At 38.1% G+C, this 144,179-nt stretch overlaps 4 protein-coding genes across 9 annotated transcripts; all 4 read right to left on the minus strand.

Annotated features, from left to right (window-relative positions):
• Nucleotides 1-4,279: 4,279 nt before the first annotated feature.
• On the minus strand, nucleotides 4,280-8,515 carry LOC128700209 (uncharacterized). Of its 2 annotated transcripts, XM_053793265.2 has the most exons (2): nucleotides 7,968-8,515; nucleotides 4,280-7,619 (listed from the first exon to the last, which is right to left on the minus strand). In XM_053793265.2, exon 2 carries the CDS (start codon nucleotides 7,612-7,614, stop codon nucleotides 4,336-4,338), a length of 3,279 nt encoding a protein of 1,092 aa, XP_053649240.2. In that variant the 5' UTR covers nucleotides 7,615-7,619; nucleotides 7,968-8,515; the 3' UTR covers nucleotides 4,280-4,335. The 2 variants fall into 2 exon arrangements, with proteins under 2 accessions (XP_053649240.2, XP_069956862.1); XM_070100761.1 differs by lacking the exon at nucleotides 7,968-8,515 and having other exon boundaries at nucleotides 4,280-7,647.
• A 4,591-nt stretch (nucleotides 8,516-13,106) lies between these two features.
• On the minus strand, nucleotides 13,107-36,551 carry LOC128700243 (beta-1,4-galactosyltransferase 4). The gene is made up of 9 exons (XM_053793305.2): nucleotides 36,415-36,551; nucleotides 32,529-32,597; nucleotides 29,055-29,133; nucleotides 21,522-21,674; nucleotides 19,466-19,680; nucleotides 19,035-19,405; nucleotides 18,569-18,666; nucleotides 17,575-17,775; nucleotides 13,107-13,654 (listed from the first exon to the last, which is right to left on the minus strand). The coding sequence occupies exons 2-9, from the start codon at nucleotides 32,554-32,556 to the stop codon at nucleotides 13,312-13,314; spliced, it is 1,488 nt and encodes a 495-aa protein (XP_053649280.1). The 5' UTR covers nucleotides 32,557-32,597; nucleotides 36,415-36,551; the 3' UTR covers nucleotides 13,107-13,311.
• A 4,522-nt stretch (nucleotides 36,552-41,073) lies between these two features.
• Nucleotides 41,074-69,630, minus strand: Nsun2 (tRNA (cytosine(34)-C(5))-methyltransferase Nsun2). 5 transcript variants are annotated; one of them, XM_070100764.1, is made up of 17 exons: nucleotides 69,496-69,630; nucleotides 68,795-68,956; nucleotides 63,408-63,532; nucleotides 63,242-63,266; nucleotides 61,611-61,783; nucleotides 60,228-60,308; nucleotides 59,294-59,529; nucleotides 58,402-58,579; nucleotides 56,546-56,780; nucleotides 55,396-55,525; nucleotides 55,088-55,265; nucleotides 50,395-50,549; nucleotides 46,527-46,680; nucleotides 45,319-45,540; nucleotides 44,976-45,053; nucleotides 43,955-44,105; nucleotides 41,074-42,140 (listed from the first exon to the last, which is right to left on the minus strand). In XM_070100764.1, exons 5-17 carry the CDS (start codon nucleotides 61,668-61,670, stop codon nucleotides 41,854-41,856), a joined length of 2,145 nt encoding a protein of 714 aa, XP_069956865.1. In that variant the 5' UTR covers nucleotides 61,671-61,783; nucleotides 63,242-63,266; nucleotides 63,408-63,532; nucleotides 68,795-68,956; nucleotides 69,496-69,630; the 3' UTR covers nucleotides 41,074-41,853. The 5 variants fall into 5 exon arrangements, with proteins under 5 accessions (XP_069956865.1, XP_069956863.1, XP_069956864.1 ...); XM_070100762.1 differs by having other exon boundaries at nucleotides 68,773-68,956; XM_070100763.1 differs by having other exon boundaries at nucleotides 68,763-68,956.
• Nucleotides 69,631-110,722: 41,092 nt separating this feature from the next.
• LOC128700212 (uncharacterized) lies at nucleotides 110,723-142,790 on the minus strand. Its single transcript, XM_053793267.2, has 4 exons — nucleotides 142,287-142,790; nucleotides 121,429-121,755; nucleotides 114,727-114,789; nucleotides 110,723-111,335 (listed from the first exon to the last, which is right to left on the minus strand). Exons 1-4 carry the CDS (start codon nucleotides 142,677-142,679, stop codon nucleotides 110,949-110,951), a joined length of 1,170 nt encoding a protein of 389 aa, XP_053649242.1. The 5' UTR covers nucleotides 142,680-142,790; the 3' UTR covers nucleotides 110,723-110,948.
• Nucleotides 142,791-144,179: the final 1,389 nt, after the last annotated feature.

Consider the following 144,179-nt stretch of genomic DNA (forward strand, 5'->3'; position numbering starts at 1 on the left):
AGGTATGTACAATATGTACAGATGGAACAATAATAAGTGTACACCATGGTTACATGGCAAAGCAGAAGGCAGAGAGAGTGCACCGTACTCAACCAGCAGGTAGGTAAGTCTACCAATGCTTACCGCAAGTGAACCACGTTGCTTCAGTTTTGGCAGGCTTGCCTGTGATTGGTCAATGAACCAAGGTACTGATTTAATGACAGGTACCCTATTAATCATTAAACCCTTAGCACCCAGTTCGCTGGTTGGAAGGCAGCCCATATGGGAGTGTGACATATGCCAAATAAATTGTAACATACTCTTTGCATGCCATACGTACCATGTACATACAGTAAGTATTATTAACAATGACTTCTAAAGCAAGGGATCATGTCAAGAAGCAGCATGTGGCCTTAACTATTAAGAAGAAACTTGAATTAATAAGGAAACTGGAGGCTGGCATTTCTGTGGCCCAAGTATATGAGGGGTATGGTGTAGCAACACAGCATCTTGACATTCACAGAAGCAGGGGTCAATTCTCAGATCATGGTCCTGCCTCTTAATTTGCTACTCTTTAGATTCACTCCTGTATAGCCTCTAGAGCCCTACTGTACCTGCTCTTAAAACTATGTATGGAGCTTGCCTCCACCATTTCCTCACCAAGATCATTCCATTTCCCAAACACTCTTGAGATTGCAGAAGCATTTCTATGAACATTTTTTTTCTATAATCATGATTCTTCTGCATTAGCTCTGGACCTCCTTAACATCCCTGTTGCTCTTTTGTGCCTTTAACTTCCAATGGTGTACCAGAGTTCCCATTTCTTGCCTCTCAAACAGCCTATCCCTGTCTGCTTTTATCAATTCCCCCCGAGTATTTTGCATGTCGTTAATATGTCCCCCCTGGTTTTTCTGTCCTCTAATGTCAATCAGACCAACTCAGGTAGCCACTCCTAGCTCATGCCCCTTAGCTCAGGAACAAGCCTTGTTGCATACTTCTGCACTTTCTCCAGTTTAACATGCTTTTTCAGGTGCAGGTTCCATACTGGTGCTGGTACTGCAAGAGGGGCCTAACATATGTTGTATAAAGGGCCCGTAATGACTTTGTTGAGATTCCTGAAGGCTATTACCTGGAGAGAGTTTTTATTTTCCTTATTAGTTTCATATCATTAGCAAAAGGGATATAGCTCAATCAATCCCATTAACCATGCAACCAACCTTGATAATTCTCATGAGGTATAATAATATATCTTTATTTCTGCAAGTACATGTACAAGGTATACAGGCCTAGCTGACATCAATAACATACTATATAGAAAATACCTTTTTATGCAAAGCATTTCGGGTAAATTAGGTCAATTTTGTCCCAGGATGCGACCCACACCAGTCGACTAACACCCAGCTACCTATTTTACTAATAGGTGAACATGGACAACAGGTGTAAGAAAACACGCCCAATGTTTCGACCCTTTCCGGAAATCGAACCTGGACACTCACCGTGCCAAGCTAGAGCTTTGCCTACCAGGCCCGCTCCACTTTGTTTATTTTGCAAAGGTTACGATGTGTGAATACATTATATAACGTGTAAACTTTAAACCCCATCAACCAACCAGCCTTATTAACCCTCACGTAGTAGATAGACTTTAGACCCCATTAACCAACCCACCACTCTTAATAACCTTATAATAATTATACTTTAAACCTCAGAAACAGACTCACCAGCCTTAATGATAATGATCTTGTTGGGTTTGTAAGGGTCGCTGACAGCAGCCTTAATGATCCCTTATTGTTGCTGGTGGTCTTTCAGAGCTATGACAGATGTACTGTATGAACCCTGGTTCCTGAAGCTCAAATTCAAATGTTTATTTCTCTTTATAGATTACAATGTGTGGTTTATATATTATAAGATAATTATAAAATAAGTACTTATTACAAAGAATTCCACTAGTATGTCTAGGCATTTCGGGCAGACTAATACTATTTCTTACTCTATATTGACACAGATTATGGATCATATTGGTATTAAAGTGAAGTAGCTAGATTTACAAAAGTGAGGTAGGTTCAACACATTTAAAAAATTAACAATTAGTTTATCAATTAATGGGAATGGTTTCATCTTGGCATGATACAGTTTCTATTAAAGCTCCTATAATGGAGTGTCTTTGACAAGTCTGGTGTTTATAAAGGTTTACTTAGCTCTTAGATACTTCCCAACCTGCCTGTGGTATCGAAGGATTCACTTAGCGCCTAGATACTGCCACAACTGGGAAGGAAAAGCTCCTAATGCTATACGTTGAGCCCAGTTCTGAATAAGTCGGTGTAGAATGGAGGTCATCATAGAACCATATACCATATTTAAACTTGCTACTTATTAGAGTGAGCCACACCCTACTTCACTCCTGAAACCCTGTCCAAAATGTCCAGGCGTTTTGCGCAAGACTTTCAAGTAGTCAACATGCTTTATGTTAAATTAGGATCATCTAGCATTATTCTGTAAGTTATACTATCCTCTCCAGCGGCGGCTGATCGACCTTTATTTAATGCCTTATCTAATTCATAGTCGGTGAAGAGGCAATCATTCGTAACAATATTTTGACTCGTAAATTATTATAATTAAAACTAAGCGCTGAACCACCAGGGTCATACAGCGTTACTGGACTCTTAAAATTAATCGATTTCGACCTTCCATCAGAAGCACTCGCTATATGAGATGGAAGATTTTCATGTCTGGATATTTTTGACCAGTTATTTACAAGGTTATATCCTTGTTCAAGAGGAAAGGAATGAAAAATATTACCATTCTTTTTTCCTGGTTGTTTTCAAGGGACAGTGTTCATTATAGAGGCAGTGAACTTTTGGAGAGAAAACTTTGATACATGAACGAATATTTTGATTATTATGGAAACTTCCCGACCTTATACAGCAATCACAATGAGTCTTTGTCAGACTCTACTACGTATATTTACATCATAATTTTTTTTGTTATTTCATATAGCAATTTACACAATGCAATACTGAGAGATACTATCTAAAACCTTACGCTAATCTATAAGCATTTCTGGCAAAGTTTAAATGGAGACGTTGACATGAAATGCATTGTGTGGACAGATAATGCCATACACGGGTATGTTATCTTGGTGTCTCCAAACATACAACAATTAGGAGACACCTCCAAACAAGTACTACAGGAAATGACAAGTCACTTCATTGTTAAAGATAAGCTATCTGAAATTTTGGCTTTGTATCAGCTAAATGAATATACTGATATGATGAGATTATAACCCAATAATGAATATTTTTATAGTATTAAGATACCTTAAGTTTCTTGATATTATATCTCCATATTGTATCGTGTTGATTAGCTGTTAAGTAATTGTAACGATGAAGTGACTAATATCTGTCAAGGTAACTATGACCAGAGGGATCTGAAAGATCCATTATGACATCCATTTTTTTGTGTTATTCCTTCACAGGATGAGCACAGAATCCACATTAGATTAATTCAGTGGCTCAGGCGGCACCAACAGTCAGACCGAGTGAATTTTAACCCCCATTACCTTTTTCCCTTCTAAATTTCGGCAGAGCTGGATGCTCATAATCCCCTTAAGACAGGACACACAGCTTTGCTCCTGTAGGTATATCTGGAGAGGATTTCGGAGGTCCACGCCCCTGCGGCCCTGTCTGTGAGCAGGCTAGGTGCAAAGAGGTAATCACGTACACACGTATGTATAATTTTACCAAAAGATAGGATCTACTAGATTTGAAAAAACCTGCTGTGTAGGCGAAATGTTGTCTGAATAAAATTTACACTTACTGCTTACGTCTCTATCTGCTACAGAAAATTACACGTTCATTAACCTGTTGAAAAGTATGTAAATGTAAAAAAAATCGATAAAGGTATTACAGACACCTGCAAGGACATCTGAAGACTAATCGGACTATTCAGAGGGTTAATAACCCAAGAAAGCCATTGTGATTGATTTTCGTTGTCAAGGAAAATCCTAAGGTATACGTTTCATTCAGGAACTCTACATAGGATTTTACAGTCAGTAGTATAAATTTGTTCAACAGTTATCAGACACACAAATGCTGTTGGCATACATAAATAGTATATTATGCAGATTTTATAAAATATGGAATAATTTAAATAACACGTTCATTAGTATTACAATGTTGCATTTGTAATTTAATAAATATAATTTACCAAGATTGTACCAACATATGTGAGATTCAGCTACGTGTACCTGAAGGCACATCGTATTACCGACACCGCGACGGGGACGCATCTCACCTGGTGTCGTCTGGGCCCTAAAGAGGGCCATTTATTCCTTCCAGTTATATACCGTTTAAGATTAATTCATTCAGATGTGAATGAAACCTCAGGTTTGACTATGTGTTTTGTCACCCAGCCCTCCAATTCAGCCAATGAATTGAGAAAATTCTCGGGTCCACATTGTTCCTGTACGAACTTCCGTAGTGAAGCGAGTGCATGCATGGCCACGCTGGGCAGGATGGGTCCGACCACACTGCCCATCTCAGTGTCATCCCCTCCCAGTGCCTGCTCAGCCTCTGTGGTTCCAGCCTCATTCTGCTCCATCGTCGTCTGCACCTGACTGTCCACGTTGAGATAGGACTCAAAAGTTACATCTCCAGGGATGTCAATGCCGGATCTCCTGGCGCGTTCCAGTAATGCATGCTCATCCTCGCAGCCTAGCTTAGCAGAGTCAATATCTAGTTGCTCGAGTCCAGCTTGTTTAAAACTGTCCACGATGAGTTCCGTTTTAACTTGCTTCCACGCCTCCTCCAAAAACTCCATTGCTTCTAACACTGTAACTTCGTAGTCCTGCCCTTTTTCACTGTGTTCGATTAGTCTTTCCAACACAAAGCGGCGGTAAATGGTTTTTAAGTTCTGAATAATTCCTTGCTCAACTGGTTGTAGTTGAGAAGTTGTTTCTTTGGGAAGGAATATTAGCCGAACACATCTAAGGTTATCGATGTTTGGATGTGCTGGGCATGCATTGACTAAAATTACAATATTTCTGTTTAAATTTTGGTATTGCTCATCCAGTTGCAGTACCCAATTTTCAAAAATAGACGATGTCATCATTGCTGAATCATTTGCTTCATAAGGTAACGGTAAAGTTTCCACGTTGTGAAAGATTTTTGGGTCCTTCATCTGCCCAATTACCAACAATGGAAGTTTGTCACTGCCATCCATATTAACAGCAACCATAAATGTAAGTCGTTCTTTAACCCATGTCCACTTGTGGCCGTCTTCTCCTTTCATAGCAAGGGATCTGTCGGGTAGGAGATTATAAAAGAGAGCTGCCTCGCTGGCACTGAAAATATCTCGAGATTTGTAGTCTCTCAAGAGCGAAGGAATTGTACTGTAAAACCAGGTACTTGTTGGGTCTTCGGCAGGAGCAGGGGTCGTAGGTTCCTCCTCCTCTGCTTCTAGTGTTGATGGGAACCATTTATTCAATTGTTCTTGTGTTTCTACTGTTGAGGTAGTATTCAGGTTAGGAAGGGAAGTGTTAAACCATGTATCTGTGGTACTATCTGTTGGTTCTGTGGCAGATGTTCCTGTTGTTGGCATTGAAGGTGGAAACCAAGAATTTGGTGAAGATTCAGAATCAGAATCAGCTTCAAGCGGAACAGATGGCAGAGGACTAGGCTGTCTATCAGCTGGCTCATTAAAGGTACCACCTCCCGAATCCTGGTTGTTTTTAGGATTGAAGGAGAGTCCATGCCTTGCTTTAAACCGATCCAGCCAGCCAACACTACAAGAAAACTCCGGGTGTCCAAGTTCTTGAGCCAGGGTGACGCCCATGCCTTGGAGGACGGGGCCTGTAATTGGTATATTAGCCGCCCTAGCGTATCTAAACCATGTAAGAAGGGCTTCTTCTACGTCAGGGTATGCTGCTGTGCGCATTCGTCTACGTCCAGCTGCATATCTTTGAGATTTGAATTGTGTCAGTATTCTATCTTTGTTTTTCATTATAGTTGAAAGCGTAGAAGGTCTTAAGCCCCATTCTCTAGCGATATCAGCTTTCTTTTTCGCACCCCTTGCTTCCACCTGCTCTATCAATTTGGCTTTGTTTGCAATGGTCAGTTCTTGTCGGTCACGTTTAGCTCTAAGACCACCAGCTCCGGTAATACCTATTCCAAATGGTAAACCCAAATTCTTCATTAATTCAAAGGGAAATGCAAGACCAGAAGTTTTTGCTGTGTCAGTAGATGGTGAGGCATTGTCTTCTTGAACCGTGTCAGACTGCTGATCTTCACTTCTCCCACCCTCGTTTGACCGTGAATCATCTTTTTCCACAGGTGGAGCGCCACCTTTCTTCATTTTGGATAACTGAGCGAGGTATTTTGACATTTCAAAGGGTGGCGGGTCACCTTTAGATTCCTCAGTCTGGATATCATTACTCTCGTCTGTTTCCATTTCATTAAACTTTCCATTGGATTGTGTTTCTTTGCCGGATGTTCGACTTATACTTTTTGACTTTTCTGAAACCTGGACACCTTCATTTTCCTTGTCAATGGAATGACTGGATACCTTTCCTCTTTTTGATCTGTCTGAGTATGGGCCTGGCTTTCTTATTTTTTCTGATTTGGATGTATTAGCTTTGGCCATTTCAAGTTGCTTGGCGTACATCTTGGCGATCTCCGAGGGTTTGGCAGCATTTTTCATCATTTTTAATTGTTGCGCATAAAGCTTTAAGATCTCGGACGGCTGTGCAGCAGTTTTGGCTTTTTCTAATTCCTCTGCTTCTCGTTTTGATTTTTCCGCTTCTGCCTCCCGCTTTGCTTTATCTGCCTGTTCTGCTTCCTGCCTTGCCTTTTCCACTTTCTGAGCTTGTACCTTAGCTTGTATTGCACTCTGAGCAGCTCGTTTAGCTATCTCCAGCTGCTGGGCATAGCCTTTAGCAAAATCAAAGGGATGACTAACTCCCTTCTGTGCACTGCCTTTAGTCTTGACTGTGGACTGCGGGGCGGTCTTGGGCATCTCCATTGGTACCTCCAGTCCCTGTTGTACATCGGGCATGTGGTGCTGTACATCTGATTTGGCAGGACCAGTGGACTCAGTCTCATGGCACTGCTGAAAAGTTTTACCATAGTCAAAGGGGTGAGCCACATCCATGCCACCTTGGGTCATGTCAAGAGATGGCGCTACACCTCTGGCCATGTCGTAGTGATAAGAGTGACTACCTCTCGGCATATCGTAGCTCTGAGGTCCTCTTGGCATATCGTATACTGTATTTCCCCTTGGCATTTCAAACGGTTGGCCAACGCCTCTGGACATATCATACTGTTGTGCGACTCCTCTGGGCATATCATACGACTGATGGATTCCTCTTGGCATTTCAAATGACTGTGGCACAGTTCGTGGCATGTCAAATGGGGGAGCTACGGCCCTAGTCATTTCAAAGGTGTGTCCGACGCCCCTGGGCATTTCGTAAGGCTGGTGTGCACCCTTGTTCATGTCAAACGACTGATACGCCCCACGAACCATCTCCGACGATTGCGTAACATACCTGGTCATGTCAAAGGATGGATGGTCACTGCGCGGGATGTCAAACTGTTGCGCCACGCCCCTTGCCATTTCACAAGGCTGAGCATCACCCTTCGCCATTTCTCCTGAATTCGACATCATGTACAATTATTTTTATTTAATTACGAAAAATATAATTGGCATATATTTTTTTTCATCGGCTAGAAAATATTTGTAACATAATTAAGAGCACTGGCATTATATTTTACTAGATGGTAATATACACAATAAGGTTGACTTGCCCAGTTATACAGGGGAACAGTTTGTACTAACGAGGTTGCAGTGAGTTAAGAAGGGGTGGGGGGGGGGCGACACAAGCCTATTGCATCCTCATCATCTCCATTCAACACTGACAGCTCTCTTGTCAACACTAACTGTCCTCTGCAGAGCCTGCAGCCACAAAACACGAATGTATAAAGGCTCAGTGAATTTACCGGTGCTGAGTGAGTGGAGTCAAGAGCAGCTTAGCAGGACGTCAGTACTATCCCTCACCAGCCTTAACACTGCTTTGTACACAGTAAACGCGACCCTTGCTCTAGCCAATGTTGCCACCATTAAGGACAGAACCATCATCTACTTTACATTATACTTAAGGATATTTTACACTATTCCTAAGTCAGTATCTATATGTGTATGTGTTTAAGTGGTATTTATATAAACATAACTAACGCTAATTATAACACGGAGTGAAAGGCTTTGTATAATCACGCAACTAATGTATATAAAATCAACTCTATGCAGAATAAGCTCTGGCAACAGTGTGGGCGAGAAGCCTGGCTGAAGGTTGCCAGTTGTCGCTACATCAATGATGGCAGACTTGACTACTCTACCTGGGATCGATTTTATAGGCTTTAAACTTCGCGTTTGAACCACTCAGATATAGCCAGTAGGTTTCTCTCTAGGTTAACTAGAATTACCGTATTTAAGCCTCTAACTTCGCCAGTGATGAAACTGAAGCTGTACATGGAATAGATCTGGTTATAGGCAAAGGCATTTTTTTAAATTGGATACATCAACAGTGTGCTGCCACCCTATTTTATGGTAATTACACAATGGGGATAATGGGGCAGTGTTCGGGGGATCAAGAGCATTAACCAGGCACACGAAGGGGACTCGATCGCTTACGTTATTAGGAATACTTGATGCTGATGAGGGACTCTTGATTCAAGGAATTACACCTGTTCTTCCTTTTCTTGAATCAAACCTGACTTTCTCATTCCCCAGGCGTTGTTTGAACTCTTAAAGAGTTTACCGCTTCTCCAATATAAAAATGTTCCCAACTCTTATGCATTACTTAAAATTGTAATGCTTACCGAAAGTAAGATTTACATTGAATTAATATGGACATGAAAAGCTCTGCAAGAAATAGTGATAATATGGTCCAACCTCGCTTATATGAACACGGGAGAGGAATAAACCGTGTACGAACAAACCAAGCTGACATAATTTAATAGTACTGGATTTCATTTGCACATATTGATCGCATGAAATATATTCTACGTACCATTATTATTATTATTTACTATCATTATGGTAAGTAGTTTTGGATACAGAGGAAAATATATTGCTATATTTTTCATTTTGTAGTCATATAAGGTTGTGTACAAAACCTTTGGAACACAAACATGTTGAGTAGCAACTAAATATCAGTGACTGAATATTATATTTTTTAATACATTCGTGAGGGGAGCTCCTTGATCCGTTGGGGTCATACAGTGCCTGGGAAATGGGAGGCAATCATGTTTGATCCAAGGAAGGTAGAAGGGGTACTCCAATTCCTTAGATCAAGAGCCCTTTGCCAGTATCTGTAACCAAATGAATTATAAACATATTTTATGTAAATGGTTTAGTAAGCTGATGAATGAGAATTTGTGCAACATTTGGGTATCTTTATTCTTCAGGCCACATCATCTTGGGATCTTGATGGAGGGAATTCTTGAAAGCTTTCCTAACCTATGGGCATGACCTACTTCTACTAGTGAGTTTTTCAACTGGTGACTCCACACACCACTACTTCACCTCATCTGTCTGCAGTATATACCTGGTGGGTGTTCCGGGAGTCAACATTCCTGCAGCCCGGTCCATGACCAGGCCATTCTTCAAGTATATGCTGTACTTTTATCAAAATTGATGGACTGAGCACATCAACTCCAGGCTGAGGGACTAACTGATTACCCCAAACTCCTCATTTTCCACCGTTCTTCTCTGTATTGGACTGAAGAAGCCATTGACTTGCAAAACGTTTCCAGAGCACTAATACCCAAATGTTGTACAAATGTCTCATGTATCAATTATAAACCTATTTTAACTTCTATATATGTTTAAAAGAAATAATAATATAATCAAATTTAAGTGGTAAACCAGAAAGGGTTATACATCTCTGCAGAAAAAATAGAAGGATAATACTCTGTACATTATATTCATATACAATATATCCATTTACATATGAAGATATTCAGGAAAACCAGTTAGCCTCACTTAGAGTTCTGGAGGTAGGAAATATAGTGCCTACACCCTGAAAGAGGGGTGAGGATGCTGCAGCAGTTTGAGGGCCATGTGAACCATGATATCATCATGCTTCTGGCAAGACAATGATCGAATGAATGATAGTGAATGTGTAAGACAGCTACTATAAACAAAAAATGGAAATACTAAATCCTTAGGGGTTATACACCTGGGGAATGGGCAGTAATCAGGTTCACTCTGATGAAGGAAAGTATAGCTCGACTTCTTCAAATTATATGACCTTCATTGGCATCATGGTAGCCCTTGCCGCTTGAAGGTTAATTCACTGGAAACAACATAATCATTATACAGGTGTGAGGAGACTTATTGCTAGTACTATATTCAGGGGAAGGCATTAAGCCCAGAGAGGTCATGCAGTGCCTTGGAAATGAAGGTAATCAGGTTTAATCTAGAGATGGGGATATCATCATGGGAAGGTAATAAACCTGTAAGGGTCATACATTATTTTTATTGGAGAATTTATTACCAAGGGAAAGCACTAAACCTGTAGGGAGTCATATAGAAGAACCTCGGTTTTCGTATGCCCAAGTTTTCGGATTCGGTTTTTGACGACTTTTTTCATCAAAATTTTGTCCCAGTTTTCGTACATCCGCTCGGTTTTCATAGAGTTTTTGTATGATTTGGTTTTCGTCAGACTTTTTAGAATGAATTATCACGAAAACTGAGGTCCCACTGTACTGACTAGGGAATGGAAGGCACTCAGGCTCACTTCAAGGAAGGGGAGGATAAGCCCAGTTCCCCCCTTACAGGCATAAAAGCACCTCCTTTAACCCTTTGACTGTTTTCGACGTATAAATACGTCTTACGAGCCAATGTTTCTGACGTATATATACTCAATAATTCTAGCGACTTCAAATCAAGTGGGAGAAAGCTGGTAGGCCCACATGTGAGAGAATGGGTCTGTGTGGTCAGTGTGCACCACATAAAAAAAATCCTGCAGCACACATTGCATAATGAGAAAAAAAAATCTCTGATCGTTTTTTTGGAATAAAACGCCGACTTTGAGGTGTATTTTCGTATAGTATTTATCGTTGTATTCGCGTTTTCATGGTCTTAGGTGATAAAATGGAAAACATATTACAGAAATAGAGATGATTTTAATTACTTTTACGATGAAAACGACCTTGAAACTGAGCTCAAAGTAGCAGAAATGTTCGATTTTTAGGAATGTTCAAGAGTAAATAAATCACACCACACGTCCAATACAAGTCAACTGGGGAGTCTAATATTCTTTCACTAGTGCACTGATATTATTTATACCATTTTTACAATAATGCAGTCGTCTGCATAACAGTAAATTTTGTATTTTTTTGTATGAATAAAAAATCAAAATAGAAAGCAATAATAATATAAGAGGGGCCTAGAGATGTGACTAATGAACAGAGCATATGTTATTTTAGTGCCACGAACGTCTACCTTGTTTATTCTGGACCCTATTTTGAAATTGGCATCTTTTTTATTTTGCGTGAAATTGGCCAAATTGCCAATTTCTGACCACCATATTGGGTAGTCCAAATTAGTAAATGGGAGGTTTCTTGTACTCAGCTGATAGATAAAATGGAGTTCTAAAGAAATAGCTATGAGTTTGGTCAACTGGCACAATGGAATTGGCTGAAAATTGGGCTCAAAGTCGGCAAAATCGCCGATACACACATGTCGCCGAGACCGCTAACTTCACGGGAGCATAATTCCACGAGTTTTCAACCAAATTTCGAACTTTTGGTGTCATTACCATCGGGAAAAGATTCTCTATCATTTCATAAGAAAAAATAATTTTTTTTTTTTTCAAAAATTGAGCGACATAGAATGACAGTTTCAGAGAGGGGCCTGAAACAGTCAAAGGGTTAAGGCATTCTGTTAAACCCATAGGAACTGTATGGAACCTGGGAATTTAGAGGCAATAAATTTTTATCCATGAAGAGGGAAATTCCATCCCTTGGCTCTCAAGAGCCCTTCACCAGTATCATGGCACCTTCTTTCCTTGAAGGGCACATTGTTCAACCCTCTTTCCATTTTTTGTCTACATTAGTAAGAGATGCTGTGCACTAGAACACCAGGTGTCACTTGTATCTGTGGAGGCCAAGTTTTACACTGAGAGGGAGGTGGACAATACTGAGAATGAAGTGGCATAAGCCTTTGACATTTGGCTCAAGAGAAGTGAAACACTGTTGTAATGAAGGCTTACACTATTTTGTGTCCATCCCTCATTGCCTTGCAGCATCTTCCACCAAAAGAAGTTTGTAGCAAAATTAGAAAACCTGCAATAGGAGTTCATAACAACTAACACATCTTTATTATTAACCATAATGGTAATGCAACATTCATAAGAAATGATAGATGTCTGTTGGTCATTCAATGCTGCAAACACATCTTAAAGGGAAAACTCAACAAGTATTTTCTTCAAGTGCCAGACCAACTAAACTGATAGATATGTGAGCCACCTGGCTGCCGCAGGAACCTAGTTTACCAGGCATGAATCAGACAAACCAAGCCCAGGGATGGACTGAAGGAGCAGAAAAACTTGAAACTCATCAAAGGTACCCTACCCTGGTGGGAAATGGCTATTAAAAAAAAAAAAAAAAAAAAAAAAAAAAAAAAAAAAAAAAAAAAAAAAAAAGTTGCAATACAGTAGAATTTCCATATCCACTGATTCAGCATCCATGGTTTCAGCTATCTACTGTTTACTGTAGCTCAAAAATACCTCTAAATTTTGCATAATAATGGCCCCAAAGTGCAAAAGTAGAGATGCTGGCAGTTCTTCAAAACCTAAAAGAAGCTGTGAAGTGCTTCCCATCAGTGAAAAAGTGATAATTCTCCACTTATAACAGGTATGTATAGGATTTATATATAGGGTTTGCTACTATCAGTGGTTTCGGTATCAGAGGTGGGTCCTTGGAACGTGTTCCCTGTGGATATGGGGGTCCTACTGTACTGTAATGTGAAAATATATGATTTTACAATCAACTAATTATTAGCCAAAAGTGACACAATGTTAATCAGCAGAGTTAAAAAAGTGGGTGAAGTTTCATTAAAAACATTACAGAGGATAAATTTATATAATCATTTTATTAAATTCTGTTAAACTTGCCATTAGTACACTGATGTTAAAAGCAATTACAATTTGCTGATTTTAGAAACTATAGTACTGTATATCTATGGCTAAAATTTTTATACACAGTACATTCACCAATACAAAAAAGGTCAAATCAATTAATTTCATAATCATCAATTACAGTCACAATAATATAAAAATTAACAAGAAACTAGGAACCATGTATAAAGTGATCTTTCTTTTTTATCCAAAACATGATATGATAGGCTTGACAAACCATCTTCACTATCATCTTTGTTATCTTGAAGCTTCTCAAGACGACCTTCAGTTCTCCAAACACTGGAGTGAGACAGCATAACATAAGATGCTACTCTTGGATCAAAGCGAATAACAGATAGCCCTACTTGTTCAATTCTATTATACATGTCATCATCTTCAGCTCCCCAGCCATAAAATTTATTGCTAAAACCATTGACTTTTTTAAAATGAACTTGCTGCATGGCAACTGCTCCTCCAAACAGCCTGCGGTATGGAAGATGATATCTGTAAAATTCAAAGACAAGTAAAAGAAATAAACCATTTGAGTACAAATAATTAATTATACTAAAACAAGGATTCTTTAGGCTAAGACAAATAATTTTTACACTAGTCTTATGGCAGTCTGTGTTCATCAAATGCTTGGTTTACAGATGACATTGGTGGGCACAAAGTAGTGTTCTATTCTTAGGCAGTATGAATGCTGTGGAAACTTCCTTTCATGTATTTGCCCTTGTGTATCTAGACATAATTGTGGTCCTCCATGTACTAAAGTCGATTAATAGAAATCATGGAATGGATGGGGTCTGAGCTCATGGTGAGTCTTAAAACTCAGTCCAGTGTGTTAACCACTCGGCCAGTTGGCTCTAATAAGATTCATCCAACTAAGTATATTTCTATACAATATAGGAAAGTTAGCAAGGGCCCCACTGTTTTACAGATGAATCCCACACCAGTGTGGCAGCAGCAAACTCTAGCTAAAGTCCCCTCAAAGCCGCCATCACGATTTATGAAATTGTAATAACACAATTGAAAACAAATCACGTTCCATGATTTGTTTCAAATCATGTTACTACAATTTCCTGAGTCTTAAATTAATAGAAAATTGTCTTTTTGGATAAAATACCAGGTTTTGGACCTTAAAAAAAGCTGAGATAGTAGTATCTGAAGAGAGCCCCTGGATATTGTTGTATACTGGTGTAGAAGAAGTGGAAGGCATCAGAGGAGGGCCAGGATGATGGGTCAAATGGAATTATTTATTTTATTTTTTTTATTATCACACCGGCCGATTCCCACCAAGGCAGGGTGGCCCGAAAAAGAAAAACTTTCACCATCATTCACTCCATCACTGTCTTGCCAGAAGGGTGCTTTACACTACAGTTTTTAAACTGCAACATTAACACCCCTCCTTCAGAGTGCAGGCACTGTACTTCCCATCTCCAGGACTCAAGTCCGGCCTGCCGGTTTCCCTGAATCCCTTCATAAATGTTACTTTGCTCACACTCCAACAGCACGTCAAGTATTAAAAACCATTTGTCTCCATTCACTCCTATCAAACACGCTCACGCATGCCTGCTGGAAGTCCAAGCCCCTCGCACACAAAACCTCCTTTACCCCCTCCCTCCAACCCTTCCTAGGCCGACCCCTACCCCGCCTTCCTTCCACTACAGACTGATACACTCTTGAAGTCATTCTGTTTCGCTCCATTCTCTCTACATGTCCGAACCACCTCAACAACCCTTCCTCAGCCCTCTGGACAACAGTTTTGGTAATCCCGCACCTCCTCCTAACTTCCAAACTACGAATTCTCTGCATTATATTCACACCACACATTGCCCTCAGACATGACATCTCCACTGCCTCCAGCCTTCTCCTCGCTGCAACATTCATCACCCACGCTTCACACCCATATAAGAGCGTTGGTAAAACTATACTCTCATACATTCCCCTCTTTGCCTCCAAGGACAAAGTTCTTTGTCTCCACAGACTCCTAAGTGCACCACTCACTCTTTTTCCCTCATCAATTCTATGATTCACCTCATCTTTCATAGACCCATCTGCTGACACGTCCACTCCCAAATATCTGAATACGTTCACCTCCTCCATACTCTCTCCCTCCAATCTGATATTCAATCTTTCATCACCTAATCTTTTTGTTATCCTCATAACCTTACTCTTTCCTGTATTCACCTTTAATTTTCTTCTTTTGCACACCCTACCAAATTCATCCACCAATCTCTGCAACTTCTCTTCAGAATCTCCCAAGAGCACAGTGTCATCAGCAAAGAGCAGCTGTGACAACTCCCACTTTGTGTGTGATTCTTTATCTTTTAACTCCACGCCTCTTGCCAAGACCCTCGCATTTACTTCTCTTACAACCCCATCTATAAATATATTAAACAACCACGGTGACATCACACATCCTTGTCTAAGGCCTACTTTTACTGGGAAAAAATTTCCCTCTTTCCTACATACTCTAACTTGAGCCTCACTATCCTCGTAAAAACTCTTCACTGCTTTCAGTAACCTACCTCCTACACCATACATAAATGAAAGGCAGTTTTCTTGTCCAAGTGCTAGACAATATTGCATACTTTCCCTTTCTCATAAATAGCAGTCCTTACACTCCAATTTAGACAGGTTCTTGATGATAATACTATGGATAACCTCACACAACTAAGGATGCAAATCTCACACAACTAAAGCTGCAAATGGAATTTAGTGGTCAAATGACAGTACTGTACTTAGTTGAACTGCCATACTACCAACAGCTCTGACACTGTCATGGTGACTGTAGCTCAGTAACTGTCAACTATTCTCTCACCAAGGAAACATGACCCTGATTGCACTGGTTACACAAGGGGTATCTAATGAAAGCATTCAATGTGAAGATGAAATTTAATACGTCAAGTGTCGAATAATGTAAAAGACTGGCACTGTATAGTTCCTGTGGGTTTAGAGCTTCCTCATAAATGTAACAACACTAATAAAGGGAAATGTACCAGAGTATAGTGGAACCAGCACTTATATATGGGTGTAAGGAATAGAGGTTAAACATCACAGTAAAAATGTGGCTGGAGACGTAAAGTTTGAAAGCAATATTTGGAGTGAATATTATGCATAGAATTTGTTGCATACAACTTAGATGATGGTGTGAGGTACCTATGATATAATTCAGAGCACTGAGGATGGGTTGTTGAGATGATTTGGGCATTCAGAGAGGATGGAGCAAGACAAGATGACCAAGAGGGTTATTAATTTGGGGTGGAAAGAAGAAGTGGTAGGGGTCATCCCAGAAAGGGGATAAAGGTCTTGAGTGTGGGCATTTTAGATCAGAGTGAATGGCTTGACAATCTGTTGAAGTGTGAGCAGGATAACATTCACAAGGATTCAGAAAGAGGCAACACTAAGGAGAGGAGGAGAATGAAAACATCAGCCCCCCAGAGGCACTGCCCAATACAAATAGGAATAAAAAATTATAACACTACTTCAAAATAAGTCTCCTAGCTGCTCCTTCCCCTTTCAACCAGACAGCCACCCCTAAACCCCCAGTATGTATAGAAATTTTGATGCCACCTCTGGATTCAAGGAAACTGGTTAGCTGAACTCAGTAATGGAGATAGGGAGTATAGTGCCTACACTCTGTGAAAGGGACGGGGATGTTGCAGTTCCAAGGGTCGTTTAAATTGTGATAACTGTGCACTTCTGCCAAGACATATTGACAAGTGTTGGTGAATGTATTTTCTTTTTTGGTGGGAATGTATTTCCTTTTTTTGGGGGGGTTATCCTAATGCAGTGGGAGATGGCCGGTAGGCTAATGAAAAAATACAGAAAAGGGTATAAGTGGAAGCAGACCTTATATAAAATGTAGATTGAACAACTATAAAAAACATAGAAAGAAAAAAGTGCACTGACTGATAATAAACAATAGATTAAGACAAGAGACTACTGTACATAAATGCAGTTGCAAACAAATGTTCTTACATTCAGGCAAATTTTAAGATTTCTTTCAAATACTGTATATCCAAAGAGTGAAAAAAAAAAAAAAAAAAAAAAAAGGCACGTAGGAGTTAAGATAACGAAAAGTCATATAATATAAAGATTTTCTTGAATTCAGCAAAAATAAGAGACCACAATTTTGTATTACAAAGCAAAAAAAAGATATAAATTATATCTTCATATTAAGTGGTAAATAACAGGAATGGGTCTCCAAACCAAAAGAAAGGTATACTGTAACTACTGAAATTTTCAAAATTGTGTACCATATAATAAATGAATCAACAATAATGGGACATGAATATAGATCTACCCCTCTACAAATAGCTAATAACTTAAGATAACACATTCTTGAGAAACTATTTCATATTCTTTTGGAGGTTGGGTGGGCAATTAAAATTATTCATACAACAAAAATACTTGGAACTCACCTTAGAGTATCAACAGCTGAGTACATGTGTCTTGGGTGATGAGTGCAGGCATATATGTTATAGTCATTTTGTGGCAAGAGATCAACATCATGAAATATAAAACAGTCTGCCTTAGATAGTTTCAGTGTCTCTACAAAGCCGATGTTGAACAACTTAGCACGGTTAAAGGCAACACCTTCTGCCTGCTCCACAACTACAATTCTGAGAACACAAATATGTTTTTTAAACAAGTTTATTGCAATTAAAGTGTGTGGAAGGATTTCACAAAATTTTTCCCTTACAAATAAATATGGCTTCAAATGCCATTTATCTAAGCATTTCTGTATAAAATACTGTAAATATATGCAACATTTCAGTATTATTATTACTATATTCATAATGAAGCACTATGCCTTGGAAACGGGAGATATTCAGATTCAATCCAAGAAGTGATTTGCTTCAAGACCTTGGATCAAGAACCAGTAAGTTCAGGGAGCAGCTCTATATTAAACTGGATCCTTAGTGGACAACTCTCCAGTACGGTACATTCAATGTAATAATTCAGCAATACACTAGCTAAAACTAATCAGGAATTACTCATCCTAAGCTTGAAAATATTTATATTTCATTTTTCTCACAATCTGTCTACATAATTAAAACAGTAGTATTTATACATGTACTGGTGGTATAATTAATATATTAATTGGGAAATGCTAAACCTGCAAGGGTAATGTAGTGACAGGAAAATGGGAGGCAATTAAGCTTGTTCCAAGGAAGGGGAGGGCCTGGAGGGTAGCTCCAATTCCTTGGAGCAAGAGCTTTCATCAGCCTTAAGGCACCTCTCTGGAAGGGACTTGTAGTTTCAACATTATCACAAACATTAAAAGCAAATGAGAAAAACTGTGGCGAACAATTCAGGGATGAAACATGGTTTGTTTGATCTATCATTAAGTTGGAACTTTATACTTTTAGTGATTTTAAAGTGAAGGTTTTTTACATGGGTTTAGAAAGTTACCTGTATTTCAACTGTTGTCTTACGAGGAATGGGTGCATATAAGTTAAGAACTGCTGTAGATGCTGACTTCTGTTACGATATGGAATTATTAACGCCACCTAGAAAATAAATTGGATATTCTTACTTTATAGAATTTTCCTATTTTTACTATTATAGTTATACAATATTAACTTTGAGATGTGAACTACAATTTTCATACTTGTGAGAGTGCAATAAGATTAAACTCACAATACCATAAACTGATATAATTCACAAATAATCCACACTTAGGAAAGGAGCCTTATGATGAAGTTCTGGTCCTTCCTGAACCCCCGTGACTTGACAATGGTCAAGGGTGAACCAAAGTGTTGTCATGAGGCTCCTCTCCTAAGTGCAAGTTATTTTTGAATTGTGCATTATATTCATGGAAAGTGATAAACCTGTAAGGGCCTTATAATGCACATATTGAAAAAATACATACACTTACATGGTACCTTGAGTTGCAGTCACTTGGTTCCCATACACCACCAGCCTGTATGTCATTATTCATTAAAATTTCTTCATCTACAAGTGAATCTACATTGTTGTCGAGCAGCCTTAATGTGTTTTGGAGATAGGGAGATACTACAGGACACATACGAAATTTATTTTCTGTCGGCCCTATGAGGCCCACTAATTCCTGTGTAATGTCATTATGGGCAATATAAGGAAATAACACATCAGTATACTTTCCAAAAAATATAGGCAGTAACCAAAGTATAAAATTAGCAAAAACAGATATGATCCAAACCTTTGTTATATTAATATTTACAGCTTTTAAAGGAACATCCCTCTTATTCACCTTCATCTTGCATATCACTTATTATTTCCCAATAGATTACTGTTCCATATATTGAACTATGCAAAATGACTTTTATTAGGTGAGCTTAGTTTTGTCAAGTGCTTGTAATTCTCCAATTGCCTCATAACATAATCTGATTTGCCCTTTAATTTTTGCAGATTTTTTTGAGGATTCAGACAATTTTTCATTCAAAATTCCAAGTTTCTTATCTATAAATGTCAGTGCTTCCTTTAATGTGAATTCAATGTGAAAGCCTAAGCCAACATTCACATATATGCGTGACACATCTGGCCTGTTAAAAGAAAATATTAACATTAGACTATGTATTCCAAACTAGCATACTTATTTTCAATATTATTACAGTGGACCCCCGGTTAACGAACTTTTTTCATTCCAGTAGTATGTTCAGGTGCCAGTACTGACCGAATTTTTTCCCATAAGGAATATTGTGAAGTAGATTAGTCCATTTCAGACCCCCAAACATACACGTACAAAAGCACTTACATAAATACACTTACATAATTGGACGCATTTGGAGGTGATCGTTAAGCGGGGGTCCACTGTATATTTAAAAATAATTGTCAAATTCATAAGTCAATACAGCCTTATTCTCAAGTGACCCAACATTTTTCTGATAATTATATTATCCAGTCACTGTATTAGTATGTGTGTAGAGAATATAATAGAAGTAGAAATATAAAGAGGAAGAGGGAAAGACAGAGGAGAGACAAGCATATCTGCATGTATGGTGGGGCCCATATTTCTTTGCTAGAGACTGTCAGGAACTGAAGATTTTTAATAATGTTGGTCTGATGGCAGTGAGGCAGTCAAGTCTGCTCAGACAAGCTTACTCCACACCCCTTCCTATATACACTCAGATACCTGCTACACTTATTACAACCCTTCCTTCCATATTAGTCACTCCTGACATGTGCCTACCCACACCACAACTCTCCCTTCCATATGCCCAGGTACCCACACCTCACATGCGTCACTCACACCTCACTCTCCGCCTATTTATAATGTCTTTCTACCTCTGTATGTTAGAAGTGATCAAGGTCCCAGGACCAACACGTTTTCTAATAAATATGTCATAGTGTTTGCTTACATGTCTTTCTAAACCATCATGCAATTACCCTCATGATAATCTTCCCACCCCACATGCTCAATACCCTCACCATAAGTGGGAAAGGAGGCGAGAAGGAATGGGAGAGGGGAAGGTAGTCCTGGTGCCATCTGTGTCTGCATTTGTTTCACTGCACCTCCCTCCCCCCACACCACACACTTAACTACAATGGTGGGGCGATGGAGAGTATGTGTGTTGTTGTATCAGATATGATAGAGAAAGTGGGAGTGAATGGCAGAGTTAGGGGGAGAGAGTAGTTAGGAAATAGGAGAGGGCATATAGGAAATGGGAGAGAGAGAGGTTTAGAAGTGGGAGAATGTTTAGAAAATGGGAGAGAAAAAGGTTAGGAAATAGGAGAGAAAGAGGTCAGGTAATGGGAGAGAGAAATTAGGAAATGGAAGAGAAGGGGATGTTAGGAAATGGAGGAGGCAGTGGTTAGGAAATGGAAGAGGTGGTAGTTAGGAAATGGAAGGGGAGGGGGGGTAGGAAATGGAGGAGGCAGTAGTTAGGAAATGGAAGAGGTGGCGGTTAGGAAATGAAAGTGGTGGTGGTTAGGAAAAGGGCAAGAGGGAGGTTAAGAATTGCGCAAGATGGAGGCTAGGAAATGGGTGAGAGGGAAGCTAGTAAATAGGTGAGGGGAAAGGTTAGGAAATGGTCTGAGAGGGAGGTCAGGAAATGGGTTCCAAGGTCTAAACACTGAGCTATAAATGATTTTCAGGAACATATCTCATTCTTTAATTAAGGATCTACTGTTTTCAAAACCTATAAGTAACTGATGAAATGACTAACTCAAAACATTTTCTGGCAAATAAAATAGTGAAGTTGCAAATATTGTACATCAGTAACAAGTGTCAATAAAAAACATGCAGTAGAAATTTTGCAGGATTATCCTAATTTTGTAGGGGAGAATGCCTATGTTATAGTATAGCTATGACAGTTTGATATTCGTTGGTCAGTCATTTGATGTGAGTGAGTTTCCTACTACAGGCAACAGAAAAATTACTTACACATGGGCCTGAATATAAAAGTTGGAGCCGAGATCAACTTGTGTACGTAACCCTTCCTCATGCGGGTCTTCACTAATGCAAATTATGATCTGTTTAAGCTGGGAGAGTGCAGCTATGTTTTCGTACAACTTTTCACGATCCTCCAACAGAATTCTACAAAATGAAGGAAATGTGAAAAGTTAGGTGGCAAAAATATAAAGTAAAAACTTAACAGAATATTAATAAAAAATGAACTAAAATCTGCAAAGTACTTACACTTAAACTAGTAAACACCTACATTACATACCACTAGGACATAGCCAAATAAACCTTAAAATAAGTGACACAAATAGAAACTGCATACGAGGCTAAACTTTTCAGCCTGTGCATAGATAAAAGAAGGCATATTGTCAAAAATTTTATATTACATACCTTGCTCCATACTGCTTACCCTATCAATCAATATCCTATGTACAATATCTGTACCTGGTGATCAACAGCAGCAAATTCTCTTTAAATCAGTCATCACACAGCAAAAAATCAATGAAAGTCTAGCTTAGACGCTAGACATTCCCTTATTATGTCTAAACTTACCTACAACACATCTTAATGACCCTGAACTGTACTACTAATAAAAATTTTCATAATTTTCCTTCACAACTGTAGGACAACCATGGGCATCACACATGAAATAATTACCTCTGGCATTCTAAGTGTACTTAACTATTTGTGATTGCAGGGGTTGAGTCATAGCTCCTGGCCCTGCCTCTTCCTGATTGCTACTAGGTCCTCTCTCTCCCTGCTCCATGAGCTTTATCAAACCTCATCTTAAAACTATGTATAGTTCCTGCCTAGACTATTCCACTTCCTGACAACTCTATGACTGAAGAAATACTTCCTAACATCCCTTTGATTCATAGGAGTCTTCAACTTCCAATTGTGACCCCTTGTTTCTGTGTCTGAACTTATGTACAAATTCTATGAACATAAAAAGGGGGACTAAGGACACCGGTAGCAGAGAATTCATCCAAAGCTGGACCTTATGAAGTGACTTAGGCAAAAAGTTGTATTAAAAAAGGATCAGTGTCTTTAGTCCTACTTATCAGCTTTACACATTGTCTTCTAACATAAAAAGACCCCAAAATATGGAATAAGCCTACCAAAAGAAACAAAAGTCTAGATAATATTAAATAAAGAAATGCTGAAAATAGTTGCAATTCCACGTAATTTCCATATTATTATTGCTGTATTGTTAATACGTATTATTGTACAAACATGTCAGTTAATAATTTATTTTATACTGTATTGGTGTATATCATACTACTGTAATAATATTAACCACCCCATATTTTCTAGTATTAGTGCTACTGTAATGTTATTAATATTAATTGTATTCATAATGACCTTTATATGTGCTATTCAGCACATTCATGCTGTACCTGTGATATAATCAAACTACTACTAAGTGGCTACCTAAAATGACCTACAAAACTATCCAGAAGCTGCCAAATAATCACCAAAGTAGGCACAAAATGGTGCCACAATCTCTTGGTCATACAACAGCCACCACTGCCAGATGTAGCATTTAAACTAACATACTCCATGATTTTTACTCAAGCACAGCAAGCAGGTTATCACATAAGTGCAATATGGTATATATATACTCTTGTAAATGTTAGCTCAGCTGCAGCTAGTGTCAAACAGTACGATTTTTGTCATGGTAAATACTAGAGCAAACCACTGCTACCCTCAACAACACTACTCCACCAGTTACTTTTCAAGCATTCATCCACACAGTCAGACTTCATTATGTAAGATAAATAAATAAATAACAAAATGGCACAATATCGTGACTGGAAAATACACAAGTAACCCGCACATAGGAGAGAGGGGCTTACGATGGTCCGAAACGTTGTTGTAAGTTCCTCTCTCCTGTTTAAGGTGAGCAATATTTACAAAGCCTAAAGAATATTATCATATATCAAGCAACAAGAACTCCAAGATCTTGAAAAAAAAAAGTGCAAAGGCTGAGAAGAGGTTTTATCATTGCAAAAAAAAAATTAAGTACCTGAAGATACTGTGATGACCCATTCAATATAGTACATGTATTATGTAAAATACAGGAAAAATGACTAAGAGAAAAATGGACATACACAGTTATAGGTGAATCAGGTTAATCCACATAAATCAGCATGAACTTATAACCAGGTTAGAAAGCAATTTCACATCCCAGACAACAGCCCTCTATATTCCACTAGTGATTTCCTTGATGACACTGAGCAACAAAGACTAGCTCAAATTCAAATTCAAAAATTTATTTCTACATGATACATTCTTTGTACAGAAATGAGTGACACTTGACATGCATGTAGGTGTTTGGGATATTTGCCATTTGGAGGAATATCTTGGTGCCTCTGGCAAGACAGTGATAGTATGAATGATAATTAAAACACTTTTTTTTCAGATCACCCTACCTTGATGGGAGACGGCGAGTGTGTTACAAAAGTTACTTATCTTTTAACAGCACGATTTCTAGCAGCCGCTCCCTGGAAATCCCTTCAGGGTGCTGTTTCAGTGTCCACAGGGGCTTTTGATTAACAAGCGAGTCATTCATACAAAATGCCCCAAAGAAGCATATATCCAGCATTTCACTATCATCTGAAATGCGTATTGGTACTCGCGTGGTTTTGGTTGAATCACCCTCACGCCACGGGATCTATTGGTAACTCCAGTCAAATCTCACCTCTACCTATTAGCTCCAACTAACGTAAGAAGATGTGGGTATGGCTGGACTTACCTGGATATTGTAACTGACCCAATTTTCCCTAGTTTGTTGTAGGGGAGGTGTGACCCCAGTATTGTTGTCTCAAGTAGGGTGCTACAGATGCGTAGTTTTATTGTCCTCACTCGTTGATAGGGAGTCACTCTAGCCATTCATTACACAATAGGGTGATATCTTGGCTCTTTGTTCATTATTTTTTTTTTATTATCACACTGGCCGATTCCCACCAAGGCAGGGTGGCCCGAAAAAGAAAAACTTTCACCATCATTCACTCCATCACTGTCTTGCCAGAAGGGTGCTTTACACTACAGTTTTTGAACTGCAACATTAACACCCCTCCTTCAGAGTGCAGGCACTGTACTTCCCATCTCCAGGACTCAAGTCCGGCCTGCTGGTTTCCCTGAACCCCTTCATAAATGTTACTTTGCTCACACTCCAACAGCACATCAAATATTAAAAACCATTTGTCTCCATTCACTCCTATCAAACACGCTCATGCATGCCTGCTGGAAGTCCAAGCCCCTCGCACACAAAACCTCCTTTACCCCCTCCCTCCAACCTTTCCTAGGCCAACCCCTACCCCGCCTTCCTTCCACTACAGACTGATACACTCTTGAAGTCAATCTGTTTCGCTCCATTCTCTCTACATGTCCGAACCACCTCAACAACCCTTCCTCAGCCCTCTGGACAACAGTTTTGGTAATCCCGCACCTCCTCCTAACTTCCAAACTACGAATTCTCTGCATTATATTCACACCACACATTGCTCTCAGTCATGACATCTCCACTGCCTCCAGCCTTCTCCTCACTGCAACATTCATCACCCATGCTTCACACCCATATAAGAGCGTTGGTAAAACTATACTCTCATACATTCCCCTCTTTGCCTCCAAGGACAAAGTTCTTTGTCTCCACAGACTCTTAAGTGCACCACTCACCCTTTTCCCCTCATCAATTCTATGATTCACCTCATCTTTCATAGACCCATCCGCTGACACGTCCACTCCCAAATATCTGAATACATTCACCTCCTCCATACTCTCTCCCTCCAATCTAATATCCAATCTTTCATCGCCTAATCTTTTTGTTATCCTCATAACCTTACTCTTTCCTGTATTCACTTTTAATTTTCTTCTTTTGCACACCCTACCAAACTCATCCACCAATCTCTGCAACTTCTCTTCAGAATCTCCCAAGAGCACAGTGTCATCAGCAAAGAGCAACTGTGACAACTCCCACTTTATGTGTGATTCTTTATCTTTTAACTCCACGCCTTTTGCCAAGACCCTCATATTTACTTCTCTTACAACCCCATCTATAAATATATTAAACAACCATGGTGACATCACACATCCTTGTCTAAGGCCTACTTTTACTGGGAAATAATTTCCCACTTTCCTACATACTCTAACTTGAGCCTCACTATCCTCGTAAAAACTCTTCACTGCTTTCAGTAACCTACCTCCTACACCATACACCTGCAACATCTGCCACATTGTCCCCCTATCCACCCTGTCATACGCCTTTTCCAAATCCATAAATGCCACAAAAACCTCTTTAGCCTTATCTAAATACTGTTCACTTATATGTTTCACTGTAAACACCTGGTCCACACACCCCCTACCTTTCCTAAAGCCTCCTTGTTCATCTGCTAACCTATTCTCCATCTTGCTCTTAATTCTTTCAATAATAACTCTACCATACACTTTACCAGGTATACTCAACAGACTTATCCCCCTATAATTTTTGCACTCTCTTTTGTCCCCTTTGCCTTTATACAAAGGAACTATGCATGCTCTCTGCCAATCCCTAGGTACCTTACCCTCTTCCATACATTTATTAAATAATTGCACCAACCACTCCAAAACTATATCCCCACCTGCTTTTAACATTTCTATCTTTATCCCATCAATCCCAGCTGCCTTACCCCCTTTCATTTTACCTACTGCCTCACGAACTTCCCCCACACTCACAACTGGCTCTTCCTCACTCCTACAAGATGCTATTCCTCCTTGCCCTATACACGAAATCACAGCTTCCCTATCTTCATCAACATTTAACAATTCCTCAAAATATTCCCTCCATCTTCCCAATACCTCTAACTCTCCATTTAATAACTCTCCTCTTCTATTTTTAACTGACAAATCCATTTGTTTTCTAGGTTTCCTTAACTTGTTAATCTCACTCCAAAACTTTTTCTTATTTTCAACAAAATTTGTTGATAACATCTCACCCACTCTCTCATTTGCTCTCTTTTTACATTGCTTCACCACTCTCTTAACCTCTCTCTTTTTCTCCATATACTCTTCCCTCCTTGCATCACTTCTACTTTGTAAAAACTTCTCATATGCTAACTTTTTCTCCCTTACTGCTCTCTTTACATCATCATTCCACCAATCGCTCCTCTTCCCTCCCGCACCCACTTTCCTGTAACCACAAACTTCTGCTGAACACTCTAACACTACATTTTTAAACCTACCCCATACCTCTTCGACCCCATTGCCTATGCTCTCATTAGCCCATCTATCCTCCAATAGCTGTTTATATCTTACCCTAACTGCCTCCTCTTTTAGTTTATAAACCTTCACCTCTCTCTTTCCTGATGCTTCTATTCTCCCTGTACCCCATCTACCTTTTACTCTCAGTGTAGCTACAACTAGAAAGTGATCTGATATATATGTGGCCACTCTATAAACATGTACATCCTGAAGTCTACTCAACAGTCTTTTATCTACCAATACATAATCCAACAGACTACTGTCATTTCGCCCTACATCATATCTTGTATACTTATTTATCCTCTTTTTCTTAAAATATGTATTACCTATAACTAAACCCCTTTCTATACAAAGTTCAATCAAAGGGCTCCCATTATCATTTACACCTGGCACCCCAAACTTACCTACCACACCCTCTCTAAAAGTTTCTCCTACTTTAGCATTCAGATCCCCTACCACAATTACTCTCTCACTTGGTTCAAAGCTCCTATACATTCACTTAACATCTCCCAAAATCTCTCTCTCTCCTCTACATTCCTCTCTTCTCCAGGTGCATACACGCTTATTATGACCCACTTTTCACATCCAACCTTTACTTTAATCCACATAATTCTTGAATTTACACATTCATATTCTCTTTTCTCCTTCCATAACTGATCCTTCAACATTACTGCTACCCCTTCCTTTGCTCTAACTCTCTCAGATACTCCAGATTTAATCCCATTTATTTCCCCCCACCGAAACTCCCCTACCCCCTTCAGCTTTGTTTTGCTTAGGGCCAGGACATCCAACTTCTTTTCATTCATAACATCAGCAATCATCTGTTTCTTGTCATCCGCACTACATCCACGCACATTCAAGCATCCCAGTTTTATAAAGTTTTTCTTCTTCTCTTTTTTAGTAAATGTCTACAGGAGAAGGGGTTACTAGCCCATTGCTCCCGGCATTTTAGTCGCCTCATACGACACAAACTTTCACACTCGGGATTATACACTCGTATTTCTTTTTAATACTAGTTTTCCTAGAGGAGATTAACAGTATTTCAGAGTTTACTGCACAATGTCATTATTTTCTTTGTTCTCAGCAGGAGACTTGTGACATGTTCATGCTCTCATGTCTGAATTCAACCTAGCTTGTTGCCCTGCCCAACGCCCACCAATTCATCGTCTGCACAAAAGAACTGCAGAGTTCAGCTTTATATCTCTTCCTTACTAAACACTGCAACAGTACAATACAAGAGGGTAGGTTTCTTGTTATTTAGCTGTAGACTAGAAGTCATAATAGTCCCAACTTGTAGGAAAAGTGGAGTGAAGGTTTACTCATAATTTCCTTGCTAAGGAGAAAAGAGCAATTACTCTCATTTAACTCTCACTGTAATTGATCAGAAATTCTAGCAAGGAGAGAGCCATGCATGGAGATGCCTGGTACTCATGTGGTTCTAATAAAGCTGTTTGCAAGAAAGAGTCCACTAGCCCCTTCTGGGAGGGCTAAGTCCATCAGAGGGTTGAGATACCCCATTTACTGGAGAATTTTCTCCACAGATTGGTTGAAAACCAAAATGAAAATTATATGCAAATCAGTGGCTTAATATAGTATATAACAGTAAAGTTGTACAAAAACTAGTGTTGATCATAAAAACTACCTTAATGTATTACGTACTTTTAATATGCTTTACAAGTTCATACTCAAAAGTACTGTATTCTTTGAAGTTTAGAACACAAATTATAGACAAGTGGATTAGGTACAGTAAACCCTTGATTTAATGGAGTAATAGAGGTAGCAGGTGCCAATAATAGTGACCGTGGTGGACAGACGAGACAGTTTTGCCATGACCATAATTAAAAGGGGCAATTCTGTAATCAACAGACTGTGTCCATCATCTTCTAATCAATTAATCCAGCAGATTTTTGTCACATATGTTAAAGCAAGATCCATTAAATAGAGGGTTGACTGTAGTTTCAGTTCCAGTTTAAGCCTACCTGAAATGAGGTGCAGCTTATGAGCTTTAAAAAAATTAACACATTTGCATTTTTTTTTTTTACGAAATAAGGTATGTACAGTACAAATCACAGAACTAATGGGGTCTTGAACCCATGACAAGTGAGTCCTAAAAGGCAAAGTTTTACATAAAGTACAATTTTAGCAAGCTGTGTGTCTTTAAATACAGCAGACTATAGGTACTTGGGAAATGCTCAAGCCCATATAATTTTTTAATTTCAGCTCAACACTCTTGTTGGGCAAGTTAAACAAATAAAGTAATTCTAAATTACTCACCTTAAATCTTCCCTTAAAACATTGTTTACGAAATGTTCATATTTTACTAGCTTCTCTCTGTCAGCCATCATAATACACTCTGAAACAATAGAAGTATATAGGAAAATTGCTAACTACACCAACAAATAAAGCTGAACTTCTGATTTTGTTAAGAAAGTAATTTACACACATTCAACACTAAGCATTATTTGTTAAAGAACAAGTCAAAATTAGCATCTTAGGTCAAGTTATTAACAGGAAAATAAGAAAAAGGCTTCAATTTAACAATAAGGCAAATTAACTTCTACCATATTTGCTTAAGAACAGAAAGATCAAATTTGAAAACACTGCAAGTGCCTATAGTAGACTAATTAACAAAATCAGACAGGGGATAGTACATGAGGAGGTACAAAGTATAGGAAAGTAGTGCACTTGGGGAATGACAGGTGATTAGGTTTACACCAAAGGGAGGCTGGCTTCAAATCCTTGGATTGACAGCTTTTCACAAGTATCAAGATAGCCCCTTTAACTAAAAAAGGCACCGTAAAAGAGTTAAGCAAGGTAATGTAATTCATCAATTTTTGTGGCTTCTAATTCATTAAATTCTCATGAGTGTGTTTATGTGTGTAAAGAAAAAACTAGTACAGCTAGCCCTCCACTTTCGCGAACTTCAAACATTCACAAGTGCACAGTCACCCAATCATATTTGCCAAATAAATGTGGGATAAAAGCTATGGGAAAATGCTTCCCACCACTGTCGGCAGTGACGCTGGCAGTGAAGAGTTAGAATCCACACATTAGACTCATCATGCCATGCAGATACACTCCATATAACCACCTCCATTCAACTATCATCAGTAGCTGCATGGCTAATTATTATCACCATCATCACAAGCTGTCAGAGTTCATGCCTGCCTAATCTAACAAGTGGCGAGTGTTTTGTCTGTTCATTATTTGTTATTAAACCATAACATGCACAGTATATACAATATTTTACGACGTTTGTGGTTCAATTGGTGTCCCACAGGGAAGTGTCCTTGGCCCTCTTCTCTTTCTCGTTTACATAAATGACCTACCAAATGCATCGCAACTACTCAAACCCACACTATTTGCAGAAGACACTACATACGTCTTCTCTCACCCGAGCCTAGTCATGCTAGCCAATACTGTGAATACCGAATTACAGAAAATATCTACCTGGATGATGACTAACAAACTTACTCTCAACATTGACAAAACCTACTTCATTCAGTTTGGAAACAGAGCTACAGATGTCCCTCTTAAAATAATGATAAATGGATCACCTATTACAAAGCTCACAGAGGGAAAATTCTTAGGAATCCACCTTGATAATAGACTCAAATTTCAAACACACGTACAACAAATTTCCAAGAAAATTTCCAAGACCGTAGGCATACTATCGAAGATACGGTACTATGTTCCACAGTCAGCCCTCCTGGCCCTTTATCACTCATTTATTTACCCCTATCTCACCTATGGAATTTGTGCATGGGGTTCAACAACAATAAACCATCTCAGACCATTAACTACCCAACAAAAGGCTGCAGTCAGAATGATAACAAATTCCCACTACAGGCAGCACACTCCACCAATATTCAAAACTCTAAACCTACTCACTGTACAAAACATCCATACTTATTATTGTACCTACCACATACATAGAACACTTAACTCGGATATAAACCCTTCCCTCAAACATCTCCTTACCAACCTTAACAGAACACATGACCATAACACAAGGCACAGATCACTCTTTGATGTTCCTCGTGTCCATCTCACACTATGTAAAAACTCAATGCACATAAAAGGCCCAAAAATCTGGAATTCATTACCTGTGAATATAAAAGAAACACTATCTGTTTACAAATTCAAGTCTCTTCTTAAAAATCACTTACTCACCCACAACTAAATAAATAATGAATAATTGTATCAAACCTTTTTTTTTTTTTAATTACATAACCTAACAGAATACTCCATTCTACTGAATGCACAGCAACTCAGCAAATGACCATATGACCTGTCTTTGAAATACTCATTTGTGCTTAATTGCTATTTGTTTACTATAATTTTTACCACTGAATATATCATTGCTTAATTAATCTTAAGTTAATTTTAAGCCTGCCCATAATGCTCTGCATACAAGGGGCTTTTGGCATGTAACACTTAGCCACTGTATTTCTTTGTACATCTATGTATCATGTCTAAATAAATAAATAAATAGGTTAAGGAAGCAGTATTGTTAGTTTAAGTAAATGCTATTATTATATTTTCCTACAATACATCTGCACATCAAAACATTCGTGAACGCTACAGTACAGTATTATTATACTTCCCTACATCATATTTGCGTACCAAACATTTGCGAAATTTCAACATTTGTGATGCTCTTGATCCCCTAACTCTTGCAAATGTGGAGGGCCTCCTGTAATATAATGTATGAATGATGATACCATATTGGTGTAATTCTCTTACTATTTATGATATATAAATTGAAGGTTTGCTACAGTTGATGTGGGCATGGCTTTACACCACAGTCCACATTGTTTTCTTTAGCCTGCATTTTTTTTAAATTTCCTATCATAATTGCAAATGTGGCTAGTGCAGTTACAGTGTTGGGATTATTGTACTCTGCTAGCATGCATATTTCCTAAGTGCAACAAAACTAGAAAAGGTAAGTATGTCTAGCAAGGACATGATGAAATGGAGTAGAAAAGTAAAATCATTGGACATGTTCAGAATAAGATAAGAGCTGCTGGTAGAAGATATTACAGCCTTAATAAATAGTGTTATAATAGGAAACACAAGAGGAATATTTGGGAAAACAGGGAGACCAATATACCACAAAGGCGGTACAGTAGTAAGCTTACAGTAAAGTACAACAGCATACTCTAAAACACATAAAAAGTATAGTTGTATTTAAAGTTTCTTCATTTACTGGGACCTTGAGAAATATATCCTCCATGTACTGGAATTTGGCACAATGTTTAGTTACATAAACTTGAGAGAAGTTAACACTATAAAACTGAAAATAAGCACCAGGGAATGTAATCCCTACTTAAATAAGTTTATTCAGGTTAACACAAGTACAGTTACATAGATTATCATACATAGCAGCATATGTGTAGAGAACCTAGGATAACCCAAAAAAGTCAGACAGAGTGATTTATTTCCACTGGGGTCCTTAAAGAGATATGGGGTCCTATAACAGGTTTTATAAGCAGAAAAACATTCCATATGCTATACTGTATTGAAATAAATTAAGGAAAGGGGAATAGAGCTAGAAAAATACCTTTAGGATGCAAATGCCACTGCCAGTACCATATATGGAAAAAAAAAAATATTTGTGTGCAAAGCTTGGAGAAGCTGATGATGCCTTATCATCAGCTACATAAAGTACTGCAGGGTACAACAGACCAGATATGCATTACAGAATACATAACCAATCCAATACAACCATCACTACTGCCAACTTACCATCCACATCAGCACAAAAACCAGTCATCCACCTCAGCGCAGTAGGCCCAAATCAACCCTCTCTCCACTCTTCCAATTAAAAAAAAAATTAAAAAAAAAAAAAAATCACCAAATGAATATAAGGTAAGGTTTACTGTAGTAATTTTTATCTAGTACAATATTAAAAAAATGACAAATTTGGAGGTGTGTGGAACATGGCCCCATTCAATTTGTGTAAAGCTATTTTATCTTGCATACTGATTTTAAAGATTGTGACCAATCCATGATGAGAGGGCTCACTGTACATCATATAAACACACACTGTACCACATATAGTAGGGCCCCACTCATACAGCAAGTTAGGTTCCAGGCTACCGCCGGAAAGCGGACATCACCAGAAAGCAGAACATCATTGTTTTCCACTTATAAATGCCAGATAACAAGTTTACACTAACATATATTAAGTTAGCAATAGAACTAGGCATTAAAAACAATAAAAAGTAAAATACACACACAGTACACTCATTACTTACATTAAAATATTTGTAGTCTTAATGTTGGGTGAGAGGTGAGTACAGTAGTATTTACTGTAAGAAGTCAGGTGTGGGAGGTATAGTAGCCAGCCAGGCCACCCCACCCACATGTAATACACTATGACATTTAAAGCACCCCAGAGTGATAAAATGCATATACAGTACACTCATTATTTGTCTTAAAATATCTGTAGTCTTAATGTAGGGTGAGAGGTGAGTAATATTTATTTGTAGGAAGTCAGGTGTAGGAGGTATGGTAGCCAGCCAGCCAGCCAGCCAGGACATCCCACTCACACATAATATACTATGACATTTGAAGTGCACCAGAGTGATGAAATGCATATAAAGTACTACATTCATTACCTAACTTAAAATATCTGTAGTCTTAATGTAGGATGAGAGGCGAGTAGTATTTATTTGTAGGAAGTCAGGTTTGGGAGGTATGATCCCCAGCCCACCCCACCCGCACATAATATACTATGACATTTAAAGTGCAAAAGAGCGATAAAATGCATATACAGTACACTCACTACTAACCTTAAAATATTTGTAGTCTTAACGTAGGGCAAGAGGTGAGTAAACAAGGTAAAACAAATGAACGAGAGAGAGAGAGAACAAGTAAATAAGAGAAGAGAGATATGTGGAGAATGTAAACAAGCAGATGAATGCTTTTGGTTTTGGTTCATACACGTAACATCTCACATTTGTTAATTTATTCTACTGTGGGGTGTATTTATCATGTTCATATGTTACACAGCATGTTTATTATATAATTTTGAAAAAATATCATAGATGGATAAATGAAAATCTTTATATTAACATAATATACAACATTTAATGTGCCTCAGAGTGACTATTATTGCGTATTATTATTATCATTATTAATATGGCATCCTCAAGACTAATAAGACACTCTTAGTGATTTTAATGTGTACCTGCATACCAGCACAGTGTGTAAGTTTATTTAGGTACAGGTACACATAAGTACTATATTTATCAGAGTACATATAAAACATGAAATAACTTTAAAACACTTGAAATTTTGGAGTTTCCAGACAATGGAGAGATGCGATGCTCACAGAAAGTGTAAACATACTGGGTGGGGTACGGTGACCATATTAGAAAGTCAGGTGGGGGGAGCTATAGAGAGAGTTTTGGTCACGATTTGAAATGTCCGTATTGGCGAAACACCATAAAGTGGGACCCTACTGTATATGTATATATTGATGAATTCTACAAACACTACATGTATAGCAATACAGAGAAAATCAACTAAAACAATATAACCAAAACCAATACAATCATAAAAATTACTAATGCAAATTGTGTCAAGAAGGGACAAGTACTATATTTATACCGGCTACAAGCAGAACTTATTACATGCTTTTACTGAGAAAAACAGATATGAAAGCACACACATTCAGTACCCATAACAGAGTTGCAGGAGGGATAAAAACGCTAAAATAAAAAGACAAGGTAAAACACAAAGAATATTAAGACAATATTTTTAAAAGGGTAATGTTGAATTGGAGGAAATGAAGCAGATCACCAAATGTCACCACAATATGGGATAGGAACACCCAAACTAGACTACTAATGTGGGCGACGTAGATAAAGATTTATTCACAGTATACTTTTTCACAAACAGTTCTATTTCTTTACTTTAGCTAATATCACACTTAATAACAGTTGATCAGCAACATTTTCTCCACCTCAGTAATACAATAAATAAATATTGTATTTTACATGTTTGACTTGAGTAGAAAAAGAAGTTCCCTATTTGCTAGGCCTGTATACCTTGTACATGTACTCATAGAAATAAAGATTATTATTATCATACAGCCTCTCCTCACTTAGCGACATACTCGTTTACCGACGACTTGGACTTACAAAGGGCTCTCCGACCAGTATGCATACCTAAATAATGTATATGGGGAATGATTTCCTCTATTCTGTTTATTACAATATACCGTATACTACAGTATGAACATTTAAAAATATACCAGAAATGTTATACATGGTGCAAAGGTGACATTAAAACAATATCAAACATGGGTGACACAAACCCACTACCATTATAGTATGTTCCTCACTTAGCAATGAATTCATTTACCATTGTGGTCTTGGGAACAGAACTCTGTCATTTAAGTGAGGAGAGGTTGTATATGTTCCTAATCCAGTATCCCAGGGTTAGTTGGGGAGCTGAGACAGTGGGTATTGAAGGAGGGACATAGTCTGTGACCCCAGTGTCTCTCAGGTCCCACAAAGCCTCCAAAATACATACATATCAGTAAGTTTATTCAGGTACAGGTACACAAATACTGTTACAAAAATTATTATACATAGCAGCATATCTATAGATTACCCAGGATAAGCTAAAAAAATCAAAGTGACTTATTTCCATTGGGATCAGTAAGTTATAATTTGTTTTTGGGTCTAGGGTTCTCTCCAGTGTATGTGGGTGGAAAGTTAATTGAGATTGTGTTCTCAAGACTGTCTTGTCGAGGTTGTGTTCTGAGACTGTCCTCTCTAGACTGTCTTCTCGAGATTGTCCTCTCTAGACTGTCCTCTCGAGACTGTCTTCTCGAGATTGTCCTCTTGAGATTGTCCTCTCTAGACTGTCCTCTCAAGATTGCTCTCTCTAGACTGTCTTCTCGAGATTGTCCTCTCAAGACTGTCCTCTCAAGACTGTCTTCTCGATTGTCCTCTCGAGATTGTCCTATCTAGACTGTCCTCTCAAGACTGTCTTCTCGATTGTCCTCTCTAGACTGTCTTCTCGATTGTCCTCTCTAGACTGTCCTCTCGAGATTGTCCTCTCTAGACTGTCCTCTCAAGATTGTCCTCTCTAGACTGTCTTCTCGAGATTGTCCTCTCAAGACTGTCCTCTCAAGACTGTCTTCTCGATTGTCCTCTCGAGATTGTCCTATCTAGACTGTCCTCTCAAGATTGTCCTCTCTAGACTGTCTTCTCGAGATTGTCCTCTCAAGACTGTCCTCTCAAGACTGTCTTCTCGATTGTCCTCTCGAGATTGTCCTATCTAGACTGTCCTCTCAAGACTGTCTTCTCGATTGTCCTCTCTAGACTGTCTTCTCGAGATTGTCCTCTCGAGATTGTCTTATCTAGACTATCCTCGCAAGACTGTCTTCTCGATTATCCTCTCTAGACTGTCCTCTCGAGATTGTCCTCTCGAGACTGTCTTCTCGAGATTGTCCTCTCGAGATTGTTTGATGCTCCTCTAAGACAAAATGCACAAAAAAAGGGGTTAATATTAGTAATTATTTCTAAACAATCAACGAGTCAGCACAAAAAAAATATAATGATCACGAGCCATTTTTAAAACTCACGTATTAATAAACCTGTGTCAAGAAAAATACCTTCATCCACACTACAGCTAGCAAGTACTAGTTTACAGCTTCCTGATGAGCTAGGTGGACAAAACAGCCAAAATAAGACAATATAAGACCAGCCGCTCCCACCACCATCACCAGTGCTGCCAACCACAACATATCAACAATAATATAAAAATTGAATTAAGTAATACTTAATTTAGTAAGTTTATTTAGGTATAGGTATACATAAATAGTGTTACATAAATTATTATACATGGTAACGTGTGTGTAAATTACCCAGGATAACTCAAAATGTTATAGTGACTTAGTTACATAGATTTATTAACATTTAAGTGAGTAAGTCTATTTTGGAACAGGTACACATAAATACTGTTATATAAATTATCATACATAATAAGATATGTGTAAATACCTAAGATAACCCAATAAAGAAGTCAGTCAAAGGGACATATTTCCATTAGGGATCCTTGTATTTTCTTGTATTTCTTAAGTAACATTTAACCATTAGAATTAATTTGCATAAAATATATTGCATGATATTGGCTTCTTTTGTGCCCAACAATGTTTTATTACACGTGAAGTACATTATTTTGCACCGCATAAAGAAAAAAAATTATTTGCCCCATAACTACGTGAAAATTTGATTTAATATATAAATCGAAAAAAAATAAATATTTAAACATGAAAAAATAAATGGGTGCTAATTACTGTGCACATTAGTATAAAAATAGAAGTGGAAAATATATTTCCTTTAGTTTTCCTAAGTGCGTCATTTCTTAGAATTATTAAATGGTTACAAAAAAGCCTCAAAACTGTAATGAGTAGGAAATAAGAAATATAAGTATTAATTATTATACTCATGGGGAAGCGCTAAACCAGTAGGATTATACAGCGCCTGTGGGGGGAGGTTATTCAGGCTTAATTCAGGGAAATGGAGCACATATTCAATTCCCTAGATCAAGAGCCCCTCACCAGCGTCAAGGAACCTCCCTTGAAGGGTGTAAATATTAAAAGGTAAATAAACCATTCTTGAATGTAGAGTTAAACAGCCAATCAGAAACTAAGAACAAGACACACCTTCTCAACAACCAATCTTGGGCTCACAAAAATATTTAGTTGTTGTGCCTTTAATACGTCATTAATTAAAACATGTTACATAGTTTTGATAATGAAATTTTTAGCTCTACATTTCGATAATTTAATTGGCAGTAAGATATGAAATAATCATTATTAAAAAGTGGAATTTGTGGATGCGCGTGTTGTGTTGAGGGAGGTGCTGATGGTGGAATTTAATACTACTGCTAATAATTTTATTTCAGCATGATACAATGTAAAGATGGTGACATTTAGTTGTACATACAGAAAGCCATTAGTTATGCAATTATTATAATCATTACTAAGCGATAAACCCACAAGGGTCATCATGGTTATGCAGAGCATTTCCTGCAATACTTAACAAGGAAGTCGCAGGTTGACTTCTGCGGCTTTTCTATTCCTTAATTTTGCGTCTTTTTCTTTAAATCTGCATCGTTTTATTCTTCAATTTAGCGCCTTTTTACTCTAATTCTACGCTTTATTCTTTATTCTGCTCCTTTTCATTTAATTCTACGCCTTTTTTCAATTCTGCGTAAACCTTTGCTTAGCGTGAACATTTTACTGTCCTGAACTTGGGTGACAAATTTCCCCTTTTCTCCCAGGGACCTTAATTTTTAAAGAATGGAGGGGTAAGCCAGTGGAAGGCCTCAGTTAATAACCAAAAGCTCCAGCTGTGGGTCATCATATGACAATGACCCGTGTCACGAAACACTTGTCTTGTTTCCTGACTAACCTAACCTGTCATTATTATTATAATCAAGGGGGAAGCGCTAAACTCGGAGGATTATACAGCGCCTGGGGGGGGGGATGTGGAAGGCATTCAGGCTTAATTCGGGGAACTGGAACACAGATCCAATTCCCTAAATTAACCTGTCGTCAAATTATTCTACTAGCTGGACATGTTACAGGAGGGACATTATTCATTTTCATTTCTTTGCTCTTTGGATAGTATACATTTTTGGTTTTCTTGAGAAGCTGGGTTGTGGGTGTTCCATCAGCGCTGTGACCTTTGTAGGTTATGATTGTAATTATACATTATAATCAAAAAGAAGCACTAAGCCACAAGGGCTATACAGCGCTGCTGTAATTATATGTACAACTGTAGGTGTCTCTCTGAGGAGCTAGGAAAGGGAGAAGGATCCACCTGATCTGATTGTGATTATTATAATCAAGGGAGAAGCACTAAACCCATAAGATTATACAGCACCTGTGGGGCGGATGTGGAAGGTATTCAGGCTTAATTCATGGAACTGGAGCACAGATCCAATTCCCTAGATCAAGAGCCCCTCACCAGCATCAAGGAACCTCCCTGGAAGGGACAAGATGTGGAAAAAGACGCCTGAAGGTTCACGTATTGTCATGTAGTGCAGCAGATTATCTAGCTTACCCTTTTCTAAACGAGCACAGCATATGGTACGATAAATTTTTGTTGCAAGTTTCATGCCAAGCATATACCTGTGTTTTAAATTTCACAGACGAAAGCAATAGCAGTGTGTCCCAGAATATTTTTGGGGGGTATATTTGAGGTGTGTGACTCGAGGTAGCAGCAGATTTACTAAACAGACCAGGAGTGGAAAATGATCACATGGGGTCAGTGCTTTTTTATTGGTATTATTATTACAGTATTAAGATAACTACTGTAGGATTAACCTGTACATACCATAACTTAAAGGTCTTCTTTCTTTCTTTCAACACACTTGCCGTATCTCACCGAGGCGGAACTTAAAGGTATCCGGACATAAAATTTCCAGAGCATTAACACACATTAAATTATCATATTGGTTTATTACGGCAACCAAAGAATAATTATTAAAATTTTAATCCAAAAGAAATGAGCAACCATTAAGAGCACTGCCACGAAGATGCATAAAAAAATTGGTAAAAGCCTTGGTTTTCCGGCAAAATTAAAAAATGCTAATTTAATACATAGTAAAGCGATAAATGATCTCTCACTCAACAAAACAGTTATAATCAAATAATCAGATGCTAATTAGCCTAGTACTCACACAAATTATCTATAGGCAAAGCACATGAAAAAAGATGTTTACTGCAGTACAAAAAGATTTAACTTTTAAAAGCTATCAGAATGCCATGTGTAAGTGAACCTATCCAGTCCTCAGATGAATGTACAGAGTCGCTTAGTCACTCCAATACCCACATACAGGTCTCCCTCAACATTCGCGAGGATTAGGGGATCAAGAGCCTCGCGAATGTTGAAAAACCGTGAATGTTTGGTGCCCCAATATATTGTAGGGAAATATATTACAATACTGCTTCCTTAACTTGTTGAACCATGAATAATCATAAAATACATGAAAAGTTGTAAATTGTACTAAATATATACATGTTATGCTTTAATAACGTATGTTATTTAATAACATGCATGTTAATAACATGTATGTTATTAAATACCACAGACTCCACCACTGCCTCCACCACTGCGAGTCCCTACTACCCTCCCTCCGACCCCCGCAACTGGCAGCCAGCCCTCCCACCACTCGTGTGGTGAGTTTTGTTTGCTCATTATTTGCTATTAAACTACAGAAAAAATAATGTAAACCCATTAATGACTACATATTGAAATGGCTATTAGGAAAGGTATTAGACGGTGACATCATGTGTTTACTCTTGAACACAGCAAAGAATCGAACATTTCTGCTATTGCTAATAATAACAATAGTAATAATAATAATAATAAATACGATATAATTGAAGAAGGAAATTGTACAAAAATACGAGGGAGTGGTTGACACATCGTCAGTGTGACTGTTTATGCTGGAGTGAACATTAGTCTCCCTGCTCTTCCAAACATTTCACAATAATTCAGCGGTTGAGGCAGTGGTATTTAATAACATATATGTTATAAATAATAATAGTACATATTATTAATAACATGTATTATTATTAACATGTATGTTATTAAATACCATTGCCTCAATCACTGCCTCTACCACTTCAGTCACACTCAATCTACAAGCACCAAACACAATGAATTATTGTGAAATGTTTGGAAGAGCAGGGAGACTAATGTTCACTCCAGCATAAACAGTCACACTGACAATGTGTCAACCACTCCCTCGTATTTTTGTACAATTTCCTTCTTCAATTGTATCATATTTATTATTATTATTATTACTATTGTTATTATTAGCTGTAGCAGAAATGTTTAATTCTTTGCAGTGTTCAAGAGTAAACACATGATGTCACCGTCTAATACCTGTCCGAATAGCCATTCCAATATGCAGTCATGAATGGGTTTACATTATTTATACTGTAGTTTAATAGCAAATAATGAACAAACAAAACACTCGCCACACCGAGTGGTGGGAGGGCTGGCTGCCAGTTGCGGGGGTCGGAGGGAGGGTAGTAGGGACTCGCAGGTGGCGGGATACTTAAATATGATTTGGTGGCTGGGAATTTGGCGGTTGGGAATTCGCAAATGTGTGAAGCCTGTGAATGTTGAGGGAGACCTGTACTATAGCACATAGGAGAAAAAATAAAATTATTGCCTTCATGGCCATTTATTCTATCTTGTGCAGAATAGATGAAGCAGTGTTCTTTACAACAATAATAAGCACATTAATAAAAAATGTGAAAGCCTAAAAAAATAGAAAACATTTCAACAAAAGGTGAATTTATTGACAAACGTTTGACATTAATTACAAACTATTTGTATCTTGTCTTTGTGAGGTTTAACCCTTAAACTGTCCAAACAAATTTATGTTCATATGTGTAGTGCTCCAAAAGTAGATCTACGTTGTTTTACATATTTTCAAATATAACAAAAAAAAAAAAAGTAGATCAAAGTTTTTTTTACACGTTTTCAAATGTAAAAAAAAGATCTACTTTTTTTCAATATTTGAAAGTACGTAAAAAAACGTAGATTTACGTTTGGACAGTTTAAGGGTTAAAATGACCTCATCCACATTTTCACACAGTAACCTTTACATCTATAAGCCATGTGCCAACATTTATACAAATTTTGAATATAATGCACTTCATATCAAATATATTGAGAAGCATCACAAACAGTAGCTATATAAAACAAATTAAACAGTATTTTGTACATAATTTCCGTGTATAAAAATGCAATAGAGAATCCTATGTAAAACGTGCTTCAGAGTTAACTTTTTATAGGCCATGTGCTACATTCATACTATATATAATATAGCCTACTCATGACAAATTGCTTTATCACAACACTCCATGTTTACCTATTACTGTGTCACACACAGGTATATACAATCAATTTGTGTAAATAGTATATATCTGACTTATTTGAATCGAGTCATTTCTTTCCAACTTGCCCTGCCAGATCCATTAAGATCAATGTATATGGTATGTATCATTGAAGTACTGTTAGATTTGTTATACACCTGAACTGTTGTCTTCCATACTTTCTTCATTTTCATTATTGCTTTTAACACTTTCATCTACAACTGATAAATCTGGTTCACTGGAATTCTTGGCTTCTAAGTCCCTTTGCTCAGCAAATTTATTTTTTTCATATTTGGAAGTATCAGCACCCAGCAATCTGAGATAATGAATTCGATCATTTTTTGCCACATACGCACGAACTGATTTGTTACCCTTCCAACCAACCAGTTCAATGGTCACATCATCTCCTTTGTATAGGAAAGCAATTGCACCTGTACCTGTTAAAAAAAAAAAAGACCGTAAATAATAATGCATTTAATTAATATTGCTAATCATTTGGATAAAGAAAAATAGGAAAATAATACTAGGTAAAATTTAGAATGTGAGGGGTTTATCATCTAATTAATGGCTTTGTAAATGTTGTAAAACACTTAAAAACCTCAAAATACATACATGTGAAATATGACATATAGCACTAGGATATTTATCGAGTTGTTTTGCTTAGGGAAGTTTTCCATTTCAATACAGGGATGAAAATAAGCAGGGTTTATACAGGGCGAGTTAAATGTATGCTCAACTCCTTGTGTGTATTTTCTCGTGGCCAAAAGTGTTAAAGGTTTATATTAACATGGGTTAAAGAATTAGTTGAATGAGACCTCTAATTGATATTTTTTTTTATTTTGTTGCACATTCTTACTACAGAAGGGTTCACAATTCTCCATTTAAAGTAGACGCTCACTGGAGGTACAAGTATAATGCTCACAGGTCTGGCAAAATTCTTGAATATACCAGGATTTGCCCATACCACCCAGCATGCTTCTTGAACATGCTGACAAAGTTCCTACTGACTGTCTGCAACTCTTCCATAAATCTTGGCCTTCAAATTGCCCTACAAGTAAAAATCCAGGCTGTTTAAGGCCAGTGACGTAAGTGGCCATGCCACACACAGCAATGGATTAGAAGAGACAGCCCTCTGGCATGGCTGCCTAGGTCACCAATTGAAACCTCCCTGTATTTTTTACATGTGGGGCCATTTGAAGAGATGTGGGCAACTAGCAGGAACCTTGGAAATGTGTTCAGGATGTATGATGGGCAGATACTGGTGTATTCCAATGCACTCACCAGTCCCACGAGCGTAATGCACATGCACATGCGAGGGTGGGTGAAGCAACCTTGGCGCATCTACCATAAACAGACTTGTGAACACTGATGTAGTAAGACCATGTATTAAGTCAAAACATATCCATTAGAGGTCTCATTCAATCACTCCTTAAACTAGCATCTTGGAAAATAAACATTTTTTACCCCATGTTCACATGAACATTTAACCGTTTTAGGCCTGAGATTACACACAAGAAGCTAGTACATACCTTTTTGACTCACCCTGTATACATTTTGCTTATTTTCATCTCTTTACTGAATTGAAAAAGTATAATTCAGAGGGTTGAGGAGGGATTGTTGAAATAGTTTGGCCACTTGTGAGGGAGTAGAGAAGGATAGCATGACAAATAGGATGTATAAATCTGGGATGGAAGGTAGGAATGGTAGGGGTCATTCCAAGAATAGATGGTGGAAGGGGAAAGAAAGCAACTGAATGAATGATGGTGAAAGTTTTCTTCTTTGGATCACCCTGTTCTAGTGGGAGAGAGCCATTGAAGCAAACAAAAAAACTGTACCTACAATTTAAAAGGCATGAAAATATGAAACGCATACTAATTAATGATAATTACACTTCTACTAATGCTATTATATCAAAAATGCTATTATATCAAATTTTCATTGTGTTCAAAATACAAATCTTATGCAAGAAAATATTAACCAATGGCAACTATCTCAAAGATATACACTTCAATGAACAGCTTAAAAATAAACTACCAAATGTATGCATGTAAAAGAATCGCTAAGATAATTAGTTAAAATTTTCTTCAAACTGTCTAAATTCTAAATTCATTGTCTTATTTATGCTCAAGCAGTGTCAAGAATCACAAGCAACAATGAAGGACTGGTAAGACAAAAATTATGTTGACAACACACAAATTTTCATATAGTGTGTTTTCTACAGAAAACAGACACTATATGAAAATTTACTTACAGAGATCTGTGCATTGTTCTTGTGTCTTTGGGTCCAACGTAACAATTTCTGGTGGCATTTCCATATCGTCATTTTGTAGCATGATTACCAAGTCATTTCTTGTCACAGTGATTTTGCGCTGGGTGATAAGAGGCAACAACACTTGGGAACCCTGTTCAATACAGAAAAATAATGTTCATCAATAAAATGACTACACTTTTTTTAATACACTTGCCGTCTCCCACCAAGGCAGAGTGACCCGAAAAAGAAACTCTTTCACAATCATTTACACTATCACTATCTTGCCAGAGGCATGCAAATACAACAGTTTAGATGTCCCTCTAAACAGCAAATATCCCTACCCCTCCTTTAGGGTGCAGGCACTGTACTTCCCACCTCCAAGACTCAAGTCTAGTTAACCATTACATTGCAAATATTGAATATATGAAGGATGGGGGCCATCATGCAAACCACAAGATAAAATGAAAATGTTTATGATAGTTTGCTCTAAGTGCCATGCAAGATTCAAGTTGGGATGTTCCACCGGTCCAAGTTGGGATGCCCTGATGTTTCTGAGCATGCAGTGCCACAGCTTGCATAGACACATTAGAACTACTCGGCACATGAAACACACTGAAGAGTGATTAGTTGCTAGACCTGATGCACAAACACGTGGCAGCTCCCTGTGTGCACCCACATCATGCTTTCTAGACACTGTTGTTAACCACTTCAAACCCAGAATTGTCATATCTAGGCACCTGTGCAAAGACAGTAATTATGTGTGAATGATGGTGAAAGTGGTGAATGGGTGGGAGACGGCCAGCGTGTTGGGGGGAAAAAAATAAGTTATTTCCTTCAAATGCTACTGCATTTACAAAGTACCTTTTCAAGTTTGCTTCATTATGACAGGTTTCCTCTTGGTAATAAAATTCTTTTAGCTCTAGTCTTTTTGAGATTATTCCATCTATATTTTTTGTTTACATTTTTTCTTATAAATATCAGTTTAGAAAACAAATTACAATAAGAAAACAATTTTTCTTACATCCTGAGCTAATCTGAAGTCACAAGGAGCACCTTTATTATCACTTCTCACTAAAACTTTGACACCCGTATTGATAATCTGCAAAGAGAAAAATAAAAGTATAATGTATATTTATTACTTTTCGCTAAATTAAAAAGCTTTTAAAAATATATATCTTATTCAATCCTGTCTTAATTTGGTAACTCTGTAAATAAACATTTTGAATGTAATATCCGATTCTGCTTGACTAATGACTTCTTCATTGAATCAAGTATGAACCAAGTTTAGGTTATGATTTCGATGCACTGCAATAATGGCTTTGTTCACAATGTGAAAATATTACACGCACAAAATTTTCACCCACCTTAATATGATCCTGATTGACGGCAACAATGTCCTTGATAAGACTATTGGTGAAGTAGATATTTCGTTTTTTTCCTTGCTTGGTGCGACTTAAGAAAAGACCTGCATCCACCTCTTTACGAATTCCATAAAAAGAATCTATTCCTGGCCATACAACCTCGTCTGCCTCGAAATAATAATAGGGCTCTTCTCTGAAACCTTGACGGCGCTTCTTTTTTGGTGGCTGTAGATAAAAGGAAATTAAATGAAATACCCAAAATGACCTTATTTAAATCCAAGCACATCAATTATAGTATCTCTAAGAGTGTGTATTAATGGAACCGAGAGGTGTACATGACTACTACTGTATGTGTAAGTAGGCAAGCAGTTTCATGTATAAATGAGATTTAAACAAGGATGTGGAAGTAGTGTTGAGGCATCTGTCAAAAGAAAAGTTATCAGTAGTGGCAAAATAAGGGAAATGTACCCAATTATAACTATGCTTCATATCCAGTGTATGGATATGAAGCATAATTTGAATGTTGGAAGCAGTGGAGAAATTATATTTGAGATGATCAAAGTGTGGTGTAAATATTTTACAGAAAATATGGAGAAGACATTAGAAAATGATGTGTTAGTATGAAAGGTAAAATTTAGAGTGAAGGAGAGGTTATTTACATTGTTTTGTCATTTAGAAACATAGGTGGAAGGGGTGAGGATTTAGCAGGAATGTATTAACATATTAAATAAGAGTGAGCAGAGACTGAGTTTTGGGGATCTGACATAAAAATTCATGTAGAGATTCAGGAAAATCTGTCAGCTGGGCTGCAGAGGTCTGGTGGTGGGTAGTACCCTATCTTGGTAGAAAGCAACTTTTTTTTTTTTTCCAACAAATCGGCCGTCTCCCACCGAGGCAGGGTGACCCAAAAAGAAAATCCCCAAAAAGAAAATACTTTCATCATCATTCAACACTTTCACCTCACTCACATATAATCACTGTTTTTGCAGAGGTGCCCAGAATACAACAGTTTAGAAGTATATACAACTTATGTGGTAAAAAAAAAAAAAAAAAAACACCCAATATTCAGCACATACAACTTTCTAGAGGTCTGGGAATTGTAGTCATTAAGGGTTTGCATGGGTGGAATAAGCTATTACATAAAGCCACATTATATGGAAAAAATATACTAAATCAATAGAAAACAAAAACAATTAAGTGATTATCCCTACTTGTTTAATTCTTTGTGTGTTTGTTGCAGACTGGATCTTCTCTACTTCTTGATCTTTCTCCGTGTAAACCTTTTCACCAGGGAGAGGTTTCACTTTCTCAAGCACTGCTACAAAGAAACCTCCTGTGTCTTGGTGATGAGGCAAGATTCTTACACTAAGGAATAAATATTGAATTCATTTTCTTAATTGTACAATAAACATGGTAAGACAATAATTATAACCACATAATAATTAGGGATTACCACATGTAAGGCTTACTATGTAATAAAGTAACTGGAAACTGAAGATTTCAAGATGAAAAATACAAAGACAATACCGTGACTGGGACAATACAGCCTCTCCTCACTTAGCGACATACTCGTTTATTGACGACTCGGACTTTTGATGGGCTCTCTGACCAGTATACATATTTAAATAATGTATATTAGAGCTGTTTTTCTCTATTCTGTTTATTACAATATACATACAGTACACTACTGTATAAACATTTAAAAATATACTAAAAATGTTATAAATGGTGCAAAGGTGACAGTAAGACAATATCAAACATGGCTGACACAAACCCACTACCATTATAGTATGCTCCTTGTTTAGTGATGAATTCGTTTACCAACGTGGCCTTAGGAACGGATCGCCATCGTCAAGTTAGGAGAGGCCGTACACAAATAACCCGCACACCGGTGGCCTGGTGGCTAAAGCTCTTGCTTCACACATGGAGGGCCTGGGTTCAATTCCCGGCAGGGTGGAAACATTTCCATACACCTGTTGTCATGTTCACCTAGCAGCAAATAGGTACCTGGGTGTTAGTCAACTGGTGAGGGTTGCATCCTGGGGGACAAGATTGAGGACCCCAATGGAAATAAGTTAGACAGTCCTCGATGACACACTGACTTTCTTGGGTTATCCTGGGTGGCTAACCCTCCGGGGTTAAAAATCCGAAGAAAATCTTATCTTATGGCGATGTTTCAGTCCATTTTGGATCATTCAGAAGTCCAAGATGGACCAAAACATGATCATAAGCTTGTCTCTCCCCAATTTGCAAGGTTATTTGTGTATTTTAAGACAAGTCTAAGCAAGAAGTGAATTTATCAGAACAATAGAAAGGGACAAGCCCTTAATGTAGACATTTTGCTCATCCACAGTGAATCCTACCAAACTATTATTGTATTCACAGGAAAAAACTAAAGCCATGTGGGTCATACATGGTTTGATGAATGGAATGGAAATAGGTTTCAGTAGAGGATGAGGAAAGTGGCTCTAGTATCTTGGATGTAGAGCCCTTAACCAACATCAAGGCACCCCTTTCCCAGTGAAGTTTGATATAAAGGCTCTTACTTGTGTATACTGATTTTTTTTCATATCTCTGTTGACAGCAGGAGTGTGCCAAGTATCAATACTGGTGAGGATTGAATAATTCTGATGGTACTGGAATCAGCCTAAAACCAAGTACTGGTGGGTATCTGCCAATCTTGATGTTATTGGTATCAACAAGCACTGGTTAATATTGATTGGTATTGTCCCATCACTAGCTGACAGTCCTTGCCATAGTTAATTTTTTTTTTTCAACAAACCAGCCGTATCCCACCAAGGCAGGGTGGCCCAAAAAGAAAAAAGAAAGTTTCTCTTTTTAAATTTAGTAATTTATACGAGAGAAGGGGTTACTAGCCCCTTGCTCCCGGCATTTTAGTCGCTTCTTACAATATGCATGGCTTACAGAGGAAGAATTCTGTTCCACTTCCCCATGGAGATAAGAGGAAATAAACAAGAACAAGAACTAGAAAAAAAATAGAAGAAAACCCAGAGAGGTGTGTGTATACATACGCTTGTACATGTATGTGTAGTGTGACCTAAGTGTAAGTAGATGTAGCAAAACGTACCTGAAATCTTGCATGTTTATGAGACAGAAAAAAAGGACACCAGCAATCCTACCATCATGTAAAACAATTACAGGCTTTCGTTTTACACTCACTTGGCAGGACGGTAGTACCTCCTTGGACGGTTGCTGTCTACCAACCTACTACCTAGGATAGTTAAATTTATCATAAAATATTAAAAAATTGTAAGGGATATTTGTGTAAACCAAAGAAAATGCTGGACTAGTGAGATTTGTTCATGGGCTATGCTATTAGCAAGTATCCCCTTGAGGGAGATGTTTTGATGTCAGTGAAGGGCTTTTGATCAAATGAACTGAATTTTTCATCCTCTTCCTTGGACTGAACTTGACTGCCTCCCATTCACCACACTGTATGACTCGTATTTGTTTAGTGTTTCCTTTTAAATATAATAATAATTGCCATCCTCTTCCTTTGATCAAACCTAAATACTCCCCATTCCCACACACTGCATGACCCTTACAGGTTTAGCGCTTCTTCCTAGTTAAAATAAATTCTGAGCCAGTAATGACGCGAACATTCCATAGAATACCACCGACCACGTAAGTGGTGTTAATGTTGCAGTTTAAAAACTGTAGTGTAAAGCACCCTTCTGGCAAGACAGTGATGGAGTGAATGATGGTGAAAGTTTTTCTTTTTCGGGCCACCCTGCCTTGGTGGGAATCGGCCGGTGTGATAATAAAAAAAATAAATACCACCGACCACGTAAGTGACCCGGCATTAGAGGGATTTGTTCAGGAAATGTTTACTGTATAAGCTTTTGAAGTGAAATTATATATATATTTTAAGAACATACACCTACCATCCGACTTACGACCGAGTTCGGTTCCGAGAAACGGTCGTAAGTCGAAATGGTCGTAAGTCGAACTTTACTACTGAATATCAACAAAACATTTTTGTAATGACTATTTTATTGTTTTATTTTGGTATTTCATGTTTTCCTTTACTTTTTATGCTGTTAGTACTGTATTTTATACTGTAAGGTTTAGGATAAACACTGTGTACAACACAAATAGTAGTTTAATTCCCAGAAATTTGGCATAAAAAACACGGTTTTAAGTCGAGTGGTCGTAAGTCGAGCAGGTCGTAAGTCAGATGGTAGGTGTATTAGTTTATCTATGGAAGTAAGAAAAAGGGAATGTAGCAGAGTACTGTGGCACCAAAACTTACATGGGCTAAGAACCCTGCAGTGAGAAGGCTAGAGGCAGTGGAGACGCGTTTGAGAGTGATGTGTGGTGTGATTATTATGCAGAGGAATCAGAATGTAGAAATTAAAAGGCAATGTGGTCACCAAAGATATAATTCAGTGGACTGAGGAGTAGTTGAGGTGGTTTATGCATGTAGGAGGGTAGAGGGATATGATGATGATGATGATGGTGGTGTATAAATCTGGGGTGGAAGGTAGGAGTAGTCGTCATTCAGGAATGGCTGGAGGGAAGGGATAAAGGAGCTTTGAGTTTCAGGGGACTGAGCAACCCGCAGGCTTGTGTAAGCACGTACAATAAGAATAGATGAAGGCAAGTGTATTAATGGAAGTACTATTGGAATGTGAGCAAAATAACATTTATGAAGGAATTTGGGGGGAAACCAGCAGATGTGGAGGTGGGAAGGACAGTGCCTGCATTCTAAAGGAGGGGTGGGGACGCTGCAGTCGGAAAGTAATTTGATCTGCGATATCAACACATTTCTGGCTAGACAGCAATTGAATGAAAGATGGCAAATATGCTTCCTTCCTTAGATTACCCTGCCTTGGTGGGAGACAGCCGTGAGGGAAAAAAACACAAGAATACAAGGAATAGAGGAGAACTGAAGCAGGTCTACTGGCACACAGTAAGTCCTTCTCATACTCAACCATTCAGACTCGTATATTTATCTAACCTATTATTTGAGGTATCAAAGATGTTAGCTACAATTACGCTACTAATCAGAAGCTTAAAAAACTAATACATACTGTATATTATTCAGACATTACTTACCATCTACCGAGTTTAAGTTTCTCCCTAATTTCAGGAGATGGTGGGAAAAGATGTTTGTTAAAGAGATTCGTGTTTTTGACAGGTATTTCTTCAACAGACTTGATCATCTCCATTTCCCGATTCATTAATATCCAATCTTCCAGACCCGGCACGAACTGGAACCAAGAATTTTTTATTATCCAAGTCAAATATTTACAGGTCTCCCTCAACATTCACGTTTTCAACTTTCACGGGCTTCACACATTCGTGAATTCCCAACCGCCAAATTCCCAGCCACCAAATTCCCAGCCGCCAAATCATATTTAAGTTTCCCGCCACCTGCGAGTCCCTACTACCCTCCCTCCGACCCCCGCAACTGGCAGCCAGCCCTCCCACCACTCAGTGTGGCGAGTGTTTTGTTTGTTCATTATTTGCTATTAAACTACAGTATAAATAATGTAAACCCATTCATGACTGCATATTGGAATGGCTATTCGGACAGGTATTAGACGGTGACATCATGTGTTTACTCTTGAACACTGCAAAGAATTAAACATTTCTGCTACAGCTAATAACAATAATAGTAGTAATAATAATAATAATAATAATAATAATAATAATAATAATAATAATAATAATAATAATAATAATAATAATAGCAATAATAACATTAATAATAATAATAATAATAATAATTAATAATAATAATAATAATAATAATAATAATAATAATAATAATAATAATAATAATAATAATAATAATAATAATAATAATAATAATAATAATAATAATAATAATAATAATAATAATAATAATAATAATAATAATAATAATAATAATAATAATAATAATAATAATAATAATAATAATAATAATAATAATAATAATAATAATAATAATAATATAATAATAATAATAATAAAAAACATGAAAGGGGGTAAGGCAGCCGGGATTGATGGGATAAAGATAGAAATGTTAAAAGCAGGTGGGGATGTAGTTTTGGAGTGGTTGGTGCAATTATTTAATAAATGTATGGAATAGGGTAAGGTACCTAGGGATTGGCAGAGAGCATGCATAGTTCCTTTGTATAAAGGCAAAGGGGATAAAAGAGAGTGCAAAAATTATAGGGGGATAAGTCTGTTGAGTATACCTGGCAAAGTGTATGGTAGAGTTATTATTGAAAGAATTAAGAGTAAGACGGAGAATAGGATAGCAGATGAACAAGGAGGCTTTAGGAAAGGTAGGGGGTGTGTGGACCAGGTGTTTACAGTGAAGCATATAAGTGAACAGTATTTAGATAAGGCTAAAGAGGTCTTTGTGGCATTTATGGATTTGAAAAAGGCGTATGACAGGGTGGATAGGGGGGCAATGTTGCAGGTGTATGGTGTAGGAGGTAGGTTACTGAATGCAGTAAAGAGTTTTTACGAGGATAGTGAGGCTCAAGTTAGAGTATGTAGGAAAGAGGGAAATTATTTCCCAGTAAAAGTAGGCCTTAGACAAGGATGTGTGATGTCACCGTGGTTGTTTAATATATTTATAGCTGGGGTTGTAAGAGAAGTAAATGCAAGGGTCTTGGCAAGAGGCGTGGAGTTAAAAGATAAAGAATCACACAAAGTGGGAGTTGTCACAGTTGCTCTTTGCTGATGACACTGTGCTCTTGGGAGATTCTGAAGAGAAGTTGCAGAGATTGGTGGATGAATTTGGTAGGGTGTGCAAAAGAAGAAAATTGAAAGTGAATACAGGAAAGAGTAAGGTTATGAGGATAACAAAAAGATTAGGTGATGAAAGATTGGATATCAGATTGGAGGGAGAGAGTATGGAGGAGGTGAATGTATTCAGATATTTGGGAGTGGACGTGTCAGCGGATGGGTCTATGAAAGATGAGGTGAATCATAGAATTGATGAGGGGAAAAGGGTGAGTGGTGCACTTAGGAGTCTGTGGAGACAAAGAACTTTGTCCTTGGAGGCAAAGAGAGGAATGTATGAGAGTATAGTTTTATCAATGCTCTTATATGGGTGTGAAGCATGGGTGATGAATGTTGCAGCGAGGAGAAGGCTGGAGGCAGTGGAGATGTCATGTCTGAGAGCAATGTGTGGTGTGAATATAATGCAGAGAATTCGTAGTTTGGAAGTTAGGAGGTGCGGGATTACCAAAACTGTTGTCCAGAGGGCTGAGGAAGGGTTGTTGAGGTGGTTCGGACATGTGGAGAGAATGGAGCGAAACAGAATAACTTCAAGAGTGTATCAGTCTGTAGTGGAAGGAAGGCGGGGTAGGGGTCGGCCTAGGAAAGGTTGGAGGGAGGGGGTAAAGGAGGTTTTGTGTGCGAGGGGCTTGGACTTCCAGCAGGCATGCGTGAGCGTGTTTGATAGGAGTGAATGGAGACAAATGGTTTTCAATACTTGACGTGCTGTTGGAGTGTGAGCAAAGTAACATTTATGAAGGGGTTCAGGGAAACCGGCAGGCCGGACTTGAGTCCTGGAGATGGGAAGTACAGTGCCTGCACTCTGAAGGAGGGGTGTTAATGTTGCAGTTTAAAAACTGAAGTGTAAAGCACCCTTCTGGCAGGACAGTGATGGAGTGAATGATGGTGAAAGTTTTTCTTTGTCGGGCCACCCTGCCTTGGTGGGAATCGGCCAGTGTGATAAAAAAAGAAAAAAAAAAATAAACATGATATAATTGAAGAAGGAAATTGTACAAAAATACGAGGGAGTGGTTGACACATCGTCAGTGTGACTTTGTTTATGCTGGAGTGAACATTAGTCTCCCTGCTCTTCCAAACATTTCACAATAATTCATTGTGTTTGGTGCTTGTAGATTGAGTGTGACTGGAGTGGTAGAGGCAGTGATTGAGGCAATGGTATTTAATAACATACATGTTAATAATAATACATGTTATTAATAATATGTACTATTATTATTTATAACATATATGTTATTAAATTTCTTCTTCTTATTCTTTTTAGTAATCTTTACAGGAAAAGGGGTTACTAGCCCATTGTTCCCGGCATTTTAGTTGACTTTTACAACACGCATGGCTTACGGAGGAAAGATTCTTATTCCACTTCCCCATGGATATAAAAGGAAAAGTAATAAGACCAAGAACTATTAAGATAAAATTAAAGAAAACTCAGATGAGTGTGTATAAATAAACGTGTACATGTATGTGTAGTGTGACCTAAGTGTAAGTAGAAGTAGCAAGACGTACCTGTAATCTTGCATATTTATGAGACAGACAAAAGACACCAGCAATCCTACCATCATGTAAAACAATTACAGGCTTTCGTTTTACACTCACTTGGCAGGACGGTAGTACCTCCCTGGGTGGTTGCTGTCTACCAACCTACTACCTACTTTTTTACTCTTTTTTTTTTCTCTTTCTTTTTTTTTTTTTTGGGTCACCCTGCCTCGGTGGGAGACGGCCGACTTGTTTAAAAAAAAAAAAAAAAAAAATGTTATTAAATACCACTGCCTCAACCGCTGAATTATTGTGAAATGTTTGGAAGAGCAGGGAGACTAATGTTCACTCCAGCATAAACAAAGTCACACTGACGATGTGTCAACCACTCCCTCGTATTTTTGTACAATTTCCTTCTTCAATTATATCGTATTTATTATATTATTATTATTAGCAATAGCAGAAATGTTCGATTCTTTGCTGTGTTCAAGAGTAAACACATGATGTCACCGTCTAATACCTTTCCTAATAGCCATTCCAATATGCAGTCATGAATGGGTTTACATTATTTATTCTGTAGTTTAATAGCAAATAATGAACAAACAAAACACTCACCACACCGAGTGGTAGGAGGGCTGGCTGCCAGTTGCGGGGATCGGAGGGAGGGTAGTAGGGACTCGCAGTGGTGGAGGAATTGGTGGAGTCTGTGGTATTTAATAACATACATGTTATTAACATACATGTTATTAACATACATGTTATTAACATACATGTTATTAACATACATGTTATTAACATACATGTTATTAAATAACATACGTTATTAAAGCATAACATGTATATATTTAGTACAATTTACGACGTTTTCATGTATTTTATGATTATTCATGGTTCAACAAGTTAAGGAAGCAGTATTGTAATATATTTCCCTACAATATATTGGGGCACCAAACATTCACGGTTTTTCAACATTCGCGAGGCTCTTGATCCCCTAACCCTCGCGAATGTTGAGGGAGACCTGTATATCATTGTTTACAGCAGAGGGTTTTCCCTCTCTCTCATTACCATAATGCAATAATAAGCCCAAGAAAGCTGTAGGTAAATGCTAAAAAATGCTAGATGCGAGTCTGAAATGTAAATAATATGACAATTTTTCTACAAGTGCACGAGATGATTTTCTTTACAATAATAAATAAATTACAATACGTACAATGGAGCTGATTTTCTCTATTCTGTTTATTACAATATACAGTACACTACTGTATAAACATTTAAAAATATACCAGAAATGTTATAAATGGTGCAAAGGTGACATTAAAACAATACCAGAGATAGTTGACACAAACCTACTACCATTTTAGTATGCTCCTCACTTAGCAACGAATTCGTTTACCAACGTGGTCTTAGGAATGGAACTCCATTTTTAAGTGAGGAGAGGCTGTATTGTACATAAAAAAAAAAAAATAACATTTCATAGCAAGAACTTTCAAAATGTCAAAATACTGCAGCATAACAAATTCAATAACACTTTTGTTACCTTAAGTCCAGGTAACTGATCTGACACATTGACCAGCTGAACAGAACCATCTGCCTCAACAAGTAGCCTTTGAATGATAGCCTCATTTTCCAAAGGGTTGAGAGAACAAGTCGAGTATACAAGTCGTCCTCCAACTGTCAGCATCTCCAGCCCTCGACGTGCTATTCTTAGCTGCAAGCTGTCAAGACAATGTGATACACATTTTAACATAGTGTTGGGAGACAATTAAATACCGATACTTGATATTTAAAACCTACTGATATATGCATATTTATATGCTTGTGTGTTATTTCCAGGAAAAAACCTACCCATGAAGATTTGCACCATTCACAGGATTCCACTTGGTCCAAACATCGAAGTTTTTTCGCATGGTACCATCTCCTGAACACGGAACATCGCAAAGAATCCGATCAAATTTAATGGGTCCAACACTTCCATCTGTAATGACCAATATCGTACAGTGAAACAATTTCTAGAAGATTGTTAGTTGCAAAACTTTATAGCAAAGCCATGAATATTAATGTTTTCTGTCTGCATGCAATGAAATGTAATAAACTATATAAATAATGTATTATGGAGAGGGACAGGATAATGAAAAGGGTGCATAATGCTGGAGTGGAAGAAAGGGGTAGGAATTATTCCAGGAACCACTGGAAGGTGTGTGTGTGTGTGTGTGTGTGTGTGTGTGAAGGGTTTCGAGTGCCAGAGGCTTGAGCACTCGGTAGGTTGAGATGAGCATGTTCAATTGGAGTGGAGACAAGTGATTTTTAATGCTTAACATGCTGTTGGGGTATGCACAAAGTAATGTGTATGAAGGGATTCAGGGCAACTAGTTAGATGGACTTGCGTCCTGGATGCGGGAAGAATAGTAGTAGTTACCAAAAATAAGGAAGTCACTAAATAGAAAGTGATGGCTAATGGGACAACAGGTGTACCAGTACTGCTGTACAGCCAAACTCCTAAATCTGTGATGGTCAGGTTCCTTGAACTTCCTGAAAATTCAGAATCCACAAGTGCCACTAAATTCTGTTGTCTGTATAATAAATTTTCCTTCTGATCGCAACTCATTTTTGTGTCAGAAGGCATATCTCTTTAAATATTGCTTTAACTCTCATTAATATTGAAATTCATAAGAATGTTTTTATAGAAAAAAATTAAGAGATTTGAGAGTAGGGAAATCCAGAGAGTACATTCTGAATGAAATCCAGTTGTGCACTAAGCCAAAACAAACTGGGCACTATTAAGAAAAGAAAAAAAAAAACAGAGACCTTTCAGTGAAACAATGGATAAGACAATGGAGGCACACAAATTTCAGAGTTGGACTGTATGCATTATATATCCTTTTAAAGATGCAAGTTTGCAGGAGTACTAATAAAATAAAAGTACACACTGTATAGGCATGTTGTTCCAAGTATTCAGGTTAACCAGTAAAACAAATTTTACATTCAATTTTATTACCTTTACGTGTATGATGAATGTTAGGCATAAAGGCAGCATCATGATTGGTGATAATTATAGCAGGGCTTTGTAGGCGTTTGGCCTGGTGTGTCAGCATATAACAGCGACGATTGTCTGCATCATTGGCGACTACAATTCCTTGAGGTATGGCAGCCGATAACTCATCCTCAGAACTGTGAAGGAACTCAATAAGTTGAGCAGTTTTGCTTCCAGGTGCAGCACACATATCCAAAATCTGTTGGCAAACACAAGCATAAACAAAAAATTTCCTTTGACTTTCAAATACAGGTACAGTACTGAATCTATCTACATTAAATATTCTGTTTCTAATAAAGGTGAACTTTGAACACTTATCTCATCTTTTAAATATAAGAGCAACTAAATTTATCTATATTTATATGTATTTTTTGACACATTGTTATTTAGTGGATTTCAGAAATATTAAGGTCTACTTAAAATAAACACTGATCCTACTTGCCAACCATATATCCCATCAGGTATGGTCAATTAAATAAGTTTTTTCAGGACATCCCAAAGTTAGTGCTACCTACAGGCACTTGTGGTTGAAATGCAATAACAAGTGAATTTATGGCGAGGAATCATTGTAATGAATTTCAGAAAAAATAATAAAGGCTTTCTCAATTAAACATGTACAAAACAACTGCGAGGTGCCCCATTACAGACAAGTGTTGCTGAAACGTAATCAGAAACAATACTTCAGCATGCACTGCAGCGAATTTCAGAAGAAAGTGACATAATTCACAATTTATCTAAAAATTACTTTACAATGAAGCTTGTTAATGACACCATTAACAGATACGATCATGTATCAAGGTACCACTGACATTACAGTAAACTTAATAAGAAAGCATTAAATCTTAAATGATTTACTGTTAAACAATTACCTTTGTCCCACTGGTGAGAACCATTTATAGGGAGACACTAAGTAGCTGCAATGAAATGGCTAATAAAGCTTTTTTGGGCAAAATATCTATGTAACAAATTACAATTTCATGGTTCATACAAGATCTTTTTTTAACAAGGTTTCACTGTGGATAATTTCAGAGGAAAGCACAAAGCCATTCATGACATACAACACAGAAAAAGGTTTTAATTACTGCTCACTGGTGTTACTGCCAATGGACAAATGATCTTATGAAACTGTATGACTAGAAAAATTTTAGAAAACAACAATTCATGATTTGTCTTTAAATAATTTTTAAAACAACTCACTGATTATGCTAGCCATGAGAAATGTGACTGAAAAAAAGTGAATTTCATAAAAGCAAAATTTCCAGGCTATATATTATCCAAAATTAAAATTTTATAGAAACAGATGAACAGACATACGGAACATATGCCCCACATCATATCAGTGACTTGTAAAAACTGAAACACACTAGAAAGAGAATTTTCTGTACATGTGTGTTAATTCTCTTATAATACTATTCATGACATTTCACTATAAACATCTAGACTCAGCTGTCTTATTATTTGCAGTGAAGTAAATTCAAAGCTGGTAACTAAGTACAGTGGTACCTCAAGTTACGAACTTAATTTGTTCCAGAAGGCTGTACGAGTGCCGATACCGAACAAATTTGTTCCCATAAGGAATAATGTATATTAGATTAGTCCGTTTCAGACCCCCAAAAATACACTTACAAAAGCACTTACCAAAATACACTTACTTAATTGTTCGAGCTGGGAGCTGTTCGAAACTCGAGGTATCACTGTATAACGAATAAAGAAAAAAAAAAAAGACAGGTACATAAAATCGCTGCTATATACAGTACAGTATATATAGTACACAGAAAATGTAAAGAGAAAGCAGTTTCTAAATATCAGGCAAGAATTACCTTGTGATGAGGCTGAACATCAAGAACAAGTGGAGGAATCATACTGACTGCTTCCTGGCGAGATATGTTTCCAGTTTCAGTCTCAGAGATGAGGAACTGATGAAGCTGCCAGTATGCCTCACATCGACGGATGTTACGACGAGTTAAATTTAGCTGCCAAGCCAAATTATCTGGATACCTTGAAAGATGGATATAATGGTTTGTTACTTTCACTCTTAACAGCATTTCAAAACTGACTTTTAATTATTCTGATTACAAATGATAAACCTGGAACAAGGAAAGTACAACAATTTCATTAAGATTTCTGTTGAGGAACCAGATAAGTAGTGCGTAAACATGTAATTAGCACAATTTAGTAAATGTAGTACATGAAAGCACAAAAGGTAATGAAGTTAGCATTATTTTTTAAACACTGCATTTCTTTTTTTGTATATGATACACACTTTTTCTTTTCTTGGTAAAAATAAATTAAGATATGGAGACACTCAGTTTTGGTAAATTTATTTAGCATAATTTTGTCTTATATTTTTAGCAGTTGTTTTTGGATGAAATGCATAACTTTTTATGTGATAATTTAATGCACATATGGTGGGCTAATATTTTTAGGGGGGTGACAACAGTCAAAATTGAAAATCACAAATATTTAACTAAACTCTTAATTAATTTTCTATTTTAGAAATACAGCCTCTCCTCACCTAACGATGGAGTTCTGTTCCTAAGACCACGTCAGTAAACGAATTCATCGCTAAGCAAGGAGCATATCTCTAATAAACATTATTTAGATATGCATACTAGTCAAAATGTCCTGTCGTAAGTCCGAGTCATCGGTAAATGAGTACATCGTTAAGTGAGGAGTGGCTGTACTACCTACCACAAAGGAAATTATCCCTACCATGGCAAACAAACAGGTTTCAAAGGTTTTACTGGTTCCTCCCCAGCATCAAGCTCTTCTTGGGTGAGTTCTGGTGGAACAAGTTGAGACAGAGGCTCAAAAAAAGTCTTCTTCATAACATGCAGCAACGAACGAGCCATATTTTTGTTCCCAGTGAGACGAAATGCAGCAGGCAGGTTCTCCTTCATACACACAATGAATGCATCCCACTCCTCCTCTGGGACAATCTTCTGAGCCTATCAAATCAGAAGACCGAACAAAACCATCATAATAATTATCCCATTTGTATACATATACAATATTCTTTCAAACTACATATGCAATATTAAATATTTTTAGAAAGTTAAATAAGAAGCCATATAATGTCATATGATCATAGACATAATAGAGGCTCTCTTTGCACTGCAACCCATTATTGTAAATACATAATCTCAATGTACTACTCGCAAAGAAATAAATTTGAAATTTGACTTTCGCCACATTATACTGTGTGTTATTTATACACACACACTGTATACAGTATTCTGTGTATTTACATGCACACACTGCATATACCATGTGTATTTATATGTACAGTAGATCATCAATTATCCAGCAATTGGTTATTTGACTTTCAACAGATCTGTGAAGCCAGCTTGCAGAGTTGGCTTCACAGATCTATATTTCACAGATCTATATTTTATAAAAGGATAAAAGGTAAAATACTGAAGTATTCTGTACAGGAGATGAATTTACTGCCAGAGAACTTGCAAATACTAAAGGATTAGTTTTAGAAGTATACTGAATACTATAGTAAACTATACTGTAGACTAACATTTCTTTACTACTGCTGAAGCTATAGTAAGGTATAATATATGAGAACAGATTCAGTCATATAAATTTTATACTGTGCAAATATAAAATACTATAAAGTTAAAACAATGCATTACTGTACCTTATAGTACGTCTCAAAATCCTTATTTTCTCGTATGAGTTCTTCATAATTAGTAGTTGGAGGCCTTTCCTTTTTGGGACGCTGAAAAGACAGTACAAGTCATATTTAAAACCTGTAAATTATTACACTCATTTGGGCCCCTCAAAGGTAGCTCCTTGATGCTGGTGAGGGGACTTTTGATCTAAGGAATTGGATCTACGTGCCAATTCCTTGAATCGAGAGTGAATGCATTCCATTCTTCCAGGCATTGTATGACCCCTATAGGTTTAGAGCTCCTTGTGAATGTAATAATAATAAAACATTGATAAGGTTAAGCTCATAAGCTGACTACCTTCCATTGTCAGTTCCTGGGATAATGGAAGGCAGTCAGGGTCAATTCAAGGAAAGGAAGGATAGGTCCAATTCCTTGGATGACTATAATTCATTATTTTTATTACATATTATATAGGATTTCATCATTGCTTAGTAGCAGCGCTGTATAGTCCTTGTGGCTTAGCGCTTCTTTTTGATTATAATAATAATAATAATCATTGCTTAGTTAATCTTAAGTTAATTTTAAGCCAGCCCGTAATGCTATGCATAGTATAAGTGGCTTTGGCATACTGCTCTTATCTGTATTTTTTTTGTACCTCTGTATGTGTGCACAAATTGGAAATAAATAAATAAATAAATAAATAAATAAAAAGAAGCTCTTAACCCATATGGGTCATAGTGCCTGGGGAATGGGAAGCCATCAGGTTTGGTCCAAGAAAGGTGCTCATGGTTTAATTAGTAGCAGCCTCAGCTCACAGACTGAGGTTCGTTCTCTGTATGAGAGGAAACACTAGGCATGTTTCCTAACACCGTCTGTCCGTGTTCACCTAGCAGTAAGTAGGTACCTAGGTGTTAGTAGACTGTTGTGGGTCACATCCTGGACAAGAAGATTAAAGGACTCCACTCTAAATAAGCCAGAGTCAGATGACATGGTTTTACTGGGTTATCTTGGTTTACTAACCATCTAGGTTAGTAATCAGAAATCTTGTTTTCAGTAAGTTTATTTAGATACAGGTCCAAAAAAAATATAATTATCACACATAGTAGCGTATGTGTAAATTACCTAGGATAATCCCAATGTTAGACAATGTGACTCATCTCCACTGGGGTCCTTGGATCAAGAGCCCCCTAACTGGCATCAAGCACTTCTCTTGAGGAACAGTAAGTTTATCCAGGCATAACCGCAGTCTTTGTATGATCATAATTCTCTCACATTGTGTAAATTACCAAGGAGAACAAGAAAAAAAAGTATAATTTGACTTAACATTAGAGATTCTAAGCTTAAAAAACCCACTATTTTACATCCACTGTGTTACTGACGATAATGAAAGCAACATAGGATGGACTTACCTGCACCCTGTTCTCGGCTCCCTCCTTCATTTTGTGCTGTTTTTTCCATTTTCTTCCCATATTTTCGTAGATTGAAAATTCAGATAGCGAGCGCGTGTCCACTTGCTTGTGTTGTTGTTTGGAAGGAAAGATTCACACAGCCCGAGGACCGTCTCAACCATAACACTGAAGATCTACCAACGAACACAGTGGAAATATATCATAGGATCCCGGTGGAAATAAGTCTAGGGCTCCAATGGAAATAAGACAGGGACCCCAATGAAAGTCAAGGGCCCCAATGGAAACAAGTCAAGGATCTCAATGGAAATAAGTCAGGGACCCCAGTAGAAATAATTTTATCTGATTTTTTGGGTTATCCTGGGTAATTTACATGTTACTAAATAAACTCTTATCATTTAGAGACGTGCAATTTCATTATTTTATTAGTGTTATATAAATATGCATAATTTTGCTAAGTATTTGATCCAAATCTCTTCATTGCTAATAATGGCATCTCTAGTCTTGAGATAGTATCCACATATTGCATTTGGCATTAATAATAAAGGTATACAATAGCGATAAATGATGGAAGACACCATTATTATTATAATCAAAAAGAAGCGCTAAGCCACAAGGGCTATACAGCTGGAAGACACCAAATGTATATGCTTTATGACAGAAACGTTTGGTTCCCGAGAACTTGGTCACTCCAAATGTAAAAAGGGTAAGAAAATATAAACTTTTTAGTAAATAGCCAGGCTCCTGAGTCCAGAAGTTTTGTCTAGTGTCGTTTCACTTGACCGTATCTGTTGGTGGACTAATTGATGCTTGATTCATGATCATGTGTGTTAAATAAGATTTTATTCTGAATTAAACCCGGGGGAGGGTTAGCCATCCAAAATAACTCAATAATGTCATTGCGTCATCTGGGACGGTTAGTCTTTTTTTTACATAGGGTTCTTTTAATCTTCAAGTGCAACTCATAAAAGTCGACTAACACCCCAATCGAGAAGGGTTAACCGGTGTAAGGAGTAATGCTTACAGTTTCACCCTGGCTGAAGAGCAATTTCTAAACCCTCAGTGCACTGAGGCCGCTATGATCAGGGCCGGATTTAGAGAGCGTATGACAGAGCTGCGCCAAACAGCCTGGGAACAATTTATCAATGGTCTCAATGATCACACCCCATTTAGCCGGGCACGGTGGGACACACCGAATTAAGGGTAATAGAACTGGTCAGATCGCGCACCCTCATCCCTTACATAGGGGGAATGAGTTAGTCAGTGCTTGAGCTGCCACATCTAGCTATGACAATCTTCCCAGTATCACACTAACACAGTAACAATACTGTGTTAGTCCCTTAGTAATTGCCAAGTGACAACTTTCCCCTTCTATTCCCCTCCCCATCACCCTCCCACCAGTAACAACTAACTACTCACCCCCAAACCCCTCCGCCAGCAGCCAACCCCCCGACCCTTCCCCTAACGACCTTCCCCCTCCCCACAAACAACCACTGACGTCATAACCCCCCTCCCCACAAACAACCACTGACGTCATAACCCCCCTCCTCCAGGTCAATGGCGCCTTTAGCCATGGAGGTCAAGAATAGTGGCGCCACTAGTCACTCCTCTGCCATCCACCACACTATCAATACCTCCAGTTCTTCCAGTTCCATCAACCTGTGGTAATTTACAAAATTTGGATTACTCTATTTTCATGGTAATTTTTGATATATCAGCTTTGAAAATATTTTAGCAATTTTTCTTTCTGCAAACTGTTGAAGAAAGCATTTTAAATACCGACTACAAACTGTCGCTTACTTCAGTTCATAAATCCAGTAATGTCCATACTTTTATCTTTGCAGATAGTTGTGGGGTGTTGCTGTTGCTGCTGCTGCTGACATCACTGAAGACTTGCAGCTGCCCACATGGACAATATCTTCAACCTGCAAGATTCGATTAACTTAAGAACATTTTAATTAATGTAATAAATTTATCACAGTAAAGAAGTGTTCGAGGAACACACAGACGAGCTTCAACTGCTGTATTTGTCAGCAGGAAAACATTCACACAATTCGGGAGCTTTAAGCTCGGGGAAAAAAAAAAAAATATATACCTACCCCAACCCTACTAACAATAGTAGTAACGAGGCGGATAGCCTCAATACTGCTATTAGTAGTAGTTTGAGTTATGATACATTTTTAAAATTTCATGAAAACGTTACGACACTGGGTATTGGACAGTCAGTTACAACACTATCTTCAGTGCAAACGCTTCCACGTGAACAAGAGTCTTCTAACACAGGCTATTATGATCGCCTCTTGTCTCCAGTGTTCTGTCTTGTCAGGAGGATTCTGCGGCAATTAAGAAAGTTGGAGGGTAAACTCCGTAATATACAACTTACCTGGAGAGAGTTCCGGGGGTCAACGCCCCCGCGGTCCGGTCTGTGGCCAGGCCTCCTGGTGGATCTCAGCCTGATCAACCAGGCTGTTGCTGCTGGCTGCACGCAAACCAACGTACGAGCCACAGCCCGGCTGGTCAGGAACCGACTTTAGGTGCTTGTCCAGTGCCAGCTTGAAGACTGCCAAGGGTCTGTTGGTAATCCCCTTTATGTATGCTGGGAGGCAGTTGAACAGTCTCGGGCCCCTGACACTTATTGTATGGTCTCTTAACGTGCTAGTGACACCCCTGCTTTTCATTGGGGGGATGTTGCATCGTCTGCCAAGTCTTTTGCTTTCGTAGTGAGTGATTTTCGTGTGCAAGTTCGGTACTAGTCCCTCTAGGATTTTCCAGGTGTATATAATCATGTATCTCTCCCGCCTGCGTTCCAGGGAATACAGGTTTAGGAACCTCAGGCACTCCAAGTAATTGAGGTGTTTTATCTCCGTTATGTGCGCCGTGAAAGTTCTCTGTACATTTTCTTGGTCAGCAATTTCACCTGCCTTGAAAGGTGCTGTTAGTGTGCAGCAATATTCCAGCCTAGATAGAACAAGTGACCTGAAGTGTCATCATGGGCTTGGCATCCCTAGTTTTGAAGGTTCTCATTATCCATCCTGTCATTTTTCTAGCAGATGCGATTGATACAATGTTATGGTCCTTGAAGGTGAGATCCTCCGACATGATCACTCCCAGGTCTTTGACGTTGGTGTTTCGCTCTTTTGTGGCCAGAATTTGTTTTGTACTCTGATGATTTAATTTCCTCGTGTTTGCCATATCTAATTGAAATTTCTCATCGTTAAACTTCATATTGTTTTCTGCAGCCCACTGAAAGATTTGGTTGATGTCCGCCTGGAGCCTTGCAGTGTCTGCAATGGAAGACACTGTCAAGCAGATTCGGGTGTCATCTGCAAAGGAAGACACGGTGCTGTAGCTGACATCCTTGTCTATGTCAGATATGAGGATGAGGAACAAGATGGGAGCAAGTACTGTGCCTTGTGGAACAGCTTTTCACCGTAGCTGCCTCGGACTTTACTCTGTTGACTACTACTGTGTTCTGTTAGTGAGGAAATTATAGATCCATCGACCGACTTTTCCCGTTATTCCTTTAGCACGCATTTTGTGCGCTATTACGCCATGGCCACACTTGTCGAAGGCTTTTGCAAAGTCTGTATATATTATATCTGCATTTTTTTTTGTCTTCTAGTGCATCTAGGACCTTGTCGTAGTGATCCAATAGTTGAGACAAACAGGAGCGACCTGTTCTAAACCCGTGTTGCCCTGGGTTGTGTAATTGATGGGTTTCTAGATGGGTGGTGATCTTGCTTCTTTGAAAGGGTCCTAAGATTTTTATATGGGTTGTTAGTGCTATCGGTCTGTAGTTCTTTGCTGTTGCTTTACTGCCCCCTTTGTGGAGTGGGGTTATGTCTGTTGTTTTTAGTAACTGTGGGACGACCCCCGTGTCCATGCTCTCTCTCCATAGGATGGTAAAAGCTCTTGCAGTTCTTGATGAACACTGAGTTCCACGAGTCTGGCCCTGGGGCAGAGTGCATGGGCATGTCATTTATCGCCTGTTCGAAGTCATTTGGCGTCAGGATAACATCAGATAGGCTTGTGTTAACCAAATTCTGTGGCTCTCAAAAAATTCATTTTTATCTTCAACTCTCAGTCTGGTTAGCGGCTTGCTAAAAACTGAGTCATATTGGGACTTGAGTAGCTCACTCATTTCCTTGCTGTCATCTGTGTAGGACCCATCTTGTTTAAGTAGGGGCCCAATACTGGACGTTGTTCTCAACTTCGATTTGGCATAGGAGAAGAAATACTTTGGGTTTCTTTCGATTTCATTTATGGCTTTTAGTTCTTCCCGCGATTCCTGACTCCTATAAGATTCCTTTAGCTTAAGTTCGATGCTTGCTATTTCTCTGACCAGTGTCTCCCTACGCCTTTCAGATATGACCTCTTTTAGCCGCTCTGTTATTCTTTTCCGTCGCCTGTAAAGGGAGCGCCTGTCCCTTTCTGTTTTACATCTACTCCTCCTTTTTCTTAGAGGAATAAGCCTTGTGCATACATCGAGCGCCAAGTTAATCTGTTCTAGGCATAAGTTGGGGTCTGTGTTGCTTAGTATACCTTCCCAGCTTATATCAGTTAGGATTTGGTTTACTTGGTCCCACTTTATGTTTTTGTTATTGAAGTTGAATTTGGTGAAGCCAAACCTACTCCTAATATCCCTTATACTGGAAAAAAAAAAAACTACTGAATCAAACCTGACTTACATTGAACCCCCCTCCCCCCCTTCAAACTATTTTACATATATGCACATTTACCCAAATAAAATTTCCCATAACTAGATAATAGATTATCCATAGGGGTTATGTTAGGCAATCAGGTTTGATCCAAGGAAGGGAAGGGTACTTGCAATTGCTTGTATCAAAAAACCTTCACTAGTACAAAGACATCCCCTTGAAGGGCATCCAAATTTAACATGAAGGTAATGATTCTAACTAAGACATTGTATTTCCCCTACACTTCCATGTCCCTCATAGCACACTAGACTAACAACCAACACTGGGTTATCTAACCCGTTGGAGGCCTGCCGTATACCAGTTTAACACACTCCTGTGCTAGCCTGAATTCATAACCTACCTTACCTACCAGTTATGGCTGGCATCCTAGGCACATCCTGAGGACCAATACATTCAAGCCCCCTCCCCCACTCTCTACCTCTCTCTGGGTTTCTAACCCAGCAGGGTTAATCCTATTCCCACTAATACCAATCTAAATCACCCCCCACCCCCCGTAACTATACTCATCAACATCAGATATTAGTGAATCCTTTCTGGCGACTAACACTTCCTTTCAGACGAGGTTTTCATTATTTTTATCATTAACATCTGCTGTCAGCAGTATTAGACGTCACTACTTACAAACTATCAAACCAACTGCAATTCTGAACGCTAATACTTTTATGTTCAGAGGAACCTGACTGCCGCTTAAATTTTCCAAAATGACGAAATTGTGTAAACTCAATGAATCAATATTTAACTTTGCAGTTTGGCCAAAGGCATAAAATACGTAGAACACCCACCACAACCACTACCCAAAGCCCGAAACCCACCAAAATCCCCACAAAAACCACGTGCAATAACAGATTCCACACAGCTTCTGAAGGTCGTTGGTGGGTTCCAAGGCCCACAGTTCTACGTAATCTATGCCTTCGGGGGAGATTACTCTCCCCTGCTATATGCATTCATAATGCATATAGCAGATTCTCCAGTTCTATACCTTACCTATCCGACTTACCACCACCTAATTCTATAAGTTATTTTGATTGTACGTCTACAATTTAGTTTCTACTGTTATATATATAAACCACAACTATGCAGCGTACTCCAGGTATTGGCCTTACTAATTTGCAGAGCAGTGGCGGCGCAAGGGGGGGGGAAGGGAGGTAAAGATCAAGGGGGGTCTGGGTAACATCAAAGGGGTCTAGGGAAGATCAAGGGAGGGTTTAGGTAAGATCAAGGGGTCTACAAAGTTTCTGTAAATATATACTATATAACCCAATTTCAAAAATTCTCCCCCCACCCCAAGACGCTCTAATAGACTCGAGTCGTAAGCGCTAAACCCACAAGGCTATACTACTGAAAATATTTTTGGGACTTCAAAGCATAAAATTACTTGGCCAGGCCCTCTACAAACCTATTGAAAATAGATGTGGTTAATTCCACATTTCTGAGGAATTTTTATTGATTTTTCCTGCTATAATATATTCTGCATAAGGAAAATGTATCCTGTCATGTGGAGCTAAAACTTTGGCTGTGTGGTTTTAAAAAAGAGGTTAGGCAAATGAGTAGTTGAGTTAGACCTGCCTAGCATGAGCCAATAGGCCTGCTTCAGTGCTCATTTCTTATGTCTTGGTAATGGATATGCCTGATTTAATAGGCTTTCCTTACACCCGACATCAGGACCTCTACCATTATCCTCACTACACTAAACTCTATAATTATTAACCCGGTAGATTAACACAGAATTACACAATCAAGTCAGGATAACATCTTTATCAGGGTATTTATGCTCCCCCACCCCTCAAGGAAGGTTCCTTGATGTTGGTGAGAGGCTCTTGATTTAGGGAATTGGGTCTGTGCTCCAGTTCCCCGAATTAAGCCTGAATGCCTTCCACATCCCCCCCAGGCGCTGTATAAGCCTCCGGGTTTAGCGCTTCCCCTTTGATTATAATATGCTCCCCCAGGATGCGACCCCTACCAGTAGGCCTGCTGCAGTGTTCCTCCTCTATATGAACAGTGGTAATGGATATAAGGGAACATGCCCACTTATGCCCGGGATCGAATCTCGGTTCTTCAGTTGACGCCACTACCAACTGAGCCATGACATTTCACACATTTCATCTCTACTTCCTACAATCTTCCAGGATGGGTATATAGGCAGCATAATGAAGATATTACACTAAAACTTCCAAAAATCTAATCAATCTTCAAGTCTAAGTTTTACAACCCATTTCTCCATTTTTTATTTCCACATCATTCAAGGTAACCTATAGAATACATTCCTCAATATTTCCTGGCCAGAGATTTCATCTCTGGTCGGGAGATAAGCTAATACTTCCCACTAAGGTACTTCTTATATCAATTGCATACAATCTTTCCTATACTCTCCCCACCACTTTCACACCTAATACAATCACTATCTGCTTCAATAACCAAACTTTAGTGGACTTATAACCTGGAAATACCTTACAAGTGGGCCCTGCCCACCTCTAACGACGTCTCCGACTGCTGCATCTCCATATAACACTAAATGTTATGGGTCAGACCATTTACTAGTGTGGTTGTCTCCACCCCTCAGACTGGTCAAAGTTGCTGTGTTGATCAATGTTGCAGCAGACACAGTCAGGCACAAGACTTCAGTTAAAACACCTGAAATAAAACATCCGCATTAAAACCAATAACATTACACACATTTATAGGCAAACATTACCATGTAATATAAACTAGTAACATTACTGCCTGACATATACCCAGTAATGTTTAACATAGTAAGTAAAGCTATCTTTTTCTTTAATAAATATTTCTTTCACATGGACCTGATGACTAACAATTTGTTCACATGGAAGCCTATATCTAGATCACAAGGCGCAAGTTCCTTGGATCAAGAGACCTTCAATAAGTTATTTTTCAATAATGAGAAAAAATAGCCCAGAACTGGATACACCATTATGGGTTATGTAACGCCTAGTATGAGAGTTATAGTTTGATCAGAGGAAGGGGAGTAGCTCCAGTTCCTCGCATCAAAACCCCTCCACTAAGGTCAATCACCCCCGCCCCCTTCCAAGACATTAGACCCCCAAAAATTAAGGCTAAAATATTAATAATTTGACCAAACTGGTGGTGGGGACCAGGAGCTGCAGCTCAACTCTGCTGTTGTACTGACAAATACGTCACCAGACAATACTTACGTTATGTAGGCGTGTTAAAAGGATGAAGCGGTAAAACCGGCGGGGGTGGCAGAAGGAGAAGCAACACATCCATTCCGTACGACCACTGAAGTTCAACTGACCTTTAGTAACCTTGAGGTTGGTCATTGTCCTAACCTTTACTATAACACTATTACTGATAACCTGACTAACTCCACTACCACCACTAGATGGCACTACTACACCACCACACTCACCACTAGATGGCACTACACCACTATCACCACTATATGCCACTACTACACCACCACTATCACCACTAGATGCCACTACTACACCACTAGATGCCACTACTACACCACCACTAGATGGCATCACTATCAGTACTACTAATGGTGGAGAGCTCAACCCGTGGGGGTCATGGACCACTTGGGAGGATAAGTTCACTCCCAGGTGGCATAGATCACATTCCTTGGATGTGATCTATGCCACAACCCAGGGCCGGATTTAGACCTTGGGGAGGCTGGGGCACTTTAGGTTTGGGGGCCCTCAACATGGAAATTAAATTGAATTACAAATAAGAAATGAACTAAAATAAATGATAAACAGCAGTTTTCGAAAAAAAAAAATATGTTAGGTTTCGAAGAAGACGTTTGATTTTATTTTTCTCAATTTTATTGACTAAGAATAACTGAATATAATTTTCAATTTGTAATATATTCCATCTACACTGTATAATAATAAGATAAGATTTCGTTCGGATTTTTAACCCCGGAGGGTTAGCCACCCAGGATAACCCAAGAAAGTCAGTGCGTCATCGAGGACTGTCTAACTTATTTCCATTGGGGTCCTTAATCTTGTCCCCCAGGATGCGACCCACACCAGTCGACTAACACCCAGGTACCTATTTGCTGCTAGGTGAACAGGACAACAGGTGTAAGGAAATGTGTCGAAATGTTTCCACCCGCCGGGAATCGAACCCGGGCCCTCCGTGTGTGAAGCGGGAGCTTTAGCCACCACTTTCGGTATCTATATGGTGGCAGTTGACCAAAAGGACACACAGTTTTCTCTGACAGGAGACCACATGGCTGAGTCTGAATCACATGGTGGTGCTTCACTGTCCATGTCTACACAAGTATCTGTAGAATGTGGTTGTGGTGATTCATCACCTTTACTATCTTGATTTGGTATGTTGTTTTTATTTTCTGCAGATGTACTTGAGAATGTTTTATCACTGATTTCATCATTGCTTAGTTAATCTTAAGTTAATTTTAAGCCAGCCCGTAATGCTATGCATAGTATAAGTGGCTTTGGCATGCTGCTCTTATCTGTATTTTTTTGTACCTCTGTATGTGTGCTCAAATTGGTAATAAATAAATAAAATAAATAAATAAATGCGGGTGGGTCCTCAGAAGAATCATCTGGTAGTGGTACTGGTTCTTCATTAGTAGCTTCTATGTTTTCGAGTAAGGAAGCAGAGAACAACTGAAAGGCGTGTTGTCTTTGCGAAGACCGCAGCATTTCCTTAACTTGATTCTTTGGAAATCTTTCTTTTCTGAGCTCCTTACAACTGAATTTTCTATGGCATTCTGGGTCTTCTGAAAAAACAAATATTCAGACTTTTTGACATTTAGTGACAATGTAGCTAGTGACACATGCACACACACGTGTGTGTGTTTGTGGATGTGTGTGTGTGTGTGTAAGATGTAATTGCAAAACGATGATATATCGCAAGCCTTTGTGAGCAACACACAGATCTAAAACACAGACACCACTGCACCACTCCATTGCCTAGCACTAAAAGTGGTCGACGAACGCACAGACACATAGCTCCAGGCCACCAGTTGACTCATTGGTCATTGACCTCTACACTGACATTAACCAGTAATAGCCCTTCTGAGGTCGACATAGCCAATCAAAGCCATACACACAATAGCTACCTCGCACACACAGACACACGCACACGCACACGCACGCGTGTGTACACCCTGGTCACCTCTGACCTCATGGTCTGGTCATTTACCTCTAAACTGATGCTAACCAGAAATAGTTAAGTCAAGTTATTCAAAGGGAGAGGGGGTTGGGGGTACCCTTTCTATTTTCTGATGTCCCACACACTCTTTATTTGTTAATTCCCTTTATTAATTAAACTAATTTTTTTATTATTACCTTTTTGTTTTAAACGAAGTCCTTCGTATGGGGGGCCCTTCTGGCAGGAGGGTCCGGGGCAGTTGCCCCCTTGGCCAACTTATAAATCCGGCCTTGGCTATGATCCGAGACAGTTACATAGAAATCTCTGATTTCTATGTAACTGTTATGAGTGCAACCTTATTTTTAACAGGGTGGACTGGTAAACCAACAGAAGGCCTCGGTCTGATGACATAACTGTAGTGGCTGGATCATCAACAGGACTAAGACTCGGGTCAGAAAACACTCTACTTGTTTCCTGACGATTATTATTTTTTTTTTTTTTTTATATTTTATTTAAATAACTGCTTATACATAATACATTGTATGACTTACAAAACAAACCACGGTGAAATATAAAATAAATGGTACATACAGTGAACTTCATACCTCTCCGAACATGAAATTAAACACCAACATTACAAACTAGTCAATAACCCTAACCCCATCCACAGTAACTTTATAGAAGTACTTAGTATTGATGACAATACATACATACACATACATATATATATATACATATACACACACACACACACATACATATATATAAATTAAATTAATATACAACTCAGATCGGTATACAGAAAAAATACATATAGTTTACTTGCATGTCACAAGTACTTGGCTAAACAGGAGCATCATACCTAACACATACACCACAATAATGAAAACCCAACCTTCCACATCCTTACAATACAGAATTTTATAAACAGAGCAAATACAATAATGATTATAGTATAAAATTAAAAACCATACTAGATATTACAAAACCTCTAGTACACAATCCCGGTACATTTTAAGAACCCATAGATCAAGGCCATATTACAACCATATACATAACCCCACAACCATATACATAACCTATAAACCCTCCTTTTATAATAATCATTATTGCCAGTGCAGACACAGCTGACACTTCTACCCCCCCCTCCCCGTATGTACAGTCCCCGTTCTAAATAACATACATTGAATTATCCTAATGAAAGGTCACACCCTGACCTCATCAAAACCTAAAAGTTGGTAGTGCATGAATCAAGACAAAAACACAAAATTTACAGACTCAAACAGATATGAAACTTTACATTCATATACACCTACACTGTAATAAGTAGAAGAATATACACCACCGATATGATATCAAATATTAATGTTAACCATGAATTACAAAACATTCAAAACCTTGCATATAGTGAAGTTCACACTCAAAATGCAAGATAATACACCACTTGCCACATTAGCGGTACAATACTAGGCTATGTAAATTATTTAAAGAACCCGAGACTAAAAAAAAAAAAACTAGAGTAGTTATAAGAATAAAAATTTTGTGTTGATACCAACGTGCCAATCTAATTACTTAAAAACGAGATCCTAAGGGCTCGGTATCCTGGCTTTCAAGGAAATTTTAAACCCAGTGAACATAACCATCAGGCTTAGAAATGTAACCCTGGAAATCACACTTATATCTCACTATGACAAACATTCTCGTGAAACATGGCTTACCATCCATACCTAATTCTCACTACCTTCCTCTTACACACTACATCAGTTCCAGATAAACCAAAAACCACCCCCCCCCTTTACATTCCCCCATAGGGAGACCACTCCTTTGTCCATCCTCAGGGACCCCGCCTAAGGGAACCCACAGTGAGATTCCTATAACCTTCCGGGAAACTTTTTTCCCAAGACGCCCCATAAACCAACTTATTCCTACACTTCGTCCTATAGAATCTGGCCGCCAACGCTTTTATCCTCATATCACCCCTTAATCCCCTCATTCCCCATGAAATGTCCAGATAATCCACTATGATATACATTATAGCCCTTCCAACATCCCTAGGAACTCCCCTTACATCCAGTAGTAAAGCCCTTAAAAGCGGCAAACGACCCCCCCCCCAACAGTCTGATAACCCCACCCATCCATGATCTCACCCCCTCCAAGGAAGTACAAAAAAAGACCACATGAAACGCCGTTTCAACATCACCACAAAACTGACAAAAAGCCTCTTCCACAAACCCCATACTACGTAACACTTCCTTGGAAGCCAGAATCCCCATGATAAACCTATATACTAATTCTCTTACTCTAGCCGGTATCCGAAGCTTACTAAAATCTTTCCAAATAACCCCCCAATCATACGTTGGATACACGGCTACCCCTTGCATAATTCCTTGACCTTTCACTACCCTCACCAACCGTTTCACTTTGATTTTATCCACCTGTTGCACTGTCAATAAAAATCTCAACATATCTTCACAAACCCTCAATTCCTTCCCACTCCACCATTTACGTGCCTCCTCCATAACTCTTCCTACTTTAGCGCCCCTCACACCCCCTTCCCTCATATACCTCCACTTGATATATACAGCCATTACTCTCAGTCCTAAAGGCAACAAACCTAAACCCCCTCTCCGAACATCCGTCATAACTACCTCCTTACTTAACCATGCCCTCCCAAATCCCCACACAAACTTCAGCACCCTCCTCTGCATTTCCACAATATCTCGTACCTCTAAGGGAAAAACCTCTGCCACCCCCCATACCTTGCTATAGACAAGTGAATTTACCACCACTACCCTCTGATGTAAAGCTAAGTCCCTCGCACTTAAACCTCCTAGTCTACTTAAAACCTTACCCGTGACAGACTCCGAATTTACCCTTCTGCATGCCTGCACTTCCGCCAAATACCATATCCCACATACCTTGATTCTGTCAACCACTGTCCATCCTAACCCTATCCCCAAGCCCCCCCCTATCCAATTACCGACCTCTAGTAACCTTGATTTCACCGTATTAACTCTCATTCCGGTATTCATACCAAACATCTGAATCACTCTACCCACCCTCCTTAACTCCTCCTTACCCCTTAGCAAAACAGTAGTATCATCCACATACCCAACGATGCCCCCTTTGCACCCCCCTTCCATCTCCTGACTGTTCATTACCCTCTCAACAGACTCATAAAAAGGATTCTGCACACACGCAAAGAGCAGCTGTGACATCGGACAGCCCTGTCTCAAACCTCTCTCCATTGGTACACTTTCACCCAACCTCCCATTAACCTGTACCCTCACCTCTGCCCCATCATACAGGGTGTTCACCCACCTCACTACCCCCTCCTGAAACCCCAACCTCTCTAAGCAAACCCCTAAGAAATCTCTGTCCACGCAATCATAAGCATTCACCCAATCTAAACCTAGTATTCCCCCTCCCGTACATCTCTCTAGAAAATCCCTAATCAAACCATGTCCATCCCTCATCCTTCTTCCTGGAATTCCCAACTGTCCCCTATGTAACACTAAACCCAACACTTTCCTCATTCTGTTGCCCAAAACCTTAGCAAAAATTTTGTAATCCGAGCACATTAACGTAATCGCACGGTAATCATTCAAAACTCGGCATTCCTTCTTTTTGGGCACTAAAACCGTGACACCCGTTCTTTGTGATTTCCCCATCCTCCCACTACTTAACATACAATTCAAAACCCCCACCAGACAATGCCGTACACTCCCCCAATGATACCTATAAAAATCGTTTGGTATTCCGTCTATGCCTGGGGTTTTACCCTGGCACATCCCAAAAACTGCCTCCTCCACCTCCTCTACATTAATACTACCCTCGATTCTGTCACTGTCCTGCTCACTTAATACTCTATTAAACCCTTCATCCCCAAACCGTCCCTCACCCACTCCCCTGCCAACCCTCCTCCACTTCTCCCTAAACCAAAAATCTGCATACAAACTAATATTTTCCGTTGTGGATAGGCCTTGACCCTCCTCAAAGCCACCCCCCCCTGTACCTGCCACAATATACGCCAAGGTGGTCTTCGCCTGCCGTTCCTTAAACCTCCTTAATACAAAACCCGATGGCCTATCTCCCCTTAAGACATCCTCCAACCCTGCCCTAACTCGAATTGCCTCAAATTTTTCATTGTGAATTTCCGCCAACCTATTTCGCAAACGTTCCATATCCTCACTCCGCCCCACACGTTCCTCTGCATAACAGTCATTTAACTGACCCTCAAGATAATTTTGTAGGCCATAGCTCCACCTAGCCATCTCCTTACCCCGTACTTTAAAAAATTTTCCAATTTCAACTTTAGCCCTCATTTCCCACCAATCCAGCAAATCCATTTCCATATTCCTAGTCTCCCACAAGGATTTCCACCAATCTTCAAACCCCGTAGGGTCACCCTCTTCCCTAAGTAGCCTCACATTTAATTTCCAATATCCTGCATAAACCCTCACTATGCCATCTACCCTCAAATCTGCTATAACAGCACGATGATCAGAAAAACCCACATCGATAGTCCTCACCCTCTCCACACCTATGCCCTGCCTAACATAAATCCTATCTAACCGTGCCTCATATCCCCTACGAATAAAAGTGTGCTCCACTCCATATCCCCTACTTCCCACCACATCTACTGCTCCAACATCTCGCAAAACATCCCGCAGAACCCCCAAAACACAACCCGCCCCCCTCGGAACCACATCACCCTTCCTAATGACACAATTCCAATCCCCACCAATCACCGTAAAAGCAGGTAAACCTCTCAAGTGATATACCAGAACCTCGCGTACAAAATCCACCTTCACTCTAGTGTTACTAGTTGCTGGCATGTACACACCTACAAAACTAACCCTCCTGGCCCCCCAAAACCCATCCACCCTGACAATCCTCCCACCCCCCCCCTCCTCCCAACCCAGGATACGCAAAGGACTGGTCTCCTTTACCGCCACAGCCACACCTCCTTTCAACCTCAAAGCATCACATGTAAACAACCTATAACCTTTCAACAACAACTCACATCCTAACCTATGGTTATGTTCCTGCAAAAAACAGACATCAATACTAAATCTCCTCAAAACCCACTCTAACCATACCCTCTTGACCTCGTTTTTAAGACCGTTTACATTGAAAGTTACACACCTGAATTTTACAAGAATGGCGGCTTACCCCTGTGCCGCTGAGGCTTACTTGGTCCTCCTTTCATAGGTCTCGGTTCTTCTCTATCAATCCCTCGTTCCTGCCCTCCAACCCCTCCCTGTCCCTTCCCACCTAGCTTCCCATTGCCCCCCCCCCCGCCTCCCTGACTTGCCTTTGCAACCACAGCTGCCCACATCTTCTTCCCAGGCCTCTGCGCTGGTGTGAGGACCTCGTCCATGTCTGATGCCCCCGCTGATCTCTTGCGGGAGCTACCCTCTACATACATTTCTTCTGCAACCACATCTTCTTGATGGACCTCCACCACCACATTGCTCTCCTTTCGAACCTCACTCAAGTCTTCCTTACCCTGCTTCTGTTCATCCATCACCTTGTCATCACCTGACCTCACATCACTTTCCACACCAATCTCCGACTCTTCCAAAAAATCCTTCAGCACAGCCTCCAAAATCCCGTCCTGAGCTGACTCTGCATTATCTAACGGCCTGTCTGACGGCGAAATTCCCTCCCCCCCCGTTTCCACTGGTAGTGTAACACACGTCTCCAAAACCACCTCTGCCCTGTCCCTGTCGACCTCCTCACTCCATAGGCCTGTACCCCGTCTTTCCACTTCACCCGTCATAACATCCGTGGCTTCTAATGGCGTATCCACAGAGGCTGTCTCCTGACGCCTTGGCTCCTGTCTCCTGGGGCATTGTGCCACCATGTGCTCATAAGAGTCACATAAACGGCACGTCTTCCTCTGCCCCGCATAGTGTACAAAAACCTGTGTTCTATGGTTACGCAATGTAACATATGATGGTATCGGTCTCCTCAGGGTCATTTTCAGTGTGCAGGATCCTTCCGGCATCCCCTCATAAGGGCCGTCCCTCCACATTCCCATGCTCGTCGAGTGTACAGTTCCATAACCACTGAATACTTCTTGTAAGCTGTATGCTGTTGCCTCAAAAGGTACATTCCTTACCTTCACCCAAGTAAAATACTTAGACACATCATGCAAGCATACTTCCACTGCCGAATTGATGCTCATCCGTCGTTCTTGAAATTCATCTACGATGGTAGAGTAGAAGTCAGCCCTCATGAACTTCACGAAGACCCTTGACATTCCATTCAATGCCACACCATACAGCTCTTCATTGGGGATGCCATAACAGTCCCTGATAATGCTTGGCAGGAGAACGTTCATCGTGTCGTTGCTTAAAGATCCTCTAACCAGCTGAATGCAGACTGTATTTATGCGTCGGTACAGTCGGTCCGCCATCTTGGTGCTAATACTATGTTTTCCTCACCAGGTGGCGTGCAAGAGAACCAGTAGAAGCGTCCTCTCTCCCCGCAGGTCGAGAGACGAATGTGAAAAAAAAAGAAGCGCTAAACTTACAAGGGTCATGTTTCCTGATGAATCTTACCTAACCAGTAGGGGTCATTCAGCACTGCTGGGAAGTATGCGCGATAATAGAAATGTGCAAAAGTTAAGAATGAACAAAGGGGTAGAGTTGTGTTAAGTTAGGGGTTAGTGGGGGTGGGATTAGTGCAAGTAAGATTGAAATAAAAGTTAGTGGAAAAGATTAATTTCAGTTAAAAAGTCAAAAAGAGAGAGTTTGTGTCAGAGGTGGTACTTTCAGCAAGGATATTATTGTATTAGGGTAGTTTAGGCATCGAAAGAGGATCCGGCGTGTAATGAGAGGCAGGACAATGTATTACGATATTTTGAAAGAACATTTCTACCTGACAGTCCTACCAGGGTGGTGCTGATTTTTTCTCAATTATTATTATTATTATTATAATCAAAAAGAAGCGCTAAGCCACAAGGGCTATACAGCATTTTTTACCCCTCATTTTTCCACCGTTCTCTGCACTGGACTAATGCCAGTGATTGGCGAAACGTTTCCAGAATAAAGATACCCAAATGTTTCACAAGTGTCCCATTTATCAACTTGTCGGTTTTCTAACCATTATTCAAAGTCTCTTCCGATTTGCCCCAATGTTTGGGGCAAGTCAGATCGAAACGTAATAAATTTCTCTCATTTGAGCGTATTATTTGCAGCATGCGAACATTTACATCAACAAGTCCACCTGCCATATATTGACTTGTAGATACAATAGTGTGGATGCAAGATCCTCTAATGTGAAGGGTCAGTTCGGTGGTCTCCCACTCAGATTGGGATTGGAGAAGTTATTATTATTAATTTAAGCGCTAACCCTTAAGGGTCATGCAGAGTTGCGCGGAGGGATGTGCAAAAGTAGAAATATGCGACGGTTAGGAGTGAGCGAGGGATAGGGGTGTGCATAGTGGTTAGTGGAGGTGAGGGTTAGTGCATGGATGAAGGTAAACGTATTCCTTGGGAACATTTTTATACATTGAAGGGGGAGTGCTAACCCCAGTAGCTCGGCTAGTTGACTGGTGTGGGTAACATCCTGGAGACAATTATTATTATAATCAAAAATTATTATAATCGAAAAGAATTTCTAAACCTACAAGTCTTATAATAAAAAAGCGCTAAACCTACAAGGGTCATACAGCTCAGATTCTGGGGACAAAATTGACTTAATTTTCCCAAAATGCTCTGCATAACACACATAACAAGGGGCTTTCTATATAGTAATGTGATCATGGCGTAATAGCACACCAAATGCGTGATCAAGGAATAACAGGAAAAGTTGGTAGATGGATCTATAGCTTCCTAATAAACAGATCACAGAAAGTAATAGTAAACAGAATAAAGTCTGAGGTCGCTATTGTAAAAAGCTGGTCCACAAGGCACAGTACTCGCCCTCATCCAGTTTTTCATCCTCATATCAGACACAGACAGGGATGTAAGCCACAATACCGTGTCTCCATTTGCAAATGACACCCGAATTTTCACGAGTGTCCTCCAATGAAGACACTGCTAGTCTCCAGGTTGACATCAACCAAATCTTTAAATGGGCCATATTACAACATTTACATCGGTCAGCCCTTGTAGTCCTCTTACACCTCTTCAATCTTATTTGGGCACAAGGAGTTCTTCCCCAGCTGTGGAAATCTGCCATTGTTCTCCCTTTCCGCAAACCGGGTACTACAGGACATGATGCCTCCCACTATCGCCCCATCGCTCTTACTAGTGCAGTTTGCAAAGTGATGGAACGTCTCGTAAATCGACGTTTAATGTGGTATTTAGAGACACACAACAGTCTCTCCGCTAGTCAATATGGCTTTCGTAAGGGTCGTTCTACCATAGACCCCTTACTACGCTTGGATACGTATGTTCGTAATGCCTTTGCGAATAATCACTCAGTTATTGCCATATTTTTTGACCTTGAGAAGGCATATGACACAACTTGGAGGTATAATATTTTGGCCCAGGCCCATTCCTTAGGCCTCCGAGGCAATCTACCATCCTTCCTTAAGAACTTTTTAACTGACAGACATTTCCGTGTTTGAGTCAATAATGTTCTTTCCCCGGACTTCGTCCAAGCTGAAGGTGTCCCTCAGGGATGTGTTCTAAGCACAACACTATTTCTCCTTGCTATAAATTATTTGGCCTCTGTTCTTCCACCCAGTATTTGGTCATCACTCTATGTTGATGACTTCGCTATTGCTTGTGCAGGCGCTGTCACCTTATTGCAGTTTCTCTCCAGCATGCGGTCGACCGTGTTTCCACTTGGGCCACCACGCATGGGTTTAAATTTTCAAGTACCAAAACTCACCAAATTACTTTCACTAGACACTCTGTTATCTCCGATCATCCTTTGTATCTCTATGGCTCCCGTATCCCCGAACGTGATACAGTCAGGTTTCTAGGCCTTCTCTTTGACCGTCGGTTATCCTGGAAATAAGTCACTCTGTCTGACTTTTTTGGGTTATCCTAGGTTCTCTACACATATGCTGCTATGTATGATAATTCTATGTAACTGTATTTGTGTATACCTGAATAAACTTACTTACTTACATTACCTCTCTGAAGGCAACTTGTCACAGCCGGCTAAACCTTCTTAAAACCCTTGCTCATCTTTCCTGGGGAGCTGATCGTCGAACTCTGCTTCGCCTACATTCAGCCCTCGTTTTATCGAAACTCGATTATGGTGACCAGATTTATTCCGCGGCCTCTCCTGCTACTCTCTCTAGCCTTAACTCTATCCATCACCAAGGATTACGTTTGTGCCTTGGTGCTTTTCGCTCTTCCCCTGTTGACAGCCTCTATACAGAAGCAAATGTTCCATCCTTGTCTGATCGCCGTGATGCCCATTGCCTTCGCTACTGTGTACGCTCTCACGATCTACACAATCCTTCCAAAGATATACCAACAATATAAACCTACTAGAGAAATTAGAGACACTTTAAGAAATTATCAAGCAGAATGTCGAAGGCATCTTCAAACGCGACAACCACCAGCAGCTACACTGCACCGATTGAGGCACGAATTAATTAACATGATTAGTCAACACAAAAGAGACATATGGAAATTTCTAGTTCTTCAAGCTAATCAATATAAACGTGAACCAGCAAAATTTTGGAGTAAGATCCGACAACTTTTAGGGGCAAAGCACAAGCCTCCTAACTACCTAATTCATACCTTCACTGATGAGGATGATGAAGATGTTGAAATTAAACTTGACGATCCACAGGACCAGGCTAATTTGATGGGTGATGTATGGGAGAAAATTCTCTCTCATAATAGCAGTCGTCAATTTAATAATAATCATTATCAGTTAGTAAATGAATGGAGAGATGAGAACTTGGATGATCTACAACCACTACCTACTATCGATACTTCAACTCTTGAAGATACCCACCCGCTTACTAGACCTATTACATTACTAGAGATAAGTCAGGTTATTGGAAGAATGAGAAATAGAGCCCCTGGCCTCTCTGGAATAACAATGAAACAAATAAAGTACCTACCTAGAAATTGCAAACAGTCCTTGGTAAATATCTTTAATGCCATCTTGGCCTCAGGACATTTTCCAGTTGTTTTTAAGACTGCTAGGATGATCTTTCTTGCTAAGCCCAATAAAGACATCCACCAACCTGGGAACTATAGACCAATATCTTTACTTGAAGTCACTGGAAAAGTTCTTGAGAAAGTCATTTCCAACAGATTGAATTACTATATGGAGTTTAATCACTTGTTTACTGAAAAACAATTTGGCTTTAGAACACATAGAAGTACCAATCATGCAATAAATGTTATTTTTGACACTGTAGCAAGTCTAAAACAGCAGGGCAATCTTGCCTTAATTGCCACCAGAGATGTTCATAAAGCTTTTGATAGCTTATGGCATGATGGCCTTATATACAAACTCACTGACCTACCAGACCATAACTGGACTTTTCTCAGAGTAATATATAATTTCTTAACTCAAAGAAAAATCATTCCCACCTTTCATGGCAAGTCGACAGAACCTTTTATACCGACGGCTGGTGTCCCACAAGGTTCTTGTCTCAGTCCACTTCTGTTTAACATTTATGTGAATGACCTTCCTCAACCAGAGTTTAATGACACAATTGTGACACAGTTTGCAGATGATGTTATTCATGTCGTCTCATCAACTCCAGTAACAGGAAAATACAAGTATGAGAGAGTCATAGAAAAAATGAATATTGAACTTCGTCGAACATCTAACTGGGAGAAGAAATGGAGAATTATGACTAATCCTGACAAGGTCCTTGTTAGCACGATAGGATGTTTTGCATCAACCATCGAAGATAAAGGGGGTATCTCCATCAGAGGTACACCTGTAGCCATTAGAAACCCTAACAAGATTTTGGGATATGAAATAGACAGGCTGCTCCACTCAACATCTCATGTAACTAAAAAGATCAACACAGCCAAAGCCGGTCTTAGCAGACTCTTTCGATTCAATCAAGCCCCTCAACATGTCAAAAAACATCTGTATAAAATGATAATAAGACCTATACTCGAATACCCTTGTGTCCCAATGTCATTGACAACAAAGACCAACATGCTACGGTTACAAAGGGTCCAGAATAGAGCTCTTCGCTTTATTACCGATACCAGGAGGAGAGACAGAGTTAAAATGGCAGATTTACACACACAACAAGATATTTCTGCCATAAATGTACGCCTTGACACCCTAAAAAAGAAACAACTTTATACAGTGCAAGAACTATACATGCCAGATAGAGAACATCCTATACAAGTGATAAATACCACCGATTACACCATCAATACTCCACCTCACAGGACTCAAAGAATGACTCTCCCACAGAGGGTTCGTCGTTTTATTCATAAAGATGATTACCCTCGACCCATGATTTTGAGCAACTTACCTGATGAAGAAGATTGGATATTACCAGAACCTTTTTGTATACTGAGAAAATCATCGCCCCCAATTAGGGAGACATCTTAAATAACTTTCTAATGTAAAATTATGCTATTGACTATTGTTGGACACCACCATTAAGAAGCTATTGTCACGAGCTCATAAACTGGCCAGAAAATATTGCCTTTTTTTGTCGTATAAATATCCGTTGTGCAATCGCGAAAAAAAAAAAAAAAAAAAAAAAAAAAAAAAAAAAAAAAAAAAAAAAAAAAAAAAAAAAAAAAAAAAAAAGCAATTGCAACTTGTATAAGTACTACCAATTCAGAGTCATGTAGTTATATACTTATTATATCTATGTGACTCTGATGGGTTAGTATTATACCCCTTAAAGAATATCTTATCAATTCACACACACTTTTCAAATTGCACCAAAGTGGTTGGGCCACTTACCTTTTATATCCTACCTCTCCCCCCCTCCCACCCTTTTCCAATATTTCCATCCTTACCCATCCTTCTTCCTTCCCCATCTTACCAAAGCTCTGGTCATCCCGCACCGCACAATTCCATTTATAGAATGGTCACCGATATTAGTAGACATTCTTTATTCGTTCGCCGCCCCTGTTTGCTCCGTCCCTTTTCTCTTCGCCTACATTCACTCTTGTCTTCCCTTCAGTTCCCACCTTTATATGTTCATGTAGCATCTCACTTTTCCCTACCCCCCTGGGAAGTTCCAGCTGTTCGGGTCTGTTCTTTCTCACTCCCTTGCTCGAAAGCTCAACTGCCTACGGTGGCTTCCCGCTCTCTTTTTCTTGATCACTTCCACTCCCATTCTCATGCCACCGCTGTGTACACAGATGGCTCTAAGTCTTCAGACGGCGTCGGATTCGCAGCAGTGTTTCCGGACAGCGTCGTGCGGGGGCATTTACTATCTTCAGCTAGCATTTTTACTGCTGAACTGTATGCCATTCTTGCAGCACTTATTCGTATCGCATCTATGCCTGTGTCATCATTTGTAGTAGTCTCAGACTCTTAGTGCTCTACAGGCTATAAAAATTTGATACATCTCATCCCCTAGTTCTCCGTATCCAACTTTGGCTACGCCGTATCTCTACCAAACATAAAGATATTGTTTTTTGTTGGGTCCCTAGTCATGTCGACGTACAGGGCAATGAACAGGCAGACACTGCTGCGCGGTCAGCAGTACATGACCTACCAATTTCCTATCGAGGTGTTCCATTTCTGGACTATTTTGCTGCAATAGCTACCCACCTTCGCACCCGTTGGCAACAACGTTGGTCAACTCTGCTCGGTAACAAACTTCATTCTATTAAACCGAGCATAGGTTACTGGCCGTCTTCTTGTCATCAGTGCCGAGGTTGGGAGACCACTCTCTCCCGCCTTCGCATTGGCCACACTCGTCTTACTCATGGGTATCTCATGGAGAGGCACCCTGTTCCTCTCTGTGAGCAGTGTCAAGTTCCAGTATCGATTAGCCACATTCTGTTAGACTGCCCTCTCTATCAACGAGCACGCAGAATTTACCTCCAACGTCGTATTCGTTCTACTACTCTCTCTTTACCTTCCCTTCTTGCTGATGGACCCTCCTTTAATCCTGACTCTATCATTGACTTCTTGACAACGACTGATTTACTCCACAAACTCTGATGATACTTTTCGCACTCCCCTCAGCCCTTTCTAGTTCAGTCTCTTGCTGCCCTTTACCCTTTCACCATCCACTACCCCGCTGTTATCCGTAACCTATTACTCATCCATCTCCCTTTTGCCACCTGATGCCCTCGCTTCCTTCCTGCCCTGCAGCGCTGTATAGTCCTTGTGGCTTAGCGTTTCTTTATGATTATAATAATAATAATTTAAATGGGCCACAGAAAACAATATGAAATTCAATGAAGAGAAATTTCAGTTACTACGAAATGGAAAACTTGAGGAAATTAAAACTATATCGGAGTATAAAACAAATTCCAACCACACAATAGAGCAAAAAATTAATGTGAAAGACCTGAAAGTGATAATGTCAGAGGATCTCACTTTCAAAGACCACAACAATGTATCTACTGCATCTACTAGAAAATGTTAGGATGGATAATGAGAACCTCCAAAACTAGGGATGCCAAGCCCATGATAACTTTCTACAGATTGCTTGCTCTATTTAGGCTGGAATATTGCTGCACACTAACAGCACCTCTCAAAGCAGGTGCAATTGCTTACCGGGAGAGTGTACAACCTTCAGGGCACATAAGTATGATAAAATACCTTAATTACTGGGAACAGTCGACCTTGATTTGTACTCCCTGGAATGCAGGCAAGAAAGATACGTGATAATATATACCTTGAAAATCCTAGAGGGATTAGTACCAAATTTGCACACAAAAATCACCCCTATGAAAGCAAAAGACTCGGCAGGCAGTGCAACATTCCCCTCAATGCAAAGCAGGGGCACCACAGACACACTAAGAGACAACACATTAAGTGTCAGGGGCCCCAAGACTGTTTAACTGCCTCCCAGCATACATTAGGGAGATTACCAATAGACCCCTGGCTGTCTTCAAGAAGGTGCTGGACAGGCACCTAAAGTCAGTACCTGACTGTGGTTCATACATCAGTCTACATGTGGCCAGCAGTAACAGCCTGGTAGACCAGGCCCTAATCCACCACAAGGCCTGGTCACAGACTGGGCCACAAGGGTGTTGACCCTCAAAACGCTCTCCAGATATGTCACTGATGTCAGCTTGGCCTGTATACATTGTACATGTACTTGTAGAAATTATTATTATTATTAGGGGTCATACAATGCCTAAATGAATGGGAGGTATTCAGGACAGGATCAATCAAAGGGGAGGGCAGATCTAATTCTTTTGATCAAAAGCTCCTCACCAGCATCAAGGAACCTCCTTCAAGGGAAGGAGTGCTTATGAAACATGAACAAAGTGATGCCCAGTTGCTTTGGTGACACTGACATGGGGTCTGCTACTTTTCGCAAGTTGGTTGTAGGCACAGTAGATAGTAAAATATTAAGAATATGGGATGGGATCATGAGGTTGGGATGCTGATGCTTGTGAAGTGTAGTTAGTCAAACTAATCATGATTTTAGGTTTAGAAGAGGGTCTTGTTAAGTTTCTCCCATTTGAAGTGGGGCTAAATTGAAGTTCACTCCTGACTGTTTCTTTAAGACACAAGAGATTGTTTTGGCTTCAACTGTCTCCATTGACTGTGAAGTGGAAAGCAGTGGAGGCTAGTCTAGGAAAGTGGGGTAGAGAGGGTAGATACCAGCAACCAGCAAGGAAAGAGGGGAATTTAATAGGCTATGTAGTTGTTCAAGCTATGGAGGAGCTTGTGAAAGCAGGACCAGCTTCTTAACATCTTATGCCTGGGGATTATTATAATCATAGGGGAGTGCAAAACCTGTAGGGATTATACAGCACTTACAGGGGTTTTTGGAAGGTATTCAGGCTCAATTCAGGAAACTGGAGCACAGATCCAATTCCCTAGAACAAGAGCCCCTCACCAGCATCAAGGAATCTCCTTTGAGAGGTATACCTGGGGAGGATAAGGAAAGAATGCTGGGGCATGTGTCTTTCTGCAACAGATGTATTACTGTTATTATATTTAGGGGAAGCACTAAACCCATAGGGTCATACAGTGCCTAGGGAAGTGGGAGGTAAACAGATTCAAGTAAAGGGAGGGTAATTCCAATTCTTAGAATCAAAGTTTTTCACCAGCATCAAGGCACTTACCTTATAAGGATGCAACAGGTGAGGTGCTATACCTAGAGCTAATGATGCAAGAAGTTGGCCAGAGCCTGTAGCATCGTTAGGTCTCAACAAGATTTTATCACATGTAAACTACATTTTGTAATGCTGCAAATAGAAATAGAGTGTGTTGATCTGGTATGTATACTGAGGGAAGGGAGGAATTCATTGCCAGTGAACATAAATCTAGTTAGTCAGATAGTGTCTTTGTTTATGAGTTTTGACCCTCGTGAATGGTAGTAGTATTTCTAATTTTTGTATGTCCAAATCACTGTCTGTATAGTCTTGTTGCATGACTACGTGATAGATTAGAAGTTCCGCAGCATGATTTGAGGGTGGATGGTCAGGGTACAGTCATTGAGAGCCTGTCATTGGTGTAGATTCATTTGTTTATTGGCTTGATCAGCATTAACTCTGATGATGCATATCTCACTTTTTAGATAGTATGAACATATTTTGGCTATGGGTCATGCATTCTTATGCAAGCACAGTCTGTAATGTCAGGATTCAATGCTTTAGGTAAAAAACAAAAAATCTGTCCAGGCAGCTATGACAAGCAGCTTTCAGGGAAATTAAATGAAGCTTCCAGGATATTTTGCAATTCAACAGGTCAAGAAATTCAACCATATCTTCAGCCTGGAGCAAATTTCACAAGGTGCATTTTACAATCCATATTACAAAATGTTCCGTATCAACATCCACAAGTTCATCATTATCCTTGAAAAGAGGTGGGGATGGGAGAATATTTTGCTCCGATTCAAATAGTATTTTGCTTTGATTCTAATACCTAAGATCAAGAACCCTTCACCAATTTTAAATCACCCCACTGGAGTTTGCTGATGAGGGTAAATCATGTCAAAGGGGAATTTAGCAACACTGCTCAAGTAAACCTGTCAGATTTGCTCAGGACAAAGAAATCTTTATGTTGTACTGTGGTGAAGGTTAAGTTTTGGAGTTATCGTTTGCAAGTATCATTTACACACAAATATCCTTTGCATGCTCCCCTCAAGGGAGGTTCCTTGATGTTGGTGAGGGCTTTTGATCCAAGGAATTTGACTTGCTACCCCCCACCTTGGATCAAACCTGAATGCCTCTCATTCCCCCCAGTGCTATATGACCCATACTGGTTTAACACTCCCTCATGAATGTAACAATAATAATAATTTGCACTCTGCAAAAAAACAGCTTCTAGTGAATGATTGTACCAGAAAGGAAGACAGTCCAACAGCTTGAATTTCAAGTTTTATCTTGTATGGATTGTCAATTTGTGAAATGCTGGGATGTGCACAATGTGCACTCCATTGTTTAATAAATGGAATAAAAAGTTTTAGCAGATTGATATAACAGTTCACTGGAGTGTTAAGAACTTTGTCCACATTTGATATCTATTGATATGTAGTGGAGGACTTCCTTGTGTGAGGAAGGAGATATAGGAAAGGTCATAGACATTTCCTATGTTAGACTGCATGAGCAGAATGAAAAATGTTTTGCAAACATTTTTTCTCATACTTACAATTTTGGAGATGTTGAGTCCTTGGTTGACGGCTTAATTAGCAACTGGGTGAGACCTGGAGAAAGCTCTAATCTGCTGGATGAGCCTTGGGAAGAAAGTTCCAATCAGCTAGGTAAGCCCTGGCAAGAAAGCTGCAACTTGCTAGGTGAACCCTGAAGAGAGAGATCTCTGACCAGCTAGTTGAACCCTGAAGAGAAAGCTCTGACTTGTCAGACAAGCCCTCGAGGAGAAGCTCCAACCTGCCAGTGGTAGCATTTCCAACTGCCCTCAGATGTAATTCTAATGGTTCCAAATTATGAGAAAAAGGAGGGGGATTGCTGGTGAAGTACCAGTACAAGAAAATGTTTTTATACATTTCAAAGTTTATCCATTCAAACTCCACAAGTGAAGGCCCTTAGCCCTAGGGGTAAAAAAAAAAAATTGGGAGAGAAACTGTACAAGGAACTATTAGAGGGGCTTGCAGCAGCCACAGGATCTAAAGAATATATTCTTCTAAAGCTTGCTTGACCTTGGTCGATAAAATTCAGCTCATCAACTTGGGTGAGACAGCAGCAATAACAATAATAATAATTATTATTATTATATGTGCTGAGCTTGTATGTCAACATTAAATTGTTTATTTCAGGTCTTCACATACATGAAGGGGCAGTTCATTTTAAATCTCCACTGTAGGCGATAGCTCTATTGGAATGGGAAAGTCCAGCCAGCATGGCCTATGGCATTTACAAAAGACACAATCCTTACATCACAAAAAAGAATTAATTTATTAACATTGTTTAGCCTTATATAACAGCATTTCCATGTTACTGATAACATTAATTAGCTGCAGGAATATCTGACTTTATTCATAATTTACAACGAACATAATACTAATGTGATATGCAATGTACATAAACTAGGTATAAAATCAATAATAAAATATATGATAATGATACTGTACTTCATTTTTAAGAATAAACTCTACAAATAGGTTCTATTATAGAAAAAATAAACTAAAAATATTCATCAGTACATAATGTCTAAAATTTAAATTTGCTATCCTTATATTTTTCACTCTAATCAAAAGGAATAAAATAAAAAAATTGCAAGATGATGCAGATAAATCACCATAGTGTTACTGCATTTAAACCTCATTTTGGGAAATTAATACACTATTAGAATAATGATACAAGTGAATCTATATTCAATGTTATATATCCAGCAATAACACTTTACACAGTAAAGGGAAGTTTGCTGCACAGTACAAAGACAATAAATTTTCTTCAGTTTCTCCCTTCACATCACATACCATTCACAGACCTTTTAATCATAGAGATCCCTTAAAAAAATAAAATCTTATTACATAATCTAAAAATATTACTCCAAAATGTAGTTTACCAGGAACCAGCTTTAAACATATAAACACACAGTCTCAAAACAGCACACAATCAAATTTACTGATAGTAATTTATGCCCACAAAAAAAAAAGGCCAATTACACTGTAAAATGTATGTAATGGAAACAGGAGTCAAAGAATTTTCATACAATGAGGCTTGCCAAGCTATGTGATTGGAACCAAGTCAGTGAAGATACAAGCAACCACACCAATAATAAGTACAGTGGTAAATTTTTGTATGTATGCACTAACATTCATCTGTATTCCCTTTATTGGTCTGCTCATCATTTCAATTCATTACATTAAATATGGATCCTTCATAAATTCGTGAAAATCCACGTAAACTAGAAACTCTAATCTGTAAGCAATGAATATAAGCCATGCAAATATTCTCAAGAAATTTTATCATATAAATATACTTTTATATCATTAATAATAATAATAATAATAATAATGATAATGATAAAATAACTAATACAGTAATAATAATATAATTATTATTAAAAAGAAAAAAGAGAGAAGCAGGAAAAAAAGAAGAAAATATATATGATTATCTCATGCAATAGGGAAGTACTATTAATCAGGCCTTATAAATTTTGACAAGGTCTGAAGTGCAACAGCTGTTCACACTTTACATTCTTTTTTTTTTATGCTAAACCATATTTATAACTTAAATTATACACGTCACATGAGGATATTAGGATGATTTCAATTGATCTCAATTACCAATAATATTACAAGCTCAGTACACTGAACACTGCTCTCAAGAGACACTGCCTAAATCATGGCACTTGGTGTTTTAAAGTCGGTCCTTTGCGAAATATTCTCGTTCAAACCTGATACACTGCCAACCTAATAAAGTGGAATAAAAATCAGGCAAACTATTAAAAAAAAAAAAAAAAAAAAAACATAAAGAACACTAGAGGGTATCAGCAATATGTGAAAAATGGCAGAGAATTTGGTACAGTACATAATATTACATCCAGATGGCAAATTGTCCTAAATTGTCCTAAAACCAGAAGCACTTTGAGCACAAGAGCGAGCATACATGACAATCCTCACATAGCTTGAAAGTAATATTCTAATCATGAACAGATACATTTGAAAGAATAAATATATCCTAATGTGAAAGAATTCAATGTAAATGATAATCTACACTGAAATTTCAAAAACTATTATATAATAAAAAACAAAAATACCTAGTAAACTTCAAATTGATGATCTAACTGAATATTTAGTCCAAATTAAACCTGAACTGATGATATAACTGAATATTCAGGCCCCATTAAACCTGACCATCTTTTTTTTTTATGCTGATGAGTAAATTTAAGCTCACTACACAAGTTTTATTTCAGAGATGCAGCAAGTACTCTAGTATTTCCAGTTTTTCTGAAGGCATATTCCGAAAATATTCTGATGCAGAAACCAGGTAATACTTGTGTTGCCATACTAAGTGAATATGAAATAATAATATTCAGTTTACAATAATAATATTCATTGTTTTAAAAGCTATACGTATAGGGTAGATTTTTAACAAGGCAACATATATTTCAATTAACTTGGAAGAGCTATGACAATTACCGGGATACTTTTTTGTTTTCAATATTGTATACACAATGCCCAAATGCATAATAACTTGCTTATGCAGATAACTAAAGAAGGCACAACTGTTGAGTAAGCTGAAGGCTGCTATCAGATCTGGCTAGACATGGCAGTTTCTGAACTCCAACATATTACCCAGGATGAATATGAAATCATTTATCAGCATTCATATTTACCAGACTTTGTATAATTAATATATACAGAATATGTAAGTTTCCATTACTGGTCCATAGACAAGGGCATAACCTCATCTGGCAATCCTCTACAGTATATATTTTTACAAGTATTTAAAAATAAACATTCATGTGTAATCAACTTAGTGTAGACAAATTTTCTTATAAATGTATAAAATACATTCAGCACCTCAGTCTTCAATCTTTCAGTCTTTCCAGCAGATCTGTTATTCTAAACAGAAACATGCTTCGATACTTGTATCATTATATGAGTTACTAAATGCAAGGTGAATGATGTTAGTAATGTTGTTGGTGTATAAAACACTTATATGCAACCTCAGTGACACAGCTTGGACCTGCCATACAGATTCATGAAAAATTAATCCTAGATTAAGTTAAGATATTCAACACCACAGATACAAAGATACAGCAGTGGTAATATTCTGGAAGACAGTCTAGCCATACTGAATACACTTTTTAAATTCTCTCAATACCAAAGACAACATTGTATCTGATCTGTATCTGGAGAAACAATCACCAGGGAACACATGATGATGTTAATATACAATGCATGACTCATTAATTAACAATGATACTGTAACGTACTCTCTCCTTCTTAATTCATTTTCTGTTTCGGTAAGTTACAAGAGTAGTCAGGTAAAACTATAACACATGAATACATCACATAACTTTGAACAGAATATGGTTTTCATACCTAAAAGAAAAAATGGGTATAAACCATAGTGGTCAGCTTGGTCTTCACTCATAATTAAGGGGATTCTATTTATTTTATACCTTAATTAAGGAGGGCATTTGGTAGAGAATAAAGAAGGTTAGGAAAACTCATGTATAGAAACGTTACATAAAATAGCATCAACGTGATGGTACAGTATTTACGTATGATGTGTAAACACATTTTAAGTGTGTTTGCTTACTGAAAATGTAAAATAAACAAATATTGCATCTTATTTTCTATGCATGCACTCAGGAATATATACTACTGAACTGAACTGTACTGACATTAGAAGTACTACTGACAATTACTGTACTACTATACTGAAATTAGTCATTTTTATTGTTTTAACTGTATTTTATATAGTATATGGGTTGTGACTGTTGCAGCAAGGAGGAGGCTGGAGGCAGTGGGAATGTTATGTTTAAGGACTATGTGTGGCATAAATATCATGAAGAGAATTCATAGTGTGGAAATTAGGAGGAGGTGTGGAATTACTAAAAGTGAAAGTTTCTTTCTTTCTTGGGTCACCCTGCCTTGGTAGGAGACGGCCAGTGTTGAAAGAAAGAAAGAAGTGTTGACATATGATTTTGTAATACTGTACTCATTTTTTATTATTTACATACATACTCATTTTGAAACTTTGGTTACTTAGTGAATATACCAAAGCTTTATGTTGTTGCTATTACAAAAAAAAAAAAAAGCGTATTAGCTACAGAGATATCCTTTTTCCAAACACCCCTCCTTAATCCTAATATTTTTATTTAGACAAACAATAACCTCAATGGAAATCCCCATTCACTGGTTCTCATTAGTGCATAGGGAATACATTTGTACTTTAAGAGGCTCCTTTAAATATTGAGGTACTTTTCAAATGTTTAAGGCTGCACACAGTTACAAACTTCTTGTCATGAAATGGCAAAAATACCTATTAAAATACTGTACTCTTAAACTCTTATGTTCATCAACCATTTAACTATAAAATGCAAATAAATAACTTAAAACACCAACATTGATGATTTACATTAAAATAGCAAAATTTAAATTAAAAGGTAGTTTATAAAAGGCTTACTTATTAAGAAAGAATAGTTCTTGTAAAAAACACTGTTGTGGCTAGGGAGAAGGAACAAGAATATGACCAACGAAGAGATTGCACACTGTGGTTTATTTACAAACAAATGCTCCTGATCACATGTGTCATGTGATGCCTCTGTAATTTGCTTATTAGTAATGACATTAAATATAAATTAAATAAGATCCCAGAAAATGTTCCAAAACTGACACTGTAGTGGAGACTGTCTCTGCTACATCTATACAGAAACTAATAGTGTAATGGATCACTGACAATTTATTAACCTTTAAATGCAGACTACAATGAATTCAATTCAAAGTAGGTAGTAAAAAAATATATATAGCTTTAGGCCAGGCAGATTAAAAAAATTAATACTCTTTCAAAACTTCCACACATTTGTAATTCAAAAAACAAAAAGTCACAGAGAGAAGAAAACATTGGCTCAGTCCTAAATTTCTTAGTGATAATATAATACTGTATATAGTTGGCAGGCAGATAGCTCAGGTTCTTATATCTTTTGCAAAATTTATGTTAGCTCAGTGTGAAGTTGAGCAAATTTAATACTGTATACAGCTTTGTAAAACCATATTACACACATCATTTGTGGATGTATTATTGTATTATACTGTATTCATAGAAAACACTAACCCTGTGTGAGTTGAGCACTGCATAGCAAAGGGTGCTAGTGCAGGAGCATTAAGAACAGTACGTATGTATAAAGTCAAGTCGTGTGTGTGATAGTTGCAGTAAATTAATATAAGCTAACACATTACAGAATGACTTTACATTAAAGGCAAGATTTTTTCAAAGGAATAATAAGTATTTTCTTTATGGGGATTTTCTTTCTTTTTGGGTCACCCTGCCTTGGTGGGAGACGTCTGACTTGTTAAAAAAAAAAAAAGTACATCAGGAATTGAGACAAACACTGAAAAATGAAGTCAACACACTTGACTTCATTTTTCAGTGTTGAACAGAACAGTCTATCACAAGATGGTGGATTGTCAGCATGGCCTCATTTTTATTATTCAATTCATGGGGTAAGTATTAAGCCAACAGAAGTCATACAGTGCCTCAGGGTCCAATTTCTTAGAACTGTTCACCAGCATCAAGGAATATTTCTTGAGGGGAGCATGACTGGGGAATTCTCAGAATAGTAATGAGTGCCTCTCTATAAGATGACTGTGTGTGTTTGGCATGCCCAATATGTACTCAGTTAAAAGAATATCATTTCCCACAGCTGGCAGCACTGAGAGGAGGATGGCTAGAAGCTCAACTTCAATTTGATTAAAAATAGCTTGTTGGTTACTAGTTTTGATTGTTAATACTGCGAGCTATCTTGTAAATGTTGAATCAGTGCTGAAAAAAAAAAGTTGGAAAAGGGCAACCATTGAGAGACTGGAAGGTCTCAAACTACAGAATGTGCAAAAGAGTTTGCAAGTTCATTTCCCCAAACACCGAAATAGCCAAACACCCAGGAAAAGATATCTATGTGCCTACTGAAGGTGCAATGCAGCCGCCATTGGCGAATATGAAGGATGGGAGAATGCAAGGACTCAAAGGTTGCAGCCATTGTTGAATATGAAGGATGGGGGAAATGTTAGGATTCAAAATTCTGAATCAGTAATACTGTAATGCACTTTTGGTGTTTGAGGCTACATCAAATATTTAGGTATAGGACAGATAGCACATAAATACAATTCTACTGTGAAAATAATAACCGGCTCCAGTGACTCATCGGACCACATAATCAGAAAAAAACAGTGGTGTATCCTACTCCATTGGAAGATTTTATGCCACTGATGTACAAGGCAACAACATGTGAATACAAATGAAAATAATTAAGGAAAGAGAAAGTATGCATTCACAGAGATGTGAGATTTGAGGAATGGAAGGTAGAAAAATCAAACTTGAACCACAAGAAACGTAAAAAAGATAAGAAACCTAAGACAAGGTAGACTAAGGGACTTTACAAGGTCTGGAAACATAAGAGAGGAGCAACAATTGAAGGCATTAGCTTCACTAACATCTGTTAAGTACAGTGTTTGTCATTATAGTATGCTGGGTGGAAGACACCCAGGATATTTATATCCAGGTAGGTTTGTCAATAAGACAAAAAGTTACGCTGGCCTGCAACTCAAAGATTTCAGCCCATTTCCACGGCTTTAGGAAGTCATCCATCAGTAGTGGGGAAATTTATCCCATGACACCCTGCAAAATATATTGATCGCTCTCCAGATGGTTGAAAGATGCCCTAAAGCTCGAGCAACAGCCTATTTTGAGAGGAGGCTGGCATACTTTAATGATGAGCACTGTATATATGTCAAAGGACCATGAATGTCAAGGAAGTTAACAAGATATGGGATTCTGGTAATCCCATAGTGAAGAAACCTTAAACTCTGCCTACAGGCTTTCAACTAATGATAACGTAAAAGGCTCCCCAGGCATAAACATAATCCTTGAAGATGAATGACATGAAGTCCAGAAAGAACAGCTGTGGAGGCAGAGGACTACACTGAGTTCCTAGATAAGAGTAAAGTTGAACAAAGACAAAGAGGAGTTCACTTACTGGAATTGATAGGAATAAGTCAGACAAATTTTTTTAGTAAATTTCATCTACAAACACATGCAGCTCTTAGGGAGACTGGGATTTTCACTACAATTAACAATCGAAGAGGCATCCAGGAAATTTGACAGACTTGCAAGTTAGAGCAGAGAATGATAGTATTGAACTGACCTAGCTGTACTTACCTAGATGCATTTGCAGACATGAAACCATAGCTCCTGGCCCAGTCTCTTAACTGTTACCAACAGGTTTCACTAATTCCTAACCTGCAGGGCCAGCACCTCTTAGCATGTAATTCTACGTAATGCACACAATAGAAAACAAATCTGACGGTAAAAATGAGGGACTATCCAACAACTCGAAGAACTAGTATTGAAAAGAAAAGGAGCTAAAATCATTACAGTAGTAGATCTCAACTACTGTATAGAGAAAAGTTGGCTTGTTTGAATGTGTGTACTTTCAAATTCCAAAACACAAGTCTGATTCAAAGACCAGTTATGTATTGAAAATCAAACACTGTACTGTCTGGAAAAAAATTTATAATCCAAATGGATTTTTCATGAGACCCAAAACTGTCACCATCTCCAAAATTTCTGACATAACCCAGAAGAAACAATGCACTTAAAAAAACCATGCACTGAAGAAGCCATGCACTGTCTCAGGCCAAGTCTAGTGGAACTCTATATTCATCAAGATTAGCAGAAAAACACTATCATATGCCTTAAATGTCCTATGGAGACAGTCTGAGCATTGGAGTCATCCCAGTCGTGAAAAACCATGGATAAAGCCCCATTCCACAAAGGTGGCAGCAAAACAATAGCAAAGACTATAGACTAATAGCACTGACATCCCACATTATCAAAATCTTTGAAAGAATTTTAAGAAGACTGTTCAACACATGGTATCACAACAACTGTACAACCCAGGCCTATATACGTATATGGGTTTAGACTGGTTCACTCTTGCCACTTGCTACTGCTGAATCATTATGACATGGTCTTGGAAACACTGGAAGATACCAAGTATAGTTGTAGTATACACAGACTTTGCAAAAGCCTTTAACAAGTATGATCATGGTGTAACAGTTCATAAAGTGCCTGTGACAAAAATTAGTGGAAAACTCAGCAGATGGATTTTTATTTTTCTAATAAATCGATTATAAAGAGTAATACATGTAGTTAAAAAAGTAAAATTAAATAATGCCACAGTTAAAAGCTCTGTTCTCAAGTGTTCCCTCAGTGTGCCACAGAAAACAATGTGATATTCAGTGAGGACAAATTTCAGTTACTCTACTATGGAAAAACTGAAGAATTGAAAACTGGAATAGAAAATAAAATGAACTGAAACTCAATAGAAGACTAATATGAAAAAATTGGGGCAAAATTGTCAGATCTTACATTCAATGATAACAGCAGTGTTGTTAACACAAACACAATGAAACTAATAGTCTGGATAAGTAGAAACTTCAAAACAAGAGATGCCAAGCCAATGATAATACTCCTTCAAGTCACTTATGCTCTACAGACTGAAATATTGCTGCACCCTAATAGCTCAACCAAGGCAGGCACAGTCACAGACCTGGAGAATGTGCAGAGGCCCTTCACTGTCTACATATATTATCAAGCACCTAAATTATTGGGAATATCCTCAGTCTCTTGAACTGTACTCCCAGGAACTTAGGTAAGAAAGTTATATCATAATCTACACCAGGAAAATTCTGGATGGACTGGTACAAAACCTGTACACAGTGCAAAATACTGTACCGCCAATGAAAAGCAGCGGTGTAATGAATACACAAAGAGACAGAGAGATAATTCAATAAATGTTCAGGAACCAAGACTTTTCAATGCCCTCCCTTCATACACAAGGAGAATTACCAACAGACCCATAGTAGTCTTTAAGAAGGAAATGGGTAAGTTCTTCATGTTAGTTCCTCAATAGCCACACTGTGATGCTTAATTAAGTTGGGCTGCATGTGGCTAGCACCAACAGCCTGATGAATCAGTCCATCAACAAGGAAGCCTGATGTGGGACCAGCTGCAGGGGTGGTGTGACTCAAAATCATGTTCAGGTAACTTAAGGTAACTAGTCTACAGTTCTAATAAAACAATCATATACCTGCACCCACAGTGTTACTGGATAGATGGATGGATGGATGGACGGAAAAACGAATAGACAGATGGACGGACACTGAAAACATGAAACAAAAAATGCAAAAAATCATAAGACCACAATATATTTTAAGATCTAAGGAACAATTAAAAAACATTTTCACCATACGTTAAACTGGACATATGATAAAACATAATAAAAGGAGCCTCTCCACTAACCATGTCTTTTTCAGCCATATGTTAATAAAAACATGGCTTATTTCCAAATACAATTATCAGAAATAACAATTTCTAGCAGAACAATTGGATGGGCAACCTGGGATGAAGGCACTGCTGTGTAGCAGCGGCAAAGATATGCTATACAATTTAACGTTTACTGTGTCCACAAAGTCCCTTTTCTTATTTAACCTTTTTTACAACATGGTAACAAATGTGAAAATGCAGTTTCCTGCATATGATAGATGATCTATTAGCTTTAATACAGCTTCAGGGTTGTCTTAATATATTTAACCTTAACACCTGCACTTACAGCAGTAGGTAACACATCAACCGCAATCAATACTCCAATTCATTCCATATATTGACCAATTTTTATTGTGGCTAAATTACAAGTATTTTTTTCGCTTAGTTATTTTTTATCAAATACAATAATATTTCTTGTACCATAAGCCGAAGAGCACTGCAGTATGCCTACTGGTCCGTGCCAAGCAAATCCAACTCTCAACAACCTTAAAGATTTGCTTCACTGATACTACGTTGCAGTTTGTTCCGCTCATCTACAGTTCCATTGCCAAACCAGTGCTTTCCTATATCTTTGTATATCTAAATTTATCCAATTAGAATCCACTGTTTCGAGTTCTATTTTGGGCAGATATATTCAGCTCTTCATTTGTAGTCCTGTTATTTCTATATTCACTTAACAGTATAATTTTACATGTCAGAGCTAAACATATAAAAATTTCAAATGCTGAGATATGCAGCCATTACAATACAATACATGTGACTACAATTTGAGGGTCATGTGATGGAAGACAGAGTTAACATTAAACTACTCTAACCTTTTGAGACAATGTGATACTTCTACTACTACACAATTCTAAAAATGTTTGACTAATACATGAGTGAAAATGTCTGGGTGAGAGTAGGATTTGAATAGCAGGCCAGTAAGCTTAATGAAATGCATATATTTTCTGATGGCTTTATATAGAAAGCATCAGTTCAGCGAGAACTTCATACGAGTAGGTATGGTCAGATAATAATATGACTTGCCTAGAATGGACCAGCAGGCCTACCACAGTGCTTTTCTGCTTTTATGAAGGAAAGCAATGGTTTTGCAAGAGAGTTGTATGTGGGATTATTATAGTAAGTAAGTTATTTGAAAACAATACCAAACCCATGAGTCATACAGTTTAAGCAGGAATAATGGCTGAGAGGAGGACCTGCTTAATATGAACCAGAAGGACTACCTCAGAGCTTCTATATATTTTTCTTTTTAATACATCGGCTGTTTCCCACCGAGGCAGGGTGACCCAAAAAGAAAGAAAAATACTTTCATCATCATTCAACACTTTCACCATCACTCATATATAATCACTGTCTTTGCAGAAGCACTCAGATACGACAGTTTAGAAGTCCGTCCAAACTGCCAATATCCCAAACCCCTCCTTTGAAGTGCAGGCATTGGACTTCCCATTTCCAGGACTCAAGTCTAACTAACTGGTTTCCCCGAATCCCTTCACAAAATATTACCCTGCTCACACTCCAACTTCTCGTCAGGTCCCAAAAACCATTTGTCTCCATTCACTCCTATCTAATGGTTTGGCAGTAGTTGTACATGAGTGGGTAATGGATGAATGAGAGTAAGCACTGCCTAGCATAGACAAGTAGGCCTAATAGTGTTCTTTTAATTTTATGTGGAAGAGCAATAATTTGGAAATAAAGCTGTACATAAATGAGAATGCTTTGATAATAGTAGGACTACCTAGCATAGACCAGTAAGCCTACTGCAGTACTCTTTTGTTCTTATGTAGGAAAGCAACAGCTTCACAATTTAGTTGCAAACGAGTGAGTAGGAATGGTTGGAAAGACTGCAATCTACCTAGTAACTTAAATTAAAGAAAAAATCTGTATTCTATTCAAATCCATTAGTGACTATGCTAGAACATTGAAAATAATTTTTTTTTTCCAACTGTCAGTGCAGCATTCTGTATCAGAAAAAGATCATTAACCTTTAAACTGTCCAAACGCAGATCTACGTTCACGTGCATAGCGCTCCGAACGTAAATTTACATTTTTTTTTTTTACATTTGAAAGAATGTAAAAAAACATAGATCTACATTTGGACAGCTTAAGGGTTAAACAATAAAATATAGTTTTCAACAAAAATTCATCCATTATCCAGTGCCTCAGCAAATATGATGCACCCATCCCTCCTCAGCACTAGATGATGGATGATTCACTGTACAGTATTATATTCAAAACAAGTGTTAAACCTTTATGAGCTATACAGCTCCACCTCACTTCATATTTACAGAATTAACTACTGCCATTTCCTTATCCCATGAAGCACCTCCTCCTGATCAACTACTGGCCTGTGCAACACCACACAACAACTTAACATTCTAAGCTAGACATACCTTGCACTCACCCCATACATGTACTTAATTTAGATTCCTTTATTCAGAGTTTAGCTCCAAGATCACCATTAAATGAAATGCACACTAAATCATACTCTTGACTTTATAATATGCATTCTTCACCATTTGTATCTTTTGGAGGCACGATTATTCAGTTAATACACAATCTTATCTTAAAGACTACTAGAATGCAGTTTTACATTTCTCCAGAAAGTCCTTTTACTGCTCTCATATAAAAAACAAACAATTTCATTCTTGGTTTGCCTTTTCACATCCATATGTGTTGCTTTTGAGATAATATAGGATTCTGATAGTCTGAAACTATTATCATTTATTCCTGGAGCCCCTTGCATACCCATTATATTTTTCTCAGTTATTCCTTCTTTGCCATTCAGAACTCCCACAGCAATATATTCTCCTGGGTATCATGTTACTCTTACTCTCTAGTCCATCACAAAAAAATATGTTTTCTATTTCCACTTCCATCTTCACAGTCTGCAAGCAATCACAAGAATGATCTTCACCCTATCAATCTTCAAGTTCAAGCATACCTATGTCATAACTGAAACCAGCTTCAAGGGTTCTTCTACCCTCACAGCCAGCCTGAGATAAGGTTTCCTTGTTGATTGCCTGGTCCACCAAGCTACCTGCATCTCTGATATACCTGTGATTGGTTTAGAGTTTTCCTGCTGTCACTGCATCAAGTGCAATATATGTACAGTGGACCCCCGCATAACGATTACCTCCGAATGCGACCAATTATGTAAGTGTATTTATGTAAGTGCGTTTGTACGTGTATGTTTGGGGGTCTGAAATGGACTAATCTAGTTCACAATATTCCTTATGGGAAGAAATTCGGTCAGTACTGGCACCTGAATATACTTCTGGAGTGAAAAAATATCGTTAACCGGGGGTCCACTGTATTTGAAACATTTAATTAACAAAGCTTCAAGTGAGCCAAGAATCTGAGTCTAGGGTAGAACACTATCAGCTCTCATGGTATCACTGTTAACTAAGTTCAAGAGTTACACTGCTGACTACGTAATACTTGGCACACTTCTAGATCCCAATATAGGAATAACTTGTATGATGAAAATAGTTTTGAAAACCTACGAGTTGAAGAATGAGGTACCTGTGCAATACATGTATTTGAGAATTGTTTCCTCAATAAAGATTCCCAAATGCTGCCCATGTCTCATTCTTCAACACAGGAATAACTTCTTCAATGACAATGCAAAGGACGAGTCATGTAAAATAAACCTTGAAAATATTGAGAACGAACTGAAAGAAACTCAGAGAGAATTCAGCAGCTCAAGAACTCAGACAGCATCCAGGAGCAATGAATCTGATGTAGAAAATCTAGATGATATAACAGGAATTGAAGAACCTGATAAATATGGTTCTGAAGTGTTATGAAGAAATTTTAGCCAGCATTTCCAATGACAGCACGTCACAGACATCTGCCTCAAGATCCTTTTCCAAATCATAAAAAATCACCATCCAAAAACAAATGTGATGGTGTTTGTTACTATAAACACAAAAATAGAAATAGACGAACATGGCAATAGCGTCATTGTCTAAAGATGGAAATCCACTAGCTGTTAAAAGAAAATATGATAGTTCTTCCATCTTGGGTGAATCTAGCCAGTAAATATTTAAGCTCACCCTTCTCCTCAATACAGAGTGAATGACTGTTCAGCATTGGAGGAAACATCTACCCTCCTCATAGTAACATTACCTTCCAAAAATAGGGAGGTAATGATGTTCCTCAAATTTAATTTGAGAATTTTTAATTTTGATTATTATTATTAATGTATATAAATGTCCTCGAAAGGGTTGGAAAGAGGGGGTAAAGGAGGTTTTGTGGGTGAGGGGCTTGGACTTCCAGCAAGCGTGCATGAGCGTGTTAGATAGGAGTGAATGGAGACGAATGATACTTGGGACCTGACGATCTGTTGGAGTGTGAGCAGGGTAATATTTAGTGAAGGGATTCAGGGAAACCGGTTATTTTCATATAGTCGGACTTGAGTCCTGGAAATGGGAAGTACAATGCCTGCACTTTAAAGGAGGGGTTTGGGATATTGGCAGTTTGGAGGGATATGTTGTGTATCTCTATACGTATATGCTTCTAAACTGTTATATTCTGAGCACCTCTGCAAAAGCAGTGATAATGTGTGAGTGTGGTGAAAGTGTTGAATGATGATGAAAGTATTTTCTTTTTGGGGATTTTCTTTCTTTTTTTTGGGTCACCCTGCCTCGGTGGGAGACGACCGACTTGTTGAAAAAAAAAAAAAAGTATATAAATGTATAATGCTTATTTTTAATTTTCAATTTCCAGTTATTACAATGATGTACATCTTTATCAGTTTTCAAAACATTTCTTAAAACTTCAAATAAACAGTATTATGAGAGTACTGATGATACTGTGCGTATGGGAGATTCTAAAGAAAAATTGCAAAGGTTAGTGGATGAGTTTGGGAATGTGTGTAAAGGTAGAAAGTTGAAAGTGAACATAGAAAAGAGTAAGGTGATGAGGGTATCAAATGATTTAGATAAAGAAAAATTGGATATCAAATTGGGGAGGAGGAGTATGGAAGAAGTGAATGTTTTCAGATACTTGGGAGTTGACGTGTCGGCGGATGGATTTATGAAGGATGAGGTTAATCATAGAATTGATGAGGGAAAAAAGGTGAGTGGTGCATTGAGGTATATGTGGAGTCAAAAAACGTTATCTATGGAGGCAAAGAAGGGAATGTATGAAAGTATAGTAGTACCAACACTCTTATATGGGTGTGAAGCTTGGGTGGTAAATGCAGCAGCAAGGAGACGGTTGGAGGCAGTGGAGATGTCCTGTCTAAGGGCAATGTGTGGTGTAAATATTATGCAGAAAATTCGGAGTGTGGAAATTAGGAAAAGGTGTGGAGTTAATAAAAGTATTAGTCAGAGGGCAGAAGAGGGGTTGTTGAGGTGGTTTGGTCATTTAGAGAGAATGGATCAAAGTAGAATGACATGGAAAGCATATAAATCTATAGGGGAAGGAAGGCAAGGTAGGGGTCGTCCTCGAAAGGGTTGGAGAGAGGGGGTAAAGGAGGTTTTGTGGGCAAGGGGCTTGGACTTCCAGCAAGCGTGCATGAGCGTGTTAGATAGGAGTGAATGGAGACGAATGGTACTTGGGACCTGACGATCTGTTGGAGTGTGAGCAGGGTAATATTTAGTGAAGGGATTCAGGGAAACCGGTTATTTTCATATAGTCAGACTTGAGTCCTGGAAATGGGAAGTACAATGCCTGCACTTTAAAGGAGGGGTTTGGGATATTGGCAGTTTGGAGGGATATGTTGTGTATCTTTATACGTACAGTGGACCCCCGCATACCGGACGCATCGCATACCGTACAATCCGCATACCGGACGCTTTGATCGCAAAAATTTTGCCTCGCATACCGCCCAAAAACCCGTTCACCGCTCTTCGTCCGAGACGCGTCCAATGTGCGCCCTTAGCCAGCCTCACATGTTCCGCCGGTGGCATTGTTTACCAGCCAGCCTCCGCGGTAACATCCAAGCATACAATCGGAACATTTCGTATTATTACAGTGTTTTTGGTGATTTTTTCTGGAAAATAAGTGACCATGGCCCCCAAGAAAGCTTCTAGTGCCAACCCTACAGCAATAAGGGTGAGAATTACTATAGAGATGAAGAAAAAGATCATTGATAAGTATGAAAGTGGAGTGCGTGTCTCCGAGCTGGCCAGGTTGTATAATAAACCCCAATCAACCATCGCTACTATTGGTGGTACAGCTGCTGCTGCTGCTGTAGCACCGTTGTTGGTGTGGCTTATTGAGAATACCAAGAAACAATTAACCCCAGAGGATTTGCCACCCAGGATAACCCAAAAAAGTCAGTGTCATCTAACTTATTTCCATTGGGGTCCTTAATCTTGTCTCCCAGGATGCAACCCACACCAGTCGACTAACACCCAGGTGAACAGGAAAAAATGCCTGGAACTAGTGCTCATATTGGTGAATTTAAAGCCATCAAAGGTTGGTTTGAGAGATTTAAGAATCGTAGTGGCATACACAGTGTGATAAGGCATGTTCTGGAAGAAAATGCCAAACAGGACCTACAGTACTCAGGAGGAAAAGGCACTCCCAGGACACAGTGTCTCATCAGTCATTGCTGCATCTTCAATAAGGTAAGTGTCATTTATTCTTCATTTAGTAGAGTAGTACATGCACAATATATATTGTGCATGTACTACTCTACTATTGTGCATGTATCCTTCTCTTTGTGTGTAGGAAAATGTATATTTCATGTGGTAAAAATTTTTTTTTCATACTTTTGGGTGTCTTGCACGGATTAATTTGATTTCCATTATTTCTTATGGGGAAAATTCATTCGCATACCGACCATTTCGCATAACAATCAGCCCTCTTGCACGGATTAAAGTCGCTATGCGGGGGTCCACTGTATATGCTTCTAAACTGTTGTATTCTGAGCACCTCTGCAAAAACAGTGATTATGTGTGAATGTGGTGAAAGTGTTGAATGATGATGAAAGCATTTTCTTTTCGGGGATTTTCTTTCTTTTTTGGGTCACCCTGCCTCGGTGGGAGACGGCCGACTTGTTGAAAAAAAAAAAAATGAGAGTACTGGTTGTTTTAGTTTCATGTTTATTTTCTTAACTAATTTCTAATTAAGACTTAGACTCACCTGCTATGGGTATGAGCTGAACCCATTCTGTGATTTCTTTGCAATCGTGTTATTACTATTTCATGAGTTCATCAGATTACAGTACTAAAATATATAGACAGAAGTAGTGGTGTTAAGGTTGCAGTTTTATAACTGTAGTGTAAGTGGACCTCTGGCAAGACAGTGATGGAGCAAATGATGGTGAAAGCTTTTCTTTTTTGGGCCGCCCTACTTTGGTGGGAAACAGTTGATGTGTCAATAAAATAAAATAGAGAGATTCAGAAACTTTGTTTGCTTTTTTTTTTTAAATTGTTAGCCTCATTGGGGTGCTTGTAATTAGTAATGAAAAATGGCCCTGGCATCTCAGAAAAATTAAGTTGCTTAATATTTAATCTCCATGGGTTATTTAATACCTCTTGAGCAATAAGCATTTCTTTATATACTGAAAATAGTTATCATAACTTTAAAAAAAAAAAAAAATACTGAAAAGATATCAAACAGGATACAAACCATACCACTGCATCATCCTATCCAGACAACACTAGAATCTGTATGAGAGCGGCATCCATTAAGGACACACTAAAACTCTAAGTTGATATAAACAGTCTTCCAACAGGCCAATGATGGAATAGGAATCAGCCTAAAATTGAGTAATTATATCAGTATCATCCCATTTCTAGTACAGTATTAATTATATGTCACCTTTAAATTTTAATACACTATGTATGATAACTGTACTTATGTGTAACTGTGCCTAAATAAACTTATTGAGGAGCCATGAAACCAGTCTGCATTTCTAAGGGAGCTGTGCAGATATAGTGAATGACACTATCAATAAATTCAAAGCCAGAAAAAGCATAAAAAAGTACTGGAACATGACTACATGTTAATCAGAGTCTACAGAACCATAAAGCTGTATTATGTATTTTCTATTATGGAAAATATATAACACTATTATTATTAAAAACTAAGATTTTAAAATTCTAAAATGGTAAGGAATTTTTTAGTTTTCAGGGTGCTATTTATTACCTATACTGAATATTATTTGTTATTATTATGACTCACATTGCTAATGGTCAAATAACTAATATAAATAATTAGTATCACTCATCATAAACAAATAGGTATAAAAATATTTTAAGCTATAAAAGTATCAGAAATCAGTAAGAATTATACTTAACCCTTTCACTGTTGGTGCTGTAATATTACGGCTTGCAAGCCAGTGTTAATGCCATAATATTACACCAAAATCCTAGTGGCAACCAGTCTTGCAGAAGAAAGCTGGTAGGCCTACATATGAGAGAATGGGTCTGAGTGGTCAATGTGCACAGTATAAAAAAAGTACTGCAGCAAGCAGTGCATAATGAGAAAATAAAAAACTCCAACCGTGTTTTTGGTTTAAAACACTGACTTTGCGGTATATTTTTGTATGGTATTTATGTTTGTATTCTCGTTTTCTTGGTCTCATTTGACAGAATGGAAAATATATTAGAGAAATATAAATGATTTTGAATGGTTTAACCCTTTGACTGTTTCCGACGTATAAATACGTCTTACGAGCCAATGTTTCTGACGTATTTATACGCACAAATTCTAGCGGCTTCAAATCAAGTGGGAAAGGCCTGGTAGGCCTACATGAGAGAGAATGGGTCTCAGTGGTCGGTGTGCACCCTGTGAAAAAAATCTGGGACCCAGCGGTGCATTGTGGGAACGCCATGTTATTAGTCCATTTTCACCATGCCTCTCGGTAAGAAGTTCCTCACTCCTAGGCGGATTGGAGGTCTTTTGTTCCCAAGTGATAGATCTAACAGCGATGAAAATGTCAGTGACAGTGAATTCCAGGGTTTTGAAGTGAGTGTTACTGAAAAAAGTGCCCAGGATAACGTAATTAGTGATGAAAACCCAGATGACCCACAACCTTCCACCTCTGGTGCTGGGCCGGCTTGTTCACGTTCACGTTCGCCTGTACCAGGACGAAAGAGGAAACTATTTGGTCGTGTACAACACCCAGATGTTAGCAGTGATAGTGATTTCAAGGTCATTGAAAGCAGTTCTAGTGACAGTGAGAGTGAATATTCCCCAGTGAAGCGGCAGTACGTACGACATAGCATGTGGTCTGGTAGTGTTTCATATGTTGCTCCAAGGGGAAGGAGAAACTCTGGGAGCACATCCCGTGGCCCTACACCACGACCTGATAGTGAAGATGACGATATTGTAACGATGGGTATGAATGATGTGAGTGATGGAGCAGGCAGTGGTGGTGATAGTGAGGGTGGCACGGCCCATGTGGCACCATCAGCGGGCCACGCTACTACCCACGCTGCTGACTCTGCACAACAACCAGCCTCACCCTACCCCACACTCCCACAACCTGCACAACCACAACCACGGTACAATATCCAGACCCCACCAGCAGACTGCATCTGGGATTGGCAGGAAGGTGACGAGTTTGTTCCCAGTCCCCATGACTTTGATGAAACACAAAGTGGAATAAAGCCATCTTGTCCACTTGGGAACAATGCCAGTGAACTGGACTGCTTTGAGTTATTCTTCGATGAACCCCTGATGGACATCATTGTCAGGGAAACAAACACATACTGTGATTACACCATGGCAAATACAATTCTCTCACCAAAATCACGGCTACATAAGTGGAAGGAGACAACTGTGGCAGAGATGTACCTGTTTTTTGCCACAATAATGCTTATGCCACATGTGTATAAGCACACTGTCACCACATACTGGGCAACAGAACGCCTGATTTCAACTCCAGGTTTTAGTGACATTATAGGTGTCAATCGTTTCTTGATACTGTTACGTATGTTACACTTTTCAGACAAAACCAGGCCTGACAGAACCGACAGGTTATATAAGATCAGAAATGTGTTTATGTACCTGAAACAAAAGTGCTGCATGTATTTTTATCCCTTCAGGAAGCTTGTTATTGATGAGTCCTTGATTTTATTCAAGGAAGACTCTCATTCAAGCAATATATACCAAGCAAGAGGAAACACTTTGGTATAAAGCTATTTGTACTGTGTGACTGCAGAAGTGATCTAGTTTTGGATATCATTGTGTACACTGGCAGCAATACTTTGAGAGATACCATGAAGTTATTGGATATCTCTGGTGATGTGGTTCGAACAATGATGGAACCATATCTTGGTAAGGGGCATATGTTATTTACTGATAACTGGTACACAAGCCCCTTACTCAGTGATTTCTTGCGAGTGAACTTGACAGACGTGTGTGGCACAGTGCGTCGTAATCGTAAACATATGCCAAGGTTCGACGCTGGCACTCGCAGAGGTGAAGTGCAAGCCTTTGCTGCCAATGACACCATGGCATTTCAGTGGCATGACAAACGTGATGTCACATTGTTGACATCAGTTCACAGAAACGAAATGGTACCCAGTGGCAGGGACAAGATAGAGACCAATGAACCCATTCTAAAGCCTGCAGCTGTCATGGACTACAACCTCAATATGCGCTTAGTGGACAAATGTGACATGCAGATTGGGTTTGCAGACTGTGTATGCAAGAGTTATAAGTGGTATATAAAACTTTTTTTCCATTTTGTTAATATCTCTATGCTAAATGCTTATAACATATACAAGTTGAAGACCAACAAAACACCAAAATATGGTGAATTTTGCCTGTCAGTAATCAGACAAATAATTGCGAAATACCAAGGAGCAACTCCTGCAATAGACCAGCGCCCACACACATCATCTCGTTTCAGACCTGGTGATCACTACCCCATACAACTGCCTCCTACTACTGCCAAGAAAAATACTCAAAAGAGGTGTTATGTATGTGTGCATACCACAAAACGCCCACAAACACGCAGAGACACTCGTTTTATGTGTGAGGAGTGTGAAGTGCCCCTCTGCATATACCCATGTTTCAAAGAGTTCCACAAGCTGCAGCAGTTCTAGGAACGTGTTTAGTGACTGTACATATGTATATATATTATGGAACAATAGTAATAAACATTGTTTTGTATTGTTTGTTTGTGTAAACAAAGTGTATACACAAACTAATAGTGATAAAGTTTGTTCTGTTATTGTGTTGTAAACAATGAGTGTATATTTGAACAATGCACCTTACATTGGTCTCACAGGCCACATAAGTTACCTGGAACAGAAAAATATTGAAAAATGCAAGAAACCTTTGAATTAGAGTAAATAAAAGAATACCAGGTGGGCGGCAGTCGCCGCTGTTGCCGTACGCACGTCACTTTCTGCAAACTTTGCGGCTCTATATCTCGGTAAGTACTGATGGCAAAAATTTTTTTTAGGCTTAAAACACTCACAAAAATATTCCTAACATTTTCATAAGAAAAAATATTTTTTTTTTTTTTTTGAATATTTGGCGACATAGAATGACAGTTTCAGAGAGGGGCCGGAAACAGTCAAAGGGTTAAGGAATAAAAGCACCTTGAAATTGAACTCGAGAGTAAACAAATGCAGTCACGTGTCCAATACACATCAAGTGGTGGGTCTAATATGCTTTCACAAATGTGCTGATATTATTTATACCATTTTTACAATAAAGCAGTAGTCTGCATAACAGTAAATCTTCTATTTTTTGTGTGAATAAAAATTCAAAATCGAAAGCAAGTGTAATATAAGAGGGGCCTGGAGATGTGGCTAATGAACAGAGAATGTTATTTTAGTACTAGGAATGTTTGTACTGTTAATTCTGAACCCAATTTTGAAATTGGCCTTACTTGAATTATGTATGAAATTGGCAAAATTACCAATTTCTGATCACTTTATTGGGCAGTTGAAATTGGTAAATGGGCTGTTTCTTGTACTCAATTGATAGACCAATGGAGTTTGTTCAACTGGAACAATGGAATTGGCTGAAAATTGGGCTCAAAATGGGTAAAATTGCCGGTGTAAATATCACTGAGACCGGTAACTTTGTGAGAGTGTAATTCTGTAAGTTTTACATCAAATTTTGTATTTTTGGTGTCATTACCATCTGAAAAAGATTCTATATCATTTCATAAGAAAAAATTATTTTATTTTTTTAAATTCTTCGACACTGAGAGCAAGCTTGTGAGCAGGATTATCGACAGTGAAAGGGTTAAATGAAGCTGCCAGCAGATATAGGACTGAGACAGTATGTTATATGAATATAATGTTATTGGATTTGAAAAATATGTGGAAGTTTTTGAAATGCTATGAACCTTTTAATATTTTTTAATATCTACCTAACATATTCCACCAAGGACCATAATGGCAGCCTGTCAGAAATCACACTTACAATTTTGTACTACCCAAAACGAAAGAAACGGTAAAAAGTATAAGACATTAACAAGGAGCAGTAGAAGCACACCATAACTCGGAGCATCATCCTTAGTCCATATTTTTTTGTTACTCCATTCCCTAAGAATTAGTGCTCTATGGATTTATAACAGCTTTAACTGGCATCACTAACAGTGTGGAGTTCTGTTATAATTCACTGAAGCATGATACAAATTTTCGGGTCTTGCTACCTCAGAAGAGGGCTGAAGACTTTTTCCTGATTTCCTTACTGAGATTCTTCCTTATTAATCCTGTTTTATTAAACAATATTTTAAAAATAATTTCTCTTTTGGAAAGCTTATCACACTTCTTCATTTGCTTAAAAATTTATACGCACTTTAACTTTTTTTTTTTTTCAGATAATGCCTATCACTTTCTTTCCTTGTCATCTTCACTTATCACTGTCAATGATTGAAAAATATGATACAATGAGATGTCTTTATTCTGTATGAAAACTAATGACCTTTTTTCTTTACATTCTGAAAACCTAGAAAATTCACAATTTACACCAGTCAGATGTCCTGTTACCCTCTATTAAAAAGTTGAACCTCTTTATCTAACTATTCCATCTGTTCTAATTTCTTTGTTGTGAACATTTTCAATATGCTTTTTCAGTGAATGAGGCCGTTTTGCACTGAAGTCGCATTGTGGACACTTGTGAGGTCGTTCACCTGTGTGCCGCAACATGTGTCGCCGAACATTGTCTGAACGCTTGCTGGTAAACTCACAATGGGGACACTTGTGGATTTTTCCTACATTGTCCTTTTTATGGGCAATGACAATTTTATGGGTTTTACAGGTACAGTTACAATGTTTACCAGCACAAGGCTTCGGTGGGTTAGCTGGCTCATCTGTCTGGTTTTCTTGTTTGATACACTTGCAGTCACCATAATGGCACTCCATGGCTTCCTTCAATGCTGGGGTTGCTGTAGCCTGACCCTGCAAAAATTAGAACTTGAACAGTCTATTAAACTAATCTTCTGACTAAAAACATTTGTAACTTTGCATTCAAAATATATTCAGCTGATATGTGAGCAAGAAAGCATGTTTGAAAGTAAAGCCAAGTTGATAGTACAGTATATTACTACAGAGATGCACATAATTAATGAAAACTGGAATCAGTTTTATCCCTCTCCACAGTTGACTAAAATCTCATGCACGACACAAAGGTTCTTTAGAGCCTAATAAAACATCATACTGAAAGATAATGACTTGATTTTATTTTATATCTATATATGCCCAAAATTCTGGTCACAGCATTTTAAGCCAATATTAGGAGACATTACAGAAATTTGTATGAGAACTTTTTTAAATTAAGTGAAACCATGTAAGTGGCTAGTGAATGCCTTCTTAAATTGTATTTTTAAAGAGTGTCACCTCATAATAATGAAACAAATTCTAATATATCATCATTTCCAAATTACTCATGTTCATGGGGTGGGGAAGCACTTGCCCAGAAACATAATTAAGTACTTTTTTAAAAAGAGGGTTAAAGATATTCACAATTATAATGTAACCAATCTTTCATAATACCTTTCACACTCAGCAGTATCATGGGGAACTACAACACACAGGGGCCAGGAGCTGTGACTCGACCCCTGCAAACACAACAAGGTGAGTACACGCTCTAGCAAAACATCAACTGCAGTATCTCAGCCACTTTATAACTAGGTGCAGAGCACTCCAAGAGAAATGGTATAAAACAAAATAACAAGAGTCCTTTACAATTAATAAACTGCATTCATTCAAGTCTGTTTTTTGCCACTTCTTGTGCATTTTCCTCATGCACACCCTGTTATCTCACACATTCATTCGCCCTATCTAACAGTTAAAATTTCTGAGACTAAAATCAAGACACTTGTATGTACTCTTCATACCTTTGACTTTACTTGTATTCTCCTTGGGTAATCTGAATTCTTGAAAAGCAATGGTTAATGAAAATGCATCACGACAGCCTTGATTATGATAATCACACATTATTCATTCCAATACTCACCTCCCTGGGCCCAAATAACAGTCCAACTCAAACTTATACTGAGTGTTTTGCCTTGTTTGCCTCAAATCACATGTTGATGCTCAATGATTATGGGCAGTGTCACCTGTGGCTCAATCCAAGCAAAATGCCTCAGATATCAGCCTCGCATCATAGTGCCTGGATACTTCCTTGTCCAGCACTTCATCTTGTTGGGACCCAAGGGCTTCATCCTGGTTATGTGTCTGTTTCATGAATGGTTCATATACTGACTGGAAACTCTACACTTTAATAACCATCTGACAAGCTAATATCCCATCTTATATTCACTACCACTCTTATCATTCTAGTCCAACAGATCTTAACCAGGGCCCCCTCCAGGGCATTGACACCCTAGGGCAGGAATTTTTTTCATAGCTTGTGGTAAGTCAGCTTCCCCTCCACAAGTCAATATGGGAGTCCCTAAACAATGAACTGTTCTTACAGGCGGGCTCTCTCCTTCTCCCTGTTGTCTAGTTGGCAGTGGCTTCTGCTATGTGTCTATCTCTTGTCAATGTGAATCTTCTCTGAGATGGCATTCACCAAAATGTGTTTATCCGACACTACTCTGATTGACATTACTGATTTCTGGCCTCTTGGAACTTATCATACTTATTTTTGAAGCTGTATATAGTCTCGAGTTTACATTCAACACTTCCTTATCCACCTAATTTCACTGTTCAACCACTCTGAGACTTCAGCTTCCATACATGTCCATGTCCCTTGTCCTCTTAATTTAGTCTATCCCTTTCTACCCTATCAATTCCTATTAAAATTTTGTACATCATTATTATGTCTTCTCTAGTTCTCTCTGCCAAGGTCATCACATTCGGTTACTTCAACCTCTCCTCATAGTGCATTCCTCAAACTTCTGGGACTTCCATAGTGGCAAGCCTTTGACCTGTGATTATGATAATGATTATGATAATGTTTTGACCTTCTGTGCATACTTGTCCAGCTGGGGCTTCACACTGGGGCCAAATACTTGACGATTGGCCTAACATTATGTTTTCAAGGATTCTTTGTTTAGGTTCATAAATACTACTCTGAGGTTTGCTAGTCTTGCATATGCTACTGAAATAATGTGGTTTGTGTACCTCTGTATATATGTTTGATGTGATATTTACCTCAAGGCCCTTTTCTTGCAATCATATTTGAAGCTTCTCTTCTACTAGGCTGTACTCTGTGTCTGATTTTTCTCTCATCTTCTGCAGTCTGAATGACCATGCATTCCTAGTGTGGGCTTTGGTCAGGGATGAACTTTGAGATCCCTTTACAATGTAGTCACTGGCACCTCTTTCAGCTATCTGGTAAACTACCCTGCCTCCAAATACTGTGATATTTGTACCTGACTCCTCAATTCCACCTCTCCTCAACAGCTGCTACTACTGTTTAACAGACAGTGGGCAGTAGTTTGATTCTAAGCAGTCTCTCTGAAGTTCTAACTACCAAAGAACATGTTTTAATTAATATAAAATGTTTCTGTGTCCATGGGAGACCCATAGTATCCACCACCTTCGCAATCTATTACATTTCAGTTGCCAACGCTTGTGCTTTGAGCTTGGACAATGTCTCAAGCTATGCTGCTCACAACAAACAGCTCAACATGCGATCACTGGCAAAATACCAGGTGTAACTGCAAGCTAGACCATTACCAAGTCTCAGAGAGTATTGGTATGAATAATGTATGACAAATTCCAGATGATTCCTGGAACCATTTACATAAAAATTTGTATTTCATGCTCCAAAACATGTTAATCATGCCTCCTAGCATCAATCCATAATACAATTGGGAAGATTAGCTTTGCACTGATAAATTTATCAATCCAAAGCTGTAAGCTTTTAGAATTTAATCATGCCACTGCTGTTTAAGCTTATCAATATTTTACTTAGCATCCAATATGAATAATAACAAAGCTACAAATGCTATATAAATAAAAAATTAATTCACCTAACATTTTATGAAGAATTTGTAACAAAGTGCATTGCTTTCCAAACACAAAGGTATATTATTATTATTATCATATTCATAGGGAAGCACTAAGCCCACAGGGGTCATACAACACCTGTGGAACTGGAGGTAATCAGGTTTGATCAAAGGAAATGGAGGACAGTTCCAATTCCTTTGATCAAGAGCCTTTCACCATCCTCAAGGCACTGTCCTCAAAGGGCACACAGGTATAAGACTCAAAAAATGTGTTTAATGGAAAGAGAACAATGAATTTGGCGTGCTAATAATCGCTGTGATGAACTTAATTTTAAAATTTGAGTGGTGTCGGCATAAGAAATCTTAGGGTGTGCCATACACTGTAAGGTTACCTGTGCAGATGCTGAAGCCCCGGAGAAGTTCCCTGTGAAGCTATACAGGGCATCACCAGTTTCCTACAAAGATAATTGTATCATATTAAAAGCATTTCCACATACAGTAGCTCAACATGCATTATTGTATAGTCAAACTGACTAGATAACTGCTTCATCAAATAATACATTATTATTATAATCAAGGGGGAGCACTAAACCTGTAGGATTATACAGCATATGTGGGGGGGGGGGGGAATGGAAGGTATTCAGGCTCAATTCAGGGAACCAGAGCACAGATCCAATTCCCTAGATCAAGAGCCCCTCACCAGTGTCAAGGAACCTAACTTGAGGGGATCAAATAATACAAAATACTGTATATTGTAAAAGCTAAAATATAATATACTGTAATATAAATGAAGAGGCCATCTTTCACCAAGTCATGGTGACCCAAAGGAAAACACATTAACCATCATCCATTCCCTAGCTGTCTTTCCAAAAGTGCACAGACATCTCGATTTAAGTAATCCGCCATATCACAACTTCCCAACACACATACTTCATAATGCAGCCAATACATTTTCCACTTCCAGAATTTAAATTTAGATAACTGTTTCCTAAATCCCTTCACTGATATTACTTTGCTCACACCCCAATAACACATCAAATCTCAAAAAACTTATTTTTTCACTCACTTCAATCTAACATGATCAAAACCTAAGCACCCTCCATCTAACCCTCCTTGGGATGACCTATACACCTCTTTCCATTAACTTCAGATTTATATTGGCCACCCTTCTTAAATGATTAAGCCACTCTTCTGCTCCATGTATTATACTTTTTATAGTAGCACACTGAATTCTAATTTCTAGTCCTTATTCTCAGCAAATTATCAACATCATACACTGAACTCAAACACTGCATCCTCACTCTCTTCAGCCTCCTTCTCATTGCAACAATTAATGACCATGCCGCATGCTCGTGCAAAACTGGTGACACCACTATTCTCTTGATTTTTTTTATTTTACCTCATTTTACACATACCCACTTTCAGAAATATTCATTCACAAATATCCCCTGTAACAACATTCTTCTATACCTCATTCCTTTAATTTAATATTTAATCTTTCATTGCCTAGTCTTTTTACCCTTATAACTTGCTCTTTCCAGCTTTCACTTTCAACTTCCTTCTTTTACACACTCTCCTAAATGCCTTCACCATACTCTGCAGTTTCTCTTTTGAATCTTAAGTACTGTGTCATTAGCAACCAGCAACAGTAAAATTCCCACTTTCTACAATATCCAATTCATTTCCTTCATTAGTTCATCTATAAATAAATAACTACAGTGACATCACACACCTCAAAGGCCTAATATTACTGGAAAATACTCTCCATGACATCATTCATCAATGTGTAAGGCCTACTTTTACTACAAAATACTTCTCTTCTCTCCTACATATAGTACACCCTCACATTACACAACTTTGTTTTGTGATATTTTATTTGTTAAAGTGTAACCAAAAGAATTATGAAACACAGAAAAAACTTGGTACAAAATTATGCACATTAAACCTAAAAAAAATTAAGTGGCATGCTCCAGTTCAACTTCTTTGTATAATTTTTGCCTCTGGTCTCTGAATTTCTATTACTTAGCTTATACTCTGACTACATTTTTGTGTTTCCCATAGTTTATTTCGAACCGCACCTAAAAATTTTATGCAGAAATGTTGCATTTTTAACATTAATTACAGTATTAGTTCAGTATTTGTCAGGCTTCTTGTCTACCTTCATTTACTTGCTTTTTAACTGTGTTTTCCTTTTCTTTTGGTTTCCAAAACCTTCAAAATCATTTACATTATGCTGCTGTTTACCTTTTCATACCTACCTCTTTAGGAAAGTGTTTTGTGGTTATGCTGTATTAGGCATACGTACTTTTATATTGCTTCTGACTTGATTTTGTATGTACTGTTTTGGTCTTTTGAAGACCCAAGCACAATGATAGTAACAAAGTAATGCAGTAATAAACAATCTGAGGTTTCCTCTTTCGAAATAAATGACCCTTTAGAACATCAGAATTTTCTCAAGTTGAGTAAGGATCACACTGCAATTACCCAATGGACAAACCTTGTTATCAACAGTAAATAAAATCTATCTAAGCTTTTAACACCAATTACTAATGTCAAACCTGTAAACTACAATGAACAGGAGCAATATTCTTTCTGGCGTATAAAAACTAAACATGCAGCGACTTCAGTTTATCACAACTTCCTTGTCTTCTCAGTCAATTCCTCACTATATATGTCTGATCTGAGGACCAATAATATCTTAATCACACTCTCCATGTATTTTCCCCCCTCATCATACTCATTTTACTTATGAATACACGGAAAGTGTTTTCAACTGCCAACAATCGTAGTTAATAAAACAAGATGTATTGTAGGGCTATAATGCTTTGAAGCTGTAATCATGTACCAATTTATAGCCATCCTTTTTCAGTCACTGCCCCTGGCACTTTAAAGGAGGGGTTTAGGATACTAGCAGTCATATCTGAGTACCTATGCAAAGACAGTGATGGTGAAAGTGTTGAATGATGATGAAAGTTTTTTCTTTCTTTTTGGGGTTTTCTTTCTTTTTGGGTCACCCTGCCTCAGTGAGAAATGGCAACGTGTTAAAAAAAATCATCAGTTTTTTCATAGCTGCCAATTAATCACACCTATTTGAGTTTGCTGGGTTAACTCTAGGTCTTTGTTGCACATCTTAACTTCAACTAAATGACATGAATCGGCTATACTATTTACTTTTTTAACTCCTGCATTAAGTCTACTCCCACTGCTCAGCTCATTCTGCTTCCTCCATTCCTACACTAATGAAATATTCCCTGATAACCTGGTGGTTCAATAAGGTGTAATTATCAACCATGCCACCAGGCCACGGTGCCCCGTGGCCTAGAGGCAAAAGCTCTCACTTCACATGGCGAGGGGTCCGGGGAAGGGGTGGAAATATCGGACACGTTTCCTTACACCGGTTGTCTGTGTTCACCCATCAGTAAAATGGGTATCTGGGTATTAGTCGACTGGTGTGGGTCGCATCCTGGGACAAAACTGACCTAATTTTCCTGAAATGCTCTGCATAACAAGCGGCTCTCTATATAGTAGTATGTCACTGATGTCAGCTAGGCCTGTATATCTTGTACATGTACTTGTAGTAAATATATTATTATTATTATTATTATTATTATGCTTCCTTCTTGTTGCATCCTTGATAAAGAGCCTATCCCTGGCTATATTCCACTGGTTTTTGTATCTAAGAGATCACAGCCCCTATAGTTCATTCTTCTAGTGACATGAGGACTAATTCTCACATTTTCTTCATAGCTTACTCCTTCAAGTTAGCCACATCTTGATACTTCATACTTTCTCAAGTTTCACTTGTGTTTTACTAGGCAAGGGCTCCACACCTGTGAAGCAAAATTCAGAACAGGTTGCACATATGAAGTAAAGTTTGTTTTGAAAGTCTGTTTACTCATTACATACCTTTGACCAGTTTTAAGAGTTCTACACTTGCAGTCAAGCCATAGACCAAACTTCCATGTTGACATCTTTATCACTAGAACACTTGAATCCCTAAATTCAAAAGCATTATGCTTCCAGAGGCCTCATGAATGTTGATATATAACAAATTATATTTCTGATTTGGGCTCATTTTGTGTTGTAGAGGCCATACCCCTTTAAATATCGCTCATCTGGTTAACACTAACTTTCACAGAAAAAAATTACCAAAATAAAAAGAGTGAAATATGGGAGTGGGAAAGCTAGTGACCATATTTTCCACAAAATTCTATAGTTCATTTATTATTTAGGGAATGGAACAACCCAAAAACAAGCACCACCTAAAAATTTGTGCTTAATCAAAGACATTTTCTATTATTATTATTATTATTATTATTATTCAATTCATGGACAAGTGCTAAAGTTACACCTGTAGGGATCATACTGCACTTAGCCCTTCAGTAAAAATGTGTGTGTAATTGAATCTCGTGAACTGTGAAGTACGTATATGAATCGGGTTCAGCTGTATATAATATACCAGCACAAAAATCTGAAGGCTCTAGGAAACCAAAACTGACCTTAAATTCAACTCTGAACACCGCCAATAAACAGAATTTTACATCAAAACTTTAATTTTCAGACAGTGGAAGAAAGATTGAGTGCTAACTGCATTTGCAGTATTGTGGTGCAAATATGGTGTGCTTACATTTTGTTAGTATATAAAAAAATTAATCAAGAAATGGGGAATGTTTTTTCTTGTTATTAAGCTAGCACTGAGCAAACTTGTTTCTACCCTGCAAATCTCACAGAAGCTCTTAATGTTCATGTGTACTAAAAATACTAAAATATGTTAAAACAAATTAATTATAAATTTTCTTATTTCAAACTCAAATTTATTAACTGACATACTTAAATGAAAATTAATTTACAATGCCTGCACTTTAAAGGAGGGGTTTGGGATACTGGCAGTTTGGAGGGATATGTTGTGTATCTTTATATGTATATGCTTCTAAACTGTTGTATTCTGAGCGCCTCTGCAAAAGTAGTGATTATGTGTGAGCGAGGTGAAAGTGTTGAATGATGATGAAAGTATTTTCTTTTTGGGAATTTTCTTTCTTTTTTTTTTTTGGGTCACCCTGCCTTGGTGGGAGCTGGCCGACTCGTTGAGGGAAAAAAAAAGAAAAAAAAAAAACACTTTCAATCAACTGTTTAAATCAGAACCGAGTTTTTAATGAGAGTCTTGTATATACAGTATTGACATACTCTACACAGTTAGCAAATAAAACTGACTGATTTTGGATGAAATTTTCTTTAAAAAAAAAAAAAAAATGAGTTATGTCTCATCAAAGCAGGATAACCTAAAAAAAGACACATTCAATATACTACTACAAAATATTGAACATTTTCTTTGTAGTGTGCTTTTAAAATAATCTTTAAAATGTTTTATATCCAATGAATATAGGCACACACTCCTCACCATCTACTAACAATTTTTAGCTTTATATCAAAAGTGAGGACAAAAGATGCAACATAGTCTCAATGAAAAAGTTAAATACATAGATCTAAGAGAGAGAAACAAGGATTGGGGAACTCAGTAAAGGCAAAGACAACAGTAGAAAAAGTTCTTTAATTGGGTAAAAAAAGTAAGTAGTTACGAAGAGTGTGGCAGAGAAAGTGTGCAGAAATATTTTAAGTGCACATGTTGGAGTTTTATGCAAGGGCTCTCCTCATGAATATACATTTGCACAAGGAATAGTACTGTCATAGTCTGAGCTTATGCTCACATATTCCACATGATATGATAGTCATTGTTATCATTAAAACATGAAAGTAGCTCTGTAATAAATAATGTAGGTCCAAAAGTGACAGCTATGTATTTTACATGCAAGATATTATTAAATTATTTTATTCTAGAGGATGAATAAATTATAATTAATTTCTTTTCCCATGATGTACTGAATATGGTGTATGGAACTTCAACCTCGATGAATTGAAAATTTTCAATTAGCCCTTAAACTGTCCAAACGTAGATCTACGTTTATGTGCGTGGCGCTCCGAACATAGATCTACTTTTTTTTACATAAGAAAGTATGTAAAATGGAAAGTTCGGAGCGCTACACACGTGAACGTAGATCTACGTTTGGACAGTTTAAGGGTTAAAAAACATGCAAATAAAATGAAACCCAAAAGAAGACACATAGTGGTCATAACTTGGACAAGTTAGCCACATACTGCCTTCAAAGGATAATCCTGCATATTTAACCAGTTCAATATGCAGTACAGTACCTCAATCATCTGCATGTTGAGACCATTTGATCTACTAAAAGTATGTACCCATTTATGTCCATACTAAGTACTGTTTGTAATAATGTTGGTAGAATTACCGACAATATGTTAGGTAAAAGAACACAAGTGCAACTGATGCGACATTTTATTGTGGCAACGTTTCACTCCCCAGGAACTTTGTCAAGCTGTTACAAACAACACAGGGACACAAGAGGGTATATTGTTTGTAATGGCTTGATAAAGCTCCTGGAAAGTGAAACGTTGCCATAATAAAATGTAATTTTAGTTGCACAAGTGTACTTTTTACCCAACATAAACAAAGTTTGCCTAATGTGAAACGGTTATCAAGTAATGATGATACAATGCCCATAACTGAATTGCTTTTAGTATCATATATCAATGATAAAAATTCTATCATTATTCAGTACAGGTTCACTTTCCAGAACTAGTACGTACTATAATGTCTGCTTTCAGTTAATTTTCTATTTACTTAAAAAATTTCATCCATTATGTTCACATTTATACTCAGAAGCAAATATGAAGAAACCACAAGTTTTGAAAACACAAACGCAAGCCGCAGTTGTACTTATGTTGAGAATTTTTCATAAGTAACGAATAATGATGGAATTAAAAGTTGCATAAATAAGCACATTATTAATATACGTGCTGTATTTGATTTATTAGTACAGCAGTTTACATAATAATTTTTGAAAAAACACCAATATTTAATAATTAGTTTAATTACATTGCGCCACTGTATAATAGGCTTGTTTAATAGATATTTATTTTAATTTATTATGAACGAAAGAGCAACCCTAAGTATCTTTCACATTCCGGATTACGATAAAGTAAAGTTTAGGAAACGAGCCAAACATTTATACACTAGCCTGTGTTTGAGTTCCCTCAATCTCCTGGCCCGTGATTGGATCAATTAGTGGCCTCATTAGGTGTAGGCCATCACCTGCATGCCCCTCAACCTCTTGCTGCTTGGGAGCTCCAGTGTCCATTTTCAACTTAACTTCATGAATAATTTTGTGTTCCATTGGGGTGAATCCTTGGATGTGTTCCTTGCTGGTCTGTTGCTGTGCATTTGCTGTAAGCTGTTGCCCTGAGTGATGTCCTTGATTTCCATAGTCTTGAAAGATGTGTGTTGTTCTTGGACTAGGCACAGTAGTGCCCTGGATGGTAACTGCAGTCTGCTGTTGCTGCCAAAGCTGCATATATAGGAGGCAAAGTATTACTTAAGCTTTGCATAAACAATAACAATCTTAATACAACACCTATGCTTGTAATGGAACTTAAATTAAAGATACAGTACTGTACTACAGTATGGCAGTGTAAGGGAAGAATCAACAATCCTAACATGTACAAGATTTGTAGAGAACAGTTAACTAATAATTTAAAACACATGCATTTATTCCTTTCCAAACTAGCTTTTTTTTATTAATGTGTGGTATATACTGTGTATCATTTATTAAAAAGCAAATGTGTTGATACATAAAAGTGCTCCTATTTATTCTTTTTTATTTATCTAGGTGTATTCGCCTACTTATGTTTATGGGGATCGAGTACAAGCAGTGAGACTGCCACTTCATGATTAATCAACTGGTGTCGTATTTTTGAGCTCGTTAGATTTTGTCATAGTGTGGTATTTTTCTTTTAAATCATGTATGGTATTATCCTCTACAACCTCCACTAGTGTATTCTACTTGCTCACTGCCTTCACTGAAAAAAAAAAATCCTTCCTACATCTGTTATGTTCAATTGGTTTTTAACTTCCGTATGTACCCCGATTCTGGTCCTGCCCCTTTCAGTACATCTTCATTCACCATATCAATACTTGAGTGTTGTAATTTGAACATCGTTAACATGTCCCCATGTTCTTCATACCTCTAACAATGTGAGCTTTGTGTGCATCATTACTTATTTGTTCAGAAAAGTGGGGCTACACTCATGGTATCCCATCTTCCACGAGCAATTACCAACAATACTTATAATTACTGTACTATACTTTCTTGTAACTATGATAGAGCCATGCTTGTGTTCTCTGTTCTCAAATTTTTATCTAATCTTTATTTCCAGTGGCTGTAGTGCAGTACACACTGCCTTCTCTTAGAGTCCATTTTGGAATATCACTCTGCTTGAACAGAACATTTTAGTCTTTTCTTCATAACTTTTTCCAATTTAAAGCTATCCTCTGTTGTTGGTTCTCAAAATCTTTCCTATCTAGATTTAAATTTCCTTTTAAAAATAAGCCTGTTGTTATCAAGTCCTCTCTCCTTCTCTTTTGATGCTTGTATTTTATTTTTTGCACTTTGAGCTTTCTTCTATTATGTCTATGTGTTTTTGTATCTATGTTACCTCATATCTGATTGATTTTAATTTTCTACTTTTATGACCCAGACTGTGACAGCATGACCAGCAAGACTACTGATGCCTGCAGGCCAACATATTGTTATTACAGTATAGTATATTAAAGAAACAAGTGCTAAACCCATATAAATCATATAAGAAGTCCAACACAGCCATGATAACTTGGCATCTCTTGTAACAACAAATCTAGTTTCCACTTAAAAATTTCTATATTTATTTCAGGAGGCCTGGTCTGAGACCAGACCATGGGAGCGGTGACCACTGGAATTGTTTTCCGGTAACCTTTGTCTTCCAGCACTTCATATTATTGCTGCAGATCTGATATAGACAAGCGTTCTCTAAGTGTGTTTATGACACCCCAGCTGTCACTGGACTCAATCCACATTCCTTCTCTAGCTCTTCCTGTGGTACATGTGATCTGTTTTAGGAGTTTTCCTTACTCTTGCAATCTGGCCTGGGGCCAGGCCTCCTTGTTGATTTCCTGGTTAGCCAGGTTGTTGCTGTTGGCTGCCTGCCAGCCAACATATCCATCACAGCCTGGTTAATTTGGAAGACTGCAGAGATAGTCACCCAGTTTCCTCTTGAATACTGCCACACTGATATCCAATGGCAACAGGCTAAATAGTCAAGGACCACCAACTGCATATACTAATTCTGATGCTAACACTATACTGTACAGTGATATTTCCAAAACACTTTTAATGGGTAAGAGGAAAGTAAAGTTTGAATACCTACTACTATTACTACAGCTACCACCATATAGCTGATGCTATGACAGTAGTGTACTACTATGCTCTGGGTGGTCTATGATCAACCAAACTTTCCGATTATAGTCTATAAGCCAAGATCAGAATTTCAGTGACCACAGCAAGACCCTGAATTTATCTAGTGGTATCTGATACCTGGAAAACATTCATCTTAAAGCATGGTTCTTAAAGAATGATTTTTCTTTTTTTGCATTTACAGCTTCAAATTGCAATCTGTGCCAGTGTCCTGTCTGTAAAAAACATTACCCACATTTATGATGTATCTCTTATCTCAAAATTTCATGACTTTTTACAAATTTTTATATCAGTTTTCATTTTAAATAATTCTTCATGTCCAAGTGCATCAAATTTGTTTAGTTTCTTAAAAGATACGAATGGGAGTACCTTGTTGTTCCCATTCCCAAAGGAAATACAGTGGACCCCCGGTTAACGATATTTTTTCACTCCAGAAGTATGTTCAGGTGCCAGTACTGACCGAATTTGTTCCCATAAGAAATATTGTGAAGTACATTAGTCTATTTCAGACCCCGAAACATACACGTACAAATGCACTTACATAAATACACTTACATAATTGGTCACATTTGGAGGTAATCGTTATGCGGGGGTCCACTGTACTATGCGAGTTTTAGGGCTCATCTGCCATGGTTGGTTAAAGACCCACCTGTTCCATGATTTGTTTGAAATCGTGTTATTATGATTTCATGAGTTATTATATTATGATGAAGTGGTAAACCTATAAGGATCATACAGCATCTGGGGAATAGGAGGGTAAGTTGGTAATTAAATTTGTGCCAAAAGAGGGAAGGATACTTCCAGTTCTTTGGATTAAAAGTCTTTCAACAACGTCAAGGTACCCCTCTTGAAATGATTTCCGAAGACAGAACAGGCTACTGAGGATAGGAAAACTCTGTTTTCCGCAAGTCATTATGCATGAAATACTTACGAATGTGATGCAAAACTCTGTTATCATTTTTGACATAACCCTTACCCCCCATTCTCCTTTGACACTAAAGAAGCCATTGACAGAATGCCCATCACACTGTTCAAGGTCCAGACTTGTTGAATTTCATTACTATACTTAGTCAAAAAACTAGGAAAAAATCAGTCTTTAAATATCCCGTGATATTTAAGGGCTGCCCAAGGCCAAAATTCCTTGCTAACTGCATGGCCAATTTAAGTTGTTGTTGCTAGCACCCTGCACACAGTCATCACAACCTGGACATAACCATCATCCCATAAGCTTTAAAACATCCCTGACATAACCCTTACTCAATAAAAGTAGCAATAAACTAACTCGAAAGTTTACAGACCAACAGCACTGGCATAACACAATCAGAATGACTCAAGAAATCAGAATCCTCAACTGAAAAGTGCTGAGAAGATTGCTAAACACATGGAATCACTACAGTTACACAATATTGCAATTGCCAGGCCATAAAAATACAATTTTGGATAAACTAGAAACTAACCAAAATGCAGATGTATATGAGAGCCTTTGCTAAGTGTGATCAGGATTTAATAGCATATCATGTTTGTACAAGCAATACAGAACTTTAAAGAACAAAAAAGGCACAATACCGTGACGAGCAATACACAAATAACCCACACATAGGAGAGGAGGAGGAGCTTACAACAACATTTCGGTCCAATTTGGACCATTTACAAAGTCATGGTGTGACTTCGTAAATAGTCCAAGTCGGACTGAAACGTCATTGTAAGCTCCTCCTCTCTCCTATGTGTGAGTTATTTGTGTAATACATTACTTATCTGGAAAACAAGGCAGATTTATCTTGAACTATCTAACAAAAAACATAATAATGTTAACAGAGCCACAACTGCAAAAAAAACAATATGATGGATAACAAGAACATTTAAAACAAGATATACTAAGCCTATGATGATTAATTATATACTACTCTTTTAAGGTACCTATATTCCACAGACTGGGATACTATACCTCTGTACAATGCACTAACAACTCCTTCCTGGCAATTAAAAGTCTCTAGGAACTGAATGGTTGTGAATACCATAGCAGGTTTGATACTCAATACCATGACATTTTATGTTCACCTGGCTTATACCTTGTTTTTGCTACATGTGTCTTTCTACTACCTTTTCCAAGTTGTCTTTTAGCATTTAGTTATTTTTTTACTGCATATTTTGCATAAGACCTTTGCATCATCCACAAAATATTCATATAGCTTTTTATTCATTCTTGAAAGTCATTTATGTGGAAGATTAAAAACATTATCAGGCCAAATATGTATTTATACTTGTGGCATCCCACTGCTGTGACTTTTGTTGCAGACAATGGTGTGCAGGAACAGACTGAACAGATGTTGACTGAAGATTTCAGTACTGTAGTAGTGTTATAGAGGCATTCTAACAGACTGTTATTCCAACAGCCTTTCACCAAATTAAAATGCAAGAAATGCTAGTGTTTATATTTCTATAGTATTTTTAAAACAGTTGTACATGTTTATTTTCATAAGTTGGCCCTCCAAATTCATAAAGTTCTTTAAGCATTCAATAATCCATTTTTTAGTGATGGGCAGCAAGTGAATAGGTCTGATTATTCACAGGTTTTCTTGCAGGACTCGTTATTTTCACAACTAGTGCAAAAACTTCTAAATTGAAAACTAGGATAGGATTTCATTCAAATTGATTTCAATCATTGTTCTTTTTATTAATGTGAATATTAGCCCAATTATTGAATTTAAAAAGATATGGCCACTGTAATGCAAAATATTCCCGTATCTGATTTTTTCGCACTATTGGCGGATTTTCAGATTTACGGAAGAACAGGGAACAAAGTCCACTGGCAAATTTGTGGGCTGATGGTAAGTTGCTCATGCGTACTGTGGTCATGGTGTATCCCATCACTGTTCTATAGGCACAGTATATTAATCAATAATCAATATATATTAATCAATAATCACTATAAGTATGTACAGTACATATTAAAGGTCTTACTGTAGTTCATATCATAAAAGTGTTATTTAAAAATATTTTCATTACAAAATCTTTAAATCATAAAAAAATCAGAACTCAAATATATGAACACAAGCATAATTTGTATACAAATATTAACATATTCAATATGAAATTGACATTGTATGGGCCTCAAGCTACCAACCCATGAGCGTGAGGTGAGCACATTTTCCCTAAACAAAGTGTATTAAAAGCATTTGAATGAGAACTAGTCTTGAGATAGGATTAGGACTGTGATAGTCTCCACTGCTGCCCCGAGATCATGTTCTATGGAACTTCAGGCCCCAAGCTCATGGGTCAGCAGGTCAAGGGTTATACAATTCCTCTCCTCGTACAGCTACATTCAAGAGAGTAAAACTTAGGTGTACAATACTGTACTGACAAATACAGGACACTGTAATATAAAGAAATCTGTCGCCTGGAACCCAAGGTGGAACTGAGAGTTCCATAAAACATGATCTAGGACAACTTTGGGGTCTAGTATAATCTTATCCTGGATTGTATATGAGTTCTGATTGAAAGCTTTTTAATGTCACTTGCAAAAGAGTAATGTGGTCAATTCACATTCATGGGCTGACAGTTCTAGGCCAGTACAATTCCTCCCTCATATTGTTACAGTCATGACAGTGAAACCTGAGTTTGTTTTAACATGTTCAAACTGAAAACAAAAATTCAATAACCATACAGTACATTATAACTGCATTATACAGTATTTAGTCTAATAACATTATCTATACTTAAATAATATCTAAACGTTTCGTGATGGTGCATTATACAGTACAGTAAACCTATGCATATATATTACTGTACATATTCACAACCTTCTAAGATATCAAATTGCCACAACTCTTCCTTTTTGTTTTGCATTGTCTTCAGTAAAATCATAACATGTCCAAGTAGTTACAAGAACATCAATTAAGTTCTTTTTGTATAAGAATATCAAAACAATATATATAGTATCATCATTAAATACAGTACATACCTAAATTGCTTATCTTGTATATCTAAGCATCAGACTAACAAGTTTAAAATAGTACGTATATTACAAGTACTACTGTGCAAATAATACTGATTAGTGTAGAAGAAAATAGGAATAAGGTTACAGCATAAGGATGTTTTCTCATGCAAGGAAGGTCCTATAGTGTTCACAGTGTTTTGTGCCAGTGATAATATGTGGTAATTCGTCCTATACATTAGTAACTATTTTACAACCAGTGTTTACCTGTTTCATGATTCACATTCCTCCTACTCCAAGGAAAACAGTGAAATATTCACATTTTTTTTGTTAGGTAAATTACTTTATATCCGTATTATATAATCTTGTGCAAGGTTAGGTTAGCTTGCTAGGTTAGTTTTGATGCCAAGAAAATAGGCATATTGTATAACTGCATTTCACTGATTTTCTTGAGGAAGTAAATCCTATTTTTTTTTTAAATACTATACAGGTCTGCTATCACAAATCCAGCACTCAGGCATCCGGTTCCATCAGTTATTCGGCACTAATTTCGGCTAGCATAATTTCAAATTTCCAGGGTCGTCACACCTACCTGTTGGTACTGTTTAGTGGCGCTACTTGCTGCATAAGTCATTCCAATTTCTTTTTCTCCATTTACTGTTATAACCTGCTTACTTTTAGCCCTAGCCATGGTTCCAATGAATAAAAGAAATGCTTCTCGTTGTGTAAAGCACATACACAGTACAGTGGACCCCCACCTTACAATATTAATTCATTCCAAAAGTCTGTTCGGGTGCCGTTACCGAACGAATTTGTTCCCATAAGGAATATTGTAAATTAGATTAGTCCATTTCAGACCCCCAAAAATACACTCACAAAAGCACTTACAAAAATACACTTACATAACTGTTCGAGTTGGAAGCTGATCGTAAGGTGGGGGTCCACTGTACATTGTCCATATAAGATAAGATGACTCTGAAGCCACTGTCGGTTGCCATGACCTCAGTCTTGTGATGCAGGGGAATATGCTTTATTATTATGCTAATATCAACACTACGGCTTATTTGCCTATCACAATTGATCTAATATGACATAATAAACAATATAAATAGCATAAAAACATGTTAAATACTCCAGAATGAATAATATTTGGCATAATACCGAGCAGTTTGACGGAGGTATGAAGAGGATATGGGATACAAGTACCATTCTCCTATCCCTGTCTTGGGGGCTTATATTAGAGAAAACAGAGTACAGGACAGGGCTGTGATATACACTCATTGTGCACCATAAAACTGAAACAAAAAAGCTATTTTCTCTACACATATTATCATACATAGCAGTGTCCGTATAGAGAACCGAGGATAACCCAAAAAAATCAGTGAATTACTTCCAGTACCTGGCTTGGGCTTAGAAACTTGGGCAATGTGTGACAGAAAGATGCTTCTTAATGTACACCAAAGATGAAAAAATCAGAGTTCACTTCTCAGCCATTAGCCGCCTCTTAGTGGTATATTTTCGTATGGTTTTCGTAGTTGTATTCTCGTTTTTTTTTTTGTCTCATTTGATAGAATGGAAGATATATTACAGAAATAGATATGATTTTGATTGGTTTCATGACAAAAAGTGTACCTTGAAATTGAGCTCAAAGTAGCGGAAATGTTCTATTTTTGCCGATGTTCAATGAACTTTCATGTGTAAGTAAAGTTGGTTAACTTTATTAAGTATATATTCTAACCTAACCACTCTGTAATCCAGCAAACTCAGTAATCCGGCACACTACAGGTCCCAATGATGCCGGATTTGCGATGGTGGACCTGTATTTATGTTTTAATAATGTACAAATCCACGAATCCAGTGTTTCAAGTTTTATCTTGGGTTGATATTTTCAGAATCCTATTAACACCATTTTATCTAACCCTTCTGTTCACTTGTGCACTTCTATCATAATGCCCCCCTCGCTCTACACTCTTCAGTCTCACAAGGTAGAGATTATGTTGAAGATGATTGTGCATGTATGTACTCACCTATTTGTGCTTGCAAGGGTCAAATCACAGCACCTGTGTTTATGTGCATGTATGTGTGTGTGTTTGTGTGTTCTTCTGCATGCATGCACGCAGGTGAGTACACACTTACAGTGTACATATGCACGCGCACACACACGTATCAAAGTCTTAATTTTTTTTTAAGCTTTTAAGAAGCAAAATGCTACTGTATTCTTATCCTTATTATTATTATTACTATTGTTTATTATAAGATTTATGCAAGAAATTAGCAGTTGTTTACTTGTACAAATACAGTATGTATAGATTTGCATCTAAGCTTAACTGATGAGCAACTGAACTACTGTAATTATAATTATTTCACGGGGAAGAACTAAACCTATAATATTTAAACAATACCTTAGGAATGGGAGGTAAGCAGGTCTGATCCAAGGAGAGTGAAGGCAGCTCCAATGCCTTGAATCAAGAGCCCTTTACCAGTATCTAGGCTTCCCCTTGAAGGGTGAAAATAATAAAGCAAAAACCAGTAGCTTATGTCATCTCCAATCTATGATACCAGCAGGTCACCCTATGCCAAGACACGTACTTCTAATTTTCCCTTTATTGTTTTTATTCATATTTTGCCCTGTATCATTATGTAATAATGAAAAAAAATGGGGTTTAAAAACCACTTCTGTTCCACCTTTTTTCTTGTTACAAAATATAGTAGTATTTAGACCAGTACTCCGACTTCCTCTTGCTATGATGTCTCACAGCAAACAGATATAGTTACTGAAAAAGCTAATCAGAAAAGGATGTATGGGTATCTCTTACAGAACATCAAAGACAATCTCTATGTAGCTTGTAATGCCAACTAGAGAGCAAGGGTAATACAGATTTCCTTCAATTTATGCAATTTCGCTTATATGCAGCAACCAATTCTACCAAAAATTTCCTAAATGTAGTGTATACCTGGAGTATACCTGAAGAGGGCTTCAGGGGTCAATGCCCCGCGGCCCGGTCTGTGACCAGGCCTCATGGTGGATCAGGGCCTGATCAATCAGGCTGTCACTGTTGGTCACACACAACCCAATGTATAAACCACAGCCTGGCTGGTCAAGCGCTGACTTTAGGTGCCTGTCCAGCAACTTCTTGAAGACAGTCAGGGGTCTACTGGTAATCCCTCTTATGTATGCTGGGAGGCATATATGATTGAAGTGGGTGGTCACTGCATATCTAGCTTTTATAATAATAATAATAATAATAATAATAATAATAATAATAATAATGATGATAATAATAATAATACATTTCATTTTGACATGATATATGTTTATACAAAGGAATATAATAGGTGTACATGCCAAAAGCCCCTTTATATTACCTGGAGTTTACCTGGAGAGAGTTCCGGGGGTCAACGAACCCGCGGCCCGGTCTGTGACCAGGCCTCATGGTGGATCAGAGCCTGATCAACCAGGCTGTTACTGCTTGCTGCATGCAATCCAACGTACGAGCCACAGCCCGGTTGGTCAGGTACCGACTTAGGTGCTTGTCCAGTGCCTGCTTGAAGACAGCCAGGGGTCTATTGGTAATCCCCCTTATGTATGCTGGGAGGCAACTGAACAGTCTTGGGCCCCTGACACTTATTGTGTTGTCTCTTAACGTGCTAGTGACGCCCCTGCTTTTCATTGGGGGATGTTACAGAACATCAAAGACAATCTCTATGTAGCTTGTAATGCCAGCTAGAGAGCAAGGGTAATACAGATTTCCCTCAATTTATGCAATTTCGCTTATATGCAGAGCATTTCAAGCAAACTTACAATTAACTTAAGATTAATAAGGCAATAACAGTACACATGGTCATTAGGCGAGTTACAATGAATACAAGAGAACTGAGTATTCTATTAGGTCATGCTACATAGCTCTAATAAGTCTTGTAGAGAAAACGTACAATTTTGATTACCCTTAGGCAGCCATAATGGAATGATTGACATTTGAGATGAATACAGATACTGAGAGTAAGTATACATTGATTATACTGATGAAAGAGTTTTTACCTATGCTCATGATATTGAGCAAATGCATGTATAGTTTTTGCATATGTATTTATGATGAGCTGGGATAGGTTAAGGAGATAGTGTTTTTTAAACTGTAGTTTTAACCCTTTCAGGGTCCAGAGGCCAAATTTCAAAGGGTGCACCAGTGTCCAAGAATTTAAAAAAAAAAAATTTGCTATTTTTTCTTATGTAATGGTAGAGAATCTTTTTCTAAAGGTAATAAAACAAAAAAAGGACGAAATTTGAGGGAAAACTGACGAAATTATGCTCTTGCAAATTTTGATGTGTCAGCGATATTTACGCATCAGTGATTTTGCGGACTTTGACTCCCATTATAGGCCAATTACATTATTCCAGTCGACCAAATTCTTAGCTATTTCACTAGTATTACTTCTATTCTATCAACTGAGCACAAGAAATCACCAAGTCAACTGTTTCAACTACAATATAAAGTGATCGGAAATTGGTAATTTGGCCAATTTAATGCAAAGTTCAAAATACTCCAATTTCAAAATAGGGTTCAGAATAAACAATGCAGGCATTCCTGGCACTAAACTAACATTTCCTCTGTTCATCAGTTACATTTTCAGGCTTTACTAATGAATTCCATTTTGATTTTTTATTCACATAATGAATTTTTATTCAAACCTAAAAATAGAAGATTTACTGTTATGCAATATTGTAATAACTGTATAAATAATATCAGCACATTTGTGAACATATATAAGACCCACCAGCTGGCATGTATTAGACGTGTGAGGTCATTTGTTTACTCTTGAACATCGGCAAAAATTTAACATTTCCACTACTTTGAGCTCAGTTTCAAGCCATTTCCATTACTAAAACCAATCAAAATCATCTCTATTTCTGTAATATGTCTTCCATTCTATCAAATGAGACCAAGAAATCGCAAATACAACTATAAAAAATATACGAAAAAACACTGCAAATTTGCTGTTTTAATCGAAAATTATGGTCTCGTTTTTTTTTCTCTCATTATGCACTACATGCTGCAGGATTTGTTTTATGTGGTGCACACATACCACATAGTTGTATTCTCTCATATCAAGGCCAAAATTTACTGCTCACAGCTTATCAGAGTGAGCTGAGCACACGACGTAGATCTACAGTTTGGACCCTCAACGTAAAGCCGTAGATCTACGGCACGGACCCTCAAGGGGTTAAAAATGCTAGCTGAGCCAGTGGTTCTGGAGATTTCCAGATTTTGGGCCCATTTATGTACAATGAAGTTTTGAAAAGATTTAGCGATCAGTGATCAACTAAGCCCAGCACCACGTGTTTTTAGTACAGTAATATCTCTTTTAAATTTCACTCTTATAAGAAATAAAACAGATTTGGGAATGGTAAATCCAATGAGCTTATTTTGAAAGAAATCCTATGTTTTTTTTTTTTTTTTAATTTAAGTGTCTTGCCCCAAGTCAAAGAAAATGGGCACCTGGTCAGTTGATGTTGGGTTGCTCTGACACAGTCAGCAATAATAATAATAATAATAATAATAATAATAATACTAATAATAATAATAATAATAAAAATTCCAGAAGGTTGGCCGAAATCCGAAATGGCCGAAAACCGAAGTAATATTTCCCATAAGAAATAAAGTAATCCAATTAAACCATTTCAGACACCCAAAAATATTAACAAAAGATACATTTTATAGAGAATAACTATAGTTTTACATACAGAAAACAATGAGAAATAAATATAAATGATTAATTTTAATGATAAAAGATCATTACATACCTTTATTGAAGACTCTTGTTGGCGAGTAGATATTTATTTGTAGTCCCCGGCGGACTTCATCTCAGGTGTATACCTACCGGCTACATACACTGCGGCCTACAGTCATATTATTACCATCGACAATACCGTGACTGGAAGGATACACAAATAACCCGCACATAGAAGAGAGGAGCTTACAACAACATTTTGGTCCGACTTGAACCATTTACAAAGTCACACTGTGTGACTTTGTAAATGGTCCAAGTCGGACCAAAACGTCGTCGTAAGCTCGTCTCTTCTACGTGCGGGTTATTTGCGCATGTTCACCGAGTTTAACTGTTTCTAACAACTACCTTTAGATGCCATCATAAACAGAGAGAGAAGTAATGAATAATTCATGGCAAGAATTGTAAACAAAAGCTTATGTATTAACCCCTTCAGGGTCCAAGGCCCAAATCTGAAGTGGTGCCCCAGTGTCCAAGCATTTTCCAAAAAAAAATTTGTTATTTTTTTCTTATGAAATGGTAGAGAATCTTTTTGCGAAGGTAATAAAACAAAAAGTACGAAATTTGATGGAAAATTGACGAAATTATGCTCTCACGAATTTTGATGTGTCAGCGATATTTACGAATCGGTGATTTTGCCGACTTTGACTTCCATTTTAGGCCAATTACATCATTCCAGTCGACCAAATTCTTAGCTATTTTACTAGTATTACTTCTATTCTATCGATTGAGCACAAGAAATCACCAAGTCAACTGTTTCAACTACAAAATAAAGTGATCGGAAATTGGTAATTTGGCCAATTTAACACAAAGTTCAAAATATTCCAATTTCAAAATAGCATCCAGAATAAACAATGTAGGCATTCCTGGCACTAAACTAACATTTCCTCGGTTCATTAGTTACGTTTTGAGGCTTTACAAATAAATCCCATTTTTATTTTTTATTTACATAATGAATTTTTATTCACACCAAAAAATAGAAGATTTACTGTTATGCAATATTGTAATAATTGTATAAATATCATCACCACATTTGTGAATGTGTATTAGATCCACCAGCTGGCGTGTATTAGACGTGTGAGGTCGTTTGTTTACTCTTGAACATCGACAAAAATTTAACATTTCCGCTACTTTGAGCTCAGTTTCAAGCCATTTCCGGTGCTAAAACCAATCAAAATCATCTCTATTTCTGTAATATGTCTTCCATTCTATCAAATGAGACCAAGAAATTGCAAATACAACTATAAAAAACATACGAAAAAACACTGCAAAGTTGCTGTTTTAATCGAAAATCTTGGTTTCAGTTTTTTTTCTCTCATTATACACAGTGTGCTGCAGAATTTGTTTTATGTGGTGCACACATACCACATAGATGTATTCTCTCATATCTAGGCCCAAGTGTACCACTCACAGTTTATCAGAGTGAGCTGAGCTCATGACGTAGATCTACGGTTTGGACACTGAACGCAAAGCCGTAGATCTATGGGATGGACCCTGAAAGGGTTAAGGGCGGTTACTGGGCCAACGCAGATTCACACAGTTTTCTCTAATGCTGGACCAGAGAAAACATAATGTTTACCCTTCACTGTATATAAACATTGCATTTTATATGCTATGTAACTTGTTTCTTACATAATTTTGAAGAAAATATCATAGATGGATTAATGAAAATGCCTATACGTATTAACATAAAATAAGACATTTAAGTGCCCAAGAGCGATTATTATTACGTACTATTAGTATTACTATGACGTTAAGACTAGAGGGGCACTCTGAGTAATGAGTAACAAAGGCATGTTTATATGCTATGTAACGTGTTTCTTACATAATTTTAAAGAAAATATCATAGATGGATTATTGAAAATGTCTACATTAACCTAAAATAAGACATTTAATGTATACCCAAGAGTGAATCACGAACGTATGAGCGGCCCAGGCGCACGCGTCTGGTACCAACAATTTCTGAGTGAATGTATGAAACCCAGGGTGAAATTTCGCCAAAAAAGTGCTCGAAATCCAAATTGTACGATTTCCACACCAGCCAAAAACCGGGGGTCCACTGTACAATTTATATAGACCATAACTGGCATCAATGACATACTACATAGAAAACCCCCTCATTATGCAGAGCATTTCAGGCAAATTAGGTTAATTTCGTCCCCAGGATGCAACCCACACCAATCAGCTAACACCCAGATACCTTCTTACTGCTAACTGAACAGGGACAGCAGGTGTAGGGAAACAAGCCTAATGTTCCTACCCATAATGGGAATTGAACCACGGACCTCAATGTGTGAGCTGAGTGCGCTACCAACCAAGGGGCAAGGGAGGGAGGGAGGAAAGAGTACTAGGAAGATATGTATTCACAGGTTCTTCATGTGTATGATTCAATTCAGTCAAACCAGTTTGGTTGGTGATGAGAGGAGGAGGAAGGATAAAAGAGAGAATGGTTATGAATATTATTGTTTAGTTTATTTTTCTCAGCTTTTGAACCAAATTCATGTCTTTTTTTTATATAGAACCATTTGGTGCATGTGTAGTAAACACATTTTATTTTTGGTAAACATATGTCAAGAAATGTGAGACTTGTAATGTCTTGGAATGAATCCCTGTTTCATATGTTATACAGGTCCACATCCTTTTATCCAAAACCCTTGGAGCCAGTACTGTTTTGAATTTCAGAATTTTTCAAAGTACAGAATGATTCTCAACACTGCCAGATGGTGGCGTGACCCAGCACTGAGATGGCTGATGCTCCACACTCCACGAAAAACCTTTGGTTTTCGGAACTTTTCCAATTTCAGAATTTCGGATAAAGGGTTGTGGACCTGTAATGGGTTTGCTTCATGCACCATGGGTCAGGAATGCATCTATCACATAAAGCATGTTAAGACGTATTTTTGCCCTGCTGTTTAAAAATACAACTTTTCCTATGAGCACTTAGCCATTGTGGGTCATTCAGTGCAAGGAGTGGTGGAGACTGAATCCTCCATCAACAAACTGCAGACAATCTCTGATCAGTCAGCCAGCTGGTAACCACCTCTATTTTTCAATGTTAGTGCTACATGCTACCCATTACAAAGAATATAATAACTTTTTTACACATCAAGATTGTCTTTCTCAAAACACTCCCTAGATTCAACCACTGTATAACTGTATCAGCTCATTAGCATTTATTATACAGAGATATCTATACAGAGATATTAAACAGAGGATCTAATCTCGCCAATAAAATCCCACATACTAATGCCCATGCCGGGGACTACCTAGATGGGAATTTCCCAAATTCCTTCTATCTTGCACCAACTGAGCCCTCGGAAGTCACCGAGATTATAAAGTCACTTAAAAACAACTCAGGGAATCTGTCTAATGTCCCACCATTACTGTACAAGCGAGCGGCCCATATCCTTTCGCATGCTATTTCATTACTTTTTAACAAGTCACTAGAAACTAGCACCTTCCCGAAACTACTCAAGATGGCAAGGGTTACACCAATACATAAATGTGGTGACCATACAGACTTAAACAACTATAGGCCAATATCAAACTTACCATTGCTATCCAAAATCTTTGAGAAACTCGTGCACAGGAGACTATATTCATTTATAACGGCACAAAACATACTCAACCCCTGCCAATTTGGATTCAGGAAAAATAAAAGCACTAATGATGCAATCATAAAAATGCTAGATCTGCTTTACACAGCATTGGAAAATAAGGAATATCCACTAGGAATTTTTATTGACCTAAGAAAAGCTTTTGACACAGTAGACCACGACATCCTACTCCACAAACTTGACCATTACGGTATAAGAGGCCATGCGCTTGCTTATTTCAAATCTTACCTTACTAATAGGTATCAGTATGTTACCATTAAAGACACAGCATCAACAACACGGCCACTTGATACTGGAGTTCCGCAGGGAAGTGTCCTTGGTCCCCTGCTCTTCCTCATATACATCAATGATCTTCCAAACGTATCCCAACACCTGAAACCCATTCTCTTTGCTGACGACACGACTTATGTCATCTCTCACCCTAATCTTGCCACCCTCAACACCATTGTTAACAAGGAGCTGATCAAAATATCGACTTGGATGACAGCCAATAAACTTACGTTTAACACTGACAAAACCTACTATATTATGTTTGGTAGCAGAGCAGATGCACAAATTAACATTAAGATCGACAACACTCTAATTACCAGACATAATGAGGGCAAATTCCTAGGCCTATACCTTGACAACAATCTGAATTTCAGCACCCATATCCAACACATAACCAAAAAAGTATCCAAAACAGTTGGGATCCTCTCCAAGATATGATACTACGTGCCGCAAAATGCCCTTCTCACACTATACCACTCACTTATTTATCCATACCTCACCTATGCTATTTGTGCTTGGGGATCAACTGCAGCAACACACCTAAAGCCAATAATAACCCAACAAAAAGCTGCAGTAAGAATAATCACTAAATCCCATCCCTGGCAACACCCCCCCCCCCCACTCTTCATAGATCTAAACTTACTCCCTGTTCAGTACATCCACACTTACTACTGTGCAATCTACATCTACAGGACCTTAAACTCCAATATCAACCTTGACCTAAAACGCTTTCTTGATAGTTGTGACAGAACCCACAGGCATAACACCAGACACAAACATCTCTACGACATTCCCCATGTCCGACTAAACCTTTACAAAAATTCAATGTATGTCAAAGGCCCTAAAATCTGGAACACCCTACCTGAGAACTCTAGAACTGCAGACACATTCATCACCTTCAAAACTACCATTAGAAAACATCTTATCTCCCTGATAAACCCCATCAACTAACTACACGAATACCACCTGGTGGTTCACACTTACACTCACTCACCCATTTGACCATAAACAGAAATATTAATCTCAATCTTAAAATAATGAATCCTATGATACTCCAATACTGAAACTATGTACTGTGCCAAAACAAAAGCATTCACGTTGCTAAACTCACAAACTAGTATTTAGTCACTTAGCCATAATACCAACTTACCTCATAATTTGTAATATTTTAAAATAAAGAATTAAACAAAGTCTGCCCGAAATGCCTAGCCATGCTAGGCGTTCTAGTGGTGCACTCTGTAATCATTATTTAATTACATGTAAACCACACAACAACCAAATTCTGTAAATTCAACATTGTAATTTTTATAGAGAATAAACTTTGAATTTGAATTTGAATAACCTTCCTAAAACTCGTCCAAGACACCACTGGAAGACAATCACAAATAAAGGATTGCTGGAAAATATTTAACATAATTGTCACCATTTCAATTATCATTATTATTATTATTACATTTATGGGACAGCACTAAACCCATGGGGGTTATACAGTGCCTCAGGGAATAGGAGGCAGTCAGGTTTAATTCAGGAAAGGAGAGGTCAAGTCCAATTTCTGGGATCAAGAGCCCCACACTGGCATCAAGGAACCTTCCCTGATAGATGACACCATTTTATATATAATAAACAATGGAATGAAGTTACAGTTGCCACAATGAATATAAGAGACCTGAATCTGCTGATTCAGATTCCACAAGGCCCTTAAAGATGTAAATACAGTACACATGGAGGGTGTGGTCCTTGCTAGCCATGCTAAATCTCATGAGGCTGAAGAGGATGTGGTGCAGTTGTTGGAGTGCCACAAAGCATTCATATAGTTAGAAGAGCAAGCCAAGGTGGAAAAGTATGAGAAGGAATGTTTATCCCAGAGCTTTTAGTTTACGAGAGGAACACACGTCTGAATTACAGTATGTATTTTATTATTCTAAAGAAGGTATAGACATAGAGATGTGACCCATATGAATACTACATTCTTTTTATATTTCATTACAATAAGCACTACACTTGTTTGAGACATTCAGAACAAGGAATGGGAGGAGGCTTGACCCTCTATCCACTAACTGTGAGACAAATGCTACACACACAGCCAGGTTTTCCCATAGCATTGCCTTTGCTGTTGCTGAAGTCAACAACAACTGATACAGAAAGCTTTACAGAATGTAGGAAAAACTGTCAAGTAAAACAGTCTTTGTGACATATCTCAGGAGAATTAACCTTCTACATTTATGACAGCCACATAGTCTGCTCCAGCAGATAGAGTACAGTGCAGACCCCTGCAGCTATGTATTCCCCAGTACCAATCTATCTATACTGTAATTTCTGTATCCCCAGTAGCAAACTTTCTCCATTAAATTACTCCTACCTCCTGGTTTAAAGGAAGGTGTTGAAAAGAAGTGAAAAATAAAAAAAATGATGTAAGATATGCTCATATGTCTTACCCAGGTTCAGATTTGAACAGAACACTCTACTTAGGTATGAGACATTACAGCAATATGATAAAAAAAAAACACGTGAAAGTAAAGTGTAAAATGGATGCCAGTGGGAGTTTGTAATATTTGCCTGCCATCTTTCAGATTCATGAGACAAAGAAAAAACCAGCAATCCTACTAAAGCACAAAAAAAAAAAAAAAGTTGTATCTCCAGTATTTTACCAAAAAACTGCACTTAGGAAAGGAACCTGATGATGACGATCCAGTCAGTCATGAACCATTGAGAGTTACAGTCTCCTGTCTTATGCTCCTATGACTGGATAATAGAAGAGTCATGGCTTTGAGTCTGCATTCATTTACTCATACTATCTACCCAGTACATATTTCAGCAAAGTCGTGATTTATTTGTTTTCTGACACTAAATTAGATAGAAACAATTTAGAGACCATTTACATATGTTGGGTTGCTCGGGTTTGGAATGTGCCTAGTTTACCGATTCACTGTTTTACACTTGATGTGCTGCTGGAGAGTGACCAAAGTAACTTTATGAAGGGATTCAGGGAAACTGGTTAGCTAGACTTGAGTCCTGTAGGTGAGGTGAGCAGTGACTGCAATCTTTGAGTGGTGGGGATATTACAGTTGGAAGGAAATCTGATTGCGATGTCGGCACACTTCTGGAAAGACGGCAATTGAGTGAATAATGGTGAATGCATGCGTTTTCTTCTTTGGGCAACCCTGCTGTAGTGGGAACAGCCAATGAGTTAAAAAAAAAAAAGAACTTTCTACTATCCATTCTTCCTTAGCCTATAGCCATGGTCTGCTGTTGTCCTAATTGTTAGTAATGGAAATTTTCACTATACATTATTCATCTTCTTTCACAGTCTTGTGTAATTACCGTGCCTCTGCCTTTCCTATCAACCAATGTTTTTTTTAGCCTTTTTCACATTTCATATTTTTTAATTCTTTGAACTGTTTTGTACATCTCTGGATTTTTTTCTAACTCGTTCAAATTTCTTTTTAGGATCAGATACCATGCCAACACTGCATGCAACAATTTTCTATTATGTTCTTTCCCAGATGGCTATCTGTGAATATGTCAAATCTGCTTTTCAATCTGATCAGTTTGTTTACTTACTAATTTGTCAAGTCTTTGTTGTCTGTGGTTTCCAGTATGTTTGAGCAACCTTCTGGGAATTATTTTATCACAACTTGTTATATTCTTCCCTTTAAGATGTTGAAAGAAGGGGCTGGGAGGAAAGGGGAGAGGGGAAGAGAGGGGAAAGAGGGGGAGAAAGGGTGAGAGGAGAAAGACAGGGGGAGGGGGAGACATGGAGGGGGAGATGGAAGGGGAGAGGGGAGGGGAGAGAGGGGGAAGAGAATAGGGGCGAGGGGAGGGGAGAAAGGGGGAAGAGAATAGGGGAGAGGTGAAGAGAGAAATGGTTGTAGAGTGAATCATTATTATATTCATAACACAATAATGTAACTGACATTAATTAATATATACGTATATATATATAAACACAAAATGTACTATGTATGATGAAATACGTAAGAATATTCTTCTTTTATGATGATCCAAATTATTAAACAATGAATTGGCCAATTAACATATATGTAATTATTCATAAACGTAAATATTTTTTCAAAGTATGTAAGTTTATCTAAGTACAGGTACACATAAGTAGAGTTACACAAATTCAGGTAATACAATTATCATACATAGTAACACATGTGTATATTACCTAGAATAACCCCAAAAGAGCCAGATGAAGTGAATTACCACTGAAATTGGGGTTTACTTTGAACCTATTTGAAGGTGACAGGATACAGCACCAATGAACTGAACCGACTGCACTAATTAATTAACACCAACACACATTCCACTGAACTGCACCTTCACTGTATACTCAAAGTTTGAATTAAACTGTCATATTTCTTTAAAAACCAGTCGCTTTTCCACAACATTCACTATGTTAAGATCATTCTTTATTCTTCCTGTAGTGTTTAGCCTTTACTGACATAATTATTTATTATATAATTTGACTTACCAGGTGGATGATATTGAATTGTTGTGAGCTGCTGTGGACAGTAATTTTCCCACTGATTTGTACCAAAATAGTGTCCGTCACCTTGATATGCTCTAACCTTTTCTAAATCCAGCTGGTCTGTGCTAGATTTCACATCCATAATTAACATGATGCCAAAAAAAATTACACAAACAAGCCTGAACTTATTCAGAAATAGAAGTTCAATTCAAACTAAAATGTATACAATGCATTATTTTTTTTAAATGTATTAATTCACTATGTAGTTTTACTAAAATGTATACAATGCATTTTTTAAAATGCATTAAATCACTAGTGTTATTAAAATGTATACGATTCATTCTTTAAATGTATTAATTCACTACATAGTTTTGTCAGTGTGGCTCACTGGTGCTGCACCCTAGGCCTATGTGAGGCAAGGTACAACCACCTTAAGCTATGGCTAGACCGAAATCCTCAAAAACTGAACCCCCTTCCTGACAGACATTTACACAAAATTAATGCAATACAGTACCTTATTAAACTCAACTTCCTGACTCTTCTGTCTGTTTTCAATATCCTGGATTTTAGTCACCAAATATTCAAGAACTTGGCCTAATTTTCCCAGTTTCTCTCTAACATAAGACTCGAACTCAGGATCTCTGCCCATCTCAGGGCGGTCTCGACAGTCCTTACAAGTCCAGACACATTTTAGGCCCAAGGTCCTGTTCTCGTCCTTGTCCTGAATGACGCGGTACTTAGTCTCTGGTATCTTAGCACACTTGGTGTGGTACCATCTCTTACACGCACCATCACACATCACCACACTGTCCATGTATGTGAAGAACTTTTTGCATTGTGCACACAACAGCGTGGCACTACTATTTGTGGGCATAGTGGGAAAAATTCCATAAGGGTTCGCCATCATTGCATTGATTAACTAACGCGTTTGTTGCATCGCTTAAACACTGAACGGCGGCGTGTCCAACGCTCCCACCCAGACACTCTCTCAACACTCTCTTCGCTAAATAATGTTGTAATAATGTTATGATAGCTTTGAAACATTTTGTAGAACAAAATTAAACGTGAATCTGTCATATAGCGGATGTTTACTATAAAGCATAGCGAATCAGCAAAACCGTCAGAGGATTTTTGTGAAGTGAATAAATCACTTTACTTTATTTACGAAGAATGCGAAATAGGTTTGTCCGAATATGCTAGTTTTAATAATAAAATACCTGTTAATGGGTGATTTAGTAATAATAAAAATAATGATATCTATTTTATAATGAATTCTGTAGTAAACGCCTACGCAATTTTATCTGAGATAATATGATAACATCACCAAAGTCGATGCCATGAATCAGCATCCAAACTAACTTATGCTATGAATAGAACATTCTTTACTAATTATAAGATACAGATATTGAATGAGGCACTAGATGGTACCCATTATATTGCAGACAAAATTTCACTACAATGTTAGAAAAAAAGGAATACAATATTAATACTAGAAAAAGAATGGTGCTGGTAACCCTCTTGTAGGCCTACACAAGATAAAATTATAATAATAATCATGGGGAAGCGCTAAATCCGTAGGATTATACAGCGCCTGTAGGGGAGGGGATGGAAGGTACATGTATTCAGGTTTAATTCAGGAAACTGAATAATAATAATAATAATAATAATAATAATAATAATGTACCATAAACCTGAGTAGACCAATTTCTCATACATTTAAAAGGGAACAAAGTTTTCATTAGCAGTATTTAGTGTATTTATAAAGCATGGAGCAGAAAACTATTTGGATTATTAATTCCGGGGGTTAATAACCCAGGAAGGTCAAACAATATGCTTTATTTCTGTTGAGATTCTTATTTCCTTATCAGTATGACACAGAATGATTAACTAACTCATACAAGAATAATTTTATTCAGACATCTAGCCTTCAAGGCAGAGGTCGTCTTAATGCTGAAGGGCTCTTGATCCGAGTAATTGGAGTTACCCTCCCCTTATTTAGATCAAACTTAAGCGCCTCCAGTTTCCTTTGAGTTCAGCTTTGGCACTTCCCCATGAATATATAGAAATACAAATAATATCTCCAAAATTATACATATATGTGTAAGTAATAAAGTTTATTCAGGCACAGGTACACATAAATACAGTTACATAAATTATCATCCATAGCAGCATATGTGTAGATTGCCTAGGATAACCCAAAAAAGCCAAAGTGACTTATTTCCACTGGGGTCCTTGAGATGTATGTAACAAACATTTGATCTCGACCAACGTACATGATACTGGTGTTAGCCATTGTAAATGCGGATGTGTAGTCCCACACCACCTGCTTGCCATGCTTTTTTTTTTACACATCAGTTTTACAGCCTAAGAGTTGTTATCCTGCCCCAGCTCATTTCAGAGCTCATCC

The sequence above is a fragment of the Cherax quadricarinatus genome, chromosome 74 (genome assembly GCF_038502225.1).
Source record: "Cherax quadricarinatus isolate ZL_2023a chromosome 74, ASM3850222v1, whole genome shotgun sequence".
NCBI lineage: Eukaryota > Metazoa > Arthropoda > Malacostraca > Decapoda > Parastacidae > Cherax > Cherax quadricarinatus.

Excerpts from the sequence above, each read along its gene's own strand:
- LOC128700209 (XM_070100761.1), bottom strand. The coding sequence starts at position 7,635 with ATGATGTCGAATTCAGGAGAAATGGCGAAGGGTGATGCTCAGCCTTGT.
- LOC128700243 (XM_053793305.2), bottom strand. The coding sequence starts at position 32,556 with ATGACTGGTTTTTGTGCTGATGTGGATG. Across the intron at positions 21,675-29,054 it reads GTTTTAAGGGAAGATTTAAG|AATTCTGTTGGAGGATCGTG; the intron begins GTGAGTAATTTA and ends TTCATTTTGTAG. Across the intron at positions 19,681-21,521 it reads TTTTATATTCAGGCCCATGT|GCCAGATGTGTCACGCATAT; the intron begins GTAAGTAATTTT and ends TTCTTTTAACAG.
- LOC128700212 (XM_053793267.2), bottom strand. The coding sequence starts at position 142,679 with ATGATGGCGAACCCTTATGGAATTTTTCCCACTATGCCCACAAATAGT. Across the intron at positions 114,790-121,428 it reads TTGAGGGAACTCAAACACAG|GAAACTGGTGATGCCCTGTA; the intron begins GCTAGTGTATAA and ends TTATCTTTGTAG. Across the intron at positions 111,336-114,726 it reads GGGCTTCAGCATCTGCACAG|GGTCAGGCTACAGCAACCCC; the intron begins GTAACCTTACAG and ends TAATTTTTGCAG.
- Nsun2 (XM_070100764.1), bottom strand. The coding sequence starts at position 61,670 with ATGGGAAGAAAATGGAAAAAACAGCACAAAATGAAGGAGGGAGCCGAG. Across the intron at positions 59,530-60,227 it reads ATTTTGAGACGTACTATAAG|GCTCAGAAGATTGTCCCAGA; the intron begins GTACAGTAATGC and ends CTGATTTGATAG. Across the intron at positions 56,781-58,401 it reads ATGTTCAGCCTCATCACAAG|ATTTTGGATATGTGTGCTGC; the intron begins GTAATTCTTGCC and ends GTTTGCCAACAG.